This window comes from Apodemus sylvaticus, chromosome 19 (assembly GCF_947179515.1).
Source record: "Apodemus sylvaticus chromosome 19, mApoSyl1.1, whole genome shotgun sequence".
Taxonomy (NCBI): domain Eukaryota; kingdom Metazoa; phylum Chordata; class Mammalia; order Rodentia; family Muridae; genus Apodemus; species Apodemus sylvaticus.
In genome coordinates, this window is record NC_067490.1 from 54,916,470 (window position 1) to 55,060,648 (window position 144,179).

At 39.8% G+C, this 144,179-nt stretch overlaps 1 protein-coding gene and 1 pseudogene across 1 annotated transcript; one reads left to right on the forward strand and one right to left on the reverse strand.

Annotated features, from left to right (window-relative positions):
- Nucleotides 1-63,876: 63,876 nt before the first annotated feature.
- LOC127670025 (vomeronasal type-2 receptor 116-like) lies at nt 63,877-77,584 on the reverse strand. The gene is made up of 6 exons (XM_052164317.1): nt 77,382-77,584; nt 68,991-69,270; nt 67,868-68,671; nt 66,803-67,027; nt 65,557-65,680; nt 63,877-64,781 (listed from the first exon to the last, which is right to left on the reverse strand). Exons 1-6 carry the CDS (start codon nt 77,582-77,584, stop codon nt 63,877-63,879), a joined length of 2,541 nt encoding a protein of 846 aa, XP_052020277.1.
- A 32,053-nt stretch (nt 77,585-109,637) lies between these two features.
- Nucleotides 109,638-110,544, forward strand: LOC127669176 (vomeronasal type-1 receptor 4-like; annotated as a pseudogene).
- Nucleotides 110,545-144,179: the final 33,635 nt, after the last annotated feature.

The following is a 144,179-nucleotide window of genomic DNA, read 5'->3' on the forward strand; positions in this document are numbered from 1 at the left end:
TGAAACAACTTGACTACCTCTCCCTCCATGAACAGAATGTGGACTGCAGGGCAGAGGGACCACTACCATCTTCCTGACAAAAGTCAGGTGTGTTAATAGAATGCAGCACTTGTGAGAGAAAAGAACAGTGGTCACAATGACAAAGGGAGAGCCTCATCATTCAAAGTCCAGTAAAGAGGGGTGTTCAAGTCCCTGTGGTCTCTCCCACTGTCTCTCCAGCCATGGCTTTGTGTTGAGTACAAACTCCTCTCCTTCCCATCCTGACTCAGCTCTCAGGCTCCAGCCAACCCTCCAGTGGAGGTCCTGAGTCTGTCTCCAGCCCTAGGGTCCTTGTGTCTATTTCGTCCTTCTTCCTCTTTGCTCACGGCAGCTGGCACTTCTTGTCTCTGTTCACACACACTGGCTCCTCTAAGAGAAAGATCTGGGTTTTTCCTGCTCACTGCAACAAAATATATTGCATAAAGAGATCTTGAAAATCCCTTCTGGGTGGATTATCACCACATTTGTTATGACATTATGCGTTACACTAACAACAGTTTAAAGTCATTACCTGTATATGACAGTATCTCTATCACAGGAAGATCCACTTGCTTTAGAGAGAACAATGGTCGTGGGAAGAGTCTGGTCAGAGCCTGGGTGAGGTTGAATAATTGCTTAGTCCAGACAATAAGAAATAAATGCAATATCACTTCTGCACTTCCGCATTAACAAGGGCAAACAGGCCCTGCCCACTCTGAAGCTAGAGGCCCAAATATGGCAGAAAACTCCACAGACTGTCAGAAGGGAGCATGAGAGTTCGGATGGCAGGACAGTCTGCATAATGGGCTCTCTTTATATTCTTGTTTTTTTTCCAATGGAAACAACTTGGGTTGGCTAACAATTCCTTTCCACCTCAATGTTCTATCATAAGTCAAATAGTTTAATCTCCCTCTCACAGTTTTATACAATACATGTTCAATCTAAGCTCATGTTTTGTGCTCCAAGAAGAACCCACTTTTCTCCTGTGTGATAGCTTGCCATCTTTTGCCTTCACATTTCAGGGGTGATTTTGATTAATTTTTGTTGGGAACCAGCAAGCTTGACTCAACGCCCACAGCTGAGCTGTTTGCACAGGTTTCTTGACAGCAAAACATCCTGCCTCTTAACTTGATTCCTGACTTCGTGCCCGGCGTGGTAGGGACTTCCCAGGTGCCAGACTTATGGCTTTGATTGTTTTTTCTTGGTCCCTTCCCTGCTTTTAATATATATATATTATGTGTGTATGTATGTATGTATGTATGTATGTATGTACATATGTATGTATATATGTATATATGCATATATGTATATATGTCTGTATGTACGTATGTATGTTTATATGTATATGTGTATATGTGTATATCTGTATATAAGTATATAAAAAAAAAAATATATATATATATATATATATATATATATATATATATATATATATATACATATATATATATATGTATATATATATTTTGCTGGTCTTTCAGTAAAGTTTTGGCATTCTCCTTACAGAATGACCCCTGTCTGTGTTTTCTGTTAATCCCCCAGGCCTACACCTGGTACTTGATACTGAGGTGGAGTCAAAATTCATGTCTTCAGCCCTGAAACATAATGGGTATTATAACATACACTGACCTTCTTTCACAATATTTTTTTTAAAAAGTATGTGTGTGTGTGTGTGTGTGTGTGTGTGTGTGTGTGTTTAAATGTTTCCATCGTGTAGTTCCAAGGAACCAAACTCTTTGGACTGGCGGAGCCTTCACTCACTAAGACGTCTTGCAAATGTCTTCATTTGTTCTCCTCTAGAGATTAATTTGTCCCTGTGACACACCTCTGACTACCCTCAATTCTGGAGTCCACTGAAATTAGTCACAACTATAATCTGTTCCCGTCTCCAGGGAATCAGTGTAGTAGGCGTGGCCTACCTCTCCCTATGGAGACGCTACATCTCCTATTAATGCTAATCACAGACACAGCCAGGGTGAACATGGACAGCAAGGGAGAGGGGTTTCATGAACATGCTTTGTGAACAAACCCTGTGCTTGAGCATTGAGGGCTGCTGAGAGACATGTTTAAACCTTCTGACCTTCGTGTAGGAGGCTCAGTCCACCCGGGCTGACAGAGTCCCTCTCCAGCCTCCCAAGGTGCCTGGCTCTGCAGGCTGTGCAGACAGCGCCATATTTCCAGCTGTGGTCAGCCATCACCCATGCTGTGGTGGGCATTGGTCATTTGTGTCTCTGTAAGGAAATCCTCTCCCTCACACTCCTGTCAGCAACCTCTGCTCACTGACATTCCTATAACTCCAGGAAAGCAAGTTAGACTTTGATGATAACCTTTCTTTAACCTATTGTTTGTTCCCCATCTGGGGTGAGTCAAAGTTTTTCCCCAAGGAACAGTGCCTCACAACAGCAGGATAGAAGAGAAGGAATTGGGGGTCACTAGGGAATCCCAAGATGGATCTCCAGTCTTGATGGCCAGATAGTGGCTATGCTACCCAGGTACAGCATTGAAACCATAGAGCTTTAAAAATCCACACAGACAAAGCCCAACACAGAGCTTTGTAAATGACACAGTTGAAAAATTCTGGATCACAGTAAAACTGACAATGTATTATGAAATCTCTAAGTGAATGAAAGGCTTTTCAGAAAGATAAATTTCTTATAATGGAAATAAATACAACTGAGATTGAGATTTGGTGCAGATACCAATTAGTAGTCTTGCCTGGGCGTGGATTGCATGCTTTTGGTAACTTTCCATACATAAAATGTGCTGTTTCTAAGGCAATGTTCATGTAATCCAGAATCCTTAGAAATCAGTGTAATTTCCAACATTTAGAATCTATGGCGAGATGAGATGAATGAAAAAGAAAATGAAATTGGGTCTGGGTCACATTTCTTGTGTGCTGGAGCATATGTGTCAGGGGTTTCATCCAGGGTATCCTGAAACCATTCTGGACCCCAGGGTTCCAAAGGATCCCACTACAGTCTCTCTTGCAAATCTGGTTTCATTTGAAAATGAAAGCATCTGAAAACAATATCAACAATGTTGTTAATAATCAACATCTGAGTCAGGCAGGAGTGGAACACACCTTTAATAATAGCACTTGGGAGGCAGAGGCAGGTGGGTTTCTGAGTTCCAGGCCAGCCTGGACTACAGGGTGAGTTCCAGGATAGTCATGACTACACATCGAAACCCTGTCTTGAAAAACCAAAACAAACAAACAAACAAACAAACAAACAAACAAACAAAAACAAAGTTAAAAAAGAAAGGAGGGAAGGAAGAAATAATAAAAATATCAATATGGGATTCAGCCTCTGCTTGTGATAGCACGCACAGGGGAACTTGACTTGAGTGACAGGTCACAGTCACTTGTGAATCAGGATCAGACAACCGAAAGCTCAGGTACTGGACACTGGGAATGTGGGAGTGGTGTTTTCCTGGAGACACAGTGCCCACTGCTGCAGTAGTCACTGGCATGGATCTTGCAGGCAGAGCTGCAGATCTCTGCAAATGAACCATTCTAGCTTAGGACTCTTTCATTGGCTCCTGCTCCCTCTTGATATGGGAAGGTCTGAGAGTGCAATAACCATGGACTTACCCAGGTGCAGAAGCTTGGGGCAAACCTCAGACAGTGCTAGTGAGAAGCCATTGGGTCACCATGTTTGGGTTCTTGTTGCCAGACCAAGTGCCTGCCAGAGAAATAAACTGGAGGCCTCCTGAAGTTGGCTCAAAGCACACGGCTGGTGCATGAGTGCCCTCTACTGTGAAGAAGCCACTGGCCTGCAGCTCTGAGCTGAGAACAGCTTATGCTTCTGGCCAGACTCATGCATTGGCCATGCTCCCTTCGTTGGATCCACCACTGTGGACAAGCAAGCTGGCAATTATGGGCTTGACTAGGATCAAAAAGATGGCCCCAAACCCCGGGTGTGTGAGTGACAAGCCATCAGTTAGTGTCTTCTGTCGACATGAACAATGGACAAGTGCTCACCAGGGCCATAAGTATGGAGCACCTGCAGAAGGGAAGGGGTGTGGGAGAAAGACAGCTCAGAGAACAGAGCTTTAGGGTCCTGGACTGTGCTGTCCTGAAAAACAAACAAACAAACAAACAAACAAAAAAGCAGAACAACAACAAAAAAGCCTTCACAACAAAACAACAAAAGAATGCAGCTTCAATTGAGATTCTTATAGATACCTATTTTGTAGACCTCCAGAGGTAGGCAGTGGTGTGGTGAGGCAGATGTCTTGATACATTTATAGGGCCAAAATACTGCCTTTACCAACAACAACTTAGCCATTCGTCTAGTAAATGGAAAGGAACTGGACGTATTTTCAGTGTTTAAAATTGACAAGGAACTGAGCAGACAGGCACAATCAGAAAAGATGGGGTCTGCATCACATCTACTGCATAATCATAGCTGAGCACCAGGCTTTTCAGCCAGCATTTAGTAATGCACCCTGGGTTCGAATCAAATCCCACCTCATGCGGCCAGGGAGAATCTGATCTGGTTAACAAGACAAAAGCACCAATACAAAATCCCCCATGCAGTTGGAAAAGACCTTCAGACTTTCAGTCAAGGCCTGCTGACAGCCAAGAAGAACTTGGTTCTGTGGGAAGGTCATAGTTATTTGCACCCTGAGAATGCAAAGGGTGGGCGTTCACCATTGGCATTCCTCTTATGGGGGAAGAGCTGTCCCACAGCGACCCCTACTGTGAAGAAGTGGCAGTGCATAGAGCTCAGATGCATTGCTGGGGATCTAGGGAGCTTTTGAGCTTCTAGCTCCTTCCTTGGTCCATGCTCCAGCTGTGGCCTCTATAAGTGTGCACAAGTTGACAGAGGGACGAACTATGGGCTTGCTCTGGATTGCATGATTTGCCTAAAACTCCGGGTATGCAAGTGAGTCCTAAGGGGTCATCTTCTGTTTCCCCTGTCAGTCAAGTGTACTCTTGGGTCTTGGCCCCAAAGCAACAGGGCAAAGTAAAGTGAAATGGAAGAGACCAGCTGAGAGGTAAGAGCAGCAATGTCCTAATCCGTGCCATCCCAAAAACCTTAGGTGAACAGAAATGAAAGCAGCTGCAATGAGATTTGTGTCTGCACTGCATTTGTCATGTTCATGGAGAGGGGGTGTTGTCCCAAGTCTTTGCAAACTTGTAGGGCTTAAAAGGTCATTTACCTAAGGTAGACCAAAGCAAATGCAGCTTCAACTGTGATTCAAGCAAATGCCATGTTTGTAGACCTCCAGTATTGGGTGGGGGAGATGGTGCAGATGCTTTGGTACCCCTGCCAGGTTCAAAGTTTGAGCCTTTGTTCAGCATCATGCATTTCCTAATAGAAAGGATGACGAGCATTGGGGACACTCAAAGACACAGGACATAAAGTATGAGACAGAAACAGGGGCAGAGGAGTGTGCAGGTGGAGAGGAGATTCTGTGTCCTGAAGGTTCATCTCTATACTTAGCTGTTCCCCCTGACCATATCTCTCCTGGGAACACAGGATTAGCACCTGCTCAGGTCTCCAGCTAAATAAAGAACTCTTAACAGGATTTCCAAGCAGGCCATCTGTGACACATGCCTTTAATCTCAACATGAGGAAGGCAGAGGCAGAGAGATCTTTGTCTTGGTAACAAGCTTGGGCAACAAAGTGATTTTCACAATTTCCAGGGTTACACAGTGAAACACTCTCTGTGGTTGTTATTCTTTGTTATCAACTAGATTATGTCTCAAGTTAAGGAAAATCCAAAATTAGATGACACACATGCAAAAGATTTTTGCTTACTTTGTAGAAAGTATTGTATATCTTTGGTGTAAAAAGACTTGTTTTTAACCAAGTTTTTTTTTTGTTTGTTTGTTTGAAAGACACAGGCTTTAATCTGTATCTGAAGCAAGAAAGACACATATCTTTGTTAATGTGACTGTTGTTGTTATGAGGTTTGTCTGTAGTATCACAGGCTGTCCTGGAACTCACTTTGTAGACCAGACTACTCAAAGAGATCCACTTGCTTGATCCAGTACCATATCACTGGGATTAAAGGTTTGAGTCAGCCCTGAGTACAAGATGTTCCAAATCTGAGGTATGTTGTTTCTTTGGAGAGACAAGTTACTGCTCTGAGGATGGATGGGTTACAGATTTGGATCTATACTCCTCTCACTCTGTATTTGAGAGCTGGGACTGCCTGAGATACCACCACAGATTGAATTTTCCCATGATGAAGGGCACACTCCCTGCAGAAGATACTCACCTTTAATTCAGAGATTGAATCTGGAACACACACCTTTAAGTTGGGCCACACCTTCATCTTGAGGCCTATATAAGAACACAGAGGAAGCAAAATTTTACATTGCCTGCTTGCTCTGTCCTAGCTGGCAAGTCTTATTACTTTGCTGGCATTAGAGTTTACTTGTCTGTGATTCCATCTTCTACCGAAGACTGGGTGAGACATCCAGCCTCAGGGACTGAGAACCTCTGGATTCTTGGACTTTGCTTCCTATCTAGCTGTTGTGGAATAAGGCAGCCTGCATCCTGTAAGTCATTCTACTATATCCCCCTTTCAGCAAAGGGAGAATAAGTGAGAGATCGTTCTATTTGGTCTTTTATTCTCTACACCAGACACCCCAAATAGATTTGTTTGCCTATTGGCACTTTCCTCTTTGCCTGTGTAATCAGTCACCTACAATGGTTAACTCTAGACAATTGCATCCAGAGTGATAGCATCTTATTTGAGAAGCTTCACTCTTTGTTTCCATGTTTTGATTTTTAAGCTTAGGTTTTCCTCTATAAACCTTGCTATCCTTAAATTAGGTCTGACAAGCAGGCTCTCCTTGAGCTCAGAGATCAACCTGTTCCTGATCTGCTTCTTCCCCTTAGGTTATGGGATGAAAGGCTTTTGACAACAGAGTGGGCAGAATCTTGCCTACTTTGGCAATGTGAATAAATGCTAGGATTGTGGGTTTAAAATGTAGCTTCCCACAGTGTAATGGTTGGGCAGGGCCATAAAATGTAGAGTATAATCCACTAACTAGAGTCTTCTCTAAATCATAAGGTGAAGGACTTGCCCACAGCATCCCATGGATAAAGCCAAGAAGATGATGCAGTTCTTTCCCAGTTTTTTCAAGGATGCATCAGATTCTGAAGAACATGCATTGTCAAGTGCATGTGTCTCTCCAGCCCTGAGTACAAGATGTTCCAAATCTGAGGTACGTTGTTTCTTTGGAGAGACAAGTTACTGCTCTGAGGATGGATGGGTTACAGATTGGGATCTATACTCCTCTCACTCTGTATTTGAGAGCTGGGACTGCCTGAGATACCACCACAGATTGAATTTTCCCATGATGAAGGACACAGAGGTCTTCCAGAGTGAGAGTCAGAGGGAGCCAAAGGTGTCCCCAGGCGATGTGGAGAACAAAGGCAAAGGTACAGATGAGCCTGACCAAACCTTGCCAAACTTGCTCAGAGAGAAAGAGGTGAAACTTGAAAACTGGAACCTGCTTCTGACAGTCCCAGATGCCTAGATTCTGGGCCTGGATTCCAAGAGCTTTTGGCCAGAATAAGCAAAACCAACAACAACAACAACAACAAGCACCCATAAATCTGTTCAGAACACAGGAGCCCTGATGCATGCTAAGACTCGAAATTAGGGGTTCTTCAGTCTGCACCATTCTTACACCAAAAGCACACTCAAGGCAGTTTTGTCTTTGTAGCCATCTGGTGTTAGTTTGTTTTGTTACATCATTCTTAACAAATGTTTTAAAAAGCTGAAAATTTGGGATCTTCTTGTAATGGCCAAACAAGAAAGATGAAGGGTGAACTGGACACAGCTGACGATTCTCTACTGTTTCCTACATTGGTTACAGGAGTAACTGGCGATTCTTGTTCAAGGAAATCCTCGGGGACCTTGGGCATCCTGTGTCTCATGTGTGCTGGGCCATAAGAAAACCATCACACAGCGGGCAACCTTGAGGATTTGGAGAAAAGCTTTTGCTGAATCACAATGGATGACAACTGATTTACCCAGATTCTTCCCCTCCAAACGAATGTAGGGGTCACCTTCAACTTCCATTGTATCCCTTCTTCCTTATGTGTAGAGGAGGAGAAAAAAGGAGAAATCCCCTCACAGCACCCAACAGTGAGTGCTAAAGCTTAAAGTGTGCTTCCTGTTCAGAGTCAGTCACTTTTCAGATCTAAGGAATGGTTAACACTTAATTAGCATTTAAGCCCACCCTCCAGGAGGAATCTCACCCCACCCACCATTGAGGGAGGACTTACCATTCTGGCTGCCCACTTTTCCCATCTGTTAGCAATAATCCTGACTTTAGGCATTTAGACATTTACTGGCATTTAGACCTTTCCTGAAATTTCCCCACAGCACTTGCCTGATTCTTCCAGAAATCAAGGTAAACAGCTTGGATAGCCCAGTATTCAAGGTTCAGTGGAGCTGTCAATCTGACTCTGGAGTGAACAGTTTACCAGGCTATTAGCATTAAAGAGGGATTTTAGGAATCAAGAATTTGGTTGGCCTGGTGATGGTGGCACACACCTCTAATCCTGGCACTTGGGAGGCAGAGGCAGGTGGATTTCTGAGTTCAAGCCCAGCTTTTTCTACAGAGTGAGTTCCAGGAGAGCCAGTGCTATACATAGAAACCCTGTTTCAAAATACCAAAAGAAATTTTAAAGGGGCCAGTGAGATGGCTCAGGTGTTAAGAGCAATGTCTGCTCATCTGAAGGTCCTGAGTTCAAATCCCAGCAACCACATGATAGCTCACAACCATCTGTAATGAAATCTGACATCCTCTTCTGAGATGTCTGAAGACAGCTACATTGTAGTTAGACATAATAAATAAATAAATTAAAAAAAATAATTTTGTTTCTTGGCTTCATTCTGGCCTCAGAGAAATTGCAGCTCCCTTTCACCAGATGATAGGTATCAAACAACCCTGGGAGAAAAGCCAGAAACACCAGGGAAACCATTTTGAGAAATACTGTTAGCCAATACATCTTCATCAGTGGGTAAGTGGAGACAAAACACAGTGGGATTAGTATAGTTTCTCTAGATAAACATATCTGAAATCATAAAGGAAATAAATCTAAGTATATAGAAAAGTTAGTTAATAGAATGTCCCAATAAAGGCTGCCAGCGAAAGAGAATTATAAAAATCAAGGACTGGTTGTTTTCATGTTCCAGGATATTACAACTGATTTTCTGTATAAACCAGAATTTTGAAGAAATAAGTACATACTAATGCATGTTTCAAAAACAAACAAACAAAAAACAAAGAAATCGACTATTTTTGTTTAAAAAAAAGTAGAGGGTCAGAACCAAAAACACAAAACAAAACAAAACAAAACAAAACAAAACAAACACTTGCTCAATAGTCTTTATATATGTAGGTTGCCAAGATCAAAGCTGGATCTAAACATCTCAAAATATCAAGATTAAGAAAGAGTTTCTTACTTCAAAAGGTATAATTAAGAAATATCAAACCAGGCAGTGGTGGCACACGCCTTTAATCCCAGCACTTGGGAAGCAGAGGCAGGCAAATTTCTGAGTTTCTGACCAGTCTGTTCTATATAGTGAGTTCCAGGACAGCCAGGTCTACACAGTGAAACCCTGTCTCGAAAAAAAAAAAAGAAAGAAAAAAAGAAAGAAAGAAAGAAAGAAAGGAAGGAAGGAAGGAAGGAAGGAAGGAAGAAAGAAAGAAAGAAAGAAAGAAAGAAAGAAAGAAAGAAAGAAGAAAGAAGGAAGGAAGGAAGGAAGGAAAGAAGGAAGGAAAGAAAGAAAGAAAGAAAGAAAGAAAGAAAGAAAGAAAGAAAGAAAGAAAGAAAGAAAGAAAGAAAGAAAGAAAGAAAGAAAGAAATATCCCATCAGTAAGGAGGGTTTGCATAAGAATTACATGTTTAAAGGGTTATAGTGAAGATCAGGGTAAGGTTCTTAGGGTTAGTGTGATTAGGAAATTTAGGGGTAAAGTTAGGGTTAGAGCTTTAGGGTAAGTCTCATGTTGAAGGTCAGGATTAGGGTTAAGGTGGTCAACATTGTTCTTGATGGTCTCACTGATTCTATAGTATGCATTTTACACAAAGAAAGAATATCAGGGTTAGGGTTTGGCTCAGGGTTAGGGTAAAGGATTTGTTGTGGTTTGTGAAATCAGCTACTATCTTTTCTCTTCTCTGCCTTCTGTGTACTCATTTTCAAAATACCAACATCTGTTTTCCTGCCCAAAGTAATGTGGAAAGTAAATTATCCAAGAATCTGGGATTTCCTTATCCAAGAATTTGGAATTTTCTGACAGGAAACATCTTTCCTACTGAGGGACCGGGTCACATAAAATAGAAAATCACAGCAGCTTTGGTTGTTCTACATTTCAGTTGGGGATCCTCCCTCATAATATGGAAGCAATCATTTAACATCATGATCTTCTTTGGTAATGATATCATGAATATAGCATGGGCTATGTGTCTTCAACACAGATTTAGTTAATATAACCACTTTGTACAAGATATGATTCTTGACTCAATTCTTCTGAGTCAATAGTATCACTATTACACAAAGAAGAAATATCAGGCCTACAAGCTTGCTTCCTTTGTTAGTATGCTTGTTTTGGAAGTATATGACTGGGCAACCATTTAGGTTCTTTTAATAAGCTATTAAATATGTAAGGTAGAATCTATAAGAATAAAAACAAAAAATTAAGTTATAAAACTGGTATTGTATAAAATCAGAACAATTAGATGCATACCTGTTTTCTTTTTGTAAGTATTTAATCCATTAAGTATGAAATGTGCCCCCTGCATGTATTCCTGCGGGCCAGAAGATGGCACCAGATCCCATTATATAAGGTTATGAGCAACCATGTCCTTGGTAGGAATTGAACTGGTGATGGCCTGTGTAAGAACAGCCAGAGCTCTTAACCTCTGAGCCATCTGTCCAGCCCTATTCCTGCCTTTTTAATGTATATTATAAAAGACAAAAGTCTTTGGACAGAGGTGCTGCATAGTGACAGTAACCACCCATGCTTCTACAAGAAAGAAAATGGTCCAGATATTTTGGACAGATTTACAATCAGTCATAATACTGAAGTTATTAAGAGGTCATGGCCTGAACTAACAAGTAAGAGTCACCACTAGAAATCTCACAGGATGTCACATATGACTGATGTTTCATATTCAACCACATAGAGGCCCACCACCGCAGTGCCCACTGAGCAGCCACCTGATTCACCCCTTTGTGGGCAGATAACCTGTGCTCACCATGTCTTGATTTCAGAGGTTCCCTGAAGTCCCCTCACAGCACCCAACAACAGAGCTCAAATCAGGACACAGAGAATCATTCAAACCTGCACAGCCACAGCAAACACCACAGAAAGGCACTTAAATGATCCTGCCTCCTTGTCTGACTGGCAGGTCTGCCTGGTGGCTTTGATTGGCCAGTGAGTCTAATCCTTCCTAAAGTTTAAAGAGTGATTCCTGTTCAGGACCAGTCCCTTTCCAGATCTCAGGACTGGTTAACACTTAATTAGCATTTAAGCCCACCCTCCAGGAGGAATCTCACCCCACCCAGTACTGAGGGAGGACTTACCATTCCCGCTGCCTGCTCCTCCCACCTGTTAGCAATAATCCTTACTTTAGACATTTAGACCTTTCCTGAAATTTAGACCTTTCCTGAAATTTCCCCACAGCCCTTGCCTGTTTCTAACAGAAATCAAGGTGAACAGCTTGGATAGACCAATATTAAATGTGCAATGCAGCTACCAATCTGAGAATTTTGTTGGCCTGGCCGTGGTGGCACACACCTTTAATTTTAGCACTTGGGAGGCAGAGGCAGGCAGATTTCTGAGTTCAAGGCCAGCCTTGTCTACAGAGTGAGTTCCAGAAGAGCCAGGGCTATAGAACAAAACCCTGTCTTGAGGAGAAAAAAATTTTTAAAGGGAGCTGGTGAGATGGATCAGCTGTTAAGAGCACTGTCTGCTCTTCCGAGGGTCCTGAGTTCAAATCCCATCAACTACATGGTGGCTCATAACCATCTGTAATGAAATCTGACATCCTCATTTGGGGTGTCTGAAGACAGCTACAGTGTACTTAAACATCATAAATAAAACTTGAAAAAATAAGAATTTTGTTTTTGGCTTCATTCTGGCCTCAGGGAAATTGCAGCGCCATTTCACTAGATGATAGGTATCAAACAACCCTGGGAGAAAAGCCAGAAACATAAGGGAAACCCTTTTGAGCATTATTATTAGCCAGCACGTCTTCATCAGTGAATAAGTGGAGAAAAACACAGTTGGAATAGTATAGTTTCTTGAGATAAACATATCTGAAATCATAAAGAAAATTAATCTAAGTATATAGAAAGGGTAGTTCATAGAATGTCCCAATAAAGGCTGCCAGCCAAGTATAATTAGAAAAATCAAAGACTGGTAGATTTCATGTTGCAGGATATTTAAACGGATATTCAGTATATACCAGAATTTTGAAGAAATAAGTACATACTAATGCCAGTTTCAAAAACAAACAAACAAAAAACAAACAAACAAACAAAAAACAAAGAAATCAACTATTTTTGTTAAAAAATATAGGGTCAGAACCAAAAAACAAAAAGCAAAACAAAACTAAATAACCAAAACTCAATATCCTTTATATATGTAGGTTGCCAAGAGAATCTATAGCCTAGATCAAAGGTCTATCTAAACATCTTAAAAGATCAAGATTAAGATTGGGTATCTGACTTCATAGTTATAATTAAGAAATATACCAACGGGCTGGGCTGTAGTGGCACACGCCTTTAATCCTACCACTTGGGAGGCAGAGGCAGGCAAATTTCTGAGTTTGAGGCCAGCCTGGACTACAAAGTGTGTTCCAGGACAGACAGGGTTACACAGGCAAACCCTGTCTCAGAAAAAAAGAAAAGAAATGGAAATATCCCATCAGTAAGTAGGGTTTGTCTAAGACTTACATGATTAAAGGATTATAGTGAGGATCAGGATAAGGTTGTTAGGGTTAGTGTGATTAGGAAATATAGGGGTTAAGATAGGGTTAGAGCTTTAGAGTAAGTCCCAGGGTGAGGGTCAGGGTTAGGGTTAAGGTGGTCACCATCATTCTTGATGGTCTCACTGAGTCTATAGTATGTATATTACACAAAGAAGAAATATCAGGATTAGGGTTTGGCTCAGGGTTAGGGCAAAGGCTTTGTTGTGGTTTTTGAAATCAGCTTCTGTCTTTTATCTCCTCTGCCTTCCTTGTCCTCATTTTCAAAATATCAACATCAGTTTTCCTACCCCAAGGAAAGTGGAAAGTAAATTATCCAAGAATCTGGGATTTCCTTATCCAAGAGTTTGAGATTTCCTGATGGGAAACGTCTTTCCTACTGAATGGGCCAGGTCACAAAAAATAGAAAACCTCTGTGGTTTTGGTTGTTCTACATTTCACTTGGGGTTCCTCCCTCATAAGACGGAAGCAATAATGGAACTTGGTGCTCTTCTTTGATAATGACCGAACCCCACCCATCCCATAACCCTTGACCCCAGCCAGCTCCAACTTGATCATTTATGTTCCTTGGGAAAGCGCCAGCCCAGACCTCTGTAAACTCTACCAGGTCTTTGTTGTTTCACAGCCCGGCCTGTCGGCCTGTCGCGTTAAGGAACAGGATTCAGTTTATTGTCCTGTGAATTCCCTACCTGTCTAAGCAGCTCTCACGCAGAAGCGAGGGCCGGGCGCACAGCCCTGCGATCCATGGCGGCCAGGCCCGGCTTCTGTTCCCACAGGAGGGTCATGCCAGGAGGCCCATGTCCCTGCCCAGAGCAGAGAGGGTTTGCACTCCGCCCCACTGCAAACTTTCTATAGCTGAAAGCCTGTCCCTTGCCCAGCCTCTCTAAAGTCACGGACCTCATCTGAGGAGACAATCGGAGGATAGCACTGTGTGACTCCAGAGCTCACAGACACCCATAGAATGGAACACTATCTTTATTCGAATGCGCATGCAAATGCAGTCCTGTCCCGCCATTCCGCACCAGGCCATTTGGTGCCTGGAAAGCTCAACAATCCCAGCAGTTACAAAAAGCATGCACTAACCTCCCTCCCTCCCGCCTCTGCCACACCCCCACACACCCCTCCCCGACCCGCAGGCAAGTTCAAACTCCCGGCCCACTTTCCTTCATAAAAATGAAAGATAGGAAATGACATCATTCCTGGTGGCTAGACATGGGGCTGGGCTGGGCTGGCGTCAATAGTGGGGTGAGCAGTTGCCTGGTGAAGGACAGGGATCCCAACATGGCTCCTTCCCTGGGTTGAGATGGATAGACTAGGGATGGGGCCAGGGATCAGAGTGATGTCAGGGGTGGGGACAGCTGTCACCTCACCGGGTGATGGGGTGATGGACAGCGACTCCAACTTGTCTCCCACCCTGTGGGTCAGATAGTCAGTTGAGGGGCAGCAGGGGTGGGAGCAATCGTTGCTGGGTGATGGAAAGGGTGTTGAATTTGAAGAAATATAAAATATGTTGTTTAAATTGAAGAATTTGATGTACAATAATACACATGAAATTGTACACATAGATCAAAACTGACTGACAAACCATGTAAAAAAAATTCTAATCACATTGATGGCTTTCATGGAAAAAAATTCTTATAAAATTGAAGAAATATACAGAAAATTTATTTCAAATTGAGATTTAGCACTGAAAATAAATACACATAAAAAGTTTACAAAGAAAACTGAGTGTGTAGGCAAATTCAATTTTAGGAATAAATTTAAAAATAAATTGTTAAAATTGAAGAATCTGTCAGAAAATAATATTTAAAATATATGCATGCATACTTGAATAAGGCACAGCTTACGCTTTCCATATTACCAGTCCCTGAGCACTCGATAACTTATTAGATGCCAGGCTCCCTGATTAACACATCAACTCCACTATCTCATTTGATTAACAAATAAACTCTCATCATCTCTGCCACTCCAGGCATAAGCAGCGGCCATGACAGTTATCAAAGTGATATCTGTACTGGATACTGGTGCTATATGGAATCCCTAATGCCTAACACACACATGTTATTCAGCTCAGCCCATGTTGCTGTCAGCATGGTCTCCATCTGCAATGCTGAGAGAGCTGCAGTGTCTGCCATCTGTGGTAGCACAACAGGGAAAGCCATTATTAAGTGATGTCAGCTCACATTCCTTTCTACAGGTAGATGAATATGATCTTAACCACCCAGATACTTAATTCCCATCATAACTGTAAATTAAATTTCCCCAAACATGATGATCTGCATGTCACAAAAACAGTGAAATGCCTTTCTCTTCAATTTTATCAGAAATATATTCAATGTATATCTTCAAACATATCAGTACATTATATACAAAATGTTTAAAAATATTCACCCAATACACTGTTTAAATCATATTAAAATTAAGACAACATGTATCTGTGTCTTTCATTTACAATTCCAAAACATTTTGGCAGGTATAGAAAAGACATACACACCCACCGTAAACACCAACATCACATCATATGGCCATCTTATATAAGTGTATCATGATGCTTGTCTGGACAACTAGTACAGTCCTGTTGACCTTTTGCCATTTTCTGTTCTCCACTGGCTCCTGCACTTGCATGGTGACCAGAAAACATAGGGACACATAGTTAAATATAAAAAGAATAAGTAAATATTATTAAAATTAAAGTTTGGAATATAATATAAATGCAATTTTAGAGGAGATCAGTTATTATAATAAATTTGTGTAGAAAGCCTTAAACTTCAGTTTGAATATAAATATTTTCTTTGTGAAATGACATCTTCCAAGAATTTTCAATGGATACGATGTGGATGTTCATGAAGAAGGTGTTCCTTAAAGGAACATTGTTAATATCATTTTCCTATGAAGACTTACTTAGGAAAGGGATAGTTCTTGTTAGTGTTGATGCATTTTACACCCATTCTGTATCCTATTATTGGAGGAGAATTGGTGATTGTGATGGATTTAGCACAGCCACAAACACTCAATTGTCTTTTTGGAAATGCCATTTTCTTGGAAGCAGCAAAGTCAAAGCATCTGGATCCAATTCAATCCTTCCAGGATTTTTTGAGAATAGGACCTCAGTCAGAACTCAATACCAAGTGCAGACTCTGGGAAAAATTAGCTACATGCCAGTATCAGTAGTTTGATCAATTGCTTCCATAACTAAGTTATAATAGCATGTATACACATATACACATATACACATATACACATATACATACACATATACATATATGCACATATACACATTTATACATATACACATATACATATACACATATACACACATACATATATATATACACATATACACATATACACATATCCATATATATACACATATACACGTGTATACATATATACACATATACACATATACACATATCCATATATATACACATATGCACACATACACATATCTATATAAATATATACACATATACACATATACACATAAATGCATATGCACATATACACATATACATATACATATATACATATTTGCACATATACATATATATACATATATAAAGTCCTTTATTTTATTGTTTTTTAAATTCTTTAGTCTTTACTTTTTACACTTACATAGTCATGCCACTCCCCATCTTCCCCCTGATTCTTCCTCTTCCCATATCTCCTCCCCCATCTCCAAGAGGATATCCACACCTCCCAACTGTCAGACCTTCACAATCACTGGGGACTCACGTCTCTCAGGGTCTTAGATGTGTCTTCTCACACTGAGGTCTAACCAGGCTGTCCTATACCATATATGTGTTGAGAGCCTCATATCAGTTAGTGGTGTAGAGTCTGAGAGATCTTGGTTGTCTGAGGTAGTTGAGACTGTGGGTATTCCTATGGGTCACCCTCCTCCTCCGCTTATTAAATCTATTCCCTAATTCAACCACTGGGTTCCACAGCCTCTACCCATTTTTGGATATAGTATTTTTGTATTTGAGAGCAGAAAAAGATCATTTATACATCAGACTTCTGGACAATATGTTAAAGATTAGGTGAAAAACAGGCAGTACTCTGCCATAAATGTGCTCCTACAGAGAATAAGAATATATGATCTGATTTCGTCTTTTTAAATTATTTAGTTAATTTGTTTGATTGATGATGGTTTCTATTTGTAGCCATGTCTCTTCTGGAACTCACTTTCTATACAAGGTCATAGGTTCAACTGTCTTACCAAATTTTCCTGGAAGTTATCAGGGGATAAATGTCCACAAAAGTAAAATGATGAATACATCTTTAATAAGGATTTAAGAATTTTATTTCTTGCTGAGTAAACAAAGCAAGTGAATGAGTGAAGATTTTATGGAGAAAGTTCACAAGATCGGCAGATATGATACTTCTAGTCAACATTGGTGGAGCCAGTGAGAGTGATTTCAAAACTAGATACATGCACTGTAATCCAATAATTGATATGTGCCAACATTTGAAAGAGTTCCTGAATTATTAATTCAAAATATGATTTCTCCCTGAATTTTGGATAGAATTTCTATCTGGTCTTATTAAAATGATGTATATCTTGGGTACAAAGATGCATCCAAGCATCCCTGCACTGGATGCTAAGATGGAGAATATTTCCACAGCAACCATGACCTTGCTCTTGGTCCTATGGTAGACAGGGAGGAAGGTGACTCAGACACTGCAGAAAACTAGCATGCTGAAGGTTAAGTACTTGGCTTCATTGAATGTGTCAGGCAGATTCTTTGCCAAGAAAGCCACAGTGAAGCTCCCAAGGGCCAAGCAGGACAAGTATCCCAAGACACAGTAGAATGCAGTAACTGAGCCCTTGTTGCAGACAATGATGATGTGGCCATGCGCAGAGTGTTCATCAATATCAATGAAGGGAGGAGAAACTGCTAGCCATATTGTACACAGAATACATTGAAACAGGGAGCATATGGGAATAATGTAGTTGGAAATACAAGGAAAGTCGCAAATACAAGGAAGTTTCTCAACCTCCTTCTGGGATCTGTGATTTTGAAAGCCAGAACCACAGTAATTGTTTTGGCCAGAATTGTGGAAAAAAGCCACCGTGAACACAATACCAAATTTTATTTGCTGCAAGATACAGGTCATTCTGTTAGGATGGCCAATGAAGAAAAAGGAGCACAGAAAACAGAACATGAGGGAAATGAGTAATAGGTAGCTGAGGATTCTGTTATTGGCCCTCACAATAGGAGTGTCATGGTCCTTCACAAAGACCCAAAGCACCACAGCTGTGAACGCAGAAAAACAGAAGGCTATTAAGGCAAGAGCCAAACCGAAGGGGTCTTCATAGCTTAAAACACCACACGTTTGTGAATGCATTTGTAGTGTTCTGTGTCGGCATACTGGTATTTTGTCCTATCACAATGTCCCACTGTCCAGTCACAGTGCCCCACTGTCTCATCACAATGTTCCACTGTCCCATCATAGTGCCCCACTATCCCATCACAATGCCCCACTATCCCATCACAATGACCCACTGTCCCATGACAGTGCCCCACTGTCCCATCACAGTGCCCCACTGTCCCATCACAATTCTCCACTATCCCATCACAATGACACATTGTCACATCACAATTCCCCATTGTCCCATCACAATGTTCCACTTTCCCATCACAATACCCCATTGTCCCATCAAAATGCCCCATTGTCCCATCACAGTGCCCCATTGTTCTATCACAATGCCACACTGTCCCATCACCATGCCCCACTGTCCCATCACAGTGCCCCACTGTCCCATCACAATGCCCCACTGTCCCATCACAGTGCCCCACTGTCCAGTCACAGTGTCCCATTGTCACATCACAATGCCCCACTGTCCCATCACAGTGCCACACTGTCCCATCACAGTGCCCCACTGTCCAACATAGTGCCCCACTGTTCCATCACAGCACCCCACTGTCTCATCACAGCACCCCACTGTCCCATCACAGTGCCCCACTGTCCCATCACAGTGCCCCACTGTCCATCACAGTGACCCACTGTCCCATCACAGTGCACCACTGTCCATCACAGTGTCCCAAGGTCCAATCACAGTGTCCGACTGTCCATCACAGTGCCCCACTCTCCCATCACAGTGCACCACTGTCCCATCACAATGCCCCACTGTCCCATCACAACACCCCACTGTCCCATCACAGTGCCCCACTGTCCATCACAGTGCCCCACTGTCCCATCACAATGCCCCACTGTCCCAAAACAGTGCCCCACTGTCCCATCACAGTTCCCCACTCTCCCATCACAGTGCCCCACTGTCCCATCACAGTGCCCCACTGTCCCATCACAGTGCTCCACTCTCCCATTACAGTGCCCCACTGTCTCCTTACAGTGTCCCGCTGTCCCATCACAGTGCCCCACTGTCCCATCACAACACCCCACTGTCCCATCACAGTGCCCCACTGTCCATCACAGTGCCCCACTGTCCCATCACAATGCCCCACTGTCCCAAAACAGTGCCCCACTGTCCCATCACAGTGCCCCACTCTCCCATCACAGTGCTCCACTCTCCCATTACAGTGCCCCACTGTCTCCTTACAGTGTCCCGCTGTCCCATCACAGTGCCCCACTGTCCCATCACAGTGCCCCCCTGTCCCATCACAGTGCCGCATTGTCCCATGACAGTGCCCCACTGTCCATCACAGTGCCCCACTGTCCCATCACAGTGCTTGTATTTGACAGGGTTTTCCTGAGTCAGTATTTACTCATGGAAATTTATGATGTATTTATCTATTTATTATAATTATTAAATATATCCATCATTTATTATTTATTATCATAAGTTATTATTTATCATTTATCATTTATTATTATCTCCATTTATTATTTACTATTTATTATTGTTTATTGTTTATTATTATATATTATATATTACGTACTGTGTATTATGTATTATTTATTTATTTTATTTATTATTACTGTTATTTACTTTGGGCAGTCTCTGTCTACTCAGGGAATTTCTAGGTGACTTACAGTCTATCATCCAACTCACCAACCATGGTCAGGAGAAGTTGTGGATGGAAAATATTACAGTTAATTGGTTGACATTAAGAACATTTTAAAATAATTAAAAGGAATTATAAACTATAAAGTCTTAAAATAGAAGAATACAAAGGAAAATGATATAGTCAAAATGCTAGTAGTTGAAAATGTATCAATACTAACTGCCAAAACATGTAGAAAAACTTTCTGATAAAATTCCAGATATTTCTGGAAATTATTTCAAAAAGAATGGAAGAAATATAAAGAAAGGCATGTCAAATTGAAGATTTGGATAGAAAATAATACAGATAAAGTAGTACTAATAGAAAATATATCTATACTAACTGACAAGCAATGTAGAAAACTTTTCTGATTAATTAAAGATTTCATGAAAAATATGTGACAAAATTTATGAAATATATAAGAAAAAGTTTTACAGTGAAGAATTCGATAAAATAATGTAAATTAAGGTGTATATATAGTTAGTATATCAAAACTAATTGACACTACATGTAGTAAAATATTCAGATGAAATTGAAGATTTCCATGGAAAATTGTTTTGATAAAATTGAACAAATATATAGAAAAATAGGTTAATATTGAAACTTGGAATCCAAATTAAAACAAATGGAAGTAGAAAACATTCCTAAACTAAATGAATACTCACACTGAAAATTTTGAATAAATTGAAAATTTACATGGAAAAACATTTTTGAATAAATGGAGGAAATAGATAGAAAAAAGGGTTGAAATTAAAATATTGGATGGAAAAAAATTACCACATGAAATGGTCATAATAGCATATATATTAATGCAAACTGACAAAGCTTGTAGAACAATTTTGAGATAAAATAGGAGACTTTGGTTAGCTGGGACTTTTCAGAATCCATAGTTGTGGCAGCAAGTAGTCTTAGACTGGGCACGCTGGACAAGCTTGAAGCAAAGTTGTGGTTGAGTGATTCCACAAATAGACAGTCCATAAAAGATAAGGGGCATGCCTGGGTAAACTCCTATGGATCATACACTATCTGGACTGGAGTCTCCTGTCTCCTGTCTCTTGGATGAAGTTTACTAATGTCAAAGTGACCTTCCTGCTAACAAAAATAAACCGCCCTCTTACATTGCTGACGGCCCGAACTGTATGTATGCCAAAAAGCCCCCCCTGTGTGCCAGAAACTTCTGCCAATTTTTGAATCAGCAAATCATGTGTAACCATGCCAAACACCCTGACAACCCCCTCTGACTTCTATATAAACCCCTAACTTTTGAGCCTCAGGTTCGATTCCTCTGTCTCCTGTATGAGATATGTGTCAGCACGGAGCTCCAATAATAAACTGCCTCATGTGTTTGCATCAAGTTGGCCTCTCACATTTCCTTGGGTATACTCTATCCCGAGAATGGAGTGGGGGTCCCCACAAAAGGACGTCCTACAACTTCAGCACTGAAATTTCTTGTGGAAATCCATCCATCAAGAACACAGAGAGCAGTACATATATATAAAGGAATTTCATTTCAGACAGGGTCTCACTATGTTGTTGTTTTAGAATTTACTCTGTAGACTAGACTGACCATGAACTCAGTGATCTGTCTGACTCAAGTGTGCTATGATTGAAGCTGTGTACAAGCATGCCTGGCTCTGGAAATCCTTATTCAATTATAAATCCTGGAGAACTTTTGCTGTTCCTTGGACACCATGCATGAACCACATTTCTTGGCTCTGTCAGTCAATCTTACACAGTAACATCTGAAATGATGGTGGCATAAAGGAATTGTTTGTTCTTGCCTGGACCTGATATCCTGTCACCTCTATGTAGCCAGTTACTAAGTTCTGGAGTCTAATTGTTCCTTTCTTGTAGATGTAAGGTGCAGATCCCGCAGCTGCCCACACCCCAAGTCCTTGCTACTTTTACCCACACTTCCACTCTGCACTTTTCTGGAAAACAAGACAAGAAATCTTTTATTTAAAATTTTATTCGATATATTTTTATTTACATTTCAAATGATTTCCCCTTTTCTGGTCCCCCACTCCCCGAAAGTCACATAAGCCCCCTTCCCTCCCTCTGTTCTCCCACCCATCCCCTCCCACTTCCCTGTTCTGGTTTTGTCTTATACTGCTACACTGAAAGACAAGAAATCTTATTGGGGGGCACTATCTTAGTGAGGGGCACTATTTTAATGTTACCAAGCCTGTCAGTGTCCACATCCCACTCCTAATGAAACTCCCCTCACAGGGAAATTTCTCTGACTTGATTTGTGACCACTTCCTATTCCAGATTCAAATCCTCATTTTGACAATTACATAGGAGGTGGGGAGGAAAGATTTTAATTATTTAACAATTTAATCATTTAATTATGCACACTTCCCATCAGAATCCAATGTTTCTACATAGATTTAAGTAAAAATTCCTCAACATTTTGTCCTTAGTTGAACAGTTAGGAGGACAAAATAAAGAGACTTCAAGGCTCCTGGGCATGTGGGGCACAGTCCTAGCTCTGAAATCCACAGAGACAGCATGAGGCTCTTCCTCAGTTTTGCTCTGGCTCCTCCCAGTGAAAAATGGAAGGATTTCAAGGTGTATGCTCTCCACAAGGCTTGGGTGTCTTTCCTATCCAGGTTCCTCTCTCATGTAAGCCTCTGTTTTAAGTCTTTTCTTGGAGACACCTTGACTCCAGAATTCACCTCTACACCACTGTCCGAGCTGCCAACTTCTGCCTGGTTCAGAGCCCATTGAGCCCTTCTCCTGGAAGTGGCTCCTACTTCTTTAGGGCCCCAAAGTTGCTCTGCAGTTTCAACCATTGACTCCTGGCCATGTGGCTCTCTAAAGCGTTTCTGTGCCCTCTTATCTCCAAATGCAGCTACATCCAGCAGTGTAACTATACTGGGGTTCCCAGGTCCACAGCACCAGGGGTGCTGGGAGGAGGGATGGCTCAGGGCTTCAAAATTATCCATTGCCCAGGCCCAGGCCTATTCTCTGGTCATATCTGCAGGCATGTGGGGCTCTGGGTGTCCATTTCTTCCAGGCAGCTCTTTCAAGGGTGATGCAACTGAAGCCATAGCTTCAGTTTCTCACCTAAGCAGCAGAGATTAGCAGCTGATATTTTCCAGGTTATAGTATAATCTGTGATAAATTAAAAGATATTTAATGTATATTTAGCTCTTATTTCATATCCTGTATGTTTCTCCTTGTAATATGTATTTAATAAATTTACTGAAGTAGTGGTGGTAGATATAGCTAATTTATGACTTGTATAAACTTGTATAGCTGCTAAATCTATAGAGATAAATTTATCAAATACATTCAACTGATATCTATTTTATGATAGCTGCCTTGTGATTTAGCCTGTATTCAAAGACAGAATGGTATTTCAGTGGCTGTGGATGTAGTTCTAAAGTAAACACAGAGGAATAGACCTTCTTCTCATCACTTCAGGGATCCTTCTTAAATATTGACCAAATAATGGATCCCATAGCAAGCCTCAACAGATCCAAGAAAATTGAAATAACACCTGTACCTTGTCAGAGCACCATGGGATAAAGCTGCCCTGCAACAACAGGAGAAACAAGAGAAAGTCTACACAACTCTCTGCTCACTGATCTCTGGGTCAGGGAAGAAATTAAGGAAGAAATTAAAGACTTCCTAGAATTCAATGAAAATGAAGTCACATTCATGAGGCACTAAGAAAGCAGTCCTAAGAGTAATGATCATAGTACAATGCCTCCATAAAGAAAGTAGAACATCCTCATTTCAGCAATGTAAAAGCCATATTATTTAGGGTTCTCTAGAGCCAGAGAAACTATGGAATGTCTCTCTATATTAAGGGAATTAATTGTAATGACTTAAAATCTGCAGTCCAACCAACCCAGCATTGGGCAAATATTGGGACTAATGTTTTATACCACCAACCAGGGCATAACCTTGCCTCCTTAGGCAATGCCAATAGCTGCTAGGATAGAGGGATTAAAATACAGATTTGTGCAGTGTAGTGGTTGGAAGGGCATAATTAATTTACTGGAATCTTCTCTGTATCAAAGGTCAGGCACTTGCTCTCAGTGATCCAGGGATAAAGCCAAGGCGATGAAGCAGATCTGTCTCAGTTTTCTCAAAAATATATCAGATTCTGAAGAGCATCGACTACCAAGTACACGTGTCTTGCCAGCTCTGAGTACAGGATCTTGCACATCTTGCCACTTTCTGTCTGTGGAGAGCCAAACCTCTGCTCTGAAGACAGCTGGACTGTTGAATGGGATCCTTACTCCTCTCTCTGTGTATTTCAGATCTTGGACTACCTGAGATACCACCACATAATGAATCATGACATGAGAAAAGCCACAGAGGTCTTCCAGAGTGAGAGTCAGAGGGAGCCACAAGTGTCCATAGGAGATGTGGCCAAAGACAAAGATATGGAGGAGCCAGACCAACCCTCACCTAACTTGCTCAGGGAGAAAGGCCTGGGACTTGAGACCTGTGATAGGGGGACAGCCCTGAACAGAATCCTGCTTCATACAGTCGCAGATGCCTAGGCTGTTGGCCATGACTTCCAGGGAGCAAGGAGGAGGAGGAGGAGGAGGAAGAAGAAGAAGTAGAGGTGGAAGAAGAGGAAGAAGATGAAGAGGAATTAGAGGAAGAAGAAGAAAAAGAGGAACAAGAGGCGGAAGAAGAGGAGGAGCAAGAGGAAGAGGAAGAAGAGGAGGAGGAGGAGGAAGAGGAGGAGTAGAATGAAGAACAAGAAGAAGAAGAAGAAGGAGGAGGAGGAGGAGGAGGAGGAGGAGGAGGAGGAGGAGGAGGAGGAGGAGGAGAAGAAGAAGAAGAAGAAGAAGAAGAAGAAGAAGAAGAAGAAGAAGAAGAAGAAGAAGAAGAAGAAGAAGAAGAAGAAGAAGAAGAAGAAGAAGAAGAAGAGGAGAAAAACCTACCTGGAGACCAGGAACACTGATGTCCTGTAAGATTTGCAAAGAGGAAATCTTCTGTCAGCTGCTTCAGCAGCTGTGTCAGAAAAGGCAGACAGGACAGTTGTGTCTTTGTAGCTATGTGATGTTTGTTTCTTTGTTTGTTTACAGGTTTATTAATAAAAGGGTTTAAAACCTAAAAATTTCTTTTTTTTATTCGATATAATTTATTTACATTTCAAATGATTTCCCCTTTTCTAGCCCGCCCCCCACTCCCCGAAAGTCCCGTAAGCCCCGTTCTCTTCCCCTGTCCTCCCACCCACCCCTTCCCACTTCCCCGTTCTGGTTTTGCTGAATACTGTTTCACTGAGTCTTTCCAGAACCAGGGGCCACTCCTCCTTTCTTCTTGTACCTCATTTGATGTGTGGATTATGTTTTGGGTATTCCAGTTTTCTAGGTTAATATCCACTTATTAGTGAGTGCATACCATGATTCACCTTTTGAGTCTGGGTTACCTCACTTAGTATGATATTCTCTAGCTCCATCCATTTGCCTAAGAATTTCATGAATTCATTGTTTCTAATGGCTGAATAGTACTCCATTGTGTAGATATACCACATTTTTTGCATCCACTCTTCTGTTGAGGGATACCTGGGTTCTTTCCAGCATCTGGCAATTATAAATAGGGCTGCTATGAACATAGTAGAACATGTATCCTTATTACATGGTGGGGAGTCTTCTGGGTATATGCCCAGGAGTGGTATAGCAGGATCTTCTGGAAGTGAGGTGCCCAGTTTTCAGAGGAACCGCCAGACTGATTTCCAGAGTGGTTGTACAAATTTGCAACCCCACCAGCAGTGGAGGAGTGTTCCTCTTTCTCCACACCATCTCCAACACCTGCTGTCTCCTGAATTTTTAATCTTAGCCATTCTGACTGGTGTAAGATGAAATCTTAGGGTTGTTTTGATTTGCATTTCCCTAATGACTAATGACGTTGAACATTTTTTAAGATGCTTCTCCACCATCCAAAGTTCTTCAGGTGTGAATTCTTTGTTTAACACTGTACCCCATTTTTTAATAGGGTTGTTTGGTTTTCTGGAGTCTAACTTCTTGACTTCTTTATATATATTGGATATTAGCCCTCTATCTGATGTAGGTTTGGTGAAGATCTTTTCCCAATTTGTTGGTTGCCGATTTGTCCTCTTGATGGTGTCCTTTGCCTTACAGAAACTTTGTAATTTTATGAGGTCCCATTTGTCAATTCTTGCTCTTAGAGCATACGCTATTGGTGTTCTGTTCAGAAACTTTCTCCCTGTACCGATGTCCTCAAGGGTCTTCCCCAGTTTCTTTTCTATTAGCTTCAGAGTGTCTGGCTTTATGTGGAGGTCCTTGATCCATTTGGATTTGAGCTTAGTACAAGGAGACAAGGATGGATCAATTCGCATTCTTCTGCATGCTGACCTCCAGTTGAACCAGCACCATTTGTTGAAAAGGATATCTTTTTTCCATTGGATGTTTTCAGCCTCTTTGTCGAGGATCAAGTGGCCATAGGTGTGTGGGTTCATTTCTGGATCTTCAATCCTGTTCCACTGATCCTCCTGCCTGTCACTGTACCAATACCATGCAGTTTTTAACACTATTGCTCTGTAGTATTGCTTGAGGTCAGGGATAGTGATTCCCCCAGATTTTCTTTTGTTGCTGAGAATAGTTTTAGCTATCCTGGTTTTTTTGTTGTCCCAGATGAATTTGATAATTGCTCTTTCTAACTCTGTGAAGAATTGAGTTGGGATTTTGATGGGTATTGCATTGAATCTGTATAGTGCTTTAGGAAAAATGGCCATTTTAACTATATTGATTCTACCGATCCATGAGCATGGGAGGTTTTCCCATTTTTTGAGGTCTTCTTCCATTTCCTTCTTCAGAGTCTTGAAGTTCTTGTCATACAGATCTTTCACATGTTTGGTAAGAGTCACCCCAAGATACTTTATACTGTTTGTGGCTATTGTGAAGGGGGTCATTTCCCTAATTTCTTTCTCAGCCTGCTTATCCTTTGAGTATAGGAAGGCCACTGATTTGCTGGAGTTGATTTTATAACCTGCCACTTTGCTGAAGTTGTTTATCAGCTGTAGGAGCTCTCTAGTGGAGTTCTTTGGGTCACTTAGGTAGACAATCATGTCGTCTGCAAATAATGATAGTTTGACTTCTTCCTTTCCAATTTGTATCCCTTTGACCTCCTTATGTTGTCGAATTGCCCGAGCTAGTACCTCAAGTACAATATTGAAAAGATAAGGAGAAAGGGGGCAGCCTTGTCTGGTCCCTGATTTCAGTGGGATTGCTTCAAGTTTCTCTCCATTTAGTTTGATGCTGGCTACCGATTTGCTGTATATTGCTTTTACTATGTTTTGGTATGGGCCTTGAATTCCTGTTCTCTCCAAGACTTCTTAAAATGGCCCAAGATGAAGGGTGGATTGGACACACATGAGGATACTCTACTGTTTCCTAATGTTGGTTACCTTAGTCGCTGGTAGATTATTTTAAAGGAAGTCCTAAGATGACCTCAGGCATCCATGTTCTCATGTGTGATGGGTTATAAGATAACCAGCACACAGCAGACAACCTTCTGCTGAATCAGCATGTATGAGTACAGATCTAACAATGTGCTTCCACTCCAAATTCATCTAGCGGCCACCTGCACCTTCCATTTTAGGCCGTCGTTCTTCTTTATAGCATACGCTAGCCCTGAACTCAGATTCACGTTGCCTTGCCTCTTCATGAAAGGGATAAGAGGTCTGTGACACCGATTGTACACAGGTGAATTTTTCTATTTTTACCAATTTCCAGAGCACATTTCTGCATCAAATTTGTATTGCTGGACCTAACACAGAAAACCAAGTCACCTAGCCTTGAGAGGGTGTCTTTTATGTGCTTCCAGTCTTGGAAGTGCTTCTCATTTTATAAGCCTTACTTTACCTCTTGGTCATCCAGAAATTCTAGCATCTCAGCAGGAAATGGATCTGAGGTAGACATGTTCACTCAGGCAGGTGGATCCCTGTGAGTTCCAGGTCAGTCTGATTTGCACAGAGAATTCTAGGGCAGACAGGGATATACATTGAAAGGAACAAACGAATGATGGATAGATCTGAATGACAGTCCTTGCTGCACATGTGGAGTATAAAAGGAAGCAGCTGTGTAAAACAGTGCTCAGGAACTGGGAGAGTCAGGTATGATCTTTCTCCTGGAATTTCACCTGCACAAGACAATGCCTGGGAAGTTAGTAGCTCTCTGCAGTCCACCCTTTCCCTCCAGTGTGAACTGAGTTCTCTACACCATCCTGAGGATGGGGGTGCTAGGACTCAGGCATGGCCAACATCCACTGTGATTCCAAGATAGAAGTTTTGTACTTTCTTGTACTGTGGATTTCAGTTTCATCTTTTCAGTATTCCCAGAAATTTTAAGGCATCTTTTACCCACCCCCCAGAAAGACCTAGGCTGTGGAGTAAGTCATGTCCCAGGCTAGAAAGTGACTACACAGCTGTCAGTGTGAGGAGGACAATTAAGTAGCGTCCCCTTCCTTTCCAACTCAGGAGTACAGGAAGGGTTTTGCCGCTCAGAAAAAGAATTCAGCATTCAGACTTCTTGTAGAAATATATCCATCAAGAAAACAGAGAAAAGTAGGCAGGAATTTTATGGGCATTTGGATGTGCATTCAGGGAAGCAAGCTGTTGCTCATTTAAAAGACAGTTCTGGTCCGTGCCAGTAGATTTTATTCTGAAAAACTGTTCTAGATGAAATCAACCAGGACAATCAAGGAGACACAGAAAAAAAAAAAACACAATCAAAAACAAAAGAAAATTTATGTCACTATAAATATCAGGTATGCAGATCTCATCTGACTCACCATGGTCATTGGATTTCCAGACCCTTTCTGTTTCTATTCCTGCACAAACATCACGACCAAGAAGCAAGTTGGGGAGGAAAGGATTTATTCAGCTTACGTTTCCAAATTGCTGTTTAAGACAAACGGAGGCCAGGACTGGAACTCAATCTGGTCAAGAAGCAGGAGCTGAGGCAGAGGCCATGAAGGGATGTTCCTTACTGACTTACTTCCCCTGGCTTGCTCAGCTTGCTCTCTTATTGAACCTATGAATACCAGCCCAGAGATGGTACCATCCACAAGGGGCCTTCTCCCTTGATCACTAACTGAGAAAATGCTGGAACTCATAGAGGCACTTTCCCAGCTGAAGCTCCTTTCTCTGTGATAACTCTAGCCTCTGTCAAGTTGACACAAAACCCAGTCAATATACCTTCTATGTCAGGCATCTCTGAACTGAAAAAACCCAGAGGCTGCTGTTGTTGACAGATTAGCCATGTCTACATCCTTTCTCACAACTACCCTAAGCTTTTTCACTCCTATGGATGTGGAACTCAGGGGCATCCTAGAGTGGAACAGGATGATTAGCTGTCTCAGTTGCTGCTTTATATGGTGTCTAATTCCTTCACTGATCTGATCAGCTCAGAGACCTTTTCTGTAAGTCTATTAGCATAAGCATTTATTTCCTTTTCCGGACAGTTGCTACCTATCGTCACCATTTCTCTGCACACAGACTCCTCCACATAGCCAAGCAAGTGTTTGGACTATTTAAAAAACAAACAAACAAACAAACAAACAAACAAACAAAAACTAGAGACCTGTCTACCTCTGGTGTGCTTGGATTAAATGTGTGCACCACTGTGACTGCCTCTGGAAGTCCATGGTATTTGATTACAACCTTAGGGCCTTTGCTGTTCCTTGGACCCAATTCATGAGCCCCATTTGGTGGATGTGGCAGTCAACCTTACACATTAAAGGCATGGATTAAAGGGAAGTGTTTTGTGGTGGCCTGGAACTGATCATCTGTCACCTATTGGTTGCCAGTTTGAAAGATCTACAATCAGATTGTTCCTTTCTTGTCTTTATAAACTACAGGTCACTTACCATGCTTCCCATCCCCCCCATCACCCAGCCCACTCGCTTTTACCGACACTTCCACTCTGCCCTCTTCTGGAAAACAATATAAGAAATCCTAGTGTGTGGGCCACTCTTTTGTCCCTCCCAAGCCTGTTTGTTTCCACATCCCAACTCTAACAAAACTCCACATAGAGAAATTTCTCTGACTTGATTAGTGAACACTTCCTACCACAGATTTGAATCCTGATTTTGACACTGAAATACAATTACACAGGTGGTTGAGAGGAAATATTTTAATTATGTACATTTTCCATCAGGATGCAATGATTCTACATAGATTTAAGGAAAAATTCCTCAACATATCAATTGAACAGTCAGAAGGAGAAAATAAAGAGACTTCACGCCTCCTAGGCATGTGGAGGGCACAGTCCCAGCTCAGAAGTCCACAGAGGCAGACTGAGGCTCTTGCTCAGTTTTGCTCTGGCTCCTCCCAGTGAATGTATTAAAGGATTTCCAGGTGTATGCTCTATACAAGGCTTGGGTGTCTTTCCTTACCAGGTTCCTCTCTCTTGTAAGCCTCTGTTTTTAGTCGTTTTGGGGAGCTGCCTTGGCTCTAGAATTCACCTGTGGCAGGCATGTCTCCACCGCTGTCTGAGCTGTCATCTTCTAGGTGGTTCAGTGCCCATTGAATCCTTCTCCTGGAAGTGGCTCCTACTTCTTGGGGACCCCAAAGTCTATCTGCATTTTCAGCCATTGGTTCCTCTCCATGTGGCTCTTTACAGTGTTTCTGACCACTCTTTTCTCCAAATGCAGCTCCATCCAGCAGTGTGGCTATGCTTGGGTTCCCAGGCCCACAGCACCAGGGGTGCTGGCAGGAGAGATGACTCAGGGCCTCAAAATTATCCATTTCCCAGGCCCATGCCTGTCCTTGGGTATGTCTGGAGGCAAGTCAGGCTCTGGGTGGTCCTTCCTTCCAGGCGCATCTTCTAAGTGTGATGCAAGCAAAGCCATGGCTTCTGTTTACTGAACAAATATCAGAGTTTAGCATATGATGTTTTCGAATTATACTATAATCTGAGAGAAGTGGAAAATATTATATGTATATATATATTATATTATATGTTTATTTCTCCTTTTAATATATATTTAATATATTTACTCAAGGAGTGGTAACAGACATAGCTCATTTATGACATGCATAAACAGGTGCAGCTGCTACAGCTGTAGAGGTAAATACATTAAATACTTTCGACTTATATCTGTTTTCGGATAGCTGCTTTCTGTATTTTGCCTGTATTCAAAGACAGAATGCCATGTTAGTGACTGTGAATTTAGCTCAATGTTAAACACAGAGATATAGACCTCAGGAGTCCTCCAAACTGACCATATACTCAATCCCAAATCAACAGATACAAGCAAATTGAAATAACACCGTGTACCTTGTCAGACCTCCATGGGTTAAAGCTGCCCTTCAACAACAATAGAAACACCAGAAAGTCTACACAACTCTCTGCTCACTGATCTCTGGGTCAAGGAAGAAATTAAAGATTCTATAGAATTCAGTGATAATGAAGGCAAGTTCATGAAATTCAGTGAAATCAGTCTGTATTAGTTTGGGTTGTCTAGAGTCACAGAATGTATGGACAGTCTCTATATAGTTAGGGAATTTGTTAATGACTTAAAGTCTATAGTCCAACCCCTAAAAATAGGCAGCAGCAGCTGTGAATGGAAGTCCAAGGATCTAGCAGTTGCTTAATCCCATGAGGCAAGGAAGAGTGAGTAAATCTTCCTTCTTCCAATGTCCCTATATATCTACAGCAGAGGGCATTGCCCCGATTAAAGGCTGTAAGTCTCCAACAGAGGGTGTGGCATAGATTAAAGGGTTGTCGATCTCCAGCAGAGCGTGTGGCACAGATTAAAGGTTTGTGCCTCCATGCCTTTAAACCCAGATGATCTTGAACTCGGAAATCTAGTCTTAATCTTCTGGAATTCATAGCCACTATGCTTCAAGATCTCCATGCCAAGATCCAGGTCAGAAACTTATATCTCTGAGTCTCCAGATTAGGATCGTAGGTGAGCCTTCCATTCTAGATTGTAGTTCATTCCAGATATAGTCAAGTTGACAACCAGGAATAGCCACTACAGCATAGCCACTAAGAGCACAGTTCATAATACAAGGCCTCCATAAAGAAAGTAGAAAGTTCTCATATCAGCAATGTGAAAGTCACATTTGATAGGGTTCTCTGGAGCCATTGAACCAATTGAACATCTCTCTATGCTAAGGGAATTAATTGTAATGACTTACAATCTGCATTCCAAACAAGCCAAAAATGGGCAACTGTGAATGAGAAGTCCAATAGTCTATTAGTTTCAGCTGATCACCTGTACAAGCTGGAATCCTGAAGAGCTATGTTTCAATAGATGTCCTGGCAAGTAAGTGCAAGCAGGCAAGGAGTGAGACCTCGTTATTCCACTGTTCTTATTTAGGCCTCCAGCAGAAGGTGTGGCTCAGATTAAAGGTTTGCCCCACCTAGATATGGAGCTTGCTTTGTCCAAGGCTGACCTTGAACTCAGAAATCTGATTGCCACAGTCTCCTAGAATTAAAGGCATGGACTACTTTGCCTGGGGTTATGCTTCTCTTCGCCACTCTGCTTCTAGATCTCCTTGCAAAGATCCAATTCAGAAGCCTGTATCTTTCAGCCTCAAGATCTGGATCACAGGTGTGCCCTTCATTTCATCATTATAGTTCAGTCTAGATGTAGTCAAGTTGGCACCCAGGGATAGCCATCACAAACGTACACCGGAAACCCCTGGGGAAAAAAAAGCAATCATACCAAAGAGGAGTAGAAGGAAGGAAATAATGAAAATCCTGGCTGAAAGAATAGAAACAAAGAAAGCAGTACAAAGGATTAACCAAACCAAGAGCTGGTTCTTTGAGGAAAATCAACAAGATACACTTTTAGCTGAACTATCCAAGAGACAGATAGGCAGCATCCAAACTAAGAAAACAAGTAATTAAAGGGAAGCCTAATAACTGACTGTGAGGAAGATAAAAAATCAAAAGTTCTCATTTCAAAAACCAATATTGGTAAATCTTACAAAAATTGAGGATCTTTTAGACAGATTCCACTTACAAAAATTAAATCAATATCAGGTTAATTATTTAATCAGCCCCACCACCTCTAAAGAAATAGAAGTAATCATTTAAAACTCCCAAATTAAAAAATCACAGGGCCAGATGGTTTTGGTGCAGAATTCTATTCCAATACTCCACAAAATATTCCCCAAAATAAAAACCGAAGGGACCCTACCAAACTCATTACATGAGGCCACAGTGAACCTAATACCTAAACCACACAAAGACTCGACAAAGAAAGAGCATGTCAGACTGACTTCTCTTATGAATATTGATTCATAAATACACACTAGAATTCTCACAAACTGAATCCAGAAACACATCTAAGAAATCCAAAAAGATCAAGTATGCTTCACAGCAGAGATTCAGTTATGATTCAATATAAGAAAAGCCATATATGTAATCCACCATATAAACAAAGTAAAATTTTAAAAAAAATTATGTGGTTTTTCTCACAAGGTGGTGAATAAGCCCTTGATAAAATCAACACTACTTCATGCTAAAGATATTAGACAAATCACTGAGATATGACACATACCTAAATACAATCAAAGCAAAATACAGCAAGCCAGTAGGCAACTTCAAACTAAATGGAGAGAAACTTGAAGCATTTCCCCTAAAATCAGAGACAAAACAAGGCTAAGTCTCTATTCAATATAGACTTGAAGTTCTAGCTAGAGCAATAATACAACAAAAGGAGATCAAGAAAATTATAACTGGAAAGGAAGAAGTCAAAGTATTGCTTTTTGTGCATTATATAGATTGTATACATAAGTGACCCCAAACATTTCACTAGAGAACTTTTATGGCTGATCATACCTTCAACAAAGTGTCTGGATAAAAAATTAACTCAAAAAATTCAGTGAGCCTCCAGATAAATTGGAGAGAACGAAATTAGAGAAGCAACACACACACAATGCCTGTGAATAATATAAAATATCTTGTTGTAACTCTAGCCAAGCAAGTAAAAGATCTGTATGATAAAAACTTCAAGTCCCTGAAGAAAGAAAATGAAGAAGGTATCAGAAATTGGAAAGACTCCTATGCTCAAGGGATTTGCATAGTGAAAATGAACATCATACCAAAAGCAATCTACAGATTCAATGCCATCCCCCATCAATATTTCAACACAATTTTTATAGATCCTGAAAGAGCAATTCTCAACTTCATACACACACACACACACACACACACACACACACACACACACACATATATATATATATATATATATATACATTACATATGTATACATGTAAAAAATAAAAAACCCAGGATTGCCAAAATGTTCCTGAACAACAAAAGTACTTTGTGAGGAATCACCATCACTGACCTCAATCTATATTACAGACTAATCACTACAAAAAAAACACACATGATATTTGTACAGAAACAGACACATTGATCAGTGGAATTGAATTGAAGACCCAGAAGTAAATTCATACAACTATGGACATTGATTTCTGGTAAAGAATCCAATATCACACAAAGGAAAAATGAAGCAGTTCCAACCAATGGTGCTGGGCAAACCAGATGTCTACATAAAGAAGAATTTATTTATTTACTTATTCATTCATTCATTTATTTATTACACTGCACCAAACTAAAGTCCAAGGAGATCAAGGACCTCAATACAAAATTGGATTCACTAAATCTCATCGAAGAGAAAGGGAAAAATACGCTTGAAAACATTGGTACGAGAGATAACCTCCTGAACAGAACACCAGTGACTCAGGCTCTAAGATCAGCAATTGATAAATGGGACCTCATGAAACTGAAAAGCCTTTTTTAAGGCAAAGGATGCTATCAATAGGACAAAGCGGTAGCTCACAGATTGGGAAAGAATTTTCAGCAACCCTACATCTGTCAGAGGGCTAATATTAAAAATTTACAAAGAACTCAAGAATTTAGACAATGACAACCCAAATAATCCACAAAAAACCCTCAAAAACAAACAAACAAAAACAAAAACCACAACAAAAAAAACCCAACCCAACTAAATAAAAATAAGGTTTCAGAACTAAACATAGAATTCTCACCTAAGGAATCTTGAATTGCCAGAAGCACTTAAGGAAATATTTAAATTCCTTAGTCATCAGGGAAATACAAATCAAAACACTCTGAGGTTCCATTTCATACCCATTAGAATACTTAAGATCATAAACTCAAGTGACAGCAAATGGTGGTGAGGATATGGAGCATGGGGAACATTGCTCCATTGCTGGTGGGAATGCAAACTTCTACATCCAATTTGCAAATCAATTTAGCATTTTCTCAGAAAATTTGGAATAGTTTAACCTCAAGACCCAGCTACACTACTCCTGGATAAATACCCAAAAGATGTTCCAGCATCGCACAAAGACCCTTGCTCAATTGTGTTCATAGCAACTTTATTCATAATAACCAGAAACTGGAAACAATTTAGATGTCCCTCAGATGAAAAATAGATAAGGATGATGTGGTACAACGACATACTGGAATACTATGCAGTGATTAAAGAGCAAGCTATCATGAATTTGAAGGCAATGAATGGAAGTTGAGAATATCATCCTGGGTGAGGTAAACAAGTCTCAAAATGGCATGCATAGTATGTGCCCACTTGTAAGTGGATATTAGCAGAAAATGCAGGTATCACATTACACTCCACAGACCCAAATAAGCTAAGCAAGAACAATGGCCCAAGTAAGGAAGCTTCAATCTCACTTAGAAGAGGGAATAAAATAGACATAGGAGGCAGATAGAGAGAGGGACCTTGGAAGAGGGGAGAGATCAGGTGTGAGGAAGGACAGTAGAAATGTGTAGATGGCCATGCAAGTGAATGGAAATCTACAGCTGATAGGGGTGAGGTGATGGTGACAATCTCCAGGATGATACCTGGCCAGGAATAAGGGAGGTGCTCAAGAATCAAAGGGGGTGACCTTAGCTGTGACTCACTACACTGGGAATATGGACCTGAAGCGACCACTTCCTGTATCCAGACAGGAACCCCAGTGGAACACTAGAGACACCAACTCACCTTTGTTTTCTCAGTGCTTTCTTAGAGCTTTTGGTCCCCACTTTTTTCCCTTCCCCATCATTTTTGTGGGCTAGGTAAGCATGCATTTTCCCCATAGTCACCAGGTTTCAGACCTCTCTCCCCTAGATAGAGTACTAAAAAAAAGCAGAGTTGTCTGTCTGACCAGGCTGTGCCTCATGAAACCAAGCTTCTGAGCAGGCTCTGCTTTCCTCAACTGTGTAATTCGGGAAATCTGAAAAAGAAAAATCACTCCAGGGGATGACAAACAAGGCTCCTCCTGGTGTCTGTACAGTTTATACCCAAGAATCGAATTTGTAGTCTGTTAGAGTGAAAGAGGCTTTGAATGCCTTGGCCTTTCCCTACTAGAGACCCTCCAGATCCGTGTGTGACTTCTGTAGTGCAGTTGAAGCTAAATTCCCCTTACTAAACATAAACATGTTAATAATGATGCTAAGACTATTTTCTCAAAATTTGGTTGCTCATATATTACACAAAGTTGTAATAGAGTAGATACAGTGGTTGAATATAACCTTATCCTGCTTTGTGCAAAATTCCACAATTGTTTCCATCAAACTACTGGCCTTACAAGAAGGCCAAAAATCAGTCTTCTAACACCCAGCACAAACCATGACATTCATTTTTAGATCATACACTTGACTGTTTTCTTCCTATAATAAGTGTAGCACTGCCCTAGTTATGTTCTTAACTGCATCCTGAATAGAAATTATAATTCTGACTGTCTGACTTTTGTGTATTGTCGTTGTTATACCAGTCATATAACTGAATCCTTTCATGCATGCTGTCTTTGATGACTGTCTTTTTATCAGAATTTTTGTCATCTCTTTAGTTTCATTTTATCTCCTTAGAAGGTCTCTCCTCTGAGGCATCATAACTGCTGCTCTTTTGATATCTCCCCTTTGGTCAGTTTAAAAATGTAGGACGATGCATTGAACAAACACCAAAAAATACAGATATCATCTCAAACATGACTTTAGTGCGGGCTACTCATAGCCATTGTGTCACGACAGCCCCAGTGCTGCAATCATGGAAAGGCAAGAGAATCTGTGAGAAACTTGAAGAATGGGAACGGCTAAATACAGGAATGTAAGACACATTGCCATACAACTGTTTCTCCAAATTAGGTAAGGAAGGAGGTTCAGGTGTGTGTGGTGGCCATGCAAACCAGAGGATCTGCATTGCATGAAACTGATTCTTGAAGAAAACCTAAGATGCTGATTGGAACTAATATTCTGTGTGAATTACAGATTATATGCAGATAGAGTCAGCATGCTGGGGAATGAATCTGCTGTATATATCACTCTTCGTGGCTTTGATATATCTCTCCCTTTAATATCCCTTGGTCTATCACATCATGTAAAGACTCTAAAATTTCCAATACAGGGATCCTCAAGAACACACACACACACACACACACACACACACACACACACACACACACACACACACATATATATATATATATATATATATATATATATATATATACACACATAGACACACAATCATACACACAGACATACAAGAAAACACACACAAGCATGCAGAGAGAAAGGTTGGATAAACAGACAGAGTAGTGTGAGAGAGAGTGAGAGAGAGAGAACAGAGGAACACACTCAACACAGACACGGAAAACACACAAACACACATACAAATAAAAGTTGCTATCATATAGGAACTTGTCTTTATTCAGGTGCTTTATCTATTTTATAAAAGACAGTCCTGAGATATGCACTAAATCACAATTTCAAAGTGTTCTCTCCTTTTGTGTATGTTAAAGAACTTTATACATTAGGAACCATTTGGTTTAAATCAGGATAGGTATAAAATTGTATGTTAACTCCAGAAAGTTCAGGATATTTGAAAACTACTATCATAAAAATATTCAAATAAAGTCCAGGCCAACAAGAAAGAAGAAAAGAGGATCATAGAGAAGCCATGTGACACATGTTACCATTTCAGGTTAGGAAAGGTCTATGTGCAGTTCTCACTATATGTATTTAGTGATGCACTGTGATCGAGGATGATCTCAAACTCATTATGTCCTGTCTGAAGACATTTTTCAATGGTTTCCTTTCTGCTCCAACTCCTGGGTGCTGGGATTATAAACATGGACATTTAGTCTAATTGTAAAGTACTTGTGGATCAGACCAGGTCTTTGCACACATTCAATAAAAACTCAACAGGTAGTGGTGATGCAAACCTTTAATCCTATTACTTGGGAGGTGGAGGCAGGGGAATTTCTGAGTTTGGCCCCATCCTTGTCTAAAGAGTGAGTTCCTGGACAACTAGTGCTATACAGAGAAGCCTTGTCTAATTAAACAACAAAATAAATAAATAAATAAATAAATAAATAAATAACAAAAATTAAAAATAAAAAACCAAAATTAAATAAAAAAATATAAAATAAAAACCCAAAGAATCAAAAAACAATGGAAAACAAAACAAAAAATCCAAAAATATCAAAAAAACAAAACAAAAAAATAAAAAATACCAAAAAATAAAGAAAATCAAAGTCAAAAAATAAAAATAAATAAATAAATAACCCCCCAAACAAAAAATCAATAAAAAACAACAACAAAAAAACTCACAAAGAGGCAAAACAAAACAAAATATCAAAAAAAACCCAAAACAATTAAAACAACTTCTCCAAATTATCATTCTTATCAATATCTATTTTAATTAAATTGGAGTTCAAGAGAAGTGTCTCCTGAGGAGCAGTGCACATGATGAAAACTACACTGACAATGTAGACATGAATAAAGACTAAATAGAACAATTACAATGATATCATTTTCAATAAGAAAATTTTGTAATACTTGTGTGTTCTGACTGCTGAATGTCTTTGTCCCACATGCATACAATTCCCAGAGTGTCCAGAAGCAGGCATCAGACTCCACCAGAATTCAAATTAAAGAGGTTTGTAGATGTCATGTGAGTCCTCTGAGACAGAAACAAATGGTCTTAATGGAGAACACATCTCTCCTGCTCACACTACACTTGACTTTTGTCCTTCCTGCCAAGTGTGCTGGATCACTCCTAATCAAAGAGAGAAAATCCTGGAAACCTGTAGTGACAGGAACATGAGGTAGGCATGCTAATTGTCTTAGGGTATTTTGAGTTCAGGAACCAGCCACAGGATCACTGACTGTCACTTTGCAACCAATTTGTCACATCTCATCTAGGATATCAATGCAGATTAGGCCCATCAGATGACATATACAGCTGAGAAGACCCTCTTGATTGTGAATGTGGGTAAGAGAATGGTGGACATCTGAGTAAGCAATGGTGGGAGAAACCTAAATACTAGCTGGAGTGAATAGAGCCTACCTCAGGGTCCACATGCATCTGGTGGAGAGTGTGTCTCTGCAAGGCTAAGAATGGAGAGGGTTGGTTAGTGCTGCTCTTTTACTGCAGGAGATCTCAGAGCATGTGGAGGAAGTGTTTCTTGCACTCCTCTGCTCTTGTGAATATCCCTAGAAAGAATCTGACTCCTGAGACTGACAGTGCATGCAAATTTATGTGAATGGCTCCATGTGTGGGATTGCACAAGGGGAGTTTGCAAGAGTGTGTGGAGGTGAATGTAGAGGCATGACAGCCGTGCCTAGATGATGATGATGATGATGATGATGATGATGATGATGATGATGATGATGATGTGTGTGTGTGTGTGTGTGTGTGTGTGTGCACAACCAGGTGGCATTGGGTCATTTGTATCTGAGCTTCCTCTATGTCTGGCAGGTAATTTGAATGCATTTGCATACACTTTGCTTTCATGCAGTTTTGCAGATCTCACAGAATGCTCAGAGGAATTCAGCGCTCAGACATGGAAAAAGCAGGAACCTAGAAGAATCATCATGGCATAAACTTGCATGTGCTCCTTCACTCATTTGCATACAGCCCATCACTCATGAATATTAATTAGAACCCGAGCTAATTTGCCTATGTCCTCTCATTTATGACTGTTCATTTGTCTGCAGGCTCAGCGGATAAATTTGAGGGATCTGACCAAACATCAGAAGTTTTCTATGTGGTCTGAGTAGGTGAGTCCTTGTGCCTTGGCTCAGAATCTTGTGACTGACGATGGAGCAGATTTGTCTAAATGTTAGAAATGTTCTGTGAGATCTACAGAGTGTAACGCAAACTTGTGTAAAGGTAAATGACGCTTGTCACCATGGTGATTTTTCCAGATTTGAATAAACATTTTTGCAGTAATGAAGGTTGACATGAATGCGTGTGAGCTCCACCTGCTGCTTGGTTCTTCTTACTGCGGGCTGTAATCTTTACATCCAGGGCTGAGTCGTGCCACATTCATCTTCTGTGAGCACCACCTACTGGTTTTGTTATTACAAGCTGTGATTTTTTCTGGTTTTGGTTGACTTTTGTTTCTGGTTGTGCCTTTATCTGTTCACTGATTCTACACTTTGTCACATCCTCCTGGGAACAAAGCCTTGATTTTGCATCTGTGGCAGGTGTCACTTAGGAAAGACATATCTGGGAGCTGTGGCTATGCCAAGGCCAGGGGGCGTCCTAAGACTCAATCTAAAGTATGCGATTATCTGCTGATCATCAATTAGGTATAGATTACCAATCGATCGATTGATTATTGATCAGTGATCCCCAATTAGATGTTGGCTGTTGATCAACCGATGATTGGTTATTGATCAACGACTATCAATTGTGTGTTGATTATTGATTGATCAATTATTGGTTCTTGATGAATGATGGACCCACGTCTTGCACCTTGCTTGCAATCATCCTCCAACCTCACACACACATACACACACGCACACACACACACACACACACACACACACACAAACACATATTTAGTAAAAACTGCAAATATATGCAAATTTATTCAAATACAATAAGGCATGCAAATTAATTAATTCATCCTGGGCTCATCCCGGCTGAAAGATGCCTACCAATCTGGTTCTTTTCTTCTGGGTGTGCACCACCTCCTGGTTATTTCTCATGTCTGCCTGATAGAGAGAAAAAGATGGACTTGTGTTTGGAAAGTCACAGAGAGATCTTTCCCATGAGTGCCACTTTCTGGTTGTTTATTGCATCTGTGATGAACAGGAAAGGTTTTATTTGTGTTTTTTGTGCTGCATTTGTGTTTCTCAGAACAAGAGGACTTTGAAAATGTGAGTTTAGGGGGTAACTTTCACTAGTGATTTTGATGCAATGACTTGATGAAATGACTTTGACCTGATGAACGTATTCATGTGAGACAGTCTACGTTCACAATATTTTCCAGGTTCCCTTGACCACAGAGGAGGCCACAGAGCTGGTTCCTGGCCCCACTGGGGAGTCCCCTCAATATTCTTGCTTTACCCTAACTCACCCAGACTGGGATTGTTACACCATTGAAGCTAAGAGGAGGCCTTTTGTCCACCATCCATCTCTGCTGACAGGTCTCAAGGTGGCTCACAAATTTTCTCATGTCTCACAAATTTGTCTCAAGGTGACCTCAAGATGGCTCACAAATTTGTCCAGAGTGTATAATGTTAGGCAGAGGGAAATTAAAATCCCTACGGCTTTTTTAGACAGTCACTTCCTGTCAAGACACGGTCACTTCCTATGACAGTGACAGCCACTTCTGGCCACTGAATGGACACTTCCTCTTAAAGCGAGTAAATTCATGTGATATACACTCACTTCTGGTTAGAGCCAGTCACTTCCTGTGACATCACAGCCACTTTCAGGTACAACACGACCACTTCCTGTTCTTCAAATGGTTACTTGTGGTTCTGATGTGTCTGCATTCTGTGGATTCATAGACTTAGGCATGCCCTCTTCACTGTGGTCAGGTTATCTTTTCCTCAGGGTCAAGACACAGATGACTGGTGTGCCATTACTACCTCTCATATCCATGGGGCCATTTATAAGGACAGGAGCCTTCTGATGAAAAAGGACTGCACTCCATCCCAGAAAGCAACAAGAGAGCCCAGTGGATGGCCCCTAGAAATTGGGCTCCTCATGTCCTTGATTGCATCAGACCCAGGAGACCCCACACTCCCTAATCAGAGAAAAGATGTGATCTGGGCCCAAAACCTGTTGATGTCTTGTAAGACCCAAAAAATGAGGGCACCCTAGCACCCCATACCTCAGGAGGTGACACCCATATCACTCACAAGAAACAGTCTTGATGCAATAAGCAAAAGGCGTTTTATTCCAGAAGCTCTGTGGTCCACAGTCATACACCGCACAGGGGTAGAGGACTGTGGGTCTCTGTGCAACTGAAGTCAGGGGTATTTAAAGGTGAAAAATCACAAGGCAAGGGATGGAGGACAAAGTGGAGGAAAAAATCACAAACAAGGCAAGGGGTGGAGGACAAATTATGCACAATATGGGGAAGTACAGAATGAGGAAGTCAGGCAATAGTTTATGCCTTAAGGAAGGTTAGAGATTATCTGGAGCAAACGTCTTTGGGGCATTGTATAGTTTAACAATGGAACTAGAACAGGGTTGGCTATATTTCTCAAGCTGAAAGCAGAAAAAGAAGTTACTCTGTGCTGGGCTAGTTGTTTAGGGGGTCTAAAAACATTGAGTTGGGGTCTCTCAGTCTCAGTGTTGTAAGATATGAGAGGGGAGAGCTAATTGACTACACACTAACTGTTTGAGAGAAAATGGTTCTACACAGAAATAAAGGAAGAAATTGGAGTCTTTCTAGATATCAATGGAAATGAATATGCAACATGTCCAATCTTATAGAACAAAAAGAAAATGAAAGTGGAGCTAAAAAGAAAATGCACAGCACAAATGCCTATATGTAAAGACTGGATAGCTTCCATGCTGGCAATTTAACAGAATGTTTTAAAGACTACAATAAAAAGAAGTGAGGGAGCAAAGAAAACAAGGAAGAGACATCAAGCAATTTTAAAGATGAGGGCTGAAATCAATAAAATAGAAAGAGAACAATACAAAGAATGGATGAAACATGGAGTTTGTCTTTTGAGCCTTTTATTAGACAAGATAAACACACCCTTATTAAAAGATGAAGAATATACAAATTAATGAAATATAAAATGAAATGGGGGATTAAATAAGAGGCAATGAAGAAATACAGAAAGTGGTAAAGACATAGATTTAAAAAGGGTAAACTCCACCAACTCGGAAATTCTAAAAGAAATGGATAAGTTCCTAAAAAATTCCACATATCAAAATAAAACTAGAAAAAACAAACTTAAACATACTTAAACTCTAAGAAAAACAGAATTTATTAAAAATATACCAATGAGTTATAGGGTTGAATCCTACCGGACTTTCAAAGAAGACTTTATTCAGTGTATTTAACAATACAGAAACAAAAGATATCTTAGCCAATTTATTTTTAGAACCCCTGATTACACATATATCCAGTCAGAAAAGACTGAGTGATAAAAGAGAATTAAAGAACAACTATATTTAAAACCACAGATGTAAAAATACTTTAAAAACAAAATAAATAAAATAAAATATAAAACACAACAAAATATTATCCACAATGATCAATGAGGAACGCTTCATTCTAGAAACACAGTGATGGTTCACCATAAAGGGATTAAAGTGTGCGAAAAAACAAGAATCTCATGAGATAATGTAAACAATATTCAACACGACTTTATGATCAAATACTTGGTGTGATTAAGGATACAAGGGACATGCCTAAACATAAAAATGTCACTTTACAGAAATCCTATAGCCAACATTAAATAAACTGGAGAGAATTTCAAATTAATTCCACTAATTCCAAAACTAGACAAGGTGTTCCATTCTCTCTATATCTATCTATTCAATATTTTATGTAAAAGTTTAGCTATAGCAATAAAACTGAAGCAGAGGAAGGTAATATAAATTAGAAATGTAGAATTAAACTTATCTTTATTTGCAAATGACTTGATAGTTTGAAAGATGAGCCAAAACTTCACAAAGGCAATTCCGATATATGATGAACACTGTTAGCAAAGTTGTTAGATACATATTTAATCTAAAAAATATATAGTAGCATTTGAAGGTAAAAATTAGTTTGCAAGTGCAAATAAAATGTAGATGTATCATAAAATTTTAATTGATAATTGACACTTGTCACATTTTTTCTCCATAAAAATAGCACTGAGTAACTCAATAAAGGTGTGTTGGCTAAGAACGTACCAAAATCTTTTTAGTGACAGATTACTTTTGGTGTTCTTGAAGGTTCTGAAAGACTACAGTGATATGCAAATGCTTCAATAGATTAATTAGATGCTAAAGAGTTTACTCTTGTATAAATATACTAGAAGGTACAAAACTTTGACACTTAACTGTGTTGATGAGATTTCTCTGCATTATGACTTTTTCTTATGGTTGCTAAGAGAACCGCTTCATGCAAAGGCTTTCTTTACCAAATTGCATATTTTTAGCATTCTGTCTGGGATGTATTTTTTATGCATTCGTAGAAAACTATTGTGAAAATGTTGTATCACATTGATAATATTTATAAGATTTCTCTTCAATATGTGTTCTGTTAAATATTTAAAGATGAATATGATATAAAAATGCTGGGAACAAGCAAAATAAAATTGCTCTAAGGACTGCCTTTTTGATACCAACCTCCATTTAATCATGAATTGAAAGTAAGTTCAAGTCCGAGGTCATAGTGGACCTGTATTTTAACAATATCTGGCAAACATTCATAATTTGTTTTGTTCCCAGAAACATAATCACTGTTCCTAACCATAATTTCTGTTATTCATGTTCAAAGACTGATTTATTTATTATATGTAATGAGTACACTGAAGCTGTCTTCAGACACACTAGCAGAGGGCATCGGATCCCATTAGGGATGGTTGTGACCCACCATATGGTTGCTGAGGATTGAACTCAACACCTCTGGAAGAGCAGTCAGTGCTCTTAACCACTGCGCCATTTTCCAGCCCTCTGTTATTCATGTTTATTCCTCAAAATAAAATGTCTGTTCCTAACTACAAAAGAACTAGGGAGTGTGATAGGCTAAACCATGAAACCTACATTCTGTATCATTTCACATAGAGTAACAACAGAAGAAAATCCTGATTGGTAGGAAATGTAGCTATAACTTACCATGGATGTTCATAGTTTTCAGGTTTGAAATCGATGTCAATTGATGTCTCAGGGTGGGGACAGGATGGGGTGATGTAGATAAGTTTCCAAATATATATTCTAGTCCAATTAATCAGTAATGATTTGACTACAAAATATTCTTATCATTTGTATTGACCTGTTGTTGGAATTGTGTTGGACCTAAGTGGACCCCGTAACATAAAGGCTTTAAAACATTGCTAACATTCAGAGAATTTTTCTTCAGTATGAATGGGTTTCATATTGATGAAGACTATAGAGTTGTGCAAACACTTCATTATACTAAAAACATTCATGAGGTTTCTCTCTAGCATGTCCTTCTTTAATGATAATGATGAATAAAGAATTGTGCAAAGTCTTGACCACATAAAACCTATTCACAGTACTTCAGTTTTATCGTTTCCATTGCTATGAAAAGTTATCATGAACAAAGCACTCCTATAAAAGCAACGATTTAATTGGGGCTGGCTTATATTTTCAGTGGTTTAGTCCATTTTCATCATAGCAGGACAAATGGTATGCATGCAGACAGACATGATGCTGGAGAAGAAGATGAGACTTCTGCTCCTTTTCCAAAGGCAGCTAGGAAGAGACTGTATTCCAGGGACCTAATAGGGGGCTATCTTCAGCACTGGTAGTAATTTCAAACCCATCCCCAGAGTGATGCATTTCCTGCCAAAAGCCCACACCACCGCATAATGTCACTCACTTAGCATGGTGTATTTAAATTACTACATTCCATGGCCTGGCCATTCAAACACGAGTATATTGGGACCATACGTAAACATGTAGAATACATGAGCTTCTACTTGAAAAGTCCCCATCATCTATAGCAGTCTCAAAAATGTTAAGACTCCTAAGGTCAAAGACCCTTCTGAAATTAATGCTATCATATAATCATGGTCATAAACAAAAAAAGCACACCATATACCTGCAAATTCACACTGTATACTTCACTTTTCCTAAAGACAACATGAGGAAATAGTAGATATAATTAAGACGGAAGCCAGCTGAGCAGTCTCAAAATTCTTTATCTCCATATCTGTTGTCAAATGTTCCTCAAATCTCGAAATCCTTTCTGCTTTGGTCAATGCAGCAGAATTCTTTCTCTTTAAGTAGTTTTATTCCCTGAAATCAGTTTTACTTAACATGTAACACACAAATTAACACATATTGTATCTTTGTATCTCCACAAGAAAACTATAACCAGTTAATAATAATTCTTAATGCAATACAATTTTTTCATAAAACTACAATTCCCTAAGTTTAGATGTATGGAAACTTGCCCTAATGTAACCATTCTCTAAAACCATTGAATATCCTTGATTTCAGATTTCGATTCACTCAAATTCCTGATAATGCTTTGATCTTTGAAACTTACATTTTGTACTTTTTTCTTTCTAACTTTGCTATGCTTCATCAAAATTGTTACTCCAAAGTCTAGGTGGGGATTTTTGAGACTTCCTTTGTCAATGCAATCAATATAAATCTCTTTAACTTAATCACAAGGAGACTCTTCAGGCAAGGGTAATAGGCAGCAACATTCTTTGCCAAAACATCAGAAGAACCGTCTCAAGAAGTGAAATAATCCTGAGCACCTATGTCTATCATAGTCCTATTCAGATGGCCTCTTAATTCCTACTTAATTCATGATTATATTCATTAAGTTTCTGTCCAGTATGAGTTCTTTTATGTCTTTGGAGATCATTGTGACCTGCAAAGGCTTTACAACATTGATTACATTAATAAGATTAATCTCCAGTATGTATTGTTCTATGATATTTTAGATGGATGAGTGTTGCAAAGGCTTTACCACATTGATGACTTTCATAAGGTTTCTCTCCAGTATGTGTTCTTTTATGACATTGAAGATTACTGGATACTGCAAAGGCTTTTCCACATTGATTACATTCATAAGGTTTCTCTCCAGTATGTGTTCTTTTATGATATTGGAAATTACTGTGCTGTGCAAAGGCTTTACCACATTGATTACATTCAAAAGGTTTCTCTCCAGTATGTGTTCTTTTATGTCTTTGTAGATAACTGTTAAAAAGGCTTTACCACATTGATTACATTGATATGGTTTCTCTCCAGTGTGTGTTCTTTTATGATACTGGAGATAACTGGGTCTTGCAAAGGCTTTACCACATTTATTACATTCATAATGTTTCTCCCCAGTATGTGTTGTTTTATGAAACTGGAGATGACTAGGTCTTTCAAAAGCTTTACCACATTGATTACATTCATAAGGTTTATCTCTAGTATGCATTCTTTTATGATGCTGAAGTTGACTGGATCTTGCAAAGGCTTTACCACATTGATCACATTCATAAGGTTTCTCTCCCGTATGAGTTTTATTATGTCTTTGTAGATTACTGTGATATGGGGCGGATAAGAGCATCATCTCTTCCCATTGGTGGCCAAGGTCTTGGCCAATTACTGAAGCCTCACATTCATTACAGGGGCTGGGTTACAATGCCCATCCCACAAGCAGCTCTTCCACCCTCACTTGGAAGACGGCGGAAGGGCAAGAAGGGAGATTCACTCCCTATGTTCTTCCACTACGTGTCAACTTATGGGGACGGGATGTTATACATGACCTTGGACTCACTTTTTCCAATGAATACTCGCCACAAGCAGTCCAAATTATGAAGAAAATGGGGTATGAAAGAGGAAAAGGGTTGGGGCGGTGTGAACAAGTACATACCGAGCCCTTAGCGCCCAACCCGAACCAAGGTAGACAGAGTTTGGGTTTTTCCTAAGCACCACTGGGGCAGTACTACCCATACCATGGAAAACGGAGGCCCCAGTGTGGGTTCCTCAGTGGCCTTTGACCTCCAAGAAATTGGCTGCGGTGACTGATCTGGTCACCAAGCAGCTGGCTTTGGGACACATAGAGCCATCAACCTCCCCCTGGAATACCCCAATTTTTGTAATAAAACGAAATCTGGAAAATGGGGGTTATTACATGATTTAAGAGCCATTAATGAGCAGATGCACCCCCTTGGGGTGGTGCAACGGGGGCTTCCGGTCCTCTCCGCACTGCCTAGGGATTGGAACCTAATCATAATAGATATAAAGGATTGCTTCTTCTCTATCCCTCTACATGCCTCTGATAGACAGCGCTTTGCGTTCACTGTTCCTTCAATTAATCATATGGAGCCAGATAAAAGATTTCAATGGAGAGTGTTATCCCAGGGGATGGCCAACACTCCCACTATATGCCAGCTATATGTGCAAGAAGCCTTAAAGCCTGTTAGGGAGAAGTTCCCTGCGGTAATCATAATTCATTACATGGATGATGTGCTCATGTGCCACAGGGAACAGGAAACCCTCAAAGAAGCTTATTCTCTGTTGGTAAGAACTCTGCAGCTTTGGGGCCTTCAAATTGCTACCGAAAAGGTTCAGTTCTCCTATACGGGCCAGTTTCTGGGCACTTTTATTCTCCCCGACCGGATTCGCCCGCAAAAAATAAAAATTTATAGAAAGGACTTACGTACCCTGAATGATTTCCAAAAACTGCTAAGAGATATTAATTGGCTTCGCCCATTTCTCAGAATTCCCACAGCAGACTTAAAACCTCTTTTTGACATTCTAGAAGGGGACGCCCATATCACTTCCCCTCGGTCCTTGACGCCTGCTGCGGAAGCAGCACTCCTCCTAGTGGAAGAGGCTATAGAGAAAGCACAGTTGCATCGCATTAACAGCTCCCAGTCTTTTTTTCTCTGTGTATTCAAAACAAGAAAACTGCCCACTGTGGTTCTGTGGCAGCATGGGCCCCTGTTATGGGTTCACCCAAATGCCTCCCCCCAGAGGATCATTGACTGGTACCCTGCAGCTATAGCTCAACTCGCCCTTAAAGGCTTGAAGCTGGCTGTAGAACATTTTGGCAGGCACCCTACATCTGTCCTGGTCCCCTACAATTCCTCTCAGGTGCAAACATTGGCAGCCACCTCAAATGATTGGGCCATACTGGTTGCTACCTTCTTGGAGAGGATTGATAATCACTATCCAAAACATCCTCTGCTGCAATTTGCAGCCCTTCATCCTGTGATCTTCCCCCGAGTTACGTCTCCCACACCGCTGAGAGAGAGATTAATGGTATACACAGATGGCTCCAAGAGTGGAAAAGGAGCGTATGTCGTGGCCTCTAAGGTGTTCTCACGACAATATGCAGAATCCTCCCCTCAAACGGTGGAATGCTTAGTGGTATTGGAGGTCCTTCAAAGGTTCCTAGGTCCTCTTAATATCATCTCTGATTCATCCTATGTGGTTAATGCAGTCGCTATGATTGAGACAGCTGGTATTATAAAACCCACCAGCAGAGTGGCAGCCTTCTTTCAAAAAATACAGGATTGCTTATTAAAGAGGAGTGCACCCTTTTATATTGCACACATCAGGGCTCATTCAGGGCTTCCTGAACCGATGACACTGGGCAACGACCTAGCCGATAAGGCCACCAGGTTGGCTGCCATGACCCTTGCTTCCCCTCTACAAGCTGCAAAGGAGTTTCATGATAATTTTCACGTCACCTCAGAAACGTTGCACAGATGCTTCTCACTAACTGGAAAGGAAGCCCGGGACATTGTCACTCAATGTCAGAACTGCTGCCAGTTCCTCCCCGCTCATCATACGGGTGTGAACTCCAGAGGGATCTCTCCTCTGCAGTGTGGCAGATGGATGTCACACATATTCCTTCATTTGGAAAGCTACAATATGTTCATGTGTCCATAGACACATGCTCTGGTATCCTCCATGCTTCGCCACTCACGGGAGGAAAAACCTCCCAAGTCATTCAACATTGCCTCTAGGCATGGAGCGCCCGGGGGAAACCTAAATGTTTGAAAACTAATAATGGACCTGCTTACACCTCTCAAAAATTTAAACAATTCTGCTTACAAATGCAGGTTATCCATATCACAGGTCTGCCTTATAGCCCTCAGGGACAAGGCATTATCGAGCGAGCCCACCGCACACTCAAATCCTATTTAATAAAACAAAAAGGGGGAATAGCGGAGGACTTACCCCCTATACCAAGGGTTGCTATAGAGGTACCACTATTTACTATGAATTTTTTAAATTTGGACGAGCATGACCAGACTGCAGCAGATCGACATTGCTCGGAACCACAATGGCCTAAGCAGCTTGTAAAGTGGAAGGATGTGCTAACCAATGAATGGAAAGGCCCAGATCCTATTCTAATAAGATCCAGGGGAGCTGTTTGTGTTTTTCCACAGAATGAAGAGAATCCTTTTTGGGTCCCCGAAAGACTTACTCAAATCATATTGGACCAAGGAAAAAATACAACCCGGCCAGTCGATAAAGATGAACAAGCCCCTTCTGCTGATGTTCCTGACAATCGGAGTCGGGTTTGCTCAAGGAGAACCACGCTGGGGGATCATGTCAACATTCCCGCTACCCATGCCGGTTATGTATAATGCCCAAGCTTATCCCAGGTTTTTTGCAACCAACAAAAATCTGGGTCTCGCCTATCTTCCCAAGGATGAATAGATTGAGGAATTTAAGGAAAATAGAACTATATCCCTTAAAGGAAGTCTATGTTTTCTAATGGAAGGAAATAATTTTAGCAGCCCTTGTATTATACTAGGAAATCTCTCCTCAGCATGGCTGAAAGAAGCCACTGTCAATGTCACATGGGCCGTTGAAGGCCTGTTTTCCTTTTCTCCCAACATAGGAAGGGGACCGAATTTTACTGTCATGGATCCCAACCAAGCTAATGCAAATCCTTTTGATCAATGGTTGCTCTGTGGAGTTAAGGGAAGCTGTACGGACCTCTCACCCCTGGCTATGTTAAAAGGAGGCAGGGGAGAGTTGGGGCAGTTAGAATTTGATTGGAAAGGAACGTTGGGCAACCAGCTTTCATCAGGCCAGGGTTCAGGATCAGGTCACTGGACCACCACCGATATTAAATATAAGACCTTTACCCATGAGGATTATGTTGCCACCCCTGTCTGGGTCTGGCCGCCATTCATATGGATTGTTAGCAACAAAAGCCGTGTAGATACTGAATTGAGCTGTGAAGGGGATTGTTATTACACCTTATGCTGGGATGCTGAGAAGTTCCCCATTGCAGTGGTGACCCGAATGCCATGCTTTGTGCCTGTTCCAGTGGAAGCCCCTAATAGCATGTCATTGTTTAGACAAAAAAAGAGATTTTGGGATCTCAGCCATTGTTGTGGCTATAATCGCCACCACTGCAGTTGCAGCATTGGTCACGGCCTCTGCCCTCGCTCTGTTCAGTTCAGTGCAAGCTGCACAAAGCATCAATGATCTGTCCGCCACAGTATTCCTGGCGATTGATAAGCAGACATCCGCTAACACTCAAATACAAGGAGGCCTCATGTTGGTCAATCAACGCATTGATCTGGTGTAAGAGCAATTGGATATCTTATGGCAAATGGCACAGTTAGGGTGTGAACAGAAACTCCCTGGCCTGTGTATCACTTCTATCCCATATGAAAATTTTACTAGAGCAGCTAATTTGTCTAAGAATCTTTTTCAGTTCATTTTTCAGTTCATTTTGCAGAATTGGACTTCTGAGTTTTAGCAGACGCTTCGCGAATTAAGGACGGCTGTGCTCCAGATCAACTCCACGCGTCTTGATCTCTCATTCACCAAGAGGCTGTCATCTTGGATCTCTTTGGCCATCTCCTATTTCAAAGAATGGGTGGGGGTTGGATTGTTTGGCATGGCCATCTGCTGTGGACTGGTGTTTCTCCTATGGATGGTGTGCAGACTCAGAACCCAAAATAAGCGAGACAAGGTGGTTATTGCTCAGGCGCTTGCAGCCCTGGAACATGGGGCTTCCACTGACGTATGGTTAACTATGCTCAAGCAATAGATCACTGATCAGACAGCTCTTGCACGCCTGGAACTCAGGTTCATTGCACTGGGCAGAGTGTCTAACACAGCACCCAAGGAGTGTTGTTGAACGATGTATCGCACAGAGGGCCACTATCCCTCTGAGAGACATGTCTTTCCGCATAAGGGTTGCCTGCCCAAGTCTCCCTTTCCCAGAAAAATGGCAGAGGACAGGTCGAGAGTATCTCGGGCTCCAGAATAGGCCTAGGGATAACTCCCGCACATGGTCTGATCAATATTTTTGGCTGGGAGGCGTGACCACTGTCTCTACCCTCTCTACTGGGAGATCTATTTGCTGCATAATAAAACAAAAAGGGAGAGATGTGGGGAGCCGCGATGTGGGGAGCCACCCACTGCTCCTGCAAACTCCATTACAAGATGGCGCTCGCATCAGGTTTGTGCTGAGCGGCGAACAAGTCAGTACACATGCCTGAAGCGATTTTCCGTCCTTCGGTCTCTGCCTACCTCGTGGCGTAATATGGGCCGATGAGCTGCAACCAGTTAGGAAGTGCCACGTCCTAGGCGGGCCTACCACCCTATAAAAGGGATGGGTTTTCAGACCGTTGGAGTCTCCACTCTGTAAGGTTATGCTCTCCCTCTCAAGATGCATTAATGCTTTCTGCAGAAGGATCCTGAGTGTGCCACGTCGTTTTTGCTGGCGAGACGGTAGCGCGGGACAGATGAGGAATATATAAACTATTGGAGATAAAAATAAATGTAAGGAAGAAATAATTTTTTAAGTCTATAAACACTGTCATCTCCCCCAATAGGTTTTTGGAAAAGCCTCGTCATACAAGACCTTCCACAAACTCCACAAAGAAAGCCAGACAGGAGAGACAAATGTTCAAAGACATCACTCTGTTTTGAAGCTTTTTGTTGTGTCTCTGTTAATGATAGGTTCACGCTTATCCTGTGGTGAAAAGACATTCAGTCTACTGTGATACTCATATTCTGTAGGAGTTCCCACACTGTTCAAAGTTCTAAATTCTCCTCTGACACTCAAGACAATATATTGAAAGCCAAATATTGTAAAATCAGAAATCACGTTGTATCTTTCCAACATGCAATGACACAGAATACACCTTCACATTCCAATAAATAGGAATGTGCACATATGGAGAGAAGATTGGACCAAGATAAGAAATATAGCTGGACAAACACCAAATCCTGTATCTTTGTCTCAGACACATTGGACTTCAGTTTCTAAAGGCTTAGATGGCTCTCTTCTTGTAACTCCTCATACATCTCCCAGATTTGGTATTTCCTAACCCTGTACACATCAGTTCTTACAGGATTTATTAATGTCTTAGGTATCTCAACACCTTGTGATCACCAAAATTCAACTCACGCATCATACTCACAGCTTCAATACCATGAACTCCCAGAGCCTTAACTGAGGCTCTGACTCTGCTAAAAGAGGGCTAGAATAGTGCAAAACTGAAACCACAAAGGAATAATCTATGACCTTGAGATTTTCATCTATCATTTTCCAGAACCAGCATAATATGGGTGATCCTATAATGCTTGGACTCTAAATTGATCCATCCTGTATCACTTGGACCACAGTTTCAGGAGATTTTATTTAAAATTCCTTCTTAGGTCTAGGAAATAATTTACCCAGTCCATGCAATAATGTATGACTTAGCAGGAGGAAGTGTTTCCCTTAGGGTACCTGCTCAGGCATATATTCACTAGACCATTTGCTCCACTAAGTTCATATCTGTATTTTAATAAAAGTTAGAATCTTGAAAAAGTCCAGATGTCCCTCAACTGAAATGTGGATGCAGAAAATGTTTTTCATTTTAAAATTTAATACTATTCATCTATTAAAATCCAAGGACATCAAGAGTTTTACAGGCAAATTGATAGAACTAGAAATTATCATCCAGACTAAGATAACCAAGATACAAAAGGAAAAGCAAGCATGTACTCACTTGCAAGTGATTATTAACCATAAAGTACAGGATATCTACACTACTCTCCATAGACCAAAAGAAACTAAACAAGAAGGAAGACACAAATGAGCCTGGTTGACTCTCACTCAGAAGGGGGAATCAAACAGTCATAGGAGGCAGATGTAGGAGAGAGAAATGGATAAGAGATTAGATAAGAAAGGGGAAATGGTAGAGAATGGGAACAAGTGTGGTGAGAGACAAGAGAGGGCAGAGGCCCAGGAAAATGAATAGAAATCTGCAGCAGGTGGAGGTGAAAGAGTGGGGTATCTTTAGGAAGTGTTCGAGATAAAAAATTGGAGGGCACTAAGGAATTTATGATGGTACTCTTAGCTGAAATGCATGGCAGTGAGATATGGATCCTGAAGAGGTCATATCCTGAAGCCAGGCAGGACCTCAGGTAGACAGTTAAGAACACCTCCTGAATCCAAATACTCTGAACCACAATTTTTTCCTGTCAACAAGAAATTTAGGCAAAATGATGGAGGATAAACTGAGGGAATGCCCTAACAATGCTCTGCCCACCTTGAGAACCATCCCATGAGCAAACAACAAACCCTGATTTTACTGAGGATGCTTTGTTATACTTGTGGGGGCAGTAGCATAGCATAATTGACCTTTGAGAGTATCCATCCAGCACCTGACTGAAACAGATGCAGAGACCCACAGCCTAACATTGGACAGAGCCCAGGGTGTCTTTTAGAAGAGGGTTGAGGGACTCTGGAGGAACAAGAAGTCCATAAAAAGTCCATGAGAATCATCTAACTTGGATATTGGAAGACTTAGCGACCAACCCAAGAGAATACACAGGATGGACTGAGACCCCCAACATATATGTAATACATGTGCTACTCAGTCTTCACTTGGGTCCCCAAACTATTAGAGTGGAAAATGTCCCTTATGCTGTTGTCTGTCTGTTCTAACTGTTCACTTAACTTAGAGAGGATGTGCCTAACCATGCAGAAACTTGAAATTCTATGGTTGGTGGATATTCAAGTGGTCCCCACTCTCCATGGAGGAGTGAGGAATGAAGGACTGTTTAAGGTTCAATGGAGACATTGTAGAAACTGGAATTTAAATTAAATAAATAAATGATAAAAAAATAAGTGGGAAAAATTTTAAAAAATACATATGAATAGAATGAAAATATATAAATCAGTGCATTGTTTTTAAATTTTATACCACTCGATATTTCAGGTTATAAGCTAATTAGGAAAGATTTTTTTGGCCAAAATATCACACAAATGTCTTCTTGCTAAAGTTTACACACTGTTTTAATTGCACTGAAATGGTATTATCTCAATTTCCTCTGGTTGCATTACTATCAATACTACAATCTTTAAAGTCCTTTGAGAACAGCTGATTAAGTTCCATTTACAGCATTCTCTGTCTTTTGCCATCTCAATTTTTGATATTTTCCACATTCCAACAAAAACGAACATAGATTCTGTCCAACAGCAAAATCGAATATTGATACCTGTTTTGTTGCTGTTGTTATTGTTGTTGTTGCTGTACTTGTTGCTGTTCTAACTTGCTACCCTGCTGCTATGATGGAATCTACTGAGAGAAAGCACCTCATGTAATAAATATTTGTTGTGAATGGTTCTTTCAGATAAGAGTCCATCATATTGGGATCTTAGAGTAGAAACTGAAGCAACAAACTGAAGGTAAAAGCATGGACAACATTGTCTTCTGGCTTGCTCTCCTGCTTGGTTAGTGTCCCATGCTCAGGTATAAATGTTGATCATAAATAAGAAATGTAGGCAGGGCAAGACAGAGCGCTCAGCAGTGGAAAGCTCTAGCTGGGTCTTCCACAATGTGGTCATCAATGTATCACATATCACATGGGGACAAATCACTACTTATTAATTCAAGATCAAAGGTTCTGTGACCATCTAGTGACAATAGTAACAAGGAGGCACACATGTTATTCATATTCATTAACACAGGCAAAATACTCCTATTTACTCAATCATTTCAAGACAAGGACAAGAATGAGGAAGAACATCATACACCTGGAATCCAAGAACTCTGAATTCTCAGGTTGTATTGAGATAATGAGAATATACCATCTTGAGAAAAGAATATATCCTATATATTTGACCAAATTTCAAAAGTAAATGTGTGGATGAAGAGCTGCACAAAAGCATATGCTTACTGTACAAAACATTGTCTGCTGGCTTATGTGGTTTCTATATTGACTATCAGGACAGGAAGAGCTTCACAAAGAAATTTTCTATTGAAAAACAAAACCAAAGAAATAAAATTAAAAATATTAAACCACTAGGTTGCAAAATAGCTTAGCATTTTATAACAAATGTGTCTACTACTTATGTGATTTAGGGACTTAGTCCAAATGGTGACTGTATGAGAGCATGAGAAGAAAGCTGAACGATCAGTTTCAACCACAACACAGAACACACAGAGAACAAAATTTGTCCTGTCCTAAAAAAGCAGGGACACACCTGGAGCAGAGACTGGGGGAATGCACAAAGAAAACTCGCCAAACTGGAGACATAGCTTAAGGGCAAGCTCCAATCCTTGACATTATTATGGATACAACGTTATGCTTCCAGACAGGAGCCTTGCAAAAGTGTCCACTGAGAGGCTTCACTCAGCAGCTGACAGAAAGGGATTCAAAAAACCACAGTGAAACATGGGATGGACATTGGAGGATCCTAACAAAGAGTTTGGGAAGTATTGAAGGCCCTGAAGAGGGTAGGAACTCCACCGATAGTCTAGCAAACTCAACAAACCTTTAACATTGGGGACACTGAGAGACTGAGCCACCAACCAAATAGCAGATGCAGGCTTGACTAAGGCTCCTGAGGTCCTCCAACGACTGGAACAGGGGCTGTCCCTAAAGCTGGTGCCTATCTTTGGTATCTGTTCCTTGAAGTGGCCTCCAATGTCTGGCCTCAGTGAGATAGAATGTACTTATCCCAGCAGAAATATGAAGCACCATGGTGTGGGAGTACCCAGGGGAACAAACCAACTCCATTTTGACCCTGTTTACTATAGGCTCATGTTTATCCTGTGATGAAAATGCATTCAGTCTATAGTGATGCTAATAGTCTGCAGGATCTCTTACACGATTCTAATGTCTAAAGTGTCTTCTGATACTCAAGGCAAGGTCTTGACACTCAAATCTTTTAAAATCAGAAATCAATTAGTATCTTTCCGACATACAATGGTACCAAATATCTCTTCCTCTTCCAGTAGAGAGGAATGTACACTGGTTGTTCAACCATATGCCATGCCTGCCAGAAGACAATGTATAATTTCCATAAGATTTACTACACTATTTGTTATCCCACATGCAATTTATACCGCTGTCCATAACACTGCAAACACCAGAAGCAGCTTAACTTCTTTCCTGACTATGTCTCCGGGTTGATTGCTAAGATCATATCTTCCTGCTGCCACTTCTTCCAGCTCTCAACATTAGGAAGCATTCTCTCTTGAACATACCCATCAAACTGTTCACTAAAAGGGGCAACACTCAGCCAACATTCTTTGAAAATACAGACAGCAAACAGTAACTCAGTAATAAAATTACCACCGAAACAAAACAAACCCAGAGACCAGTATCTAGACCTATTATAACCACAAACTCAGATGCCTAGACCTCAGCATAGGAATATCATGAAGATAAGTCAGAGAAATATGTCAAACAAGAAATCCAAGGTATCCTGTCACAACAGGTCCTCAAAAATTAAATTATGCAAGATATCTGAAACAAAAGAGGTTGTTTTGTGAAAAGGACAGGAGTGAGAACCTGGCAAAGGTATAGAGGTACACAAGAGGATCTGCAGACTGGAACACATATAGGGAGCAGAGATAACATGATCAGAGTAGAGAAAAACTTTAGATGGGGCATGTGTATAGAACAGAAACAGGGAGCAAATATAGAAAGCAGCTGAAGCTAGTTCTCAATGTATATAAAGCACACTTGACAACAGCAGCAGTTGGTGGAGGCAGGTAATGATTTAAGCAGGTACTACATCCCTGAGAGCAGGCCATTGAAATTGTCTGCACATTACCCACTACAGAGGCAATTTTCACACACCGAGCAGGAAAGGAAGAAAAATTGATTTATTTTTCTTTTGTTTTTCTTTTATGGACTTAATGGTAAAAGATATTTGTAGTCTAAAAGTTTCCTGGCACTAAATAACCAAGAATACAGCAACTTGTCAAAATCAAATTCAACAATTGACTGTAACAGAAGATGAATATCAGCTCAAAGGAGAAGTAAGTAGTTTTAATGAAATCATAAATGAATAACTTCTAAACCAAAGACAATGATTCCAATTAAGATACACGAAGCTTCCAAAATACCAATTAGATTGGAACAAAAAAATAAGCCCCTTGCCACACAATATTCAAAACACTATACATGTAAAGAAATAGGAATAGTGCAAAAAAGAAAAGAAAACAAAACAAACACCAATCACATGTTAAAATAGACCTATTAGATTCATATCAGCCCTCTCAGTGTTCAGTGTAAACGACAAAATATTTTGGAAACAAGCTGCAGAATAAAAAAGAACCAACCATGATATTTCTAAAAGCAAACCAATGGTCCAAATGATTTGGGAAGATTCAGCCCTAATAATGAAGATATTCAGAGGTCACTGCCTGACTTAGCAAGTAAAGAGCACCACTAGAAACCTCACACATATTCACGTCTAGCTAATGTTTCCCATCCAACTCCTGATAGGACCCTCCACCCCAGCACCCTCTGCTCATACCCCGGTCCCTCCCCATTGTGGGCAAATGTCTCAATTTCAGAGATTCCCTGAAGTCCCCTCACAACACAGCATGGAACAGCAGAGATCAGAGCAGGAAACAGTGAACTATTCTGGTCTACACAGCAACAGTGAACTTGCAGAGATTTGCCTGGAACATCCTGCCTCTTTCTTTGAATAACAGGTCTGCCTGGAGGTCTGGTTAGTAGTAAGCCTTACTACTCCCCAAGGTTAAAGTGTGCTCTAGTCCTGGGCCAAACTTTTTACAGATCTTAGAAGTGGTTTGTAATCCCTTAGCATTTGTGCCTGCCTAGCAAGGGGGTTTTCACAACAAATAGCCCTAGGGGACAACCCACAATTCCAGCTCAGGCTGTTCAGCTGCCTGCCCCTCTCCTTGTGAGTAATGACCATGCACTTGCCAGGACCTAAATTCAGACCTTGCCTGAGCTTTCCTCACAACACTTGCCTTCCTCTTCCTGTAATCAAGGTAAATAACTTGCATAGCCCATTCCTTAGGTGCAGTGAAGATATCAATCTGACCCACAAGGAGAAGGGTGCCCAGGCTATTAGCTTTAAAGAGGGACTTTAAGAAGCAAACTTTTTGTTTTTTGGCTTCATGCTGGACTCAGGTTAATAGGAGTTCCCGTTCACAAGAAGATAAGTTCTTGATTTTGAAGTTAACCTTGGCAGACAGCCATTATTGGAAGAAGAGGACAATTGTCTTTAAGACATTATAATAAAACTCCTTTCTACATACACAACAAAATTCACCCTCTGTGTGAGATATGTTGACCTAGAGAACCTGTGCTAACACAACTGTTGTTTTTTTTTCCTCCACCTTGCCACTGAGGAAGCGATGCTGACTAACATGAGTGCTCAACAGTGTTTGTCCTCTGTTTCCTGGTTTTCTCTCGGGGTTGTTTCATATATAATCTGTTGGAAGGGAATTGTATGAAGCTGCAAAGCAAAACACATGTTTCCTAAAATCCCTCTTTAATGTCAAAAGCCTTGGAATCCTTCCACTGAAGGGCCAGCTTTATATCGCCCATGCAAGTCAAGTAACAGGTTATCTACCTTGATTTTAGGAAGAAGAAGAATGGGAAGTGATGTGAGGAATTCTTAAGCAAGCTATGAAGTCAGGTCATAATGAGTACAGGATCACTGCCCACAAAAGGGAGGAGAAAGCAGCTGAACAGCCTCAGTTGCCATGGTGTGTCCTCCTCCAGTGGGACAGATGGGAGTACAGAAGGATGGGGTTTTGGAGGACAGGCACAAATGCTATGGGAGTGCAAACCTGACCTGAGATATACGAAAAGTGTCGTCCAAGACTAGAAGCACACTCTAACATTTATTAGGGTAAGACTCACTGGTCAAACAAGGACCCCAGGCAGACCTGCCAGTCAGAGTAAGAGGAGGGCACTTTCTGGTGCCTTGTTGACATTTGTTTTGACTTAGCAGGCTTGAATGGTTCTCTGTGTCCTGCTTTGAGTGCTGCTCTTCGTTGCTGTAATCTCAAGTATATCCTGTTTTTGAGACATGTTGAGCACAAGGTCTCTGCCCATAATGAGGAGAATGTGGATGAGCAGTGGAGCTGGGGTGGTGGGTCCTCCCTGGTGCTGGATGGGAATCATCAGTCATATGTAGCCAAATGTGGCCACCTGTGAGGTCCCTTGTGGTGTTCAGCATTTGGTAAATAAGGTGGTGACCTCTGAATAACTTCACTACCAGGGCTGAATCTGCTCAAAACATTTGGACCAGGGACTTGCTTGTAGAAATGTCATGGGCAGGATGCCAAACTTGGACAGCCCTAGTTTCTCTTGATTCTTATACAAGTTCTGCCCTCAGCATTTACTATTTATGTATAAGATCCACCTGCAGTTTATTTTGTAGAGCTGTTAAAATGCATCTCATATATTGGGGCGAACTACCATATTATCCTGTGATGTAGAAGAATAGAAATTATAATGTAAAGGACTTGGAAGCTTAGGAAATAGTGACAGTCAGTAGCATTTATTTGATAGAGGACTACCTCAAAAACAACTTACAGATGAGTAGTATGCTAAGCAGGCAGGCTACTGAGTAGGATGCTAGGATTCACATATTTGTTCATTCTCCCTAGCAAGTGCTATTTTAATGTGTGAGTGATTTCTGACTACTTAGAGGGAAGTGTCAGGTGTCTGTTATGGATAAAATCTCATGTGTGTGTTTTGCTTGCTCAATTAAGCACAGCCACATTCTCTGTGACAATTACGTTTTGTGTTAAAGGTGCTTGTGGCAGTTCAGTCATAAACAGCAATTTACAATCACAAAAGAGATTCTTGTAAACTATACCTGAAAACAGGTCTGTTTAATCATTGATAATTTATACAAGACCGTTAATGCCTTGTATGTTTTCATTAATCTGGTGTCCATTTCATTTCTAGGAAATGATTTCTACTTATAGAATGTAATCCTGACGAACTTCATGAAGGTATTGATGCCAAAGTGGTGTGTCATCCTTAATGTCACAGAGCATTGTATTTGATTCATCACATTAATGCAGAGGTACAATGTACAATGATGGTCTTCTCTTTTATCTCTTATTTTTCTGTTATTGCACATAGATATTTTTCATATATTATATTCTGTTACCTTTCTCCTTACCCAACTCTTCCAGATTTTCCTACCTCATGCAACTCATTCAAATTCATAACGATTCATTCTTTTTCTTGTTATAGACTAAACTTGTAAACTATTATTAGTAGTAGTATTAGTATTAGTATTAGTATTGTTATGGTTATTAATTATAAAATACAAAAACCTGTAATAGGACAAAATGAAAAATAAACAGAGGAGAATAAGATAAAGAAAATGTCTAACAAATCTAAAAACACACAAACTCAAATTCACAAGAAGATATTACAAAAAAAAACAAAGTATAATCCAGCATTTACTTCAAAAGAAATTTGAGCTTAAAAAAAGCACAACAAAACAAATGAACACAAAAACCAACAAATATAAAAGTCCTGGAAAAGTATTATGAGACAAAGAACTGCCAACAAAGTCTTTGAGGTGTGTGTGTGTGTCTGTGTGTGTGTGTGTGTGTGTGTGTGTGAGTGTTTTCCATCTGATGCATGACAAAAGATTTGCCCTTTAGAGTAGTTTGAATACCCCATGAATATCCTATTATTGAGCACATCTCTGGAAAAAATAGATTCTTGTAAATCATACATGAAAGTAATTCTTTTAAATCATTTTTAACATAGACAGGAATTTTAATGTCTCATTTTACATTGGTCTGGTGGCAATTATGTTTCTAAAAATGATTTCCATATATAGGATGGCATCCCAAACAATTTCATGGGATAGATGTCATGGTATAGTGTCATCCTTTATTTCAGAAATCATTTTTTATAATATAAAACAATTAATATTGATTTTTGTAAATGACATCCAACTGGATTGGAATAGTGATATAGTTCCATTCCCCTCTGAATAGTGAAATCCCAATTTGAACAGAACCATGCAGGCCCTGTGCATGCTTCCACAGTCTCTGTAATTTCATATGTACATCTATCTCTTTTATTGTTTCATTTTATTTTTATTATTTCATTTTCTTCTTTTTTTCTTCTTTATTGTTTTAGAAGTCATGTTTTCCATGGTGGGTGTTCTCAATCCCCTCTGAAATGGACAATACCTCTACCTATACTGCCACAGTATTTCCTGAGTCCTGAGGCAAGTTTTCCAAATTCTTTCATATTCTCAAAACTGACTGCCTGAGGGTAATTTTACTTGTTCCTGTTACAAAAGGACAGCTCGCTGATGGTAGCTGATGTTTAAGTATAGCAGAATATCATTAAGAGTGATTTCACTGCTATGAGAACATATCAGAACATAAATAAATGCAAATTTACACAGTCATGTATATATATATATATATGCAAAAACGTACACATCCAGCAAAAATTAATGAGGTAAGAGGACATGTGCATTTTAGGAGTGCAGGGAGTGGTAAAATGGATGACTTAGAGACAGGAAATATAAACAAAAAGCAATTATATGACAATATTAAATATAAGCCACCGAATAATATTTAAAAAATAAAGATGAAAACAGTACTTTGAGAGAAAAATGACACTGACCTTCATCACCTGATATAAAAAAATAAAATTGAGTATGTATTTATATGTGCATGTTTGTGTGTATAATATTAAACTGCTATAGTCTTTAGTACACATATTTTGATACAATTTATGATGAGACCCTTCATCTAGAGTGATTTATGTGCCTCTCAAATTAACTAACCTTATTGTGGTAAAGGTCTTGTATGGGACATTTCCATTAGTAATTTTACACACTTAAATACTTTATTTTCATAATCATAAATTTCAAGAGCATAATATTTCAGGCACAACCTGTACCCCATTGGCCTTTTAATAAATGTTATCTTAATTGTATGTTATCTGATATTCTTAACATAGTTCTAGTTCATTGTAAAGCTATTCCAATGCCCAGAGCTTCTGTGTTGTCATAGGCAATATTGTCACTGTGCTTCACACTCTGCTAAGACTCAGTCTTGTTTCACTTTTCATATCAGTGCCTTTATTGCATCAAGTGTCTATGAAATTCCAAATTTCAACAGAGGCATTTTAACATTAAGGGTAAGTCTTAGATTCTGTTGCTCAAAACAAAAACAAAAACAAGAAAAACACCATGATCAAGAGACACATGTGAGAAAAGTGTTTATTTTCCTATGTACTTTGGTCACAGTATACTGAATGAAACCAAGGCATGAAATTAGATGCAAGCACTCCATGAAAGCATGTGGAACAATGTTGATTACTGGTTTCATGTCCATGTTGTCTGTAGTCCTCTTTCTTATAGCTTCAAAAACAACTCAGCTAGAGGGGTACTGTACACAGTTAGTACCATCACCTTATATTAATAATTAATTAAGTATATGAGTTACAAACAAAGCTACAGATTAAAATGATGGTAGCCATTTCTCAGTTGAGATTCCCAGTTCTCAATATCATCATGACTGATGACTCTGGATTTACGAATGAAACCACTTTGCACCAAACATTGTTAATTGGTGTCACAATGGACAGTGATGTCCTAGTTGTAAGCTCAAATTTGTATATTATGTAAAATTTTCCTTTGACTAATTTCTACTTTGGTTAAGACAAATTAAAATATGATGAGAATCATCTAACATTTTCATACTATGAAAGTTTCAATGAAGCAATTTATCTTTGTACTTCTGTATAATATTTGAATCTGGTCTAACTAAAATAACATAACACTTTGGGACAAAGATACACCCTAGCAACCCTGCACTAGAAGCCAAGATGGAGAAGACCTCGACAATCACCATGATCTTACCCCTGGAGCTATGGTACACAGGGAGGAAGGTGATCCAGACACTGCAGAAGACCAGCATGCTGAAAGTTAGGAACTTGGCTTCATTGAATCTATCAGGAAGGTTCCTAGCCAGGAAAGCTACAGTGAAGCTCCCCAGAGCCAAGGAACCCAAGTACCCCAGGACAACATAGAAGGCAATGACTGAGCCTTTGTTGCAAATAATGACAGTCTTCCCATGTTCAGATTGTATATCTCTGTCAATAAAGGGAGGAGATGTTGCCAACCAGATGCCACAGAGAACAATTTGGATCAGGGTACAAATGGGAATGACCAAGTTACGTGCCCCAGATGTCAGCATCCCTCTCATTCTTCTCCCTGGAGTAATGAGCTTGAAAGCCATGACCACAGTTAATGTTTTGGCCAACACTGTAGAAACAGCCACTGTGAAAAATACTCCAAATGCAGTCTGCTGCAGGATGCAGGTGGCCTGGTTGGGATGTCCAATGAAGAATAATGAGCAGAGAAAACAGAACACTAAAGAGATGAGCAGGATATAACTGAGAATGAGATTATTGGCCTTCACAATTGGAGTATCCTTGTACTTTACAAAAATGAAAAGTACTACAATTGTGATGGCTGAGAAAGACATAGCAGTGGAGCCTAGAGCAAGCCCCAGTGGATCTTCATAAGCCAGAAATGACACAGCTCTTTGGTGGCAGTGGGTTTGCTCCAAGTTGGCATACTTATCATCTGGACACCTCACACATTGTTCCATATCTGCTAGAGAAAAATAAACACTTATAATATATGATAACTATGTAGTTAATGATTGTGTATTTGTATTATTCAAAGGATATATCAATAAATAATTTGGTTTTGAGCATCTAATCCATTCCTTCTTACTGTAGGGACCACTGACTTAAGATTGCTTTCTAGTTACCTATGTTTTCTGGTAAAATAAAACACCATTATAAAGAATGGAACAGAAAAAAATATTATTCATTAAACAAAAAAGAAAGAATAATTTGATACAAAATAATATGCACAATCTCATATTTAATAATTCAAACCAAAAATTCACTATTCAAAGAAAAGGGTAGTGTGCAGATATAGTTGTTGATGTCAGTTGTTGAAAAGTATTATGCACTATGTTTGCTATTTTATGTTGTGCCTTTTCTCTGTATCTTTTATAGGAATCAGAATATACAACTCCTTATGCAAGTGCTGTTTGCCTAAAGGAATATTTTTGTTCTTGATGCTCTGTGCTGCATAGTTTTTTCTTTAAAACCTGGGATGGACACATGTTTGTCCTCCTAAATGTATTCTGCATAGTATAAAATCAGTAAGCATCATAATGTGAGAGCAATGTATTGTTTGTAGAAGATACTGCAGGTTATTTGCGAGATCCAAAAGAGGTTTACATTATTTAACTGATTAAGTTCTAAAACATGGAGATTTTAGAACTTCACTTTCCATGTAGGCCATATCATAGTTGTAGTTTGGAAAGAAAAGTATTCAAATTCAGCATTTCTTTCTGCATGCAAGCATGTACCTGTGTCATTGGAAACCTCATTTTCTGAGCACTGAACACAATCAAAGCAGCAGTTTGCTGTTTCTTTCTGATGAATTTTCCTAAATCCGGCACTACATGGCTCACTACACATGGAGGAGGGAATCTGAAACAATATATAAATATTATATGTGAGTGAGAGAGTGTGTGTGCGAGTGTATGTGTATGTATCAGTGTGTGTACTTCATGTATACATAATATATATAATGACACACAGATTGATATATCTGGCATTAACAGATATGGCTATAAATATTCCTCTGTTTACCAGTATTTCTTAGCAATTTCAGGCATATTATTATTTTGTATTTCCCTGCAGTGCGCCAAATGTCACACAATATTATTTACATCATGTAATATTATATATGTAAAGTTAAGGTTGTATCAATTTAAAACTTTTACTCCCTAAACTGATTAATCCAAGAGGAATGCTTATGTGGCATCATTTTTTTTCTATCATGATTTATAAATAATAAAAGCAGAATACTGAAACATATGGAGAAATAATTTGGATATATCAAGAAAGAGTTAATTGATGAATATGAACCAAATATGCTATATAATACTGTCCTGAAATTAATGAAGTTTAAGACAAATCCTTCAATATCCTATCCCTTCCCCTAATTCCCTTCTTTTATGAGACACTCTAGCATTCCCCTATACTGGGGCATCAAGCCTCCACAGGACCAAGGGTCTTTCCTCCCAATGATGTCAGACAAGTCAATTCCCCCACAGAAGAGGTGACACCAGGAAGTGTGATAACAAGTAAAATGTAAGTAAATAAAATAACAGATAAAAATATATAAATAAAAAGAAAACCTTGAATCTGGAGAAAAATATCTACTAATGAATACATGCTATACTTAATTAGGCTATAAATATGCTCTCAAAGAATAAGAAAATTCAATGTTATACATATAGTTACAAGTTTTTAATTATATATATATATATATATATATATATATATATATATATATATATATATATATATATATTCCTGTGTTGTGGTAGATAGGCATGTGTGTACAACTGAACATGGAATGTAGAGGCCTTTGATTCCTAAGATCAGATTTACATGAAGTTGAAAGTTATCAGAGTTTGGTGCTTGTAACTGAGAATGGTCTTCTCAAAGAGGAGCAATTGGTCTTAACCACAGAGATAGTACTTCAGTTATTCATATTTAAAATTTTAGGTAACTAGAAAAAAATGAAAATTGTAGTATACCAACCGAATTTCCTCCTATGGACCACTCCACGTCTTCAGATATATGAAGATTTTGTATCTGTGAGATACAAGGAAAATAGCTTCCTATTTTCACTTTTAATCCAAAGTCTTGTGGAAAATTCCAAATGATGAAAATGTCATATTCTGTACATTTATTTTCCCTATGCTTCATGTTCACCAGTTCTCCAACAGGGTTAGTAAATACCCTGGCCTTCAGCAAGGAAGACATCTAAATGAAATCCATTATTAGATGCTTATATATGTGTATCAATAAAGAGAAAGCAAAATTGAGAACTTCCTCTAATTTCTTAATGACTTTCACAAAATACAGCTGTATAGAAGTAATTTCGTGTAGTAAAATACAATATACCTCTATGAAACTGAAAATTTATACAACTTATATTAATGTTCAATTGTATAATGTACTAGGATAGATGATTAGCATATAGTAAGTAACATGGTGTGTTTGATTGTGTTTGAATGTGGGCGTGTGTTCATGTTTGTCAAAAATACAGTTTTAAAAATGAAGAGATGCATGTGAAAATGAAGGGGAATTCTGAATGTGTGAAAATAAAGAATGCCTGTTGGTCTTTCATGTATAGACTGTAGAAAATATGAGATAAACAGAAAATAAATAACATAATAAATATACAGTCTTATTCATTTGTGGTTTTGTAAATCATTGTTAATTTAAATGAGTAATTATTAGTTACATCATAGGTACTGAATCTTGAGATATTACTCTTTAGTAAAATATTCTGGTCTAGTCCACACATAAGGATTTTATTATGAAACACTTGGCTCCCATTCTAATTTTTGAACTCATTTGGTGAAATGTTGAGACATGTTTTCACAAAATTCACTGATAACATGAAAAATTATTGTTTCCTATTAAATGTTTTCCTTGTGCATGATATCCATCCATGTGCAAGATTAATTAGGGGTTTTTGCAATGTAGAAATATGTACATTGAGAGAATAATCTCTAACAAATGTACAAGTGTTCCTCCGGGTCCATTTAAAAGATCACATTGATATATCTAAACATAATGAAATATAAGAAACTGCACCTGCTGACAGCCAATGGATATTGCTTTGGTTTCTGTCATTTTCTGAGACTCTACTTGTTGAACAATTAGTTCATGGTAGGTGTGGGCCACAGCATATACAGCATTATACAAATTGTAACCTTCTTCACTCAGGGCAATGTCATATTTGTGTTGTGCTGTCCATTCCAATGTTTTGTTGAATTTAAAATGTTCCATTTTATTGCTGCTCTTAGAGATTGAACAATTAAAGTAATTCCACTCCAGTATAGACTCAGAAATGTTTACTGGGTATTTGTCAGTGTTCATAGTTTGCATAAAATTCCTAAATTTAGCAATCTCACCTATGTGGTGTACAAAAGCGACAGTCCCATGGAAGAAATCAAGGCTGAATTCCTTTTTATTTGTGATAACATCCCATTGTGAAGTTGTGATCCAGATCCTCTGAGGACCTAAATACTCCCATCTTCTAATGCTGAATTCTAAAGTAAAGTACCTCTCACCATAAACAATAACAATCTTTGCCAAAGATGTCATGATTTGTTTTTCGTTTATCATAGCCTTTGTAATGTATGGCTGCAAGGCTTCTGGAACCACATTCACAAAAGCCAAACAGATCCCATGCCTTTGCATTTCTTCTCTTAAATCTGAGAGAAACTGAATTCCCTGGTCATCATCTGAGATGACCACTCCTATCCAAGCCCATCTAAAGTAAAGCAGCAAGGAGACCATTCCATGGGACAAATGTGTGTCCTTGGTGGCTATCTGATGGACATAGGGAAACTGGTCCTGGTCACTTAGGTTAGGATTAAATGGTCCAAAGAAAACCTAAAGGATATAGAACAGAGGTGAAACATCCACATGAGGACTATGATTATTAGAATATTTGATATTACATACACATAATGTTACTCACCTTTGTAAACTCCTCTCAAGGATAGTATGATTATACTCTAAATATTATATTAAATATATTATAAATATTAAATATATATATTTATTTACTAGTCTATTTCTGACAAGTCTGAATTTCCTAGTATAGGGTTTTGCATGTTTTTTCCAGTACATTTATGTTTTGATTAATTAATTCCTTATTATATCTATCTCTGTATAAATTGTTGAGTCCTTCAGTGTTACACATTCATACCTGTGGTGTCCTAGAATGAATTGCCAGTTTTAAGGATGTTTTCCATGATGGTCCTGTAAGGTCTATATGACAAATTTGATATTTTCCACAGATAAAATTAATAAAATGCACAACATCATTTTTTGGTGAATATAATATATCCAGAACTTGCAATGTATCTTCACACAGACCAATGATGGAGAATATCAAAGTCATGTTTGGTAAAAGATAAGGATTCTTGTTGATCTCATCAATAACAAAAATCAATACCAGAAAAAACTCATGTCTTCTTGATGGTATTCTAAAACAAGGCACAGTGATGAATAAGGGGGATGCTTGAAACATAAAATATCAATTGCAGTAAAGTTTGTACTATGGGACATGCTAAACTTCTAAATAAATGTCTGGATATAAGCTTCATAAATGAGGGATCTGTAGAGCTTAATGCAATTTAAGAATTTCGAGACATAGGGCATTATATGATAGGATATGATGAGATATGATGTTACATAATATATTTTGTATTTGAGTAAATCAATAATGAGTTTGATCTACCTCTTAGTGCCATCCTTGAACTATATCGCAGTCCTATTGAATAAGACGCCATGAAATAATATTGGAGATGTAATCCAGCAGATACATTTTGAATTTTTTTAAACTACATATAAAATATACAACATATTTTCCTTATTTTTTATTATTTAAAACCAGTTTATACATCAATCATCTTAATAATATTGTGTACTTTGAGAAGAACATCATACATCAAAACTTTTGTTTAACATTTATACTTATATCTTTTCATACCTTGAAATTATCATTAATGAGTACTTAACCATGTGTATAACTGAGGATTCTTTAGCTAATGTTGAGAATTAAATTATTTCAAAATATGTATGATTTTTTTTTGTTTTTTCAAGACAGGTTTTCTCCGTATAGCACTGGCTGTCCTGGAACTCAATCTGTATACCAGGTTGGCCACAAGCTCAGAAACTCACCTGCCTCTGCCTCCCAAGTGCTGGGATTAAAGGTGTGTGCTACCACTGCCCAGCAACTTATATGATATTATTTGTGAATTAGGCATAGAAAACAAGCATAAAATGTTAATACCTGAACCCCTAAGGATTATATGGTTACACTCTCAAAAATTGTCCATATTATTGAACACAAAACAAACTTCAGTAGATACAGGACTTTGAATTAATCCCTATGGGACTACCATGGATTTAGGCTGGTATTAAATAATGAAAATAACAACAGAAAGCCCACATATACTTGGAAGCTTAACAACTATCTACTCTATGAAAACTTGGTCAAAGAATTAATAAAGAAATAAATCAAAGGTTTTTTTTTAATTCAATGAATATAAAAGAGTGGCAGATCCAAAGTATAGTAAATAATGAAAGCAGTGCTAAGAGAAAACTCATAGCTCTGAGTGCCTCCATAAAGAAAATGGTGAGAACATACACTAGTACCTTAACAGCTCATCTGAAAGCTGTAGAAGAAAAAGAAACAAATATACGAAAGAGGAGTAGACAGAAAGAAATATTCAAACTCAGGGATGAAATCAACCAAGTAGAAACAAAAAGAACTCTACAAAGAACCAAGAAAACCAGGAGCTAGTTCTTTGAGCAACTCAGCAAGATAAACACTTAGCCAGACTAACCACAAGGGACAGAGATCATATTCAAAATAACACAATCACAAATGAAAAGGGAGACATAACAACAGAAAGTGAGGAACTTAAAAAAAATCTTAGGATCTTACTATAAATGCCTATATTAAAAAAAAAACTCACAGAGAAAAAGTAGAGAGGTGATTAGAGAATGGGTGGAAAGAAGAAGGTTTATGGGACATATAGGGAGGGGGTATCTGGGCAAGGGGAAATCATTTGGAATGTAAACAAAGAATATAGAAAATAAAAATATAAAAAAAAACTCAAAGAAGTGGAGTAAATAGATTAATTTCCTAGACAGAAACCTGGTGACAAAGATAAATCAGGATCAGGTAAAATATCTAAAGAGTCCCAGAGTATTTAAGGAAATAGAAGCAGTCATTAGAAACTTCTCTATCAAAAAACAAAGCCAAGGTCCAGATGATCTTAGTTCAGAACTCTATCAGACTTTCAAAGAAGATCTAATAGCATTTTACACTATTCCATAAAATAGAAACAGAAGGAATACTACCAAATTCTTTCTATGAAACTACAGTTACACTGATACTTAAACCACAAAAAGACACGGTAATAAAGAAAACTACTCACCAATTTCCCTTGTGAATGTCTATGCAAAATTACACCATAGTATACCCACAAACCGAATCCAAGAACACATTTAAATGATAATCCAACAAGAACAAGTAGGCTTAATCTCAGGGATTCATGGATGGTTCAATATGGAAATGCATCAACATAATACAAAATATAATCAAATTAAAAAATTAACAACCAACATGACCATCTTCTTAAATGGTGATAAATCATTTGACAAAATTCAACACCTCTGCATGGTAAAAGTGGTACAAAGATGAAAAATTCAGGGTCCGTACCCAAACATAGTAAAATATGCAGCAAACAAATAGCCAATATCAAACTAAGTGGAGAGAAAATTGAAGCAATTCTACTAAAATTAGGCACTAAATTAGACTGTCTTCTTGCTCATTATCTATTCAATATAGTACTTAAAGTTCTATCCAGAGCAAGTAAACAACAAAAGGAGGTGGAAGGGGTAAAATTTAGTAAGGAAGAAGTCAAAGTATCACTATTTGCAGATGATATGATAGTATAGTTAAGTGACTCCAAAAATTGCACCAGAGAACTCCTTAACCTGATAAACAACTTCAGAAAAATGTCTAGATAGAAAATTAACTACAATAAATCAGTAGCCTTCCTCTACACAAAGGATTAAAAGGCTGAGAAGGAAATTAGGGATCAACAACCTTCACAATATTATCAATATAAAATGCCTTGGTGTTACTCTAACAAAGAAAGTGAATGATCTGTATGACAAGACTTCAAGTCCCAGGAAAAGGAATCAATGAAGACCTCAAAAGGTGGAATGGTTTCCCATGCTCATGGACTGACAGGATTAATATATTAAAAATGAACATACGGATTTGATGTAATCCCCATCAAAATTCCAAACCAATTCATAAGAGTTAAAAAGAGCAATGTGCAAATTCATCTGGAATAACTAAAAACCCAGGATAGTGAAAACTATTCTCAGTAGTAAAAGAACATGTGCGGGAGTCATGGTCTCTAACCTTACACTGTATTACAGAGCATTAGCGATGAAATCTGTTTGGTATTGGTAAGAGTCAGGAAGATTGTTCAATGGAACAGAATTGAAGTTTATGAAATTAAAACACACACACACACCTATTGTCGTTTGATCTTTGATAAAGGAGCTAAAATCATCTAGTGGAGAAATAAAAACAAACAGACAAAAGCAAAAAACAACCCCCCCCCCAGCATTTTCAAGATATGATGTTGGTTCAACTGGTGGTCAGTATGTAGAAGAATGCAAATTGATTAATTCTTATCTCCCTGCACAAAGGCCAAGTTCAAATGGATCAAGGATCTCCACATAAAACCAGATACACTGAATCTAATGGAAGAGAAACTAGAGAAGATCCTCGAACACATATGCACAGGGAAATTTTTCCTGAGCAGAACACCAATGGCTTTAGCTCAAAGATTACAAATAGAAAAATTGGTCCTCATAAAACTGCTGTCAATAGAACAAAACTGCAGCCAAGAGATTTAGAAATGATCTTATGAATCATACAAATGATAGAGGGCTAATATCGAATATATACAAAGAACTCAAGAGGTTAAACTCTAGAGAAACATATAACCCTGTTAAAATGAGGTACAGTGCTAAATTAAGAATTCTCAGTGGAGGAATATCAAATGGCTGTGAAACACCTAAGGAAATTCTCAGCATCCTTAAACATCAGCAAAGTGCATATCAAAACAACCATGAGATTCCACCTCACACCAGTTAAGCTAAGATCAAAAACTCGGGTGACAGCAGATGCTGGAGAGGATGTGGAGAAAGAGAAACACTCCTGCACTGCTGGTGGGATTGCAAGCTGGTGCAAGCACTCTGGAAATCAGTCTGGCATATCCTCAGAAAACTGGGCATAATACTACCAGAGGACCCCACTATACCACTCCTGAGCATATACCCACATTACACACCAGCATGTAATAAGGACACATGCTCCACTATGTTCATAGCAGCCTTATTTATAAAATCCAGAAGCTGGAGAGAACCCAGGTGTCCCTCAATAGAAGAATGTATACAGAAAAGGAGTTACATTTTCACAATGGAGTGGTATTCATGTATAAAAAAAGACTAAATTCATGAAATTTGCAGGCAAATGGATGGAACTAGGAAATAGCATCCTGAGTGAGGTAACCTAGACACAAAATTACACACATGGTATTCACTCATTGGTAAATGGATATTAGCCCAATAGCTCACTATATCCAAGATACTATTCACAGACCAAATGAAGCTTCAGAAGAAGAAAGACCAAAGTATGAATGCCTCAGACCAAAGAATGAAGGAAAGGCCATTGAGAGACTGCCTCAGGATCCATTCCATATGCAGTCATTCAAGCCAGACACTATTGCAGATGCTAAGAATTGCTTGTTGACAGGAGTCTGATCTAACTGTCTCATGAGAGGCCCTGCCTGAATCTGAAAACACTGGGATGAATGTTCATAGACAAACATTGGATTCAGCATGGGTTTCCTAATGGAAGTTTTAGAAAAAGGACTGAAGGTGCTGAAGGACTTTGCAACCTCATAAGGAGAACAACATACTAACCAAACATGCCCCTCATACTCCCAGGGTCTAAACAAACAAACAAACAAACAAACAAACAAAAAAGTGTACACATGGAAAAAACCATTCCTCTGATTGCATATGAAGCAGAGGATGACCTTGTAGGGCTTCATGGGAAAAGAGGCCCTTGGTCTTGTGAAGACTTGATACCCTATTGTAATTCCAGGGCAGTGAGGTGGCAGTGGGTGGTTGTTGGCAGGAATACTCTCATACAAAAAAGGAAGGATGGATGAGATATGGAGTTTCTAGGGGGGAAACAGGAACAGGGAAAACATTTGAAATGCAAAAAATGAAAATACCCAATAAAAGAAAACACACACACACACACACACACACATATTAAAAAGCCCTTATGTGATAACACTTGGTATTGTGTGAGTATTTTTAAAATGCATTAAATACCTGTGTATATTGTCTAACAATCAGTATACTGAAAAATGAATATCTTTGTTACAAGGAAAATGATTTTTGGAAATTAGAATATGTTACACATTTTAAAACAGAATAAACTTTTTGTAGTTAAACATTAAGAACATACTAAGTTCATGCACAGTGAGAAAAATTATCCATAATATATCGATTAAGTTTATAAAACATTTTAATATTTTCAAATGTTAAGATTCATAAACAGAATTATTATTTTAACATATATTTCATTTAAATTACCTATCCATTTCAAAGTACAAAAAATTATATAATATACCACATACCTAGATTTTTATCTTTTCTGCTATTTTACCCATTAAATTAATGTTAAGTTTAGTGTGTTGTTACTATGTCAATTTCTTAAAAAGTATCAGATTTCTCTTAACACCTCAGTCTTCCTTATCCTTTCAGATCCATTAAGTGATGTCTGAGGAACCGCCAGACTGATTTCCAGAGTGGTTGTACCAATTTGCAATCCAACCAGCAGTGGAGGAGTGTTCCTCTTTCTCCACACCCTCTCCAACACCTGCTGTCTCCTGAATTTTTAATCTTAGCCATTTTGACTGGTGTAAGATGAAATCTCAGGGTTGTTTTGATTTGCATTTCCCTAATGACTAATGAAGTTGAGCATTTTTTAAAATGCTTCTCCGCCATCCGAAGTTCTTCAGGTGAGAATTCTTTTTTTAACTCTGTACCCCATTTTTAATAGGGTTGTTTGATTTTCTGGAGTCTAACTTCTTGAGTTCTTTATATATATTGGATATTAGCCCTCAGTCTGATGTAGGATTGGTGAAGCTCTTTTCCCAATTTGTTGGTTGCCGATTTGTCCTTTGCCTTACAGAAACTTTGTAATTTTATGAGGTCCCATTTGTCAATTCTTGATCTTAGAACATACGCTATTGGTGTTCTGTTCAGAAACTTTCTCCCTGTACCGATGTCCTCAAGGGTTTTCCCCAGTTTCTTTTCTATTAGCTTCAGAGTGTCTGGATTTATGTGGAGGTCCTTGATCCATTTGGAATTGAGCTTAGTACAAGGAGACAAGTATGGATCAATTCGCATTCTTCTACATGCTGACCTCCAGTTGAACCAACACCATTTGTTGAAAAGGCTATCTTTTTTCCATTGGATGTTTTCAGCCTCTTTGTTGAGGATCAAGTGGCCATAGGGCACCTCACTTCCAGAAGATCCTGCTATACCACTCCTGGGCATATACCCAGAGGATTCCCCACCATGTAATAAGGATACATGCTCTACTATGTTCATAGCAGCCCTGTTTATAATTGCCAGATGCTGGAAAGAACCCAGGTATCCCTCAACAGAAGAGTGGATGCAAAAAATGTGGTATATCTACACAATGGAGTACTATTCAGCCATTAGAAACAATGAATTCATGAAATTCTTAGGCAAATGGATGGAGCTAGAGAACATCATACTAAGTGAGGTAACCCAGACTCAAAAGGTGAATCATGGTATGCACTCACTAATAAGTGGATATTAACCTAGAAAACTGGAATACCCAAAACATAATCCACACATCAAATGAGGTACAAGAAGAAAGGAGGAGTGGCCCCTTGTTCTGGAAAGATTCAGTGAAGGAGTATTCGGCAAAACCAGAACGGGGAAGTGGGAAGGGGTGGGTGGGAGGACAGGTGAAGAGAAGGGGGCTTACGGGACTTTCGGAGAGTGGGGGGGCTAGAAAAGGGGAAATCATTTGAAATGTAAATAAAAAATTATATCGAATAATAAAAAGTGATGTCTGAGCACAGAGATCTTCTCTCTATAAGAAAATTGATCATCTGTCCCAGAACAGTTAGCAGTTCATTTGTTATTATTAGCTATTATCTCTCATGAGGAGTAAATATACCAAACATGTTCTTTGACTATATTTGCATTTTTAATTGACTGTTTGGAGATAAGATTTTACTTCTAAACCTGAAACATATATTGATACAGTTCATATTTGTGAATTTAAACCTTATTATGCTTCTTAAAAGTGTCACCAATGAGAATTTCCTCTGTGTTTTTCCAATGAGTTATGGAGAAATATAGAAAACATCAGAAATGAATTTCATACTAACCTAACACAGAAGAATAATAAGGTGAAGCAACCATCACTATCAAAGTGTACTGTGTATTGTGACTACCAAGTGGAAAACATATTCTTTAAATACCAAAGACATAAAATTGAATGAGAGATGCAATGAGTGTCAAAGACATAAAAACACAGAAAATCTTGGTTCATGAAAGAAAGAAGTTCCAAGCAGATTGATTAGTTTTAGGTGAGTAATTTCAACATACCTTCCTGCATGATCTGCAGGCAAAAAGGATAACATCTCACCCTTAGGATATCAGACACTGAGGACAGCTTCTAATCCAAAAAAAGATCATTTATTCTCCTAGATTTTCTTTAATGTTATATTTATGTCATTGTTAATTGAAATATTAACTATCTATCTGATACTGAGGTTAAGCTTAATCTGTGTCTGGGTATTAGTATAATTGGATCAAAATATTATTCTGGTAACAGAATATGAAGCCTGGCTTTCTTTATCCACATTAAGTGTCAAGTACAGAATTGCAGGAGCGACTCACTTAATGACTATTTTACAAAGCAAAATATATGTATACTCACAAGTATATATGTAATGTTATAATGTAATCAGGTATAGTAGACCAACACATATAAAAATATTTCAATGAATGAATGTATGCCAAACGTTGGAAACCAAAATTAGATGACATTTTCATGAACATTTGGATGAATGCTAATATAGGAATTGTTGACAGGAACTTGAATATAGAAAGTGATGCAGTCTCTTCATATTGAACTCTTGCTTAATGTGGGAATTGTGGATTCAAAGCAGATGAAAAGGCATCTTTCAACATCTGATATCAACAAAGACTGAACAGAGAGAATCCGACTCATTTTTCAGCATTGTGAACTGCAGCCCAAAGAATTAAAGCTAAACTAAAGTGTGACACATTTGACAGTATTAACATAGTGATTAGTGTAATAATTTTCTGTGTTTCCTCAATTTAGCAGGGAGGAACCAGAGAGAACCCCACAGTTTGTGTACACAGCTAAATATTTCTAATTAATCCCATTGATGGAGAAATAAAGTTAATTGCTTACCTAAAATCAAAAAATTTATGAAAAAATGTGACTTTAATTGGTACCTCCATTGTCCAAAAAAGTAAACCACACTCACTTACCAAATCTTCATTATCTTCATTATTCTTTATCCTCCAAAAGCAAATGGATTCAGTCAAACAGCACAAAATAAGAGAAAACTTCAGAAACAAAAATAAAATAGTGAAAGCACACAGCTTCTTCATGTTGGCTAGGATCTCAGATGTAGCAGTTGTGAAATCCGTGTCCAATGTAGGCAAACATCACACACATATTTACACCCATGTGTCTGTTTTAAATCTACTGCTTTCTGGACATTCACTTAATTACATTCAATAGTTCTCTTCAATTAATCCTATGTCATGCTCCCTGGATACATCAGGAAAATTCTGGCCTCAAGTTCTACACCTGAGGTCTGAAAACTTTTGATCAAAACATTTCTGAAAAAATAATTTGGAAATCATGTTCTCTATGAGCAGCTGCAATGATTTCATTCATATGCGTGACATAATTCCCAAGGACAATCTTCTCCTGGGCAGCTTGGTCCAGACTACGTGTCAATGGCTATATAAATAAACACAGTGGATTTCACCAGAACTTCCATAATTAGAAAAAAGTTGAGACAGTCATAAATGTTCTATATCATTCAGAGTTTGAGTTTAATCATGGGACATTATGTCTTCCATTGTCTAGTGGAAGGAAGGGAAGTCTCACAGGTAACACTGAGTCTGGAGTTGAGCATGCTCTCTGATTTTCATATACTATTGTATGTTAGTCATGTTTACAAAACTTCTTCAAACTTCCTGTGATTCTTGATACCTGGAGAACATGTAATTCTTCTAAATCCAATAATGCCTGGAATAATACAGATTCAAAGCTCATCCTGTACCTGTGCAGACAATCAATGAGTCAAAATGCTGATCTCTTGTCTGATAATCAGTCCCTGGCAGTCAATGATATTTGATGAAACACTGCTGATTGATGATTGATAAGAATTTCATACATTTTACTCAAAGGAATGAAAGAATTTAGGTGTCATTTTTGACAGAGAATTTTATCGATAATGTTAGTAAATTCCTTCTATTTCCATGCATGTCTAGTTGGTATTTGTTTATAAACAGTCCTGTCTTGGATTATATCCAAACAACACAGATTTATGTCTGTTATGCTAATTTATGTAACTTAGTTAGATTACGATGAGTGACACAGATGGAGCATTGAATTTGATTTGAAAATTTTGAACTACCATATTTTTCCCCTTAATATCCACACTGAGTGCAGTGGACTCTTTTCTTCTTTTTCTTCTTTAAATGTATTCTCTAATCTACTTTTTACAGTCCAGTTTTTAACCACATCATTGTCCATCCTCTGACTGTTTCATATTCCAACCCCTCCCACTGACAACCCATAGCCAAGAGGATGTCCCCAATCAACTATGACCCCAAAAGACCTGCCCACTCACTGGAGCCCCAAGTCTCTTGATGATTAGGCACATCTTCCCTGACTGACTTCAGACCCAGCAGTCCTCTACTGTATAGTATTGTGGGCCTCATATGAGCTGGTGTATGCTGGCTGGTTAGTGGCTCAGTTTCTGAGAGTGTGCCAGGTTGAGTCTGCTGGTTTTCTTATTAGGTTGCCTTTCTCCTCAGTTCCTTTCAACTTTCACCTAATTCAACAACAGGCGTCAGCCACTTCTGTCCATTGGTTGGGTACAAATATCTGCTTCTGACTCTATCAGATGCTTGCTAGGCCTTCCAGAGTGCAGTCATGATAGGTCCCTCTTTGGGTCACCAGAGACTCAGTAATAGTGTCAGGGCTTGGGGTCTCCCTCTTAGCTAGATCTCAATTTGGGCCTATAACTGGACCTCCTCATCCTCAGGCACCTCTCCACTGTTGTTGTTGTTCTTTCAAACAAATAAATTTTGGGGTCAGAGGTTTTGACTATTGGATGGCAACCCCATCCCTCCACTTGATACCATGCCATTCTACAAATTCTCTCTCCTCTCGGTAGGCATTTCATCTAAGTGTCTCTTACCTCTCAACTCTCTGGTACATTCTAGAGTGTTGCCCCACCTCCTACCTCCTGATGTTGTAAGACCCCAAAAACCGAGGGTGCCCCAGCACCCCACACCCCGGAAGGCGACACCCAAACCACTCGCGACAAACGGTCTCAATGCAATAGCATGAGAATGTCTTTATTCCAGAATTCTTGGTTCCATAGCCATCCACCATGCAGGGTCAGAGGACTATGGACCACAAGTGCTGAATTGAGACAGCTTTTATAAGTTTATAACAAAGCCCGCGAATCACAAATCAATCATTTCTTAGCATGGAGAGCCCGTGAAATGGGAGCCAATTGATTTGTACCACTCCATAGTGTTTAGGCCAATCAGTTTAAATTATCAGAGCCAGCGCTCAGTGGACCAATTAGTTTTCTATAATGTCTACAGCTGAGTGAACTCCTGCTTAGGGGTAATGTCATAAGTTTACAGAGCAAGATAAGCTTAGCCCATTTCCAGTTACCCTATGGGGCCAGGATCACCTATTCAAGGCCTTTCTGCTAGGTCTAAGCAAAGGGCGGGTTCTAGAAGGTGACCTTTTACCTAGTTTCTAACAAAAAGAGATAGCATTTTAAACTACTGATTTCTAGGGGTCATTAGAATTAGGCTGTATTATTTTCTATCCTTTCATTCCCCAGTTCTTTTCTTGGTAAATTCTAATCTTAGAACTATAGAACTAAATCTCTGACTATATATTCTGGATTGTCCTGCCCTAATCTCTGATAGTTGGCATAGCATAAGAATCTGCACAGCACTTATATGTTTCTCTAATAAAAGCTATTAACCGGTTAGTCACACAGGTTCCAATTGTAAGCAAAAGGAGTAAAATTACAAAGAGTCTCATCAAAACAGAAAGAAGGATGGTGAAGAGTACAAGATAAGGGCTTTTCCACCGAGACTCAAGATATTCTGCACAGTAGCGTCTAACGTAGACCAAATCTCCAAATTGGAAGTGATGTGGAACTTGTAAGGCTCTTTCTCTTGAGTGGGACTCCCAGAGCTGCTTCCACACTTGCTGTCTCACCCACTCGAGGGGCTTGAGCCTAGAGAACAAAAGCCTGAAGTAAAAAGGGTAGGAGAGCTATCTAACCATTAATATCAGTCTCTGTGGTTAATTTGGTGAGGGTTTCTTTCATCAGGGTTCCAGCAACAGTTCTTGAAGCCTTTTTATACAGATCCAGTCACCTATCTGGAAGCAGTGAGGAATCTCTAGCATGCCTGGAGCTTTTAAGCAAATCTCATATTGTGGGATACCTCCTGGAAGGGCCCAGTGAACACCAAGGGAGTTGGGGTATCAAAGAAGATATCTAGACTGGTCAGGTTAAAATAGTAGGGGCTCTTCAGAAACAAGGGGAGAGGCACCACTCAGCCTGAACCAGTCTCTAAGGCCAATTTAGTTAAGGTCTCTCATAGGGTTTTGTTTATTCTCTCTATCTGCCTTGAGCCCTGGGAACAGTACATTGAATAATGTTTCCAATTAGTCCCTAATATCTCTGTTAATTTCTGACTTACCTTAGAAACAAAAACAGAACCATTATCTGATCCAATTACCTTGGGCACTCTGAAATTTCTTCTAACCTTGACAGCTGTTTCCTGCTTCAATCTATCTAGATCAAAGTATCTATACCATATTCTCCTGTCCTTTTATAAAATCTCTTAATATATTTTAGGCTGTTCTCTTCTAGGTCTTTTGCCCTGCTTACTCTTTACTGCATAAGCATTTACTTGCTGGCATATCTTACACTGTTCTATTGTCTTTTTAGCATAAAACCTGAGTCATAAATATATACGTTTGGTCCCTTGACTGCCAGGACAGTTTTTAATCCCCTAAATGAGTCCATCTGTGCTTTGCCCTGGTGAGTCTTTGGCTTAATTTCTGGGGAATATAGTTCTCCCTTCTTGTGTGCACCCTCTCTTAGTAATAGTTGGTAGGATGGCTAGCAATCTCAGTCCTTTTTGAAGTGAGGCGGTTCCTTAATTTTGTCCCATTTCCAAATGGGTGTCTCTTACAGACCCATAATCAGTATAGGCTCCTGCATATCTATTCCTGGAGCCACTTGCTCTGCCTGGCTATTGCCCACTGAGTCTTTTCCCTTTGCACATCCTGGGCAGTGAATACTCACAGTGGCTGACTTCATGAGGACATCTGAGAGGTCCAAGATTTCCTGTTGGTTTCCTCTGATGTGAGCAGTCCTCTTTGCATAGATCCCTGTGGACATGAGCTGTGGCAAAGGCATACCTGTTATCCGTGTGGATGCTGATTTTTTTGCTGGTTCCAAGTTCCAAGGTCTTGGTGAGGGCAACGAGCTCCACTTTCTGCCTTGACATGCCAGGGGGTAAAGATTCTTCTACCCAGATGACATTTATGCCGTCCACCATAGCAGCACCTGCTTTCATCATGGAGAAAACTGCTCCAGTCTGTAGAAACTTTCAGCAGGGGTCATCCTCTCTTTTGGGCCAGTAAACTACAGCCCGTTGGGCAGGAAGCATATCTGCCCCCTCTCCATTTTGGAACGTATGTCTTACTCCAACAGAGAGTAGAAAAAGCCTGGGGTGACCCTAAATGAATGGGCTACACATCCCATCACTAGGTCTGCTGTTCTTCGGGTAGTCCATGAATACAGTTTGGTGCCAGGGGCTTCTTGGATCCAAGATCTTTTTTTGGAAACAGCGCCATTGGCTTGGAAGACCGAGTGTAGAGCCCCTATGTCCAAGAGCTGAGTGGGTTTTTCTTTTACTCCCACAGTTATCCTGGGTTGGGGGAGGTGGTCAGAAAACCCATCTCCCCTAGTCACTGTTTTCACCCAGGGCTAACACCTGGGTTTGCCATTTGGGTGCACTTTTCCCAAGACCTGGGAATTCCTGCTCCCGGCTTCTATTTCTTAGGGCACACTCTGGCTCAGTGGCCGTTTTCCTTATAGTATGTACATTGGTCCTTTTCTGTCTCCCTTTTCTGCTTTTCCTAACTATTATATCGAGAATTCTCTGTCACTTCTTTCTTTCTCTGTCACTTTTTTTTCCGTTTCTTCTCCTCTTCTGTCTCCCTGTCTCAACAAACTACTAAATCTCTCTACAGACTTTCTCAATAACCTACACTACTAAATCCTTCTACAGACCTTCTCAGCAAACTGCACCAAATCCCTCTATCCTCTGAAGCTCTTTCCTTGTATCTTTACTAGCCCTGTCTATAAGAGCCATTGTCATAGTAGCCATAGTATTCCAAAACCCTGGATTCATAGCATGTATATTGGCAGAATGCCTCTATGAGCTGCTCTAGAAAAGCTGTAAATGACTCACCTGGTACCTGCTTAACTTTACATACCTTGGCCAAATTTGTGGGCTGCCATGCCCTCGAGACCTGCCAATGGAGTCTGGTGTTGGTCTGTCAGATGCCTCTTAACTTTTGTCTGAGGGTAATCTTTTTGGCTTCCTGTATTACAAATAAAACAGTCTCAAAGAGATTAATTAGTCTCTTGGGTAATATGCCCTTAGTGAGAGAGCTACCATGGTATCAGGATAGGTGGTCTTAGGTACTCTCTAAATATCAATTGAGCATAATTATCATTTTGTAAATTATAAACTATAACATAGACATAACACCTAGTTTATCATCCCTGTCAATTAAACAGAACCCTTTTCATCTGTATTATCTTAAAAGACTGTCAGAATTAACAATGTTGAATTCAATAGCTGCCTGCCTATGAACTGGAATGCTGGAACTTTAATTTCAGTCAGAACTTTAACAGTTTGGGCACGCCCTTCACCCCAGACCCTAGGCTGAGTTCTAGTGAACTCATCTGGTGGTTTTTGACTCTACTGCTGGGGGGGTCACCTGCTTAATTCAGGAATTTGTAGACCAGGAAGAACAATGTGCTCAACATTCACTAGCTTCTCTACCCTAAGATAAAAATTCTTAATGTAACCTACTTTCCTATTATGTCTTAAGGTCAGATTCCTGCCCGAAGCCAGGGATTGTCCTTGACCAATGTCAAGCTCCTACCATGAGGCGTGACTCCCTAATATGACTTAAGAATATGGCAATACAACTTAAGAATTAACATTGTAAGAATTGACTTATGTCCTGGCTTTAAATTTTATGTCACCTGAAAATTATTTAAATTTATATCAGCTTTCTCAAGATTAAACATCTTGGGATGTCTGTGAGACTAACAGTCTTCAGCCCCATCAGAAATCTATGAGTGACCAATATTAACTGAAAACATACAGAAAACTTTACATAGCTTTTAAGACATAAACATCATATACCATGGATATTTGACATTTTTGAAAACCAACTATCTATGTAAAACAATGTGGACTGTTGTCTATTAAACTATCTTCAGCTATTTCTGATTATAACCTAGAAAACACCCTAACAATAAACTCAGAGCCTTATATTTCTATTTAGCCCTAAACTCATAGACTTAAACACATCTTAGATCAGCAATAATAACAAAGAACTGGGTATAAATAATGTACTTTCAAAATTTAGTATTTATACCAATGAAAACCTTGACTTTGTATCAAAATAAAACCCTGTATCACATAAGAACTTATGCCTTGAACTTAATACCAATTATAAAGATTTTAGTATTATAAAGACAGATCTTTTTTATTTATTTTTTATTCGATATAATTTATTTACATTTCAAATGATTTCCCTTTTCTAGCCCTCCCACTCCCTGAAAGTCCCGTAAGCCCCCTTCTCTTCCCCTGTCCTCCCACCCACCCCTTCCCACTTCCCCGTTCTGGTTTTGCCGAATACTGTTTCACTGAGTCTTTCCAGAACCAGGAAATTTCACTTAATATTTTAGAATCTAGTCTTCTGGAGGTCTCCCTTATTTTGACCTCTCTCCCAGAGGATCAATATAACCACAAAGTTTAACATCACATCGAGCATAGCAATTTAAACACGTTAAAATAAAAGAAATAAACCATTTGTACCAACTTAAACCCAAAATTCTCGCATCTGCCACATTGCGAGTCTTATCAAGGCTTGTTTTCCTTTTCAGGGGGCGTCAGAGCCCAAGTATTTTTGTCTCTCCTTTTGTTCTAAGCTGGCGTGCTTGAGTCATGTGACCTGATTTTTGGTGCCACAGAGTTGCTTTTTAGTCAAAGTCAAAATACCATCCGTCTAAGTCCAAGAACACAAAACACAATACAAAACAACACCACATAGAAAGCCTGACCCTGCCACCATCAGGCTTCTAGACTCAAGAACACAAGAGCAAGGAAAATCACACAATTGGCCCTGGAGGACAGCAGATACCAGATTCCAGCAGAACATGGCTTCCGCCATTACTGACTTGCTGTTTACTGATGGAGAGCCTTATTCAGCTCTCTCCCAGGTCTAAAGCTTCCTTTAGACCCCCACACTCTCAACTCTAGCCACAGCCAGAAGAACACACTGCACCAGACAGACTCTCTGAACCCCCAGAAGCTTGTAAGCAAAAACAAGAAGCTTTCAGACACAGTGAGACAGACAGAAAACAAACCCACCGTACCGTCTAATGGTCAAACTGTAGACAAAGACACACAAAACTAACAAGTGTTCCAAACATACACGTCCGTTTCTGTACTTAAACAAACAGCTGCCAAACGCTACCACATGGGATTGCACATCCACGTTTTTTCCAGTAGAAGGAGCACTCCGTCCCGTTCATTCCAAAAAACCACAATCAGGCCCCCCTGATTGTCCCTCACCCTCGAAGCGTCCTTCGGGGTTACAACCTGCGGCCCTAGGGCGTCCCCTTCCGCAGCCACTGGGTCCTCATGGGCCGCAGTGGCAGCTACAAAAGCAGGGTTCCACGTCTGCTTTATTAAACGCAAATCAAAACCAAAAACACAGACACAGCGGCAGCGCACTCAAAACACTCCAGACATTTAGAATGAAAATATTGCCGGCACACACACATTCTAGAGGGGATCCCCTATACCTCCGAGTTGGTTCTCACATGTGAAGGGAATTCACACTTCCCAGACAACGCACCAATAAATGTAAGACCCCAAAAACCGAGGGTGCCCCAGCACCCCACACCCCAGAAGGCGACACCCAAATCACTCGTGAGAAACGGTCTCAATGCAATAGCATGAGGATGTCTTTATTCCAGAATTCTTGGATCCATAGCTGTCCACCACGCAGGGTCAGAAGACTATGGACCACGAGTGCTGTATTGAGACAGCTTTTAGAAGTTTACAACAAAGTCCGTGAATCACAAACCAATCATTTCTTAGCATAGAGAGCCCGCGAAATGGAAGCCAATTGATTTGTACCACTCCATAGTTTTTGGGCCAATCAGTTTAAATTATCAGAGCCCATGCTCAGTGGACCAATTAGTTTTCTATAATGTCTACAGCTGAGTGAACTCCTGCTTAGGGTAATGGCATAGTTTACAGAAGCAAGATAAGCTTAGCCCATTTCCAGTTACCCTATGGGGCCAGGATCACCTATTCAAGGCCTTTCTGCTAAATCTAAACAAAGGGCGGGCTCTGGAATGTGACATTTTACCTAGTTTCTAACAAAGCGAGATAGCATTTTAAACTACTGATTTCTTGGGGTCATTAGAATTAGGCTGTATTATTTTCTATCCTTTCAATGTTGGCTATTTTGAATCCTTCTGCTGGCTCTCAGAACTACAGTTCAGTACCCATCAATACCTCATCAGTTTATCCCTCTTCCCCTCCCTATTTCATTCCCACCCAAGGTCTTCCCCACTCCAGTGATAGCTTTCTTTTCCATCTCAAGTGTAATGGCCCCTTTGATTTGTTAGACTCCTTGAGTTCTGTTTCATGGTAATTTTGTACATTTTTTCGCCTAATATCTACTTATTAGTGAGTACATAGCATACATATGTTTTTGGGTCTGAGTTACCTGACCCAGGTCAATATTTTCTAATTCCATCCATTTGAATGCAAAATGCATTATGTCCTCCTTTTAAATAGCTGAGAAGTATTCCATTGTGTAAATAGATCACATTTCCTGTATTCATCCTTCTGTTGTAGGACATCCTGAGTTGTTGAAAGCTTCTGGATATCACAAGTGAGGATAATATGAACATAGAAGAACACATGATACTGTGTTAGGGCAATTTATTGGTATATGCTCAAGAGAGGTATCGCTGGGTTTTTGCCAAGGTGGCACAGTGAAAGTCTGTAGACATGGTATTTACAGACAGAGGCAAAAAATGTCTCCTGGAAATAATGGACCTCCCCATATATTTAGAAGCAGATAAATCTCACTTGGCAATTTCTTAAACTCTCCTATTTTCTTATAGCTGAGACATGGACTAGCCAAGCAAATATACATAAGTTAAAATCCATCATATAACAAATTCTGCCTTGCTACAACCATTTATGTTATTATGGTAAAAAATATATTCCAGAAATTCCAGTCACAGGTTCTAGTCTACTACCTTTCAGGGCAGATAGTTTCCAAACAATAGCCCAGACTAAGGATATTTACATCAGAAAAATCTTATGAGGTCCCTGCCAGAAAGATGAGTATTTGGGCAAGGTAGAATTTACATTTGAGTTGGTCCCTAGCTACCTCCCCCCACAAGTTAATCTAGTTCCTACTGTTGACATTTGATTTTGCTTGCAGACAGGCTATCTCAGGCCCACCTGAATAGCAAGGTAAGCTTTATGAGGAATTGACCTTTTGTGTTACAGGCCTCATGCAGGGATCCCTTAAGGAAAATAACTTTTCTTAGCTTAACCAGGTGTGATTCAGGGATTCAGGAGACAGCTTATACTTACTAACTCAGAGAGAGTAAATTGAGTCACACACACACACACACACACACACACACACACACACACACACACACACACAGAGAGAGAGAGAGAGAGAGAGAGAGAGAGAGAGAGAGAGAGAGAGAGAGAATGTCAGAGAGGTAGACAGAGAGACAGTAGATACTTTTGATTTACAGAGAGGCAATAGATTCTCTCTACCTGAGAGAGAGTCACTCGGAGGAGGAATGAGTTAATTCATCAAGCTGTAGGCAGTTAGCTTTACCAGGCTAGAGGCTAGAGCCTGCTAGCTGATTTCCCAGGGCCTACGATGGCCCTGGGCTCGGGGCCTATCATGGCCCCAAGCATGGCACAGAGAAGAATGCAACCAGCAGACTAGGCAAAAGGACTCTTAAAAGACAGCACATGTGAGCCAGACAGCTTCCCAAGTTCTATAATGTCGCCATTTTCCCCAGGAGGCTAGGCACGAGAACCATCTTTCTTCAGCTCCCGAGCCCGCATGACATCGAGACCAATTTGAAGAAGCAGTTTGGCCGCATGGGCCCTGGACTTTGGCTAAACACCCTGTATGGCCCGAGAAAGCCTAGCTAGCCTTTTATAGATGTATATGATGCTTAATTCGAGATGTTGACTAGACTGGACTTTGGGAGATACCTGAGAAATACACTCAAATTTTAAACCACCTCTGTGGTCATGTCAATTTGTCATGTTTCCACCAGACCTGTGTCTTCCTGGACCAAGGAACCCTGGTTCCACCACAGCAGACCCCCACGTGGTCAGTAACAGTTTTCAGGTAGATCTATTTCCAATTTTCTGAGGAACATCCTAATTGATTTCCAGAGCATTAAAAACACTCTTTTGCCATCTGACCAGCAATGCAGAAGTGTTCTTCTTTCTCCACATCCTCACCAACATGTGTTGTCACCTGAGTTTTTGAACATAGCCATTCTGATTGTTTTGAGATGGAATCACAGAGATGTTTTGATTTGCATTTCCCTGATGTTTAAGAATGCTGAACATTTCTTTAGATGCTTCTCAGCCATTCAAGATTCCTCTGTTGTGAATTATCTGTTTAGTTCCATACCCATTTCCTGATATGGTTGTTTGGTTTCTTGGTGGTTAGCTTTTTGAATTTTTATATATTTTATATACTGGCCTTCTACAGGATGTGGGAATAGTGAAGACTTTTTTCAATCCGTAGGTTTCCTATTTGTGCTCTTGACTATGCCCTTTGCCTTACAAAAACTTTCCAATTTCATGACGCCCCACTTACCAATTCTTGATCTTTGTGCCTGAGCAGTTGGAATTCTTTAATAGGAAATATACCCCTATGCCAGTGAATTCAAGGTTCTTTCCTAATTTTTCTTTTATTAGAATACATGTATCCAGTTTTATCTTGAGGTACATGATCCACTTGGGCTTAAGCTTTGTCCAAAATAGCAAATATAGGATTATTTTCATTTTTCTACAAACAGATTGCCAGTTAGACTAGCACCATTTATTGAAGATGCATGCCTTTTTCCATTGTATATTTTTGGCTTCTTGGTCAAAGATCAAGTATTTGGCTTTATTTCTGGATCTTCTATTCTATAACATTGATAAACCTGACTGTCTCTGTACCAGTGCAATGCACTTTTGATCGTGTTTGCTCTGTAGTACAGCTTGAGGTCAGGGATGCTCATTCCTCCTGAAGTTCTTTTATTGTTAAGAACTGTTTTTGCTTTTCTTTTTTCCAGATTAACTTGAGATTTGCTCTTTCTATGTTTATGAAGAAAAGTTTTGGGATTTTGATGGGGATTGCATTGAATCTATAGATTGTCTTTGGTAGGACAGCCATTTTTACTATGTTAATTCTGCCAATTCATGCCCATGGGAGACTGCTCCATTTTCTTAGGTCTTCTTTGATTATGTTCTTGAGAGTAGTAGTTATTGACACGTGAAGTTATTGTCATACAGATCTTTCATTTTTTGGTTTGAGTTACCCCAAGATATTTTGTCTTGCCTGTGGCTAATGGGAAGAGCGTTGTTTCCCTAATTTCTTTCTCAGCCTATTTGTCCTTTGTATAAAGAAAGGCTATTGATTTATTTAAGGATATGATGATTTTTTTTGTATTTCCTCCTTTCTGTTGTTATGGCTTCCTTTTCAATTTCTGCATTTGATAATTTGGATACTCCTTCTCAACCCATTAGGTAGTTTGGCTACAGGTTTATGTACTTTGTTGATTTTCTCAACTTTGTACCAGCTTCTGGTTTTGTTGACTCTTTGTATTATGTTTTCCACATTTATTTGGTTGATTTCAGTCCCGAGTTTAACTACTTCCTGCCTTCTACTCCTCTTGGGTGATTTGCTTTATTTTTTCTAGAGCTTTTAGGTGTGATGTTAAATTGTTAGTGTAAGATCTCTCCAGTTTCTTTATGTGGACTCTAAGTGCTATGCACTTTCCTCCTAACAATGCTTTTCTTGTATCTCATAAGTTTGAATATTATGTGTCAATATTTTCATTAAATTTCAGGGAGTCTTTGATTTCTTTCTTTATTTCTTCTCTGACCAAGTTATCATTGAGTAACGAATTTTTCAGCTTCCAGCCAAACACAGGACAGGTTTTCTTAGATTCTTTTTAAAAAGATTTCACATATTGCTGTTCTAGAATTTACATCCCTTCCCAAGTAGAAATCACTCCATACTCTTAAGGAGCTAATAGAAAAAAAAATCACGTTAGTGACAGCATGCATTCACCTGTGGGTAACAGTCAAAGAAGACACAGCCTAAAAGAGAATTTGCTTTCTACATATGCTCTCCACCTTAAGTCTCTTTTACTTTCAGGCCCTATGGTATACTTTTGATAGTTAAATAGTGACAAGCAAGTGCAAGTCAACCCACTATGACGGAACAAGGATTACAGAGGAAATCTGTTTTCTAGATCATAAATATGACGTAAAAGTAGATTGAAAACAAATACGCCTACACCTGGTAAACAACTTCAGCCAACGAGGTGGATGTTAAATCAACTCAATCAAATCAGCAGATATCCTATATTCAAAGATTTAATGGTCTGAGAATGAAATGATGGAAACAACACCCTTCAAAACAGTCACAAATAATATAAAATATATTGCTGTGACTGTAACCAAACACGTCAAAGGTCTGCATGACAAGAAATTCAAGTCTCTTAAAAAAGAAAATGAAGATTTCAGAAAATGGAAAGATCTCCAATGCTTGTGGATTAACCGGATTAATATTGTAAAAATGGCCATTACAGTGCGTCACTGTCCCATCACAATGCCTGCCCCACTGTCCCATCACAGTGCCCCACTGTCCCATTACAGTGCCCCACTGTCCCATCACAATGCCCCACTGTCCCATCACAGTGCCCAATACAGTCCCATCACAGTGCCCCACTGTCCCATCACAATGTCCCACTGTACCCTCACACTGCACTTCTGTCTATCACAGGGCCACACTGTCCCATCACAACGCCCCACTGTCCCATCTCAGTTCCCCACTGTCCCATCACAGTGCCCCACTGTCACCTCACTGTGCCCCACTGTCCCATCAAAGTGACCCGCTGTCCCATCACAATGTCCCATTGTCCCATCAAAGTGCCTCACAGTACCAACACAGTACCCACTGTCCTGTCACAGTGCCCCACTGTCCATCACAATGCCACACTGTCACATCATAGTGGCCCACTGTCCATCACAGTGCCCCACTGTCCCATCACAGTGCCCCACTATCCCATCACAATGTCCCACTGTCCCATCACAATGCCCCACTGTCTAATCACAGTGCCCTACTGTCCCATCACAGTGCCCCATTGTCCCATCACAATGCCCCACTGTCCCTTCACGGTGCCCCCCTGTCCCATCACAGGGCCCCACTGTCCCATCACAGTGCCCCTCTGTCCCATCACAGTGCCCCACTGTCCCATCACAGTACCTCACTCTCCCATTATATCTATTTACTGACCCAATTAGAGATTTACATGGAAATTATTTCTGGCAAAAGTAAAGAAATATTTAGAAAGATATATTAAAATTCACAATTTTCATGGAAAATTATACAAATAAAATGTTAGACATAAAAGCATTGCTAAATTAATTGAAAAAGTAAAACATTTTCTGTTAAAATTGAAGATAATTGGATAATTCTAAGAAATTGAAGAAATATATAGAAACAAATGTTAAAATTCATGATTTTCTTGGTATTGAAAATAATACAATAAAATTGGTTGAGTTTAAAACATCTCTAAATTTGTTGAAGTAGAACGTATACACCTTTTCATATAAAATGAAAGATTTATGTGTAAAATAGTTCTGATAAAATTACAGAAATATACAGAAAAACTAGTTAAAATTCATGATTTTCATGGCACATTATTTGGACAAAATGGTAGACAAAAAATATCTAAATTAATTTAAAAATTATAAAATATTTATAATTACTCTTTTAATTATTTAAAAAATTTGCATGTTAACCAATTTAATTGTAATATTCCCTCACAAAATATTCAACGTATCATATTTTCTATATATTTCTATATATTTCTTCAATTTTATCAGACATATATTCCATGTTAATCATGAATTTTATGCAATAAAATTAATTTTATGAATGGGTTTACAGAAGACACCTTGTTCAATAATAAAATGATTACTTTAGAGATTGTAATTAGGATTTTAATCATCAAGGGCAAAATGCATTTTTCATGAGAATATGAAATTTATAAAAATATGGCCATGTAGGGCTTCACAGATATATCCTTCCCATGCAAGGAAGGACTCTAGAGACCTGGCTAGACATCACTGTCCATGCTCAGGCTTGGTGGTCATGATCTTTCTCCAGAAACCACTTATTTCCTGGATAATAGGAGCTGTGATCTACGTAGAGTAATGGGATGTTGTTAGATTTGAGACGTTTAGACCACATTTGGAGGCAGTTGGGTGTGGCATACTGTGGTTAATTCAGTTATAGAATAGGTTGGAAGTGGCTGAGGGGCAGAAGAGAGCTATTTAGGAAATGGAGCATTTGGACATTTGTTGACAAATTTGGATACACGGTGAGATGGGTCTCTCACAGCCTGACTTACCAAGCATGGAATACAGAGAATATACTATATCCTTTATTTTCATCTCACAGTCAGAGTGTCAGATCTGAGTCATCTTGTTTTCCTGATCCCTGTTCACAGGCATCATCTCCAAGTAAGACCATCCTGAGAACATCCCTCCCATCCTGAATCTCCACATGCTGAAGGTGTCCCTGGAACTGCCTTCTAACAAGTTCATGTGCCCAAAGTCTAGGAAGAAAGTGGACATCTCAAGTCTTCTGCTGCCAACTTGGTGGGCTGGCTCTTCTCTCCATCCTTTCCCAGTTCTCCACAGTTAACACACTTGGAAATAAAGCATACCACTTTCCCATTGTTCTGTCACTGACAAATCTCAGTGGCCGATACCTCTGGCTTATGAAAGGGAGGTGATCAGCATTTGTGTCCCAGAAGAGTCTCCCAGGATGGGTTCCTCAGCTTCTGTTCAGAAGAGGGAGAGCATTAACAGGAAGGCAAAGCCTGTTCTCCATGACATAGACAATCCCCTGTCTGAACATTCTAGGGTATCCTGGAGAGCTCTAGGCATCCCCTGTGATGTCACCAGTGATGTCACAACACCCACTGCTCTCAGGGCTTTCAATTAGTCCATAGAGAGTTCATCCATATTTATGTCTGAAAGATGGAGGAGGGGTCTATTTAAGAGTGAGAATGAGGAACTAAGAGAGGTGAGAGAGAGGCCAAAGTAAGCTGGCTTTCCATCTTACTGTAAACCACAAAGGAAGATGTGGTCCTGGGAAAGGCACAGGGAGTCATGGATCAGTGACCTGAAAATTCCTGGAGTAGGCATACTTAAGCCTGTCTTCCCAGGAGTGGGTGACAGGAAATGCTGCACCCAGGTCTGCAGCACACTGCCCTCCCAGCCAGGATCTCAGTCCCATGAAGGAAGAGTCAGCATATGTAGTCTTGACCTTGCCTGAGCATCCCAACCAGATGCTGTTGAAGCTATAACAGAACATCGATTGCTAATTGATCAATAACCATCAATCGATCGATAATTGATACTTAATCAATAATTGAGCCATAGTTGCTAAACAGCCAGTCATGGACTAAACCACAGCCTGTCAATAATGAATTTGTGATCGATACTGAGGTTGATTGATAATTGATCAATGAAAGATAATTTATCAATAGCTAACAATCCAGAGCTCACATCCATCCCCCTGCCTCACACACATCACACACTGCAGTAGAGATCATCCCCATGTCTCATTTTCCTCACTCATGGACATCTTCCTGACTCATGCCATCACTAGTGGCCATCCCAGAAGATAGGAGCTTACTAGTCCAAACCTTTTCTGCTGTGAAATTTTATATTTCCCTCTTACTGTCCTTTGGGGTTTAACCTGGGGACATAAGGAAACTATAAAGAGTCAGGAAGGAAATGATACCTCCCAGTTTATATCAGTTCACCACTTTACTCCCAGTATATTTTTCTAGTTACAGTGGTTATCAGAGTATAGTAGCTCAGAGCAAAATATTCTTTTGACACCTTACATTCTCAGACCTCCTCTAACAACCTTATCCCTGAGAATGACACCCTGAGCTTCCTGAATCAGCAGATTTGATGTCAGACATATCTCTAATGCAGCCAAACAACTCTCAGAATAAGAGACAGGGTAATTTTTCCATCTCTAGATTGTTTTACTTTTTCAGTTGGATGAATTGTTCAGTCTTTTGATGACGCTCTGCTATACATGACTATTTAATCCTTGGTCATGAGCCTAGATCATCTGATTATGAACACTGTATATGGGTGCTTGGGGACTGTGCCATTTCTCCAGGTTTCTGGAGCTACATGGTTGGGGGCTCTGAAGTCAAGTTGTACTCTGTGCAGTTGTAAACAAGCCTGGAAAGTCCATCTCTGAAGACACCATAAGTATTTACAGGTAGGCAAACAAAATGCCTGTCTGCTTAGATACCCAAATCTCTACAGAATGATGGGATAGCTGAGATCCACAGAACAGGCATTTCAAGCCTGTGCCAAATTATTTTCTGTCTCACTGGATTCCAGGAGTGCTCTCTTTCTCTTTGGTCCTCAACCTGGTCTGTGCATTCTCTATATGCCTTCCCACTTTGCAAGTTTACTTGTGCTCCTCTAGCTACAGAGGCTGGGGTAAGCCACAAATATCCTCCCCCAAACAATTGTTATCAAGAAGTAGGAAAATAAATTGGAGAATCTGACTGCTCACCTGATACCCAGCGAGAGAAATGAACTCCAAGATTGCCTGGTATTTATCACTGATAAATGGACTGACAAATTGGACTACAGCTGTTCCTTGTTTCAAATATCTTGGTGTCATTCTTGGGTATGCAAGGCCCAGCTCATATTATATTTTTCCATGAAACCCTCTGTGTGGTCGCTATTCTTTATTGCTAATTTGATTAAATCTCCAAATAACCAAAAATCCAATACTTGAGGATACACCTTCATGGGATTTTTGTTTAGTATGTAGAAAGTAAACAGTGTCTTTGAAGTTGGAAGACTGGACTTTAACGCTGATCTTTTTGAGCTTGAAACACACAGACCTTTAATCTGGATATGGAGCAAGAAAGCCACAGAATTTTGTTATTGTGAGTGTTGTTGTTATCATGAACCAGGGTTTCTCTGTAAGACCACTGGCTGTTTTGGAACCCAATTTGTAGACCAGGGTACTCACAGATTTCCACCTGAATGATTGACTCCCACAGTGCTTGGATTAAAGACATTTTCACCACACCCAGAAGAAGACACTCAGCTTTAACCCAGAGATTGAATCTGGAACACACACCTTTAATTTGGGCCACACCTTCATCCTGAGTCCTATATTAGAACACAGAGGAAGAAGGATTTCACATTGCCTGCTTTCTGTCTCCTAGATAGCAAGTCTTATCACGTCACTGGGTTAGAGCTTGCTTGTCTGTGATTCCATCTTCTACTGAAGACCAGCAAAGGCTTGCAGCCTCAGGAACTGAGAACTTCTGGATTTTTGGACTTTGCTTCCTATACAGCTGTTGTGGAATAAGGCAGACTGCCTCCTCTAAGTCATTCTAATATATCCCCTTTCAGGAATGATAGAGTGATTGAGAGATCATTCTATGTGATATTTTACTCTTTAAAGTAGGCTCCCCAAGGAGATTTGCTGGCCCATGAGCACTTTAACCTTTGCCTGTCTCATCAATTGCCTATAATGGTTAATTCAAGACAATTGCATCCAGAGTGATAGGATCTTATTTTAAGAAGCTTCACTCAGATTTTCCCTGCTTCTTTTGTCTTTTGAGCCTAGGTTAGAGGAATAAATGGTGTTTTTTTCAAAGAAGTTTTCAGGCAGTCTTAGGAAATCTGATTCTCATGGGTGCTGGGCCATAAGATAACCACACAGGGGGCGGCGGCGGCGGCGGCAGCAGTGCAGCAGTGGCTGGTCCAGCTGAAGGGCCATCAGCAGTGGAACCAAGGTGACACAGGGTCCAGTTAGGCCCTGCACCCATGACCACTGACCTTCACTGACTAGCCGGGCTGCAAGCAGCTGCGGTTTTTCGGCGCCTTTCGCTGCATGGAAGCCACTTCAGAACTCGGCCTCCCACCAGTCAGGAGAGGCTCACCTCCATCTTGGTTTTGGACTCCAGAGAGATCGGACAGACTGAGGTACACAAACATAATCCGAGGCCAACACCACGGGGGTCTGAGCCCGACGGGCGTTGGCCTGCACCCAGGCCTTGGGCTGTTCGGGGGGGGGCATCGGGGTGCCAAACCAGCCAGGAGGTTTTTTGCCCTGGCCTGCGCGCTCCACCATTTTGCCTACAGGACGACAGAGAGAGCTCTGGCGGGCAGAGCCGTAACAGGTATAGCCTGAGGCTAACAAAGCGGGGGTCTAGGCCCCAAAAGGCCCAGGACTGACCCCAAGAACTGGGCGGCTTGGTGGGCCATCTGTATGTCAATCCGCCCAGGAGGTTGTTAGCACAGCAGACTCTCCCGGCGCTTTCAGGGAGCGCGAGCACGCACACCTGCCATCCTGGTCACCTGGCAGACCCAATTAACAGTCATAGCCCGAGGGGAACTTTGCTCGGACCTTGGCCTCCCAGGATTTTGCCTGGACTCAGGGCCTGGGCTGCCAGGCTAACCTTGTGTGCAACAGCCCGGTTGGGGGATCGGCTGCCCAGCAGAGTGATCAGAACACAGGGGAGGTCCCGGCAGCATACACCTTTGGTGCTCCCTGGGGGTGCACACGGGCTCCATCTGGTCCACAGACACAATCTGGGGCAAGGCCTCAGGCAGGAGCCCTCAGCTCAACTCTCTCCGCTTCCAGATCCAAATCAGCCTGAGCTGCGGCACCACATCTCCAGGTCCTGCAAGAGGCTAGAGGGGCTTCCGGGCATCCAGCGGGGAGAAGTCGGTGTGCTCTGGTGAATCCAGCGGGCCCCAGTGGGAGCCTTCGGGTTCCTGCTTCCGGATCTGAACAGCCTGGGCAGCAGCACCCTGTCTACAGGCAGTGCAGGAGGTAAGCTGTGCACCAGAGGCCAACTGGGAAGGGGCAGCTTGCACTGGTGAGTCCAGCATTGATGAGACCAACTAACACCAGTGAGAACTAGAGGGCAAAAGGCAAACGCAGGAATGTCACTAACAGAAATCAAGGCAATATGGCAACATCTGAACCCAATTCGCCTCTACCAGCATGTCCTGGATACCCCATCACACCAGTAAAACAAGATTTGGATTTAAAATCACTGGTCATGATGCTGGTACAGGAACACATGAAGGATATACTTAAAGAAATTCAGGAGAAAATGGATGAAAAGTTAGAAGCCCTTGCAAGGGAAACACAAAAATCATTGAAAGAAATCCAGGAGAATACAAAAGCCAACGATGAGGAAAAGCAAAAAACACTGAAAGAAATACAGGAGAACTTTGGTCAACAGGCTGAGGTCATGAAAGAGGAAACACAAAAATCTCTTAAAGAATTACAGGAAAGCACAAACAAGCAAGTGAAGGAGCTAAGCAAAACCATCCAGGATCTAAAATCAGAAGTAGAAACAACTAAGAAATCTCAAAGGGAGACAACTTTGGAGATAGAAAGCCTTGGGAAGAAATCAGGGGACAGAGATGCAAATATCAACAACAGAATACAAGAGATAGAAGAAAGAATCTCAGATGCTGAAGATTCCATAGAAACCATGGACTCAACAGTTAAAGAAAATGCAAAATGCAAAAAGCTTGTAACCCAAAATATCCAGGAAATCCAGGACACAATGAGAAGACCAAACCTAAGGATTATAGGCATAGATGAGAGTGAAGATTTACAACTTAAAGGGCCAGCAAATATCTTCAATAAAATTATGGAAGAAAACTCCCCTAACCTAAGGAGAGAGATGCCCATGAATATACAAGAAGGCTACAGAACTCCAAACAGACTGGACCAAAACAGAAATACTTCCCGTCACATAATAATCAAAACACCAAATGTTCTAAACAAAGAAAGAATATTAAAGGCAGTAAGAGAAAAAGGCCAAGTAACATATAAAGGAAGACCTATCAGAATCTCAGCAGACTTTTCACCTGAGACTATGAAGGCTAGAAGATCCTGGGCAGATCTCATGCAGACTCTAAGAGAACACAAATGCCAACGAAAACTACTATATCCAGCAAAACTCTCAATCACTGTAGATGGAGAAACTAAGATATTTCATGACAAAACCAAGTTTACCCAATATCTATCCACAAACCCAGCCCTACAAAGGATAATAGGAGGAAAACACCAATACAAGGGGGGAAATTTCACCCTGGAAAAAGCAAGATGGTAATCTTTCATCAAACCCAAAAGAAGTTAAGCCATCAAATTTAAAAAATAAAGTCAAAAAGGATAGGAAGTAACAATCACTACTACTTAATATCTCTTAACATCAATGGACTTAATGCCCCAATAAAAAGACACAGACTAACTGACTGGATATGTAAACAGGACCCTACATTTTGCTGCTTACAGGAAACACACCTCAGGGTCAGAGACAAACACTACCTTAGAGTAAAAGGCTGGAAGACAATTTTACAAGCAAGTGGTCTCAGGAAACAAGCTGGAGTAGCCATTTTAATATCAGATAAAATTGACTTTCAACCCAAAGTCATCAAAAGAAACTCTGAGGGACACTTCTTGCTGGTCAAAGGAAAAATACAATAAGAAGAACTCTCAATCCTGAACATCTATGCTCCAAATGCAAGGGCACCCTCTTTCGTAAAAGAAACTTTATTAAAACTCAAAGCACACATTGCACCTAACACAATAATTGTGGGTGACTTCAACACTGCACTTTCCTCAATGGACCGATCAGGAAAAGAGAAACTAAACAGGGACACAATGAAACTAATTGATGCTTTGGACCAATTAGATTTAACAGATATATATAGAACATTTTATCCTAAAACAAAAGAATATAACTTTTTTCTCAGCACCTCATGGTACCTTCTCCAAAATCGACCATATAATTGGTCACAAGACAGACCTCAACAAATATAAGAAGATCTAACTAATCCCATGCCTACTATCAGAACACTATGGAGTAAAAGTGGTCTTCAATAGCAACAAAAACAACAGAAAACCCACATACATGTGGAAACTGAACAGTATTCTACTCAATGATACCTTGGTCAAGGAAGAAATAAAGAAAGAAATTAAAGACTTTTTAGAACACAATGAAAATGAAAACACAACATACCCAAATCTATAGGGCACAATGAAAGCAGTGCTAAGAGGAAAACACATAGCCCTGAGTGCCTCCAAAAAGAAAATGGAGAAAGCATACATTACCAGCTTAATGACACACCTGAAAGCCCTGGAACAAAAAGAAGCTATTTCACCCAGGAGGAGTAGAAGGCAGGAAATCATCAAACTCAGGGCTGAAATCAATCAAGTAGAAACAAAGAGAACCATACAAAAAATCAACAAAACCAGGAGTTGGTTCTTTGAGAAAATCGACAAGATAGATAAACCCTTAGCCAGACTGACAAAAGGGCACAGAGAAAGTATCCAAATTAACAAACTTAGAAATGAAAATGGAGATATAACAATGGAAACTGAGGAAATCCAAAAAATCATCAGATCCTACTACAAGAGCCTGTACTCAACACAACTGGAGAATCTGGAGGAAATGGACAATTTCCTTGACAGATACCAAATACCAAAATTAAATCAGGACCAACTAGACCATCTAAACAGTCCCATAATGCCTAAAGAAATAGAAGGAGTCATAGATAGTCTTCCAACCAAAAAAAGCATAGGACCAGATTGTTTTAGTGCAGAATTCTATCAGACCTTCAAAGAAGAGTTAACACCAATACTCTTCAAACTATTCCACAAAATAGAAACAGAAGGAACACTATTCAATCCCTTCTACGAAGCCACAATTACGCTGATAGCAAACCCACACAAAGTTCCAACAAAGAAAGAGAACTTCAGACCAATATCCCTTATGAACATCGATGCAAAAATACTCAATAAAATTCTTGCCAACCGAATCCAAGAACACATCAAAACGATCATCCACCATGATCAAGAAGGCTTTATTCCGGGAATGCAGGGTTGGTTCAATATACGGAAATCCATCAATGCAATCCATTACATAAACAAACTCAAAGAACAAAACCACATGGTCATTTCATTGGATGCTGAAAAAGCATTTGACAAAATTCAGCATCCTTTCATGGTTAAAGTCCTGGAAAGAACAGGAAATCAAGGCCCATACCTAAACATAGTAAAAGCAATATACATCAAACCGGTAGCCAGCATCAAACTAAATGGAGGGAAACTTGAAGCAATCCCACTGAAATCAGGGACCAGACAAGGCTGCTCCCTTTCTCCTTATCTTTTCAATATTGTACTTGAGCTACTAGTTCGGGCAATTCGACAACATAAGGAGGTCAAAGGGATACAAATTGGAAAGGAAGAAGTCAAACTATCATTATTTGCAGATGACATGATAGTCTACCTAAGTTACCCAAAAAACTCCACTAGAGAGCTCCTACAGCTGATAAACAACTTCAGCAAAGTGGCAGGTTATAAAATCAACTCAAGCAAATCAGTGGACTTCATATAATCAAAGGATAAGCAGGCTGAGAAAGAAATTGGGGAAATGACACCCTTCACAATACCCACAAACGGTATAAAGTATCTTGGGGTGACTCTTACCAAACATGTGAAAGATCTGTATGACAAGAACTTCAAGACTCTGAAGAAGGAAATGGAAGAAGACCTCAAAAAATGGGAAAACATTCCATGCTCATGGATCGGTAGAATCAATATAGTTAAAATGGCCATTTTGCCAAAAGCAATATACAGATTCAATGCAATACCCATCAAAATCCCAACTCAATTCTTCACAGAGTTAGAAAGAGCAATTATCAAATTCGTCTGGAACAACAAAAAACCCAGGATAGCTAAAACTATTCTCAGCAACAAAAGAAAGTCTGGGGAAATCAGTATCCCTGACCTCAAGCAATACTACAGAGCAATAGTGTTAAAAACTGCATGGTATTGGTACAGTGACAGGCAGGAGGATCAATGGAACAGGATTGAAGATCCAGAAATGAACCCACACACCTATGGCCACTTGATCCTCGACAAAGAGGCTGAAAACATCCAATGGAAAAAAGATAGCCTTTTTAACAAATGGTGCTGGTTCAACTGGAGGTCAGCATGCAGAAGAATGCGAATTGATCCATCCTTGTCTCCTTGTACTAAGCTCAAATCCAAATGGATCAAGGACCTCTACATAAAGCCAGACACTCTGAAGCTAATAGAAAAGAAACTGGAGAAGACCCTTGAGGACATCGGTACAGGGAGAAAGTTTCTGAACAGAACACCAATAGCGTATGCTCTAAGAGCAAGAATTGACAAATGAGACTTCATAAAATTACAAAGTTTCTGTAAGGCAAAGGACACCATCAAGAGGACAAATCGGCAACCAACAAATTGGGAAAAGATCTTCACCAATCCTATATCAGATAGATGGCTAATATCCAATATATATAAACAACTCAAGAAGTTAGACTCCAGAAAACCGAACAACCCTATTAAAAAATGGGGTACAGAGTTAAACAAAGAATTCTTACCTGAAGAACTTCGGATGACGGAGAAGCATCTTAAAAAATGCTCAACTTCATTAGTCATTAGGGAAATGCAAATCAAAACAACCCTGAGATTTCATCTTACACCAGTCAGAATGGCTAAGATTAAAAATTCAGGAGACAGCAGGTGTTGGAGAGGGTGTGGAGAAAGAGGAACACTCCTCCACTGCTGGTTGGGTTGCAAATTGGTACAACCACTCTGGAAATCATTCTGGCGGTTCCTCTAAAACTGGGCACCTCACTTCCAGAAGATCCTGCTATACCACTCCTGGGCATATACCCAGAGGATTCCCCACCATGTAATAAGGATACATGCTCTACTATGTTCATAGCAGCCCTATTTATAATTGCCAGATGCTGGAAAGAACCCAGGTATCCCTCAACAGAAGAGTGGATGCAAAAATGTGGTATATCTACACAATGGAGTACTATTCAGCCATTAGAAACAATGAATTCATGAAATTTTTAGGCAAATGGATGGAGGTAGAGAACATCATACTAATTGAGGTAACCCAGACTCAAAAGGTGAATCATGGTATGCACTCACTAATAAGTGGATATTAACCTAGAAAACTGGAATACTCAAAACATAATCCACACATCAAATGAGGTACAAGAAGAAAGGAGGAGTGGCCCCTTGTTCTGGAAAGACTCAGTGAAGCAGTGTTCGGCAAAATCAGAACGGGGAATTGGGAAGGGGTGGGTGGGAGGACAGGGGAAGAGAAGGGGGCTTATGGGACTTTCGGGGAGTGGGGGGCTAGAAAAGGGGGAATCATTTGAAATGTAAATAAATTATATCGAATAAAAAAAATTAAAAAAGAAAAAAAAAGATAACCACACAGGAAGCAGCCTTGAGAACTTTGAGAAACCCCTCTGCTGAGTCAACATGGATGGCAGCACTTCTGAGAGAGTAGAGATTCAATACACCCCAGTGATACTTATAAACGATAGCAAACAGAGAGAACCTGAAAAATATGAAATTGGTTCTTAATAACATTTCTTGTATACTGGCACATGTGTGCCAGGGGTTTCATTCAGTGTTTCCTCCCCACCTTCTGGAAATGGGTTTACAAAGGATCTCATTACAGCCTCCCTGGCAACGTCTGGTTCCATTTGAAGAGTAAAGCACATAGAAACAAAATCAACTATGTTGTTTGCAATCAAGGTCTGATTTAGCCTCAGCCTGCTGACAGCACATCATCATATCTCCTGCACACTCACACTCAGATACCAAGCCTTTTTGTCAGTGTTTTGGTACATGGGGTTCACATCTTGGGTTTGCACAGAATTCTACTGCAGCCTACCTGGCAGGGTCTGATCTCATTGGCAAAAGGAAAGCACCTAGAAACAAAATCACCTGTGAGGTTTGAAAGCATTATGGGATTTCAGCTTGGAGTTGTTGACAGCATAGTGGAATTCTGCTAGGCTGCAAGTCTCAAGTTGAAGTAGTCACTGCCTTGCAGCTCACAGCCAAGAAACATTTAACCATCTGGTCAGACTCACTTCCTGACCAGGCTCCTTCTCTGTCAAGAATAATAGAGACCACAGTATATATTTCTCTGTGTAACCAGGGCTATTCTGAAAATTGCTTTTACTTGATTAAATCATGAATTATTCAAAACCCAAAACTCAAGGACACAACTTCAAGGGATGTGTTGTTTAATTTGTAGAAGGTAATCAGGTTCTTTGAAGTAGGAACACTCCAATTCAATGCAGGTCTTGAAAGACACAGGCCTTTAATCTGGATAACTGTGTCATTGTGATTGTTATGGTTTCTATGAGCCAGGGTTTGTCTGCAATACCACTGGCTATATAGGAACACACTTTGTAGACCAGGCTACTCACAGATATCCTGCTTCATGATTCACTCCCATAGTGCTTGGATTAAAGGCATGAGTCACCACACCCAGCAGAAGACACTCACCTTTAATTCAGAGATTGAATCTGGAACAGACACCTTTAATTGGGGCCACACCTTCATCTTGAGGTCTACATAAGAACACAGTGGAAGCAAATTTTCACATTACCTACTTGCTCTCTCCTAGCTAGCAAGTCTTATTACTTAGCTGGCATTAGAGCTTGCTTGTCTGTGATTCTGTCTTCTACTGAAGACCAGCTGAGACATCCAGCTTTGGGGATTGAGATTTTCTGGATTCTTGGACTTTGCTTCCCATTCCAGCTCTTGTGGAATAAGACAGGTTGAATCCTGTAAGTCAATCTAATACATCCCCCATCTGGAAAGAGAGATTGAGTGAGAGATCATTTTATGTGATCTTTTGCTCTTAAAAACAGGCACCCCAAAAAGGCTGGGTGGTCCATGAGCACTTTCTCCATTGCCTGCCTTATAAATTTCCAATATTGTTCATCTCCAGACAATTGCATTATGTTAAATGATAGTTCACCATTCACATTGAGGTGGTGAGAGGCTAGTAATTAGAAGGGACTGTGGAGGATGAGCTAGGGAGAGAGACACAGGGTGATGCATGCAGGAGCTATGAGTGCGAGAGGGTAGAGTTTCAGTGTGCTAAGATGGAATCAGAGGTAAATATATCTAAAAGATAGACTATTGGGATAGAACTTTTACTTTAATAGATAGCTTTGTTATTACCTTACTGACATCTTGAACTTTTTAGAAATATACTTAGATCTAATTGGCAAATTAATTAATTAAATGTTGAGAGCATGTTCTTCTTGGTAATTTGAGGCACCTTAGTTGAGGAACCAACAGAACTGGTGTCCCACAGGTAGTGTGACATTTGTGAAATGTAGGTCCACTGCATATGGCAGAGAGAGAACTCCACTGAGATGCTGAGAAAGGTAGCTGGAAGAGATTGCCTCAGAGGCAAAAGTGAGAGAACCTCTGAATAAGACCCTGTGGAGACCTGGTAAGTGTTAGGTGAGGCAAGAGAGATGTCTGAAGAGGCCCAGACTGCTCTACAGACTCTGAGGCAGTGACCACATTCTTAATAGCGTGGCTTGACCCTACCAAAGAGTTTGATTGTTGCCTCTTCCAAAGTCCTCACTGAGGGGCTGATTGTTTCTCCTGCAGTTATATTGAATGAAGAATGTGTTGGTTCATTTTTTAATTAAATATCATACAACATTCAAAGTAAGAGCATCTTATATTAATCAGCTTCACTCCTTTGTTTTTTCTTGTTTCGTTCTTTGAGCCTAGGTTTTCCTGTATAGTGCTGGCTGTCCTGAACGTAGGTCTGACTTCCAGATTGTCCTTGAGATCAAAGATCCACATGCCTCTGATTCTGTTGTTCCAGGTCTGCTTTTTCCCTTAGGTTCTGGGATGAAAGTATTTTGCCATCCGAATGGGCAGAATCTTGCCTATTTAGGGAATGCAAAGAGATGCTAGGATTGTGGGGTTTAAACCTCAGTTTCAGTCAGGTTAGTGCTTGGAAGAGGCCATGGAGTATAGAGTACAATCCACTAACTAGAGTCTTCTCTGAATTAGAAGGTCACGGACTTGCCCACTGAGTTCCATGGATAAAGCCAAGGAGATGATGCATTCCTCTCCCAGTGTTGTCAAAGAAACATCAGATTCTGAAGAACATGCCCTGCCAAGTAAGTGAATGTGTCTTGCCAGCCCTGAGTACAAGGTGTTCCAAGTCTGATCCACGTTGTTTCTTTGCTCTGAGGATGGCTGTTTTGCAGATTGGGATCTATACTGCTTTTTTGTATTTGAGAGCTTAGACCACCTGATATACTACCAAAGATTGAATTTTGCCATGAAGAAGGGCACAGAGGTCTCCCAGACTGAGAATCAGGAGGAGACACATGTGGCTTCAGGAGATGTGGACAGAAACAACCAAGACAAAGCTTTAGAGGATCCAGACCAACCCTCAGCAAGCTTGAGAAATAGCTGGAACTTGAGACCTGTGAGGTTGGAGACTGCCCTGTCCCTGATCCAGCTTCTGACAGTCCCTGGAACCTAGGATCCTGGGCATGGCATCAAAGGGTTTTTGGCCAGAAGAAGAAAAAGTGAACAAGCCACCCAGAACTCTGAATCCCAGGAGCCCTGATGCCTGCTAAGAGTTTCAATTAGGGGCCCTTCTGTCAGCTCCTGTATTACAGCAAAGGCACACACAAGGCAGATGGAGGGTAGAGTGGACACAGATGAGGATACTCTACTCTTTCCTACCTTTGGTTACAGGAGTAACTCGTGGTTTGTCTTAAAGGAAGTTCTTAGGAAATTTTGACAACCTGGTTATCATGTGTGCTGGGACATAAAAGAACAAGCACTCAGGGAGTAAACTTGGGCACTTTGGGAAACCACTCTGCTTAATCAATACGGTTGAGGAGTGATCTACTCAGATGCTTCCTTTACAAATTTATCTAAGGCCCACCTGCAAATTCCATTTTATCCCTTCTTCCTTCTGTGTAGATTAGACTAGCCTTGAACTCAGATTTACTTTGCCTTGTCTGGATAGTTTGGTGATTAGAGGCCTATGCCACCACTTCTACACAGGAGAATCTTTCTATTTTCAGCAAGTTTCTTTGGAAATTTCTACTTCACAAGGGAACCCGCCTTCAGAAAAAGGACTGGCTAAGTTGGAAGCTCAGGGCAGTGCTTGTCCTGACATGGAAAACCCAGATACCTGGCATTGAGAGGGTATCTTTTAAGTACTTCCTCTCTTGGAAGAGCTTCATGTTTTGCAAGCCTTACTTCTACTGTTTGTCTTCCTTACAGTTGAATCCCTCAGTAGGCTAAGCCACGTAATAGGGTAAAGAAAGATTGTACAGCTCTCAGTATCAAGAGTACAATTAAGTATCATTTGTCACAGTTGGCTCTCTGAACTTCATTTCTCAGGAAGTGTATGTAGGAAATAAAATAAACACTGCACAGAAATAATTACCAGCATATTTTCCTTTGAATATTCAATGATTTTTTTTTTAAATTCGCATCACCTAGAACTTTCAACAGAGGTGGGAAGACTCTGGTAATACAGCTTGGATTCACTGAGAGAATGACTCATCGCTGGGCACCAGGCTGTTCAGTCAGCATTTAGTAGCACACCCTGGGTTCTATTCATGTCCCATTGCAGCTTGCATGGCATAATCTGATTTGGTTGTTAAAACAAAAGCACCAAGAGGCAAAATCACAGACACAGTTTGAAATTATTTCAGCTCGCACAAACCAACATCCAAGAAAAATTTGGCTGTGTGGGAAATTCACAGTTAGTAGAGCCCTGAGCTTCCAAAGATGTGCACAGACCATTGCCATTCCTCTCTGGAGGAAGAGCAGCCCCACAACATCCCCATCTGTGAAGAAGTGGCAGCACCTGGAGCTCAGAGTCAGAGCTGGCGATCTAGGGAGCTTTGGACCTTCTGGCTCCTTCTTTGGTCCCTGCTCCAGCTGTGGTCTCTATAAGTGTGGACAAGCTGACATGACAGGGTGAATAACTATGGGCCTGCACTGCCAGAACTGCAATACTATCCCAAAACTTAGGGGTGCAAATGAGTCAACCGGGGTTGGCCTGTGTTTTCCCTGTCTGTCAAGTGTACTCTTGGGCCATGTCCCCAAGGCAACAGGGAAACTACAGCTAAATGAAAAGACCAGCTGAGATAGAATATCAGTTGAGTACATATCTGTATCATCTGGAAAATCTTAGGTGAACAGAAAGGAAATCAGCTGCAATGAGATTTACATTTGCACTGAGTTTGTTGCACTGCGTGAGAGGGGGGACAGTATGTCAAGTCTTGGAACACTTGTAGGGCCAAATGGATCATTTACCCAAGGTAGACAGCATGAAGTCTGCTTTTTGAAATGTCAGGAGGCTGAGCTTGGCAGAAAACAAACCAAACCTGCCACACACGCAATACATCTCCATCCTCGAACCTGAGCACCAGATGTTGTGGACAGCCTTTAGGAGCACACCTTCCAGAACCAGAGCTTCTGCAGAATTCCACCTCTGCCTATGTGGCAGAGTTCTATCCTGTCAGTGAATGTTCAGAGGAACAAAAACATGTATGAGGTTTCAAATCACCTTCGGAAAACAACTCTGAGGCCTGCTGAGGAGCCTAGAGGAACTTGACTTGGGGGACAAGTCATAGCTACTCCAGAAGGGGGTCCACAGTGTGAGCACTGAGGTCCCCACCACCTCGAGTGCCAGTGTCCCAGCACCCCTGTCGTGAAGAAGTCACTGGATTGCAGCTCTCTAGGAGAACTGAGGATCTGCACATGGAGAATTTAGCCTTCTTGCGAGGCCTCATTCCTTGACCCTGACTACTGCATTGTTGCTCCTCAACCAACACAGCTATCCTGCATGACAGTGGTTATTTGGTGGGAATCAAGCTAACTCAAATCAAATCAAATCAAATCAAATCAAATCAAATCAAATCAAATCAAATCAAATCAAATCAAATAAAATAAAGACCCTACTATAATTTACATCACATACTCTCCATTCTGCTATTTTGTAGATCACTAATATTTCCCTAGCACTACACTTCCATTCTCACCTCGTTGGAACTCACTTTGTAAACCAGGCTTCTCAGATAGATCCACCAGCATGATTCACTCCCATAGCGCTTGGATTAAAGGCCTGAGTTGCCAGACCCAGCAGAAGACATTCAGCTTTAATCCAGAGATTGAATCTTGAGAACACACCTTTAATTTGGGCCACACCTTCATCTTGAGGCCTATATAAGAACACAGAGGAAGAAAGCTTTCACATTGCCTACTTGCTCTCTCCTAACCAGCAAGTCTTATGACTTCCCTGGCAGTAGAGCTTACTTGTCTGTGATTCCATCTTCTACTGAAGACCTGCTGAGACATCCAGCCTCAGGAACTGATAACTTCTGGATTCTTGGACTTTGCTTCCCATCCAACTGTTGTGGAATAAGGCAGACTGCGTCATGTAAGTCATTCTAATATAATCCCCTATCAGGAAAGAGAGAGTGAGTGAGAGATCATTCTATGTGATCTTTTACTCTTTAAAACAGGCACCCCAAGTAGATTTTCTGAACCATGAGCACTTCCCCCATTGCCTGTTTCATCAGTCCACTATAATTTTAACTCTAAACAATTGCATCCAGAGTGATACGATCTTAATTTGAGAAGCATCACTCATTTCTTGTTTGCTTGTTTGGATATTTTAGCCTAGTTATTAATCTGTAGCCCTAGCTGTCTTGAAACTAGGTCTGACTACCAGGTTGGCTTTGAGATCAGAGATCCAACTGCTTCTACTTCTATCCCCAATCTGCTTCCTTCCTATAGGCGCTGAGACTAAAGTATTGCATCACCAGACTGGGCAGAATCTTGCCTCCTTAGGCAATGCAAATATATGCTAGTATTGTGGGTTTAACACCCAATTTTCTACAGTGTAATGCTTGGGAGGGTATAAATAACTAACTGGATACTTCTCTATATCAGATGGTCAAGGGCTGCACTCAGCGTGCCATGAAGAGCCACAAGGTTCTGAGGGAGTACTTTCTTGGTTTTGTCAAAAATACAGCTGATTCTGAAGAGCATGGGCTGCTGAGTACACCTGACTTGCCAGCCCTGTGTAAAAGATCTTCCACATCTCAGCCACTTTCTGGACTTTCGGGGAGTGGGAAGCCAGAAAAGGGGAAATCATTTGAAATGTAAATAAAGAATGTATCAAATAAAAAAACAGGAAAATTGACCGTGTTCCAGAGAGTATGTGAGCAATGCATTTTAAACAACATTTTTTTCTCTTCCTGCGATGTTAAAATGCAGTGTGGTAGATATGGGAAGTGGAAAAATGAATGAGAACAATTATTTTGCTGGATAAAAAGAATTGTTTTATTTATGCGGTTATAACTGTAGTTGATTTGTGTATATATATATATATATATATATATATATATATATATATATATATATATATATTCTAAAAAGTCTTTTATTGGGTAACAGTAACAAATTATCCTGAGTAGTGCACATTCTAGGAAACATTATGTATCTGTTTTTATCAATACCTGCATTCTGAGGTATTTAGTATTCCTATAGTAACAAATATGGAAAATAACCACTCCTTTCAAAGTTTTTGGAATGAAGGTTTTTGTTGGTTTTGGTTATTTGTTTGTTTGTTTGTTTTATGTGGTCTAGGCTGGCCTTGTACTCTCCAGTTTAAATGATCCTCTATTTCTTCATCCTCTTAGTAACTCCATGGATTAAAGGTGTTACTACTCATTCTCCACAGGCTACAATCAGTTGCCATTATGATTTTGACCAGAGAAATACAGTGACTACATTGTAAAGGAAACTGTGATGAATCACAAAATGGACTTCTGGAATCTGGCAACCAGAATAATTTTCTTATTACAAACTGCAACTGGAATTCTGGGAAATGTTTTCCTTATTTTCTACTATTTAGTGCTTTACTCCAGAGAGTGCTCATTAAAGCCCACAGATTTGATTCTGGTGAACCTAATGGCAGCCAATCTGCTGATATTTCTCTCAATAGGTGTGCCCCAAACAATGGCAATTTGGGGACTGAAGGAGTTCTTGAATTACTTAGAATGTGAGCTTATGTTATACCTTCAAGGATTTCCTCGAGGTGTGTCCATTTGCACCATTTGCCTCTTGTTTTCCAAACCCTGACCATACCAAGACATCTTTTTGGAAGTATTATAAAGTCAAAACTGCCAAGTACATTGGCTGTTGCATTTCTGTCCCCTGGGTCTTAAATGTGTTCATTAATTCCATTGCATTTCTCTATACATTTATCACAAAGAATAATACAAACGTAACAAGAATACGAGATTTTGGGTACTGTCGTCTTCTTATAGGGTGTGATGACATTAGTGACACACTCTATGTTGCATTGGTGGTGTGTATTGAAGTAGTGTTTTCTGTGCTCATTGCCTTGGCAAGTGTTATCAAGATTGTCATTCAGTACAGACACAAGAAGAGGGTGCAGCACAACCGTAGCACTCATGGTTCCAGCCAAACTTCCCCAGAGTCCAGAGCCACTCAGAACATCCTCACAGTGGTGACTACTTTTCTGGTCTTTTGTACTCCCACCTCCTTCTTAAGAGGCTGTGTAGCTCTTTTTCATAGTCACAGTTGGTGGCTTGTGAATATCAATCACTTCACTTCTCTGTCTTTTCCTACTTTTGCACCCTTTGTTCTTATGAGACATCACTCCATTGTATGTAGATTTACTCTGTGTTGGTTAAGACAATAATTGTCTCTTAATTTTCTTATTGCCCAATTGTTTACTCACTCTTCACACTATTAGGTCAGCAAGGAACATTAAAGGAGTCTTCCTTGTCTTCCTAAGATTTTTCAACTATGGTCAGAGGGTATTCATTTGTACCACCTGCCTCTTCATTGTCTACCCGACCATGACTATCAGTACCACAATATCCTTTTGGAAGCACCATAATCATAAACCTCCCGAGATCATTAACTGATCCATTTCCCTCCTCTCAGGCTTGCACCTGTGGATTAATTTAATTTCCTCTGTGTACAGATTTATCGAAAAGAGTAGCATAAACTGTGACAAGAACATGAACTTTTGAATATCCTTTTTTTAGACTGATGACATGAGTTGACTTATTTTATATTTTATTTGTTTCATTGTACTCTTCGTCTTACAGATACTACAGTTTTTCAGTTTTACAGTTTTGAAATGTAGATGATGTGCAAGAAGGCTCATAAACCAACTGTCCATAAAATTGAGCTTCCAAGGGAATTCATGCTATCAAGTATTCTTTTGACTGCCTTACTGTTGCACAGACATCTGGGAGACACAACATTCGAACTACAAGGCCAGTCGTAACCAAGGATAGCCATAAACTTGTGGTTCATGTGGCCCTTATCCCAGGACAGCCGTTCTAGACTACAACAGTGCCAGAAAAATGTTGAAGTGCCCTACTCAGGACCTTTGTTTGTAGTCTCTCCAGAAGCAAGACTATCTGTTTTTGTAAACTGTGTAGCAAGAGTCCTCCTCAAAGTCTTAAAAGATGGCATCCTTCCTAGCCACTTACAACAAAATTTTAATTCATATCTTTCATCTTGGACCAAAACTGATGGGAAATGAACGATTTTTTAATCTGTCTTGGCATTTTATTTGCCATCTTTTTCTTCTTTGCCCTGTATTTGAACATAGATTTTTTTCTCATTCAATGTAATCTGAATACAGCTCTTTCTCCCTCCACTTCTTTCAGCTTCTTAGTAGGTCTTCTCCCATCTGGATCCGGTCCCTTCCTAACTCTCAGTAGAAAAGAACAGGCTTCTGTGAAAGACTGCAAAGCATAAAAACACAAAATATGATCATGTAAAACACAAATATGCTATGGAAGTCACATAAAAGCACAGAATGTGATAATGTAAAACACAACTATGCTATGGAAGTCACACATACAAAACAAGCTAGTAGAGAAACCAAGGTACTCAAGAGAAGGTACATGAAGCAAGGAGCCACATTTCCACATCCAGGAGTCCCTTGTAAGTATGAAACTAAAGTTATGTATATACACAGAGGACCGCCACCGGCCACACCCTGTGATTGTTGATTCAGTCTCAGTGAGTTCGCATGAGCTTTATACAGAGGGTCATTGTCTTCTGATATCCTCTGTCTCATCCATCTCCCCATTTTTCTGCATTCTCTTCTGCTGAGATCACAGACTTTGATCAGAAAGATCTGAAGGAGACATCTCACTCAAACCTGTATGTTCCAAGGTCGTCTCTCTCTCTCTCTCTCTCTCTCTCTCTCTCTCTCTCTCTCTCTCTCTCTGTGTGTGTGTGTGTGTGTGTGTGTGTGTGTGTGTGTGTGTGTGTATGTACTGTCTGCCCACAGTTTCATTCTGCTATCATTTACATCAGGATGAAGCATCTCTGATCATGGCTGAATAAGGCACTGAGTATAGCAGAATATAATTAGGTGCTACTTTTTATTCTTTTAGATCAGTGTTATTTAAATTCATCCTAGGCCCCTGGGTTGTGCAGACTGTGGATTTTGGTCCACCACACAATGTTGCATAAGGATTTCAAATCATGTTAGTCTTAAAATCAGACATTGACTGCTTACTCCTACAAGGTTTCTGTTACCATTGCCCTGGCATATTTTGCAGAGAGATAGATCACAGGTTTTGTGCTTATGTTCATTATTCCTTTCTTTTTGGTACCCTCCAGAATAACTTTTGGTGTCATAGACATGTTTGACCTCCCAATGTTCAGTGACTTGTGTGTGTGCCGGTTACAGCAATGGGGTCTTTTTTGTCCATTTGTGAAGAGTAATCTATTGTCTCACAATAACCTTGGATGTTTGGGGATTTCCATAGGACCTTTTAGGCCAACAACTCAATTGAATGAAACCCAGTCTGAGTACTGGATATTTTGTTTGGGGCATGAGATGGTCAGTTGGGGTTCCTTTTCCCTCTTTATTTGTAGAATTCATTAAGATTGCATTCTGATATTATAGCAAGTTCCACTGAACCAGACTTCTATACTGCTCATCAGTCACTTCAATTACTGCTGTCTCTCTTCTCATTCTCTCCCTCAAACCCAACTCCTCTCCTACTTCCCACCTGATCCTTTCATTCATGACCCCTCCCCTTTCCCTGGCTCTAGTCCCCCCACTAAATCTATTCTATTTCCTTCTGCCAAGAACATGAGTATCCCCTACTACTATCCTCTATTCCCTATCTCTCTTTCTGTGGATTATAGCTTAGATATTATTTTTTTAAAATTCATTCCCAGGTATATGTTATTATATACTAGATTTATCATTCTGGGTCTCAGTTACCTCACTTGCAATATTTTCTATTTCATCATTTGCCTGAAAATTTCATGATCTCATTGTTTCAAGAGCTGAGTATTACTCCCTTGTGTGGATGTATTAAGTTTTATTTATTCATCTTCCAGTTGAGGAACATTGAGGTTATTTTCACTTTCTATTATGTATAGAGTAGCAATGAGCATATTTTTAGCAAGTGTCTCTCTTTTAGGATGAAGCATCTTGTGGCTATATGCCCTAGAGTGGCATACCTGGATCTTGAGGTAAATTGATTCACTGAGGTATATATGTCGTTGATATCACTCTCAATTTATTTTTCATTTGAATATAGAAGAGCCCCTAAGTTTTGTGAGTTAATTTTGTGTCTATCTGCAGAGAGGTTTTTTTTTTTTAATTTTCTATATTCTATGTTTATATTCTAAATGACTTTCCCTTTCCCGGTTCCCCCCTCCGCATAAGTTCCCTAAGCCCTCTTCCCTCTGCCCATTCTCCTATCAACCCCCTCCTACTTCTCTGTCCTGGTGCTCTGCTACAATGCCTTTTCAGGATCCAGCACCTCTTCTTCCTTCTTCTTGGGAGTCATTTGATATGTGAATTGTGTCTTGAGTATTCAGAGTTTCTGAGCTAATATCCACTTATCAGTGACTGAATTCCATGAGTGTTCTTTTGTGACTGGGTTACCTCACTTAGTATGATATTTTCCAGATCCAAACATTTGCCTAAGAATTTCATGAATTCATTGTTTTTAAGGGCTGAGTAGTATTCCATTGTGTAAATATGCCACATTTTCTGTATCCATTCCTCCATTGAGGGACACCTGGGTTCTTTCCAGCTTCTGGCTTTATAAATAAGGCTGCTATGAACATAGTGGAGCATGTGTCCTTATTGCATGCTGGGGAATCCTCTAGGTATATGCCCAGGAGAGGTATAGCAGCGTTCTCCGGAAGGACCAGTTTTATAAGGAACAGCCAGACTGATTTCCAGAGTGGTTGTACCAACTTGCATTCCCACCAGCAATGGAGGAGTGTTCCTCTTTCTCCACATCCTTGCCAACACCTACCTGCAGAGAGGTTTTATCAGTTATAGGAATCTCTGGTAATATTTTGGGGGAGTTCTTTGTACACTATCATATTTTCTGCAAATAAAATATTTTGACTTTTCCATTTCTGATCTCTACTACCTAAATCTCTGTCAGTTGTCCTATTGGTGGAACTAAACTGAGCAATAATAGATATGCCAAGAATAAACAACCTTGCTTTGTTCCTGGCTTTCATGGACTTGCTTTGTGTTTCTTTCTATTTAAATTAACATTATTTATGAGCTCTCTGTTCACTGCCTTTGTTTTACTTTTCTACAATATTTGTATCTTAATCCTTCCAGGATTTTTATTGTGTTATGGAATAGTGCTGGATTTTGTCAAATACTTTTCCTGTTCCTAATGAGATGATCATGTATTTTCTTTATTCTTTCTTTTGTTTTATGCTGGATTACATTTATTGATTTTGATATCTTGAGCCATCCCTGCATCTCTGGGAGTTAGCCTAAATGAATATGGTCATCATTCTTTTGTTATTTCATATAATTTATAGAGAAGTTTAGTGTCTATGGTTATGAGGTAAACTGCTTTTCATTTCTCTTTCTTTACCAGGTCCATATAATATCTGGATATCAGGATGTAAGGCTTTATAAAATAAATTTAGCAGTGTTCCTTTTCTTTCTAATTTGTTGAATAATTTGAGGATTATTGACATTAATTCTTCTTTTAACACCTGGTAAAATTGTACAATAAAACCCCAACAGCCCTAGGGTATTTTTGTTTGTTTGTTTTTGTATGGTGGGGATACATTTAATTTCTCCTTATTATTCATTAAGGTTTATTAATATGTTGTTTTTTTTATTTTGTTGTTTGGCTTTTTGGTTTTGTTTGTTTTATCTCATCCTGATTTAACCTTGGTAAGTGGTATGTATTGAGAAAATTACTCATTTCTTTAAGATTCTTCCATTAGGTAGAGTACAGGTTTTTAAATTATGCACTTATGATTCTCAAATTTACTCAAGCTCTGTTATTATGTCTCCATTGTAATTATTAATTTTGTTAGTTTGGATATTCTCCCTCTGTCTAGTTCACTGGATAAGGTTTTATGAATGTATTGATTTTTCTTAATGACTCAACATTTTGTTTCATTGAAGCATTGTGTTGGTGTTGTTCGTTTGCTTTATTATATTTATTTTATTACTTTGAGTCCTGAAGTTGAATTTTTTCTGTCTACTCCATTTTAGTGAGGTTTATTTTTTCATTTTGTTGCAGACTTTCACAGACGCTGTCCAGTAGGGTATTTCTCTCTGCCTCTGTGAAATGAGCTGATTCAAGGCATATTACATAGCATTAAGGCAGGGTTATTGGGGAGCTGCTCACTGCTGAGTTCACTGGCCCCAAAATTGAGGTCAGGGGAGTCACCACCTGGAGAGAGAGAGAGAGAGAGAGAGAGAGAGAGAGAGAGAGAGAGAGAAGAGAGAGAGAGAGAGACGTGAGAGAGGAGAGAGAGAATAGAGAGAGAGTAAGAGAGAGAAAGAAGAGAGAAAGAAGAGAGAGAATAGAGAGGAGAGAGAGAGAGAGAGAGAGAGAGAGAGAGAGAGAGAGAGAGAGAGAGAGCACAGTAGCTGAGAGAGGAGAGGAGCAGAGGAAGGGAGCTAGAGACGAAAATGTCTGTATTATGAAGGTAAGACCTCTGGTGGAGTGGCAGCCAAACCTCTGGGCTGAACAGCTCAAGGCTGGGCTCAGAGCATGCCAACTAGGGACTAAGGGATGCTGGGAGAACCTTGCTTTGAGGTGTAAAATAGGGAACTCTTTCAGCACTACCCCAGTCCCAGCCCTTTGATGATTAAAACTTAACAAATGAGGTGGTAATTGTCCCTGACTGCTTCCTGTTGACACTAGGAACCAGTTTAGTTTTAACTGACTCTCAAGTTGCACTTCTTAGTTAGAGCAGCTTTTTTGAGACTAGAACCCAAAATTGTATCTTCTGGAGACCTTTTTCACTGGTCTACTCTGCTCATAATCCAGGTGGAGATGAAGCCATAACTTGACATTCTATCCCAATTTCAAAACAGTAAACATTCATGTGCTATCACCCAGTGTGCACACTTTTCTCCTGTCAGCATGACAGGAAATTTAAAATGAGCAGGCTAGATTATCCCTATCACCTTTGAAATTTGTGATATCTATAAAAATGTGCTTTTCACATGCACAAGACCTATTTAATCCCAAACTAAGCCCAAATCCCAGCATGGAGAGCAGAGTTGGGAATGAAAGTCCACTCCTCTCTGTTGAGCTATAGCTGTTATCTGGTGGGAAGGTCAATTTCCTTTAAGAACTGCTCCTGGCCATACTCCAGTAGAAGACTGCATATCCAAGAATGCTTGGATAACACACATTGGTATTGATGGGAGAGCTTGGAATGACACAATGTTGTGTAGAAAAGGGAGAGTGGATCTGGGAAGAGTAAAGTGGGAGGGAGGTTGAATATGATCAAAATACATGATATGAAATTCTCATAAAAATAATAAAAATATAAAAAATATGCTTTTTGAATGCCTTCATCCATAAACAGAAGACAATAACCCTTAACTCAATTGCTACTAGGACAAAGAATCAAGTTATATCAGCCTTTCTTGGGAACTCAATATTGCTATACTTTTTCTAAGGCAATCTAGGCTAAAGGTTAGAGAGCTGACCCAGCAGTTAAACTCATATGCTGCTCTTGCAGGATGTAAGTTCACTTCCAAATAACTGTGACAGGCACCACATGACTGTCTGAAACTTCAACTCCAAAAAATCTGAGGTCCATTTGTGGTCATCGCAAGTACCTATACTCATGGACTCACACACACACACACACACACACACACACACCCCACACTCACACACACACAAACACACATACACACATACACACAAACACAGTCACACACGTATACACATATACACATACATAACACACATACACATGCACACACCCATACACAAATACACACACATACACACACATACATACACATACACATATACACACACATACACACATGTGCACACACATACATACACATAGACACACACATAAACACACATATACACACATACATGCACACACACATATATGCATACACACACACATACACACATGGACACATAGATACACACACACACACACACAAACAATGATGCATTAATATCTGAAGTGAGAAGTCAATAGAATTGGATAATGCCTAAGCTCCTCTTTAATACAAAACCTAAAATATCAGCAGTTTCCTTTACCTTAGTGTTCAGTCTCAGTCCTCTGCTAAGGGCTTATCATGCATGGCCAATTAAACTTCCCCATCAAGCTTTCAGAGCAAAATCGTTGCCTGAACCTACAATATTGCTCCACTAACCCAACAAAAGGCAAAACTTTTCTTAAGAGATTCCAAAACAGTACTTAAAATACTTAACACTTTATTGGCTGCTTAAAAAAAACAGTTTGGGGAAAAATGTCTTTGTAAGGCAGGCATTTTAGCAAGAATGGCATTGTATGGCCTCTCTGAATCTGTGGTGCAAATAAAATGCCAGTCCATCTGGCTAAACACAGCTGAATGGGGTACAAATAAATCCTACCTCATTGGAATGTTAGTGACCTGAAACTTTTTCTACAATGAAACAAAATAAAGATCTTCCTCTCTTTCTTTTGGAAGACGTTTGAGGTCTGAATACACTAACGTGTCTTACATCAAAATGAGCACCCGCGTTTTCTGCTTCTGTTTACACAATGCTTCTGAAGATCAGGAAGCAATTGTCCTAATGGAGTAGTACTCCATTGTGTACCACATTTTCTGGATCAATTCCTCTATTGAAGGACATCTGATTTCATTCCAGCTTCTGGCTATTATAAATAAGGCTGCTATGAACATATGTCCTTGTTATATGTTAGAGTATGTTTTGGATATATGCTCAGTAGTGGTATAGCTGGGTCTTCAGGTCAAATTTCTGAGGAACCACCCGACTGAGTTGTTGTATCAGCTGGCAATCCCACCAGCAATGGAGAAATGTTCCTCTTTTTCCACATCCTCACAAGCATCTGCTGCACGTGAGTTTTTGATCTTAGCGATTCTGACTGGTATGAGGTAGAAACTAAGGGTTGATTTGATTTGCATTTCCCTGATGACTAAGGATGTTGAATATTTCTCACAGGCCTCCAACCTACAACAACATGTAGCATGTATCAATTCTATGTCGGGGTGTGAAGGAATATGCCTGGGAGGTGACTTAGTTAGAATATGCTCACTCCATAGTATCTGGGGATAGTCTCTTAAAAGCCCAGTGATCACAACAATAAATTTTCCCTTCATTGGCAGATGTGACCACAATAGCTTATACTCAGTATTCATGTCTGTGATGAACTAATAGTTCTACTAATAGTCTGCTGTTCCAGCCCTTGAACCTGGGATAAAATTGGACTTTGCACTGTGTAATACAATGCAACAAGGGTTTCTAAGTTCTAAGCCTATACCTCAAGTACCTTGAAATCTTTTAGTTTGAACCATTGAGATTCATCCTGCCATGAACTTACAATCAAAATTCGTGTGTTGAAGCTCTAATCCCTAATGCCCTATGGGACTGAACTTTGTGACAGAGTCATAATGGAGGCAACTAAGTTAAAATGAGGACGATCTGGTGGGAATCTAAAATTGTATAACTTTGAAGATATAAGGAGAAGATATTCATTTCCACACCAATAAAAAAGCCTGGAATATACTCATTGTATTGGTCCTCTAAAGGAACCATCCCTGTTGATGCATAATGTCACTTTTTAGCCTCTGCAACTGTGTTTACCAATAAATCTCCACCATATGATCCACTCAATCTATTATTGTCCTGGCAGCTAAAGCAGTCACCATATCATTTAGTCCAAGTAAGTCAATGAGATGTCGTCTAGTCACTCCTGTCATCTCCAGCGGACATCCATCATGCATCCATCCAACCATCTATGAAAGCATCCAGTATCCATATATGTTCACATCCAAGTGAGAGCTATCTATCTTACACATGCTTCCATCCATGAATTGCAACCATCAATCACCTACCCACCACTGTTAAACTGCTATGTATTCCCTATGGAATTTGATTTATTTTTATTTTATGTTCATTGGTCTTTTGCCTGCATGTATGTCTGTATAAAGGTAACAGGTCCCCTGAAACTGTAGTCACAAACAGTTTTGAAATGCCATGTGGGTACAGGGAATTGAACCTAGGTCTTCTGGAACAGCAGCCAGTGCTCTTAACTACTGAGCCATCACTCCACATCCCCCTATGGAGTTTAAATTTACTATTCTGCATATTAATCACCCTCCTTCTGTGACTCTCAAAGACACAGCTACAAGCTTGATGACACCCACCTTTGATTTTCTAAGTGGCAGTTGGGATGTTTTTGGCATCAGCTAGCAGCTTCACACCAGTATCTTCTGGTTTATTGTTTGAAACTTGTAGGTACTTTAGAGTCTTGTTGTTCCTCAGGACTTCAGCCAGATCCTGGAAGCCCCTCATGGTGATGCAACAATGTCTCAAATTTCAAGAGAAAGTTCACAATACAGTGGTTACTTCCTGTTCTGAAAAAGAAGCGTTTCACAAGGCTCAGTGATGCCTGAAACTGAAAAGGGTGCTCAGTGATTCAGAAAACATCATCTAAGTGATCCATAGACAACAAAAACTGAGTATGCCAGGCATACCCAGATATTTAAAATGGCATATAAAATCAGCTATGCTACATTGTAATGGAAGTTAAAACAGAGGTCTGGAGAGGTGGCTCAGTAGTTAAGAGCACACCTTTCTTGCAAAAGACCCAGGTTTGGTTTCATCAAGTAGTTTATGCTTTTAAAATATTTTTTCTTCTTTCTTTATAGTGCTGGGGAATCATTGCTACTTCTGATGATTTCAAAATATATTCTACATGACATCTTAGTGGACTTTAGAAAGCCATTATAAGAAGAAAAAGCACACTATATATTGTATTTTCATTTGGTGTCTTATCCCCTTTCTAGAGAGGATGACCCTGACATCTCATAACTGATAAGGTGATAGTGTTCTCCCAAGTTGCACACATTCGTATGTGTTACCAAAAGGTATTTAATATTGGAATACTAATGCTTGGCATGATCCAAACAAAACCACATTAAATTAACCAAAAATCTCTCAATTATATAATTTAAAATCAAGAGTTCTATTATTTCTCTTCCCATAACTGTTACACTGATGTTTATTCTTTCCAAAGTAGAATTTTCACACACACTAATTAATTCACACATGTATTTTAAAATCCCCTCTTCCATATCTTACTTTCTTTGGGCTTGAAATGCCTTCTGCAGGCTTCTGTGTTTAAACACTTATTCCCCATATGGAGCCACTGTTTTGGGAATCAGTTATCTGATTTCTGTAATATTGAATTCTAACAGGTAGATGTGGGCCATTGAACCCTACTTTTGCTTCCATTCTCTGCTTCCTGATCCAAAAGGACAAAATCAATTTTTATACACACTCATACCACCATGAGCCCACATTTCCATAGTTTAACAGTAGAGATTAGACAATTCTATAACATGACCTACAATGAGCCCTGCATACTTTAATTTGCTAATATTTCATTACACTGACAGTGATTACCAAAAAAATCACTATTCATTTCCTAGCACTGACTTCATACATCTTAACCATCCCTTGGGCTCAAGTCATAATTTATTTCTTTCTCCCAGTTCTTTGTGTCTACATTCTGAGAGGCTGTCTCCCACATACCAAAACCACAACAGAGGTCAAGGCACGTGTCTTTCCTAAGGAAAGGTTCTTCAGGAACCAGAGGTGAGTGACTCTACCCTACAAATTCTCAAGATCTCTAAATAGGGCCTCCAAGACCAAATTCAAAGAAACCCACCATAGTGACTTGAGGACACAGTGTGCGAGAGACTCTTCTTACAGAGAATCTCCAGTCCTTTATCCTTCAGGTCACTGGAGCTGATATCTAGATAGCTCAGAGTTGTGTTCCACCTAAGAACATCAGAAGATAGTCCCAGCATTGCTTGAGGAAGCAGCCGGCCAACGTGTAGGAGGGAAGGGATTGTAAAGGGGAAAATGTAACATCCCACAACTTTACACAAAGTAACATTAGCAAAATATTCAAGCAAGAGGAAAACCTTCTGGTTTATCCAAACACATCTATCTCCATTTCTTCTGATTCAATCAGATCTCGCACTGAAACTGAGTAATTCATTGAAAATGATTATGTTTGGAAGACCTTACCTGAAGCTAACCTAAATCTTTTCTATTAACAATGCCTCATTCACTGTCCCTAATGATACCTTTAAAAGCTACATGATTATTGTAATATAGGCAGCCAAATCATGTTGTCCTGCCTAATATGTTGAAAAACAATGTATAAGTTGTTTAGTCTTAATTCTGTTGCTGTGATAAAAATTATCCTTACAAAAATCAATTCTGTGTGAGAAGCTCTAATTTGTGTGTGTGTGTGTGTGTGTAGATGATGTGTGCAGGTCCCTGTCACAGTGTGCATGTAGCAGTTAGAGCAGCTATGTGCAGCTGGTTCTCTCCTTTCCACTTTGCATGGTTGTTTGGAACATTGAACTTGAAATGGTCCTGTCTCAGCCTGCTGCATGGCTGGAACTACAGGGATGTGAAACCAATCAGGACGTAGGAATACATGAGAAAGTGTTTTAACAATTTTATTTACAAGTTGGGCGCTAGGAAAGAAATGGGCTTCTGGAAGAGCAAATAAGAGTGTGTATTTTCTTAACCACTTAGCCATCTTTCCAGGACCCTGTGTTTATCTTTGTTTCTTAGGTTTGTGCTTTGAAACTTCTGCAATGGGACTGTATCAATTGGAAGAGAGTATAACTAATTAACTTGTCAGGGTGGGGTCTTGGATGATGCCGTGGTCTCTGGACAGGATTCCTGTAGATGACTTTTCTTCAGTCAGCAGAACAACACAAAAATCTATGGCAATTCAAGGAAAGAAAGAATGCAGAACTGCCCAAGCACACTTTGACTGCATTCTAATCCCAAGGAATGAAAGACTGGGGAGCTGTCCTAGCCTGTTATGGATGCAAACAATTCTCACGTATTATTCCTGTCAAGACATCCCACACAAGTATCCTTTTTCAACAGGAAACAGTCTTCATTCACTGTTGTGGAATAAACAGTCTAGCCTGTTGAAATTAGGTCCAGTGTCTTAGATGATCTCTTCTGTCTTTATAGTGCCTCAGAAACCTAATAATTTATATGCTGCGTGTGTGCTCCTCTGTTTGGAGTCTGGAGGGTGATGCAGATGTTATTCTCAGTTACTCCGAGGATTCAAAATTGAAGAGAACCATGATCAGGAACCATAAATCATCGCCTTAGCTGTATTTTTGTTATAATTGGAACTGACACTCTTGCTGGGGTCAAGATCTTTATAAACAAGGACACAGGCCAACTGCTTGAGCAAGAGGGAGTCGTGATGTCATGTTCTTAAGCATCATTCTTCTGAATTTGCTGGAACTGATTGTGATTGCTTGGAAGCAACTCAATAGGCTCGTCACTTAAAGGGATATTCCCTGGTTATTCGGTAGATATAAATTATCAATTTACATCCAAAGTAATCTAGGAAATCTTTATATTCATAATCTTATAGTCTATTGTAAGCTTTTAAGATGATAAACAGGCAATTGGAAAAGTCAAGTGCTCTATGATCAGGTCTTCGGGCAATAAATGTTGTCCAGTGAATTTCAAAATGACATAATAAAGTAGTATTGAGGAATTGCCAATAATTCCCACTATAATCTGGGAGAAGAGGAATATTCCAGTTAAAATCTTTTCAGAAACCATTTCAATTCCTATTTAAAAAGAAGGCAAATTTATTTTTGATGTGAAGCCAGAGTAATACAGTTTTACTTTGCATTGTTTCATGATGTGAACTTAAACAATATATTTATCACTTATTGTATTTATATTGCTTTGTCATTGAAGAAGAGTGTCTAAAGCTTTGGTCTTTATTAATTGAATTTTCTCTATTATTATATGGAAAGTTTTAGATATATTGCTGAAGAGTAATGTTCTTACTGGAAAAGGTCCAACTTGACCTTTAACATAGCAATCAAAAGATAGAGGCAGACAGACATATGAATTTAATGCTAACCTGTTCTAATTTCATTACAGTCAATGTTAGGATTCTGTCTAAGCACCACCCCACAGTTACCTGGCAATGGCCAGGTATGCTGCTCACCACAGTTACCCAGCAACAGCCAGGTAGATCTGGTCTACTATAAAGTGATCTACTTGTTCCCTCCTCTTTCTCTTACTCTCTTGTCCTCTTTCTTTCTTTCTTTCTTTCTTTCTTTCTTTCTTTCTTTCTTTCTTTCTTTCTTTCTTTTTTCTTTCTTTCTTTCCTTCCTTCCTTCCTTCTTTCTTTCTTTCTTTCTTTCTTTCTTTCTTTCTTTCTTTCTTTCTTTCTTTCTTTCTTTCTTTCTTTCTTTGCTTGCTTTTATTAGATATTTGCTATATTTACATTTCAAATGTTATCCCCATTCCTTGGTACCCCTCTGAAAATACCCTATCCCACCTCCCTCACCCTGCTCACCAACCCACCCTCCTACTTTCATGACCTAACATTCCCTTACACTGGGGATGTCCTCTCACTGATGTCTGAAAAGGCTATCCTCTGCTACATATGTAGCTGGAGCCATGCGTCCCTCCATGTGTACTCTTTGGTTAGTGGTTTATTCCCTGGGTGCTCAAACATGTAATAAGGACACATGATCTACTATCTTCATAGCAGCTTTATTTACAATAGCCAGAAGCTGGAAAGAACCCAGATGTCCCTCAACAGAGGAATGGATACAGAAAATGTTGTATATATACACAATTGAGTAACTATTAAAAACAATAAATTCATAAAATTCTTAGGCAAATGGATGGAACTAGAAAATATCATCCTGAATGTGGTAACCCAATCACAAAAGAACACACATGGTATGCACTCACTGATAAGTGGATATTAGCCCAAAAGCTAAGAATATCCAGGATGCTATTCACAGACCACATGAAGGTCAAGAAGAAGGAATTTGGTCTTTATTAGAAGGGGGATCAAAATACCTGTGTCTCACAGCCAACTAATAGACTGAGCATGGGGTCCCCAAAGGAGAAGCTAGAGAAAGGACCCAAGGAGCTGAAGAGGTTTGCAGCCCTGTAGGAGGAACCATAATATGTCCCAACCAGTACCTCTTGTTCTCTCTTATTCCCTTACTCTCTTGCCCTCTTGGGCTCTTCCCTTCCCCCTTCCCTTCACCCCTCTCCATGTGCTCATGGCCAGACTCTACTTCTCTACCCACTCCTTCTTTCTGCCTTTCTCTGACTCTACCCCTCTCTTAACTCTCCTCCCCATGCCCTAAATAAACTCTATTCTATGTTATACCATTGTGTGGCTTGTCCCTCAGGGGGAAGGGATGCCTCAGCATGAGCTGGCAGAGGCACCCCCTTCCTCCATACCTCACCACACCCCCCATGGAACATATTGTATCTCTTTATCTTGTTATAATAACAACAGTCAATACTAGAAAAAGCAAAACCCTGTCTCTAATAGTTCCCCCAAAATGATTAATGTTCTCAATGATGTACAAATGGTTTTGAACAAATACATTAATAAGGGGATGATTTTTAAAGAAAGAAATTTTAAGACATGCCATTATTTCTGAAACTCTAAAGAAGCAGAATTCAAAATTTATTAAAAGAAACAGTAGATAATATTTGAAAATCATTCTGGCAGATCCTCTCAGGGGACCTTTCTACCAGGCTCCAGTTAACAAGTGCTTCTTGATTTAAGCAATAGTGTCTGGGTTTTGTGTCTGCAGATGGGATAGATCCCTTGGTGGGACAGTCTCTGGATGGCTTTTCCTTCAATCTCTACTCCACTCTTAGTCCCTGTGATTTTTTTAGACAGGAGTAATTCTGGGTTAATGTTTTTGAGACGGGTGTATTCAATTATACCTCAACTGGTGGTCATGCCTAATCTCAGAATATAGTCTCTACAGGTTCTATCTTACCTTTGTTGGGTATTTCAGCTGTGGATTCTCATAGCCAACCATCAGACTGAGCACAGGGACCCCAGTGAATGAGTTAGGGGAAAGACTGAATGAGCTAACCACCCCCTCCAGGACTATCAGGAACTAAACCAAAGAATACTCCTGAAGGGACCTATGGCTCCATCTGCATAAGTAGAAGAGGATTGCCTAATCTCTCATCAAAGGGAGGGAGGGGAGGTCCTTGGTCCTGTGAAAATTAGGAGCCCTGCCAACATTTCGCTCCCAGATGGACAGAACAGGCAGCTCCAGGTATAGAGATATCCTGAGTTTAACATCAGTTGGCACACAGACCTCCAGGCTTCTGCCTGTGCCCAAGACCTGGGCAGCTCTAAGGTTTGGCTGTATGCCACCCTGTAATGGGTCCTTTGCAGAGTAATCAGCCCTTGGAGCAGATCCCTGCTGCCATCTTAGCTCCCAGTCAGACAGGATAGACGGCTCCAGGTACACAGAAACAACCCCTAGTATAACATTGCTTGGGGCAAGGTACACCTGGGCTCCAAGAGTAGGGCAGCCCATCAGCAATCTGTGCCAGGGGAACCCTAGTCATCCACAGGAGCAGAAATAGCCTTACAGGCTTACGGGAGGTTCAAGCACCAGGCAGTGACAATAGGAGTAACAAATACCAGAGATAACCAGATGTCAAAAGGCATACATAGGAACATTACTTACAGAAATCAAGGCAATATGGCAGCATCCAAACCCAATTCTCTGACAACAGAAAGTCCTGGATACCCCAACATACCAGAAAAACAAGATTTGGATTTAAAATCACTGGCGATGATGTTAGAGGAATACAAGAAGTACATAAATAAATCTCTTAAAGAAATACAGGAGAAAATGGATCAAAAGATAGAAGCCCTTACAAGGGAAACCCAAAAATCATTTAAAGAAATTCAGGAGAATATGGGTCAACAGGCAGAAGTCATAAAAGAGGAAACACAAAAATCTCTTAAAGAATTATAGGAAAACACAAACAATCAAGGGAAGGAACTAAGCAAAGCCATCCAGGATCTAAAAACAGAAGTAGACACAACTAAAAAATCACAAAGGGAGACAACTTTGGAGATAGAAAACCTTGGGAAGAAATCAGAGGCCATAGATGCAAATATCAACAACAGAATACAAGAGATAGGAAAAAGAATCTCTGATGCCTAAGATACCATAGAAACCATTGATTCAACAGTCAAAGAAAATGCAAAATGCAAAAAGGTTGTAATGCAAAACATCCAGGAAATCCAGGACACAATGAGAAGACCAAACCTAAAGATTATAGGTATAGATGAGAGTAAAGATTTACAAATTAAAGGGCCAGCAAATATCTTCAACAAAATTATGGAAGAAAACTTCCCCAACCTAAAGAGAGAAATGCCCATGAACATAGAAGAAACCTACAGAACTCCAAACAGACTGGACCAGAACATCATATAATAATCAAAACTCCAAATGTACAAAACAAAGAAAGAATATTAAATATTAAATGCAGTAAGAGGAAAAAGGCCAAGTAACATATAAAGGAAGACCTATCAGAATTACACCATATTTCTCACCAGAGTCCAAGAAAGCTAGAAGATCCTGGGCAGATCTCATGTAGACTCTAAAAGAACACAAATGCCAGCCAAAATTACTATACCCAGCAAAACACTCAATCACCACAGATGGAGAAACCAAGATATTCCATAATAAAACCAAACTTACACAATATATTTTCACAAACCCAGCCCTACAAAGGATAATAGGTGGAAAACTCCAATACAAGGAGGGAAACTACACCCTGGAAAAAGCAAGATAGTAACCTTCTTTTAACAAACCCCAAAGAAGATAACCACGCAAACATAAAAATAACATCAAAAATAATAATCACTATTCCTTAATATCTCAACATCAATGGATTCAATTCCCCAATAAAAAGACATAGATTAACAGACTGGATACATATACAGGATCCATTTTGCTGCATACAGGAAACACACCTCACTGTCAAAGACAAAAACTACCTCAGAGTAAAAGGTAGAAAGACAATTTTACAAGCAAATGGTCTCAGGAAACAAGCCGGAGTAGCCATTCTAATATCAGATAAAATTGACTTTCAATCTCAAGTCATCAAAAGGGACACAGAAGGACACTTCTTACTGGTCAAAGGAAAAATCACCAAGAAGAACTCTCTTTTCTGAACATCTATGCTCCAAATGCAAGGGCACCCTCATTCATAAAAGAAACTTTACTAAAGCTCAAAGCATACATTGCATCACAATAATTGTGGGTGACTTCAACACTCCACTCTCCTCAATGGACCGAGCAGGAAAACAGAAACTAAACAGGGACACAGTGAAACTAATTGAGGCTTTGGACCAATTGGATTTAACAGATATATATAAAACATTTCATCCCAAAGCAAAATAATATTCCTTTTTCTCAGCACCTCATCTTATGTTCTCCAAAATCAAACATATAATTGGTCACAATCCAAACCTCAAGAGATATAAGAAGATCGAACTAATCCCATGCCTCCTATCAGATCACTATGGAGTAAGAGTGGTCTTCAGTAGCAACAAAAACAACAGAAAGCCCACTTACACATGGAAGCTGAACAATACACAATGATAACCCCCAAGGAAGAAATAAAGAAATAAATCAAAGACTTTCTAGAATTTAATGAAAATGAAGGCACAACATACCCAAATTTATGGCACAAAATAAAAGCAGTGCTAGGTGGAAAACTCATATCCCTGAGTGCCTCCAGAAAGAAACTAGAGAGAGCATACACTAGCAGGTTAATGGCACACCTGAAAGCCCTGGAACATAAAGAAGCTAATTCACCCAGGAGGAGGAGAAGACAGGAAATCATCAAACTCAGGGCTGAAATCAATCAAGTAGAAACAAAGAGAACCATACAAAGAATCAAGGAAACCAGGAGCTGGTTCTCTGAGAAAATCAACAAGATAGATAAACCCTTAGCCAGACTGACCAAAGGGCACAGAAACAGTATCCAGATTAACAAAATTAGAAATGAAAAGGGAGATATAACAACAGAAACTGAGGAAATTCAAAAAATCATCAGATCCTACTACAAAAGCCTGTACTCAACTGGAGAATCTGGGGGAAATGGACAATTTCCTAGAGAGATACCAAATACCAAAATTAAATCAAGAGCAAATAGATCATCTAAACAGTCCCATAACCCCTAATGAAATAGAAGTGGTCATTGAAAGTCTTCCAAACAAAAAAAAAAATGGGACCAGGTGGTTTTAGTGCAGAATTCTTTATTATTATTATTATTATTATTATTATTATTATTATTTTCTAAATTCTTTGATACATTCCAAATGCTTTACCCTTTCCCGGTTCACCCCTCCCCATATGTCCCATAAGCCTTCTCTCCACCCATTTTCCAATGACCTCCCTCCTTCTTCTCTGTCCTGGTACTCCCCTACAATGCTGGATCAAGCCTTTCCAGGATTAGGGCCCTCTTCTTCCTTCTTCATGGGAATCATTTGATATGCTAATTGTATCTTCAGTATTCAGAGCTTCTGGGCTAATTAACATCCACTTATCACTGATTGCATTCCATGAGTATTCTTCTGTGATTGGATTACCTCACTTAGGATGATATTTTCCAGTTCCAACCATTTGCCTAAAAATTTCATGAATTCATTGTTTTTAATTGCTCACTAGTATTCCATTGTGTAAATATACCACATTTTCTGTATCCATTCCTCCACTGAGGGACATCTAGGTTCTTTCCAGCTTCTGGCTATTATAAATAAGAGTGCTATGAACATAGTGGAGTATGTGTCCTTATTGCATGCTGGGGAATCCTCTGGGTATATGCCCAGGAGTGGTATAGCAGGGTCCTCCGGAAGTGTCATGTGCAGTTTTCTGAGGAACCACCAGACTGATTTCCAAAGTAGTTGCACCATCTTGTAATCCCACCAGCAGTGGAGGAGTGTTCCTCTTTCGCCACATCCTTGCCAACACCTGCTGTCTCTTGAGTTTTTTTTTTTTTAAGCTTCCGTTATTTTTTTTAATTTATTGATATATTTATTTACATTTCAAATGTTTTCTCCTTTTCTGGGCCCCCACTCCCCGAAAGACCCATCAGTCCCCTTCCCTCCCCCTGTTTTCCCACCCAACCCTTCCCACTTCCCTGTTCTGATTTTGTTCTATACTGATTCACTGAGTCTTTCTAGAACAAGGGGCCACTCCTCCGTTCTTCTTGTACCTCATTTGATGTGTGGATTATGTTTTGGGTATTCCAGTTTTTTGGGTTAATATCCACTTATTAGTGAGTACATACCATGTTTCATCTTTTGAGTCTGGGTTACCTCACTTAGTATGATGTTCTCCAGCTCCATCAATTTGCCTAAGAATTTCATGAATTCATTGTTTCTAATGGCTGAATAGTACTCCATTGTGTAGATATACCACATTTTTTGCATCCACTCTTCTGTTGAGGGATACCTGGGTTCTTTCCAACTTCTGGCAATTATAAACAGGGCTGCTATGAACATAGTAGAACATGTATCCTTATTACATGCTGGGGAATCTTTTGGATATATGCCCAGGAGTGGTATAGCAGGATCTTCTGGAAGTGAGGTGCCCAGTTTTCAGAGGAACTGCCAGACTGATTTCCAGAGTGGTTGTACCAATTTGCAACCCCACCAGCAGTGGAGGAGTGTTCCTCTTTCTCCACATTCTCGCCAACACCTGCTGTCTCCTGAATTTTTAATCTTAGCCATTCTAACTGGTGTAAGGTGAAATCTCAGGTTGAGTTTTTATCTTAGCCATCCTGACTGATGTGAGGTGAAATCTCAGGGTTGTTTTGATTTGCATTTTCCTAATGACTAATGATGTTGAGCATTTCTTAAGGTGCTTTTTGGCCATTTGAATTTCTTCAGGTGAAAATTCTTTGTTTAGATCTGTACCCCATTTTTAATAGGGTTTTTTGGTTCCCTGGGGTCTAACTTCAGGATGGGAATCAGTATCCCCATAAGACCTCAAGCAATACTACAGAGCAATAGTGTTAAAAAACTGCATGGTATTGGCATAATGACAGGCAAGTGGACCAATGGAATAGAATTGAAGACCCAGATATGAATCCACACACCTATGGTCACTTGATCTTTGACAAAGGAGCAGAAAACATCCAGCGGAAATAAGATAGCATCTTCAACAAATGGTGCTGGTTCAACTGGAGGTCAGCATGCAGAAGAAGGCAAATTGATCCATTTTTATCTCCTTGCACCAAGCTCAAGTCCAAGTGGATCAAGAACCTCTACATAAGACCAGACACACTGAAACTAATAGAATAGAAACTGGGGAAGACACTTGAGGACATGGTCACAGGGAAAAATTTCCTAAACAGAACACCAATAGCTTATGCTCTAAGATCAAGAATTGACAAATGGGACCTCATAAAACTACAAAGTTTCTGTAAGGCAAAGGACATTGTAAATAGGACAAAATGGCAACAAACAAATTGGGAAAAGATCTTTACCACTACTACATCCAATAGAAGGCTTTTATCCAAGATGTACAAAGAACTCAAGAAGGTAGACTCCAGAGAGCCATATATCCCCCTTAAAAGATAGGGTACAGAGCTAAACAAAGAATTTTCACCTGAGGAATATCGAGTGTCTGAGAAGCACATAAAGAAATGTTCAACATCCTTAGTCATCAGATAAATGCAAATCAAAACAAACCTGAGCTTTCACCTCACACCTGTCAGAATGGCAAAATCAAAAAGTCAGGAGAAAACAGGTGCTAGTGAGGGTGTGGAGAAAGAGGAACACTTCTCCACTGGTGGTGGGGTTGCAAGTTGGTACTACCACTCTGGAAGTCTGGCAATTCCTCAGAAAGCTGGGAATGATATTTCTAGAGGACCCCGCTATACCACTCGTGGGCTTTCCCAGGATTTCCCAGCATGTAATAAGGACACATACTCCACTATGTTCATTGCAGCCTTATTTATAATAGCCAGAAGCTGGAAAGAACCCAGATGTCCCTCAATGGATAAATGGATACAGAAAATGTGGTATATATACACAATTGAGTACTATTCAGCCATTAGAAACAATGAATTCATGAAATTCTTACACAAATGGATAGAACTGGAGAACATTATCTTAAGTGAGGTAACCCAGTCTCAAAAGAACACTCATGGTATGCGCTCACTGATAAATGGATATTAGCCTAGAAGCTTGGAATACCCAAGACACAATGCACATATCAAATGGTGCCCAAGAAGATGAAAGGAGTGGCCCCCGGTCCTGGAAAAGCTCAGTGCAGCAGTGTAGGGGATACCAGGACAGGGAAGTGGGAAGTGGTTGATTGGGGAACCAGGGGAGGGAAGAGGACTTATGGGACTTTCATGGAGGGGCGATCCAGTAAAGGGAGAATCACTTGAAATTTAAATAAAGAATATATCGAATAAAAAAATAAAGGAATTCTGTGCAGCTGGAGGTAATGAGTTTAGGCTGATAAATGGATTCACTGTCAGTTCATGTCTACTAGTAAGCTTCTACAAACCTGGCATGGGGGAGGTGTCCTTACAGAGAAGCTTACATAATCACAGATTATTTTTATGTCTGCAGGATCACACTTTTACAATCTTAAAACTACATATATGAATCAATGTGATGTGCAATCCTTACTGCCAGCAGAAGCTTTCCTATTCTCGACTGACACAACATGTCTTCATTGTTGTTTTCTACTTGTGGCTAACATTTGTTTATAAATAAGTGCCATACATGCCCTTTTGAATCTGGGATACTTCACTCATGAAGATATTTTCTGGTTCCATCCATTTGCCTTCAAAATTCACAATATCCTTGTTTTTAATAGCTGAATGGTATTCCATTGTGTAAATGAATCATATTTTCTTTATTCATTCTTCAATTGAGGGACATCTAGGTTGTTTTCAATTTCTGACTAGAACAAATAAAGCTCTTATGAACATAGTTGTACAATTGATCTTGTAGTATGGTGGGGCATTTTTGGACATATGCCCAGGAGTAATATACCTGAATCTTGAGGTAGAACCATTCTCAAATTCATGAGAAGCTGCCAAATTGATTTCTAGAGTGGTTGTATAAGAAATGTTCAATATTCATAGTCATCAGGGAAATCCTAATCAAAATGACTCTGAGATTCCACTTTACACCCATCAAAATGGCGAAGATCAAACACTCAAGGGACCACACATTCTGGCAAGGGTATGAAGCAAGGGGAACACTCCTACATTGCTGGAGGGAGTTAAATCTTGTACAAACTTGTACATGATATCTTCTTTTCCATATCATTTTATCTCATTTCTGGATTGATAGCCTATATCTAATTTTTCTCAACACTTACATATATTTAAACATTGTGATCTCTGTCTTTGTTTTGGAAAGAACCTGTGATCCCCCCTCCATCTATGCTATCTGCTAAAATCTTTGTAATTCTGTACAGTTTCTAAAGATTCATGATGCCTCTTTCCTTTATAGATCAACAAAATTCTGCTGGGCATAGCTAGCACACTTCCTTTATCTACTGATTAATACCATTCCCTTTGCTATTATGAATCATGTAGCAATTAATATTATGTGCAGTATTTCTCTAGTAAGACATACATTGCCTTGGGTATATGTCAAGAAATTATATAGCTGTGTTATATTGTAATATTATTTTCACATTTTGAGATAACTTTATTTATTTCACTAATGAATATAGTACTTTAACCTCTTTCCATTATAGAATGAGAATTCAATTTTCTCTAAATCATTGTCAGCATTTGTTGTGTTCTATCCTCTGGATGTTAATCATTCTTAGGGGTACAATGAGTTCTCAAAGTATTTCTAATTTTCACTTCATTGAGAAGTAAACTGTTGAATATTTTGAAAAACTACTTACTTCACGCTTGTGCATTGTCTTCAAGGAATCCATGCCCATGGCTAGAAATATGGTGAATGGAGTATTTAGTCTCTATTTTCCTGTGTACATTCTAGATTTTAAGCTCTTCAATGAAATATAGAAGTCAATGATTTTCTCCTATTCAATAGGTTGTCTATACTTAGTGGGACATTTCCTTGAATGTGCAGAAAACTTTTAATGTCATGCAGTTTCACTCTTTAGTTCTTGGCTTCTTTCCTGTGATACAGGTATTGTAGCCTCTATCTATACAGAGTGTGACTCATAGGCTCACAATCATGACAACAATAAAATGTGAGGACTACAAGTCCTCATTGTCACCTTGACACACACACACACTCACACACACACACACACACACACACACACACACACAAGATAAAAATTAAAGTTGTTTTCATGCTTGTGTTCAGATGCTGTTTGTTGGCCAGAGATCTGTTTATAAGTCAGGTGTTAACATTGTCATGATTATTAGAGTGTCTCCTTTAGGAATGATATGAAAAGATTGTTTTCCATCATCTGTAATTGGTTAATATATTCCTGAAGAGCCAATAACTGTGCAAGGGAAAAGGGTGAGGGTTCTGATCCCAGTTTTAAGATCCCAAGAAAAATAAGACAAAGACAGATACAGAAAATGTGGTACATTTACACACTGGAATACTACCCAGCTATTAAAAATAATGACTTCATGAAATTCACAGACAAATAGATAGATCTAGAAAATATCATCCTGAATGAGGTAACATAGACACAAAAGACCACACATGACCTATACTCACTGATAAGTTGGAATTAGATGAAGAGTGTGGAATAGCCACTATACAATTCATGGACCACATTAAGATCAAGAGCAAGGAAGACTGAAGAGTAGATGCTTCAGTCCTACTTAGAAGGGGGGACAAAATAATCAAGGAAAGTCAAGGGTTGGAGGGACTTGGGATGAAGAGAAAAGGGAAAGGGGAAAGGACCGAAAGAAGTGAGTATAAGGAGGAGATGGAGATGTACAGAGGGCCAGAAAACTGAACAGACGGAGGATGGGGAACTGAGTGAAGCAACCAGAAAGTCCCAGATGCCTGGAAAGCAAGAGCCTCCCAGGACCTCACAGGGATGACATTAGCTGAAATACCCCTCAAAATGGTGAGGGAGAACCTTTTGAGACCACATCCATTGGTTAGACATGGCCCCTGGTTGAGGGATGGGTCCAGTCAACCATTTCCAAAACTTTAACCTAGAATTGCTCCTCTCTAAAGGAAATACAGGGACTAAAAGTGGAGTAGAGGCTGAAGGAAAGGCCATCCAGAGACTTCCCACCTATGGATCCATCCCAAACGCAGACATCAAACCAGACATGGATACCAAGTATCCACAATAAGTGTAGTGCTTGCTGACAGGAGCCTGATACAGTAGCCTGAGAGGCTTTGCCAGATCCTGACTAATATAGATGCAGATACTCAAAGCCAACCATCAGACTGCTCAGTGGAGGACTTTGGGGAAGGACTGAAGGAGCTGAAGTTGCCTTAACTGTTATCAGTGGGAAGGGGGCATTTGTCCTGTGAAAGCGTGGTGTCCCAGTGTAGAGGAATGCTAGGGTGGTTAGGGGGAAGTGTGTAGGTGGGTAGGGGAGCACCCTCATAGAAGTAGAGTAAGAGTGGGTTGGGATAGGGGTTTGCAGAGGGGAAAGCAGGAAATGGGATAACATTTGAAATATAAATACATACAATAAAATTTTTAAAAAGAAAGAAAAAGAAGACAGGAGAAGAAAAAGAGAGATGGGGAGACCATGTGGATGGAATCAAATCAAACACCTAGATGTAAATCCATATACCTGTGGGCAAAAATCAAAAGTTATTTTTTATTAAGAAGCCAAAACTACTCAATACAAAATAACAAAAGCAGCTTCAATAAATATAATGGCCTATCTGGATTTCTTCATATAGAACAATATGAATACAATCATGTCTATTACTTTGTACAAACCTCAAACCAACAGGATTGAAGACCTGAAAGAAGAGAAAGTAGGGAATAACCTTAAATGCATTGTCACCAGAGACAAGTTCCTGAATAAGACACCAGTAGTGCAAGCACTAAGATCAACAATACTAAACGGGACCTCATGAAGCAGAACAGCTTCTATCAGGGAAAGGACACGATCAAAAGAGCAGCCTACAGAATTGTAAAAGATCTTTACTAACCCCACATCTACCTAGGGCATAACACACGGTTATATATATTTATAACTTATGAGCTTGGTTTAGGTAATAGCAATTTCTATATTCTTTACACATTCATAGACAATTAGGAATGCATTTGAGAAGTGGGATAGGTGTTTGTCCTGAGGCCTGGGAATGTGAACGTTTGCCCTGTCAGCAAGATGGAGAAGCTATCCCTCCGTGTGTAGACTCAGACCTCTGTTTACAACAGAAGCAATTCAGCTAGTGGGACCTTCAGCCCAGGTCCTATGGGACTGGGACCTTCAGCCCAGGTCCTATGGGACCTGGGACCTGGGCCATTGGATTCACTTTCTCCTTATGATTAAATGGAGTCTGAAGACAAATGGTAGCACTTAGAATAAGTTTTTTTGCTTGTTCATAACACTATGACTCTGACTCCTTCCTCCAGGTTCTGAGTTTCCAGAGACACCTCAGTGTTTTCAGTGTAATTTTTCTTAGATTGCATGTTCTGTTCTGTTCTATTCTGATCTGTTCTGTTCTGTTCTGTTCTGTTCTGTTCTGTTCTGTTCTGTTCTGTTCTGTTCTGTTCTGTTCTGTTCTGTTGAGACCATTTCCTTTTACGTAGCCCTGGCTATTTGGATCTCTCTATATTGTGCTGGCCACTGAACTCAAACTTACTGAAAAGCACAGCCTATAAGATCTGAGTGCTGGAGATATAAAAAAGGCCACAGGCTTTCTTTAAGCATTCTGATTGTTAGAAGAAATTTTGTCTAAAGAAATTTAAGTTGAGGAATAAAGTACTTAAATACAGTAGAAAACATGTTAAGACTTTTGAGGAAAGCATATATTTTCAAAGGAATGCTTCTTCTGCCCAACATTGCTTTAATTTATTAAAATCCAGAGCATTGCCAACTCTTATTATAATCCATTGCCAGAACTTGGCCTTCTAACCCTATCATAGCATCTTGTATTCTTCACAGAGAAATGTAGCTGGAGGTTTCAACATTCAACATTTTCATTGTCATGGATTTATAGAAAGTTAGACTTCAGAAAAATTACAAAGTTTCTGTAAGGCAAAGGACACCATCAAGAGGACAAATCGGCAACCAACAAATTGGGAAAAGATCTTCACCAATCCTACATCAGATAGAGGGCTAATATCCAATATATATAAAGAACTCAAGAAGTTAGACTCCAGAAAACCAAACAACCCTATTAAAAAATGGGGTACAGAGTTAAACAAAGAATTCTCACCTGAAGAACTTCGGATGGCGGAGAAGCATCTTAAAAAATGCTCAACTTCATTAGTCATTAGGGAAATGCAAATCAAAACAACCCTAAGATTTCATCTTACACCAGTCAGAATGGCTAAGATTAAAAATTCAGGAGACAGCAGGTGTTGGAGAGGGTGTGGAGAAAGAGGAACACTCCTCCACTGCTGGTGGGGTTGCAAATTGGTACAACCACTCTGGAAATCAGTCTGGCGGTTCCTCCGAAAACTGGGCACCTTACTTCCAGAAGATCCTGCTATACCACTCCTGGGCATATACCCAGAAGACTCCCCACCATGTAATAAGGATACATGTTCTACTATGTTCATAGCAGCCCTATTTGTAATTGCCAGATGCTGGAAAGAACCCAGGTATCCCTCAACAGAAGAGTGGATGCAAAAAATGTGGTATATCTACACAATGGAGTACTATTCAGCCATTAGAAACAATGAATTCATGAAATTCTTAGGCAAATGGATGGAGCTAGAGAATATCATACTAAGTGAGGTAACCCAGACTCAAAAGGTGAATCATGGTATGCACTCACTAATAAGTGGATATTAACCTAGAAAACTGGAATACCCAAAACATAATCCACACATCAAATGAGGTACAAGAAGAAAGGAGGAGTGGCCCCTGGTTCTGGAAAGACTCAGTGAAACAGTATTCAGCAAAACCAGAACGGGGAAGTGGGAAGGGGTGGGTGGGAGGACAGGGGAAGAGAAGGGGGCTTGTGGGACTTTCGGGAAGTGGGGGGGCTAGAAGAGGGGAAATCATTTGAAATGTAAATAAATTATATCGAATAAAAAAAAAAAGTTTGAAAGCCAAAAAAAAAAAAAAAGAAAAAAAAGAATTTTTTATTGGTTATTTTATTTATTTACATTACAAATGTCCCCCTTCCCAGTTTCCCCTCCAGTAACCCTCCATCCCATCCCCCCTCCCACTGATGCCAGATAAAGTCATCCTCTGCTACATATGTAGCAGGAGCCATGGATCCCTCCATGTATACTCTTTGGCTAGTGATTTAGTCACTGGGAGCTCTGGGTAGTCCAGCTGGTGGATATTGTTTGTCCTATGGGGTTACAATCCCTTTCAGCTCCTTCAGTCCTTCCCCTAGCTCTTCCATTGGGGTTCTCTGGCTATGTCCACTAGTTAGCTGTAAGTTTCTGCATCTGTATTACTCAAGTACTGGCAGAGCCTCTTAAGAGACAGCCTTACCAGATTCCTGTCAGCAAGTGCTTCTTGACATCAGCAATTGTTGGAGACATCCTATATTAAGCTCGAGATGCCTAAGACCTCTGATGACAAGGAAGAAAACCCTGCTTGGAGTATGGTGTTTCAGAGCATGAGGCTATGTCCTCTTGTGCGCCCCAGTATGACTATCGAGAGGCCCCAAGGCCTGCTTCTTCGGTGCAAGTACCTCATGATGTCATTTCTGCAACTATTCTTAGTACTTATCATTCTCCATATCTATTTACTGTTTCTTCTTTTTCCTCCTTCCTTGATTAAACTGGTATTTAGTGGCTTTGCAAGACCTAGTAGAAGCCCACTTGATAACTGGGAACTAGATGTTACTGAAGTGAAAGCTGTCCCTCCATGTGTCCTCTTTGATTAGCGGTTTAGACCCTGGGAACTCTGGGGGTACTGGTTGGTTAATATTGTTGTTCCTCATATGGGGCTGGTAAGCTTCTTCAGCTTCTTGGGTCCTTTCTCTAGTTTCTCCATTGGGGACCCTGTGCTCAGTTCAATGGTTGGCTGACAGCACCCCCCTCTGTATTTACCAGGAACTGGCAGAGCCTCTCAGGAGATAGCTATATCATGCTCTTGTCAACAAGCACTTGTTAGCATCCACAATATTGTCTGGGTTTAGAAACTGTATGTTGGATGAATACCCAGGGGGGGTAATCTCTGGATGACTTTCTTATTCACCTACCATGACCCCGGACTCGTTTTGAGGCTGGACCCCAGCAAGCAATAGTGTCTTAGGTGTGGAGGGTGGTATCTGCAGATGGGACAGATTCCTAGGTAAGGTAGTCTCTTGATGGCCTTTCCTTCAGTCTCTGCTCTATTTTTGGTCCCTGCATTTCCTTTAGACAGGAATAATTCTGTGTTAAAATTTTTGAGGTGGGTGAGTGGTCCCATCCTTCTACTGGAAGCTGTGCCAATCTACAGGTGGTCTCTACAGGTTCTGTCTCCCTTTTGTTGGGTGTTTTGGCTAATGTCATCCCCATTGGGTCCTGGGAGCCTCTCGTTTCCATGACATCTTGAACTTTCTATTGGCTGCCATTAGTTCCCCATGCCTGCTGCTACTTATTTCAATTTCCTGACCCTCTATATTCTCTCCTGTCCCTTCCCATACCTGATTCTGCTTCCTTTTTTCCTCTCCCTTCCCCACTCTCAGTTCCCTCCCTCCTTTTACCTCCTGTAATTATTTTGTTCCCCTTTCTAAGTAGGATTGAAGCATCCGCACTTTGGTCTTTCTTTTTCTTAAACTTCATATAGTTTATGCTTTATACCTTGGGCATTCTGAGCATTGGGCTAATATCCACTTATCAGTGAGTACATATCATGTGTGTTCTTTTGTGTCTGGGTTACCTCATGCAGGAAGATATTTTCTAGTTCCAACCATTTGCCTGTGACTTTCACGTAGTCATTGTTTTTAATAGATGTGTAGTGTTCCATTGTGTAATGTATCACATAATCTGTATTGATTCTTCCACTGAGGGACCACTTCATATTAAAAGTCTTGGAAAGATCAGGAATTTCAGGCACATACCTAAACATGATTAAAGCAGTATATAGAAAACATCAAAATAAATGGAGAGAAAGTTGAAGCAATCCCACTAAAATCAGAGACAAGGTAACCTGCCTGCCCCCTCACTGTTTATTCAATATGGTATTCAAAGATCTAGCCAGAGCAATAGAACAACAAAAGAAGGTCAAATAGATACAAATTGGAAAGGAAAACATGTGGGTTTTTAATCACAGAAGTTTAATCCCTCTTTAGGATAATGGCATTTAAGATTCTGTCTTTTTTTGTGGCCAAATAGTGACTTGAAATAAGTGCAGTCTTTGTGGTTAAGAATCCAGCATGTGGATTTCAGGGGACACAAATCAGCCTAAGAATAAGTGTGATTGTGAAAGCCAATCACGGCGGTTCATACCTTTAATTCCTTTAATACAAAGGCAGGTCAATCTCTGGGAGGTTGAGAGCAGCCTTGGCTATGTGTGGCGTTTCAGGACAGCAGGGACTGTATTAAGTGACACTATATCAAAAACAAAATTGAGAAACAAAAAGAATGCTTGAAGTAGTAGGGCAACTCTAGATACCAGTCCATGGGAGATGGGACCCATTGAATTAGAGTTCAAGGTCATCCACATATTCCTATTTATTTTCTGAACAGACTAGGCTCTAAGATAGCCATTAGAAAAACAAATGAACAGCAAAATATAGAAAAGGTACCAAAAGAAGAACAAAAATAAAGTAAAAAATGCTCACTTTTGGTCACACCATTTTTTACCTCTTTAATCTATTATCTTTGAATTTCACACCAGGACCCTCAATCCCACTCATATCTCTGTCCTTCCATATCTTGTGCTTGCATATTTTCCCCTAAAGAAACAATAACAACAACAACCACAAGATTGTCTCACTGTGGAAGCTACAGTGTGTTACTGTTTATCACACAATAGACCCTTTCTCCAAGCAGCTTGCAAATGTTCACTGCAAAGTAACTGGTCTGTTTCTAGTCCTCTGACTTCTGTTATACTTTTAATATACGATGCTCACTGGGACTCTTCTTATGTTTCCTGTTTTTGCCCTGTGTCATGGAGATACTGCAGCTTTGATTCTTCAGGAATGGCGACTTCGTGTGCTCTAGCAGTTCATAAATGGGATAGATGTTGGAGTGAGCTAACTCGACATATCTGCATATAGGTTGTAGCTAAGTTTGTCCACCCTCCAGTTGTCATTCACCTATACCACTAGGACCAGTGAATCAGCCTTGCCAGGGCAAGGCCTCTCTCTTGCCTGTGGTAGTCAGCAAGGGTCAAGACCTGCTCTCAGGCCGTTAGGCCCCAGTCTCCTGTATTCCCCCAGGGAATGGTTAGGCCAGATCCTCCACTCTCACCCTCTAGGCAAGCTCTCCCATGTGGCTCAGGTAAGGGGTGAGTTTATCTCTATCACATTCTGTCTCCACCAGTTGGCCACACCACTTTAATTCTACTTACAACCACATTCCTCACATCTTGTCTATCAAGCGTGACATCTTCCTAAAATGAAATATAAGCCCCTCTCTCTTATTGCAGAGATGAACCTGGCTAAGGCTCTGTCTTTTCTCTGATGTTCCCGATACTTTCTGGCATCACTTGCCTGCTCTCTCATTCCACTGCAAAGGGTTTAACCACATGCCATGCAGCGTTTGGAAGACAGAGCACGCTGAAAACCTGGAAGCTTTAACAACTTTTGATGACCCATATGTGAGAATACCAGGCCAAAGTCATGACAGGTAAGTGACAGCACTGATATTGCTATTCCCTCTAGTGTCCTACTGTCCTCTTTAACCACAGTAACTTATGTTTGCCTAAGATGTCCTCTTCCAGTAAATCATCAAGCATTGCCTTAGAGATGCAGAGGTGGGGCTGAGTTAGGATTCCATCTGTGATTCAATCAACAGGAAAAGCTTCTTCCCCTATTTTGCTTGCTTGCTTACTTTTGTTGTTGTAGTCAGTCAAGGATAAAGCTAATTATCCCCCCCAATCTTCATTTACATTTCAAATGCTAAAACCTCTCTCAGTTTCCCCCCTCCCTGAAAACTCCCAACCCCTCCTCCCACCCCTTTCCTCCAAGTATATGCCCCTCCACCAGACCCACTTCCACCTACCCCCTCCATCTCCTTTGTTGGAGCCTCTACTGAGCCTTCACAAGACCAAGGACCTCTCCTCCCACTGATGCCTGCCAAGGCATTCCTCTGCCTCACTTTTGGCTGGAACCATGTGTATCCCTTGGTTGATAGTTTAGTCCCTGGGAGTCCTGGGACATCTGGGTGGCTGACATCATTGTTCTTCCCATGGGGCTATAAACCCCTTCAGCTCCTCCAGTCTGCCCTCCAGCTCCTCCATTGGGGACCCCACGCTCAGTCCAATGGTTAGCTGCTAGCATCTGCCTCTATATGTGTAAGGATCTTGCAGTGCCCCTCTGGAGACAACCATAAGAGGCTCCTTTCGGTACACACTTCTTTTATAGCAGAACTCTTAGTCATTTTTTTTTCCACTTTAACTTTGTAACTCTTTGCTTTTTAACTTATAGTTTTTACATATCCACTATTTGTTGAAATGTAACATCAGTCACAATACTGACACTGAACTTCCACAGCAAAAATCTTTTTAAGGATTCTCAAAAGGATGACTTTACAGCACAGCAAATCTTTTACGCCTACATCAAAAGCAAATGATGCTAAATTAGACAATGCAGAGTGTACTCTAACATAGGATTCTGTTGTGCTGTGAGGAAAAGGCATCTATCTCCTACTCCCAAAGTGCTCAATCAACTTTTTTCCAAATAACAATGGCTGCTGGAGAAAGAAATAGCTGTAAAGATTCTGGGCAGTGTATACATGGTTACCTTCTGCAAAGCAAAGAACAGGTGACTTCTCAGCTGATCTTGGAGCAATTTCTCATCACTGGGTACTGCAAAACCAAGTTTACCTTGACACAAAAGTGGAAAACAAGTGGCAAAAACATGGGAATATTCATGAAGGGTCTGAATGAGGAGTGGTTGAAGCTTCCTGTCTTGGTAAGAACCTGGGGTGAGACACAGTTAAGTCAGGAAGAAGGACAATCATTTGCATTTAGGACAAAGTACTGAGCAGCTGCTGTAGTTTCTGTTATTAGTGAGATGTATGCACCCCATCAAAATCCTTACAAGGGAGAATATCCAGAGTGTGAATTAAGCAAAATAAATACATTGGTTGTTTGATAGGCATACTTATACATTTAGTTTATTCATATGGTGACAAAGAAATTGGGGAGTTGACATTTGAGCAAGACTTTAAATGTGTAGAATCGACAGCTTTTATTTGGGAGATGGCTCACTCAGGAAGTTGCTCACATTCAAAACAGGAAATCTGATTGGAACTTCAGCACACACTGAAAAATACGGCTCAAAACACTAGCGTATGATCAGAGTGTATGGGAGAAAGAAACTGGGGTTGAAAGTAGATAAACGGCTTTCTAATTTGGATCTTATATGTCAATAAGATACCCTATCTAGAAATTTGATGTGGCACAATAGTTAGGTTATGATTTTAAGATGATCTATGGCTCTCACATGAAGACACAACAGTGACACATACAGAAGAAATGCTGTGAAGAATACTAGGACTTCCGTGCAATTTTTCTTTTCTTTCTTTTGTTTTTGTTGTTGTTGTTGTTGGTGGTGGTGGTGTTGTTGTTTTGGATGATTTTGCTGCTCCCTATGGACCAAGCATTCAAACACACGTGTCAATGAGGGTCATGCCTACATAAGTTCACACAGGAGCATTCATTTTTATTTTGGTTCAGTTCTTTTTTTTTTTTAACCATGAAAAAATTTGCTTCATTCCAGAAATACAAGGATAGTTCAACACACAAGGCAGTAAATGTAACAAACGTTCACACATATGTGACATAGGCTGAAGGACAGAAATTGTAATAAATCAGTTCATTGTAATAAATACAGAAAACACCCTTTGAATAATGTCCACCAACTCATGAGAAAAGACTCCAAAGAAACTGTTCCTGGGTAAAAAGATAATAATATAAAAAAGGCCATAACATAAAACTATGACAAGGATTGTACTCAATAGGAAAAGAACTGAAAGCATAACTTGTAAAGTTAGGACATAAGTATATCTTGTCTCTCCATTCTTTTTACTTTCTTTTTTCTTTTTTTCTTTTGGTCTTCAATTATCTTTCATTTATTTAATGAATATTTTTGAATATATTTATTTTGATCAGATATTTTGTGTATTTGCATTTCAAATGTTATCTCCTTTCCCAGTTTCCCCTCTGGATCCTCCCTCTCCCATCCCCACTCTACTGCTTCTATGAGGATGCTGGAAGAATAAATGTAATTTCATTGGATCCTATTTCACGTTCTATAGCTAGATAATTGTCAGTCATTAACATAACTGAAGAGGTGGTAAACATTTTCAAACATACCAAGGACACATTCTTTGATGCCATTGTTCAAATCAAGCTTAGACTTTTATGTATTTTGTTTAAATATTTGTTTTTGTTTTTTGCTTGTTGTTTGTTTTGTTTTGTTTGTTTGTTTGTTTTGTCATTAGCAACATGATTGTGTAGAATAGGATAGCGAGGAATTTAAGGAAATTATAATAACCCTGTATCTATCATGCTGGGATCAACCACCAGACCTCAAGAGGATGAGGTATCCATGTAGAAAGGCTTAAATAAATGCAGGTTGATATTCTGATTCCTGCATGATGACTTCTCTGCAGCATGAAATCTTCTAATTATGTTTCTATGCACTCTGCAGTCCTTGGTATCAGCATACGATTGATTGCCTTATCTAGGC

What these genes read in the sequence shown, in the direction of transcription:
- LOC127670025 (XM_052164317.1), bottom strand. Translation starts at nt 77,584, where the DNA reads ATGAAGAAGCTGTGTGCTTTCACTATTTTATTTTTGTTTCTGAAGTTT. An exon ending in TATCCATTGGCTGTCAGCAG is followed by an intron (nt 67,028 to 67,867) that starts GTGCAGTTTCTT and finishes GATTTCATTTAG; the next exon opens with ATGTCTTCCTTGCTGAAGGC. An exon ending in GGTCCATAGGAGGAAATTCG is followed by an intron (nt 65,681 to 66,802) that starts GTTGGTATACTA and finishes ATATTGTTTCAG; the next exon opens with ATTCCCTCCTCCATGTGTAG.